The following is a 122,572-nucleotide window of genomic DNA, read 5'->3' as shown; positions in this document are numbered from 1 at the left end:
GGGAACCACCCATTATCTACACAATTAAGACTTGCTCCATAACGGACAAAATCAGTAGTTTCTTTATAAAATAAATTAATATTATTATTTTGTCTCTAAATACAGTATGTTAAATATTCCAGATGGCTCTTTAATTTCATTTGTGCATAGCGTGTCCTATTGAGCTACAGGTACAGAGAACTACAGTAGTAGCACAGTCCAGCATTATATCCAGCATTGATTCATGTTGAGCGTTGGAGAATCCATTAGCTCTACAGTCAACAGTAAGTAGCTAGTACACATCCATCCAGGTAGGCAGGCAGGTAGGCAGCTCAGTGTCTTATAGTTCATGTCCTGAGGCTGTCCCATCCTGGCTTCCAAGACACAGTGTTTCCCTTTATGGTGATGTGTTGCACCATCGCACACAGCTCCTTATGTCACCAGCGAATGCAAGCATCCCAGTACATGTATATTGAGAGGGGAGGAGGAGCATTGTGTGCAAACAAAATCGCTGTTGTTCCATCTTCCGCTTATAGTTCCTCAATGTCTATTTCTGCAAAGACAGCATCTATCCATTAGTAAAAAAGAAATCCACTATGCACACACACACAAATACACACACACATCTGACGGTCCAATAAATCTTGTCATTTGCAGGTGTACACCTCTGTCCTCTCGCTGCAGGTGTTGCACTTGACGTAGCAGCACCACAAGAACTTGCAGTTGCACTGCCACACACGGGAGTACTGGTGTGTGTTGTACCCCCGTCCGCAGCACATCAGGTCACAGCCGCTGATCTGCTGCATAACAGTCTTATTACACAGCCGGCCTTGCGTCCCAACACTGCCCGTCATCGGGTCCGCTTCGCAGTAATTAGGGGACTTCTCCATGTACACCAGGTCTGTGTCCATGGGTTTCCGGTAGGAGTAGAGCTTCTTGATCTTGAGGAATTTGGGCCGCTTGTTGCGGCTGGCTTTGACTGGTTCCACGTGCACAGCATGGGCGTACTTCTCTTTGAGAATGTAGCCGAGCTCGCGGAACTTGGGAAGTGTCGTCCAGCAGGTTTTGGTGGTGCACGAGCCCGAAACACCATGACACTTGCATTCCAAATGCATGTTCTTCTCCAGGATCTAGACACACAAACAACCGAGAGAGAGGTTACCTTTACAGACCTTGCAAACAATCTGCTGAAGGTTATATTACTATATATGAGCAAGTCACTGAAAAAGACAAGCCTCTGCAAACATACCATACTATTATGTATATAATGAACTTATATGTTTATTGTCATAATAACCTGAAAATGATCCCTCTAAAATCTAAACATTCTGTATGGGCCCAAGGGTCAGTGGAGGTTGAAGTAAATGATAGGCCTACGTAATTCGATTGTTGCAATCCCATTGAAAACAGCAACATAGCACGGTGACACACACTGACACTCAGGTATGTTAAAGTCTAGGAGGTGGGTAACATTGTACGCACAGTGCAGCATTAGATCAGCAACAAGCTACTTGTGAGGTTGAATACAACAGCCCTTTACAAAACAGTAGCTTTGTACAGACTGTACACAGAAGCCATAATGCTGGATCAGGTTACAGTCTCCTCGTGTGTAGTCACAACACAACACGGTAAGGTCAGGATTGACTGCACAAGCTGCTGAATGATGTGGATATAACTGTTAAAGCCTGCTCCGATGACTATTACAAGTGTCTGCTGTCTCATACCTGAAAAGGCACAGCCAACACCATAGCTACACTATTTGTCCCAATTCCTTGAACTAAAATGTATGAGGAGCTTATTTGGCATTCTACTATCTTCATACTAGGATAGATAGAGATTTTGTGAGTCAATGAGTGAAAAGTGAGAAACAAACCTTAAATAGTGAAAAACCTTCAATAATGTCGTTTAACAAAAATATACACTGCTCAAAAAAATAAAGGGAACACTTAAACAACACAATGTAACTCCAAGTCAATCACACTTCTGTGAAATCAAACTGTTCACTTAGGAAGCAACACTGATTGACAATAAATTTCACATGCTGTTGTGCAAATGGAATAGACAACAGGTGGAAATTATAGGCAATTAGCAAGACACCCCCAATAAAGGAGTGGTTCTGCAGGTGGGGACCACAGACCACTTCTCAGTTCCTATGCTTCCTGGCTGATGTTTTGGTCACTTTTGAATGCTGGCGGTGCTTTCACTTTAGTGGTAGCATGAGACGGAGTCTACAACCCACACAAGTGGCTCAGGTAGTGCAGCTCATCCAGGATGGCACATCAATGCGAGCTGTGGCAAGAAGGTTTGCTGTGTCTGTCAGCGTAGTGTCCAGAGAATGGAGGCGCTACCAGGAGACAGGCCAGTACATCAGGAGACGTGGAGGAGGCCGTAGGAGGGCAACAACCCAGCAGCAGGACCGCTACCTCCGCATTTGTGCAAGGAGGAGCAGGAGAAGCACTGCCAGAGCCCTGCAAAATGACCTCCAGCAGGCCACAAATGTGCATGTGTCTGCTCAAACGGTCAGAAACAGACTCCAAGAGGGTGGTATGAGGGCCCGACGTCCACAGGTGGGGGTTGTGCTTACAGCCCAACACCGTGCAGGACGTTTGGGATTTGCCAGAGAACACCAAGATTGGCAGATTCGCCACTGGCGCCCTGTGCTCTTCACAGATGAAAGCAGGTTCACACTAAGCACGTGACAGACGTGACAGAGTCTGGAGACGCCGTGGAGAACGTTCTGCTGCCTGCAACATCCTCCAGCATGACCGGTTTGGCGGTGGGTCAGTCATGGTGTGGGGTGGCATTTCTGTGGGGGGCCGCACAGCCCTCCATGTGCTCACCAGAGGTAGCCTGACTGCCATTAGGTACCGAGATGAGATCACCAGACCCCTTGTGAGACCATATGCTGGTGCGGTTGGCCCTGGGTTCCTCCTAATGCAAGACAATGCTAGACCTCATGTGGCTGGAGTGTGTCAGCAGTTCCTGCAAGAGGAAGGCATTGATGCTATGGACTGGCCCGCCCGTTCCCCAGACCTGAATCCAATTGAGCACATCTGGGACATCATGTCTCGCTCCATCCACCAACGCCACGTTGCACCACAGACTGTCCAGGAGTTGACGGATGCTTTAGTCCAGGTCTGGGAGGAGATCCCTCAGGAGACCATCCGCCACCTCATCAGGAGCATGCCCAGGCGTTGTAGGGAGGTCATACAGGCACGTGGAGGCCACACACACTACTGAGCCTCATTTTGACTTGTTTTAAGGACATTACATCAAAGTTGGATCAGTCTGTAGTGTGGTTTTCCACTTTAATTTTGAGTGTGACTCCAAATCCAGACCTCCATGGGTTGATAAATTGGATTTCCATTGATTATTTTTGTGTGATTTTGTTGTCAGCACATTCAACTATGTAAAGAAAAAAGTATTTAATAAAATTATTTCTTTCATTCAGATCTAGGATGTGTTGTTTAAGTGTTCCCTTTATTTTTTTGAGCAGTGTATATGGATTTTCCTTTTCCACAAATGCAATTTGATTCTAGAATCAATAAAACAAATGAATTTTAGTGCCTTGTACTGAAAATGCATACAAATGCAGTTAGCTTTCCGTGGTATACCAGACAACACTTGGCTTCCCAGCTACTAATCCCTCAGCAGCCCTGTGACCAACACTTGTGACAGGCTTTGTCTGGTCGTATTGGACCTGGGGGCTGTGAACTGCGCTCCTTCTCAGTGTCACTGCGTTGATTAGCATAAATAAAGGGGGGGGGACAACTATCAAAACAGAGAGGCCATTTATTACCAAGGATACGGAAAAAAGAAAAAGCCCAACTGATAATCTGAATCCACGAGTGTAGCCTGTTTCACTGTGAGAGGCAATTTAGCTGTCTAGATAAGCAGGGTTGAATTCAGGCCCCACACAGAAAGGCAACAGTGGGCTGTTGAGCACAATGTGTGAGTGGAGGCTTTTCAGTCTGTCTGGGTACGTGTTGGTGGTTTGAATCAGGCCTCTGTGGCACAGAGAGAGGCGAGAGGGGTAAGGCTTGACTCTGGAGGGAGAGGTGCTTCTTTCCTCTTCACTAACTCCAGTGTACTGCTAAGGAGCCTCGCCCAAGTTGTTTGGCACAATTATTCCGCTCATTCTTTGACCTCCAGACTTGCTGGAGTCTCAGAGCTGATCTACTATTTGCTGCAACCATGGATGCACAGGAGCCTTGATCTGAGAATGTGAACATTACCTAGTCCCTGACCCATCTTGGTTGTTTCAAGGGATTTGCCACAATGTGAGTCATTGACAGACTACAAACCCTACAAAACACTAGGTGTATCACACAAGTTAACGTAACGTCTCTGTTAGGCAGGTAACCACTTCCAAGAGACATAGTGATTCAGTAGATATGATTCGACAATACTAAGTACCACACAGCAACCCGTGGCACAAGACTATTACACACGATAAGCGCAAGGAATTTAGGAATTGCGATAAACAGTAACTGTATCCTCTCCCAACAGTGCAGATCATAGGGGAGCAGGCTAATGCCTTTTTGTACAGTGTCAATCTGTTTTCAGCCCAGAGATCTGGGTCGTAATAAAACCCTGCCACTTAAACTGCTCTTCACCTCTAAAAAAACTTCCCTTTATTTCACTGCCTGTTTAATCTTGGCCCCAATACCCAGATCCTTGGCAAGGTCCAGCCACTCCCAAGCATGGTGGAGACTACTAAATCACAACAACCATGGTTACTGAGGCCTAGCCTATATTCGGTAGGCCGTGTAGTTAACCAACACTTCGGTCTCAGATTTAGATTCGGTCTTTACTTTACTCTTCTCTGTAAGGCTGGGGTTACACGAAGCAACTTTCACACAATTTTAGTTGCAGTTGCAAGTGGCATAATCTCAAGCAACTTTGCTGTTACATGAAGCAACGCGATTAAAATTGCATGCAACAGCCAATCAAATTGAAGCTGCTTGTTTGAGAAATCTAATCTCACCCCATGTCATCTGCTGCTTTACACCTTGGTTTGACAAATAATTTGTTTATCCAACATTTGGTTATTGTAACAGCAAGGATGTAGAAGAAATGCAGCCTGTACAATTTAGCTAACTTTTTAAATGGAACCTTTATTTATCTAGGCAAGTCAGTTAAGAACAAATTGTTATTTACAAAGACAGCCTTCCGGGGAACTGCCTTGTTCAGGGGCAGAATGACAGATTTTTACCTTGTCAGATCAGGGATTCGATCCAACAACCTTTCGGTTACTGGCCCAATGGTCTAACCACTAGGCTACCTGCTGCCCACAAACACAGCTAGCTAGCTAGGAACAAGCTAACCAAGCTAGCAACGAACTAAGCTAGCTACAGTAGCATAGTTCATAGGGGACAATTTCAATTGAGAGGTTTGGGTTCACTAAAAGCCCTGATTGCGAGTTCTGCTGCACAGCACTGACAGCTATGTTGACATGACAACAGGGTTGTAATTCCGAACCATTGAATGGATCATGTGACAAAAGTTTTGTTTTGATTGGCTGTTGCTTGAAACTATTTGCACAAGGTTGAAAAGTTTTAACTGGATGCAACCAAGTTGCAGATCAGTTTCTTATTAGTTGCAACGGGGTGTTTCATGAAGCAATCAAGAAGCAACTCGGTTGCAAGCAACTACAATTGCATACAAGCTGTGTTGTGTAACAACAGCCTAACTGTTTAAGTAAACTACAGCACGTGTTAATCTTCAAGGAACTATCTCCTGATTACAGTAAAGACATATAAGAGAATAAAGCAATTCATCCAAAATCATCTATTTTAGTTTTCTTACCACAAAAAGTTGTATTTTTTGTTGAGTGAACTACCCCCAGATTTTGCTGTATTTAACCTTTTTTTGGAATGGTCCTGCTTCTTTCCCACAACTGAATGAAATATTCCGGGATCCAGTTTAGGTTTGCTGGGATTACATTGTTACCATAAAAAATACATTACATTTACATTTTACATTTACGTCATTTAGTAGACGCTCTTATCCAGAGCGACTTACAAATTGGTGCATTCACCTTATGATATCCGCAGCCTTCCATCTAAAATCCTTCCCTATGGAGAGAGAAAAAGGAAGAGGAGTGGCGTGGTCACGTACCTTGCGTCCCACTTCGTTGTTGTGCAGGTTCATGAGAGACCTGGCATTCTGTTTGACCTCTCTGGCGTCCACGAACACCTTGGAGAAGCCCAGGCCATAGCTGATGTCTGCTGAACAGCCGCCCCACTTCCAGCCCTGGCCTTTACTGTAGAAACCCTGCTTCTCTGTGTCACAGCTGCAGTCACTCAGGTTTCCCTGAGTACAGGCTGCAGTAATGGCGTGGGCAACGCCGGCCGCTATGATGGCGTAGGTGAACGCGGCCTCTTTACTGCCTAGGAGGGAACACAGTTGGGACTTAGTATTTAGTATGCTTAATCATTTGTGTAAACTGGTGTGATATCTGGGGAGAATTCATATTTTTTGTATGGTGCTACAGCTGTATGTTTCACAGCTTGATAAATGGCACAGGGATGGGGGAGGAAATCTGTATTTCCATGACATACTTCCGTCTATATGGTGTATATCAAATATACTGTATACTGTATGTTAAAAAATAGCAACTTGAGAGCAGTTTAACCATTAAGTGTCAGAGCTCATGTCAACATATTTGTCAGACAAACCACTCAAGGACTACAGTCATCTGAAAACTGACCTGGAAACTGGCCTGCCTTTGAAACAAAATGTCTGTGAACTTCCTAGTCAATAAAGTAGTATGAATGAGATGGCTGTGGAGAAGGATGAGCTATTGATCAGATTAGAGCCTGGTACGCTCTGTGTATTCTTGCAGGGAGGATCTTGATTCAGAGGTTATCTTTTCCATGTCCACCGAACAAATCATTTACGCACACTGGGATGTTTGAATTATCAGCATATAATTAAAGGTTAACCTGTCATGATTGAAAGAGTGAGCTTCTTGTTAAAAGTTCTTAGTCAAAGCATCTATTTTAAGGTCCATCATGCTATGTAAATAGACAACTGGAAAACTGGCTTATACCAATACTCATTTTTACTGTACAAGTGCATCCATGTGCCATTTTCCAATATGTTTGTTTAGTTTAATGTTATCTCCTGACGCAAACAAATGGGTTGCAGTTATCAATATTAATCGTATTATTAATCAAATTGTAATTCTGTGTATGCATGCATATAGAGTGAAATTCCTGCATCTGCAGTTCGGTATATACAAACAACCAGCTACTGATGGCAATATCCATCATATCTTTGTAAACAAACTACTCCACATTTCTTCAAAATAAACATGATACCTTCCTCTGTACTTCCTGGTGAACCCAGATTCACTAGGTGCTGCTGCCCTGTTTTTGATAAACATCTATGATCTGCGCCCTTGCCATTGAAAGAAAACCTCATATTGAGGCATCAATTATGTGGACATTTTTATAGATTCAATGGGCCCCGAGCCAAAAAAGAAGGTGTGCCGGGCAGTCAGTTCTAACTGCTCCGTTGTTAATTTTTCCCCAGGAGTCCCTAGTGCATTGGTTCAAAACAAAGGATGGCAGGAATTCTTCAGTACTTTGTCATGAGACCTGAGTGGAAAGACCTAAAAGCAACGGAAGCAATGCTTTATCCTGTTTTAAGTAAGTAAGTAGTAAGAGCCATATGCAAATTGAATACTCTCATTGCACCAAGTGTAGAATACTCACATCAAATGTTATTTTAGTTTTAACTTTACATATGCATGTTGGTTGATCTGGAATGCACAAAATACTACAGAAACACTAAAAACATTAGATGCACCTTGCACCCCTGCAAACAGAAACCCTAGACAGGCTGCCTTTCTTTGGCTGCCACAAGCGAGAGTGTGCAAGCTCCACCCAACTCACGCTAGACATCAACAATGGCATTCATTTCTAACCTCCTAATCTGATCAGTGAAACCAATCTATTTTGCATGGTTGTCTATGCCAGACTCTTCAGTGACTTAAAACACTCATTCAAGAAGAAAACATATTGTGAAAGACCACAGCTTCCACTTGAACAGCAGAAGAGGATTATGCCCTTCACACCAACAGCTGTAAAGAGCTTTTCACAGTAATATTATGAATCACCATTGAATGCACTAGTTGTGGATTTATAGTAATACATTGTATGAAGGTCTCTCTAGTCTAGCTGCTTGATGGTTAAAGCACGTTTTCTATTACAATGCTATTAGTTATTTGTTGTGTGTGACTGTACTGAACAGCCCAAATCCAGGATGGGATAAGATACGATCCTAGATTACGTTCTAGTTGCTCCCTGAATATGCAACAATCTGGTGAGTACCACAGAATCTGCACAGATTAGCCATCTACTGCTGTGTTATTCAGAGTAACTGTAACTGTACAGTCATTACAGTCAGTATAGTGAGAATATTATGTAATATTATGCACAGGAGAATACCCCAAGAAGTCATTCAGACAACTTCAGGGCATGTGTGATAGGCACAACATGGAAACGTTTTGAAGCAGAACAAGAAAACTGAACATGTTTCTTTGGAAAGTTCAGCTTCCAGTAGACCAGCCATGAACCTGCACCTACTGTAGGCCATCCCTGTGTCCTCAAAGACATCAAAGACATCCATCAATGCTGTGAAACCTATTGCCTAACCAGGTAGCTACAGTACTTCATTTGAACTTTTCCTTTCTTTCATTACTCCCCTGTGTATGTTCAGCTCAGTATTTAAAGCTTTTATTCCTCTGTACTTTCTATCTACTGTAACTTATACCCGTGGTAAGATCGCCGACTTTACAGTGAGAGCCACAGCACCCAGTGATAGAGAAGGATAAAGACCAGTGAATATGTGCCTCAGGAGACTACACTGACCTGAAAAGACAGGCTGTCAATGTTCACAAGAGCTTTGTTACCGTGCAGGCTTTTGATACCTTTTGGACTTGTTAAGTTTCCCTCCTTTCTCTCGCACTCTGTCTCTATCTTGAAAGACCAGTGTAAGACACATCTTCAATCTGTTCACCAATTATGAGCATTTAAGTTTTGGGGAAAAGTTCCCTGTCGATACTTCTAGTGTATAGCCTATGGGAAACGTTTTTAAAGCTCAAATTGAACTATTGTAATTGCCACCCCATGTTGTTCTCAAATGACACACAATAACCTTTCTCCAAAGTCTGTCCGTGTTGTCAAGGCACACATAATGTGTCATCCGCAAATGACATTCAGAAAAGCCAGGAACGATTTGTGTCAACTCTCATTGGAACAGATATGCAGGTACTCAAAAATATACGGGCCATTTGGCTACATGCGCCACAGTGCGCTATTGACGCACAATGAACCTTCAGGCCTATATAAACATGGGGACATTTTCAGTGATGAAATTACATTTCAAAATGTTCTAACCAAACTTTAATTGATTTGCAACATACCCACTTTCAACTCTTTTCCGAAGACCGTCCTTTCTCCAAGCGCAGAGCAGTTCCAGCGCCCATTTTTGAACTGAAACTGACACTCGTTTATCCCCATTTGTGCTCCCTCTCCGATGACGATAATGGCATCCGGGCGACTCTGACAGATTATCCGCTGTCGGGGAGCCAAACCGGGAATCTTGTTACAGATTATACTCGCACCTAGCGCGACCACCGATGAAAAGCCACTGTAAGGGTATAATAGTTAGACATTGAATGGCATTTTTTTAAACCCATAAAACAATGGTATTTGTAGTTTTGTGGCTATTTAAAGAGAAAGTACTGACTGCCAGATAGCCTATAGGACATTGAACATGGTTTTCAACGTCCTATAGGCTATAAAACGGTGTTTATTAAAGCTTTATAACCTACATGTTTATAACGTGAAAAGGGGATTAACATTCATACAATTTAAACGCGCATTTATTGTTTTCCTTGTCTAGAGGAGGTTATAAAAAATATGGGCTGTAGAAATAGGAGAGATAAGTGGTGAGAACACGGTTTATCTTAAACTCAATTACTCTGTCTTTGAGTGAAATACAAGTGTCACAAAATGTGAAGGACACATCTGAAGCCATCTCTAATTTATAAATTAACCCGGAAAACATTTATTTGATGTGTAGCCTATAGATAGGCAAATAAGTCAGAATAAACCTTTGTCAGCTGGTTTCTAACTGTAAAAACTCAAACTATATATGCTTTTTAGAACAGATGAATGAAACTCTCAGACATGATGACAGGGCAATGTCAAATAAGCAATGAACATGGCTTAGTTAGATGAATAATTATAATAATTTAAATACAGTTTAATTTATAGAAATGTAGGCTATGTCTAGTCAAAAAAACTTCACACCGAAACTTTCTGTTATAGGCTACTCATATTTTCAATTTTTCTTTTTAGGAACACGGGCTACCTAATGAACATGCCAATGACAAACTCACCCGATTTTCAAATAGACAATCCCAAGGCAAAGCAAAACCCGAAAAATCCAGCGTCTAGTTTTTCGACTCATGGTGCTTCCACTCTCAGCTTCATGCAGTGTGTAAGAGAAAGCGATGAATATATATTCTCTGATAGTCACTGTCCAAGTTATCCAAAATTACTTCAAGTCGGTACAAACGAATATCCCCAACAGATAGGCCTATTATTTTATATACTAGGCTAGTCTTAGCTGTAGGCTAATGATATCCGTAAACTCCCCTGCGTGGCCCCTTTGCTGTGCCGTTTTATCATTGCGAGGGTGTCACAGGTAAAACGGAGGATGAGCAAGTGCTGTAGTGCGATTATCTCCTTCTCGCTGTTTTTTTTGTTGTTGCTACCAGCAGGATCTATATAGGCTATCTGGCTCATCTATCTGGGGCGTGTTCAGAGAAGTCATGGCATGGAGCCCTACTCTGGAATCCCGCCTGGGAAGAATCTCTCCACAACTATTCCAGTTGTGTCAATTCACCTGCTCATTAATTGCTCATTAATTAACTTTCTAATAACAAACAACACAAGCAGTGGATAGTGGTGGTTGTCAATATCAAATCAAATCAAATAGTATTTGTCACATGCGCCGAATACAACAGTTGTAGACAGAAATGCTTACTTACAAGCCCCTAACCAATAATGCAATTTTAAAAATACGAAATAAAAGGAACACGTAATTAAATAGCAGCAGTAAAATAACAATAGCGAGCATAAGAGACTGTAGCAGCAAGATTATGTACAGAATAAGTTAAAAAAAACAAGATACAAACAACGCAACAAAAAAAACGAACGAAAAAACACATTCGGTTGTAAAACGTCAGCCATCTTTTCCGGCGCCAAAATAAATATTGTGTGATTATAATGAGAATGAATGACTTTCACTGAAGTCGTATGATTATCATTGAATAATACTTTGAAATATGTAACTACAAAAACTATTTGACATTTTCTGTCTATTTTGTATATATTTTTTTCCTTTATATGCCTACTTCAAACATACATTTGATGGGTTTAAACCTAATCTAGGCCTAGGCAATATAGTGTACTTGATGCACGCATGTAAATCGAACTGCCGCGCAAAAACTCAAATTGAATTGCATGCGTCACATTTCATTGCACTCACTTGATAAATTGTTCACATAACCTACTGGCATCAAACAATGGCAACAAATGGTCACCTTTATATATAGTATATTGGCACAACATTTCTACACGATTTGCTTAACTGTGAAAGCTCCTTCATCAAGTGTCCAGTGTGTCTCCTCTGCATTTCTGTTTTGGAGAAGTTTGTACCCTTTATAATAGCGCCATCTGCAGACAAATAAGTATTTGTAGTATTGAAAAAATAAAAAGAACGGAAATAATTTTTGTCCTTTCAGCCTCCCCGTAGCCTATGTAGAAATGGTGGACAAAATATTGATATTGCGCTGATAGTCTTACTTCACAGCCAGCAATACAGCACAGCTGTAAAACGTCGAAATGGATTATCATCCTTACCTAACTAATGATTGCCTAATTCACATTTTCTCTTTTTTTCAAGAAGATGATTTAATTCGAGCATCAAGTGTCTGTAAGGTAAGAGAGTCACAAAAACTTGCGGAAGTAGAGGTATAAAATCTGGTTATGTAAAACAGTTCTGAATATATTCTCTATTTTCTGTTATAATGTTCGACATATTGTTGTTTTGTCAAGTGGTTGCTTTACTTTGAAACATCATGCTATTATTAGTTTGTAATATATGTTGATAGATTTATTTTAATAACAGGCTGTCACACCAGTCCAATCTTAACAACCCCCATACCTTGTGGCTTTTTATCTAGGAATGGCAAGAAGCAGCAGAAACACCTTGGTTGTGGCGGTGAGTTTGAGGGTTTTACCCACTGATCAGTTTTACATACCCATGTCAGAATGAATAATATACTGGGTGGGTATGAGGTTGGTTAAGATATGGTTGAGGGTGGGAGTGTGGGTGGGTTGATTTGCATACTTTATTCACCAGACATTTGCATAGCTTATTCATCAATGTTTCTTGGCATGTTTTTGACAATGTGGTCAGCTGCATCATATTTGAAGTACAGTGCCTTCAGGAAAGTATTCAAAGTAAAAATACTCCTTTACTTTTTCCACATTTTGTTAGGTTACAGCCTTATTCTAAAATGAATTCAATTGTTTTTCCCCCTCATCATTACACACACAATATCCCATAATGACAAAGCAAAAACAGGTTATTAGAAATGTTTTCAAATGTTTTTTTATTATTATAACGGGAATATCACATTTACGAAAGTCTCTCCAGAGATGTTCGATTGGGTTCAATTCCAGGCTCTGGCTGCGCCACTCAAGGACATTCAGAGACGTGTATCGAAGCCACTCCTGCATTGTATTGGCTGTGTGCTTAGGGTTGTTGTCCTGTTGGAAGGTGAACCTTTGCCCCAGTCTGAGGTCCGGAACGCTCTGGAACAGGTTTTCAATCAAGGATCTCTCTGTACATTTCTCCGTTCATCTTTGCCTCAATCCTGACTGGTCTCTCAGTCCCTGCTGCTAAAAAACATCCCCACAGCATGATACTGCCACCACCATACTTCACTGTAGGGATGGTGCCAGGTTTCCTCTAGACGTGACGCTTGGCATTCAGGCCAAAAAGTTTAATCTTGGTTTCATCAGACCAGAGAATCTTGTTTCTCATTGTCTGAGAGTCTTTAGGTGACTTCTGGCAAACTCCAAGCGTGCTGTCATGTGCCTTTTAGTGAGGAATGGCTTTTGTCTGGCACTCTACCATAAAGGCCTGAATGGTGGAGTGCTGCAGAGATGGTTGTCTTTCTGGAAGGTTCTCCCATCTCCACAGAGGAACTCTAGAGCTCTGTCAGATTGACCATTGGGTTCTTGGTCACCTCCCTGACCAAAGCACTTCTCCCCCGATTGCTCAGTTTGGCCGGGCGGCCAGCTCTAGGAAGAGTTTTGGTGGTTCCAAACTTCTTTCATTTAAGAATGATGGAGGCCATTGTGTTCTTGGGAACCTTCAATGCTGCAGAAATGTTGTGTACCCTTCCCCAGGGTAGGGTACACAACACAATCCCCACACAAAACACAATACTATCTCGGGGCTCTACGGACAATTCCTTCGACCTCATGGCTTGGTTTTTGCTCTGACATGCACTGTTAACTGTGTGACCTTATATAGACAGGTGTAAGCCTTTCCAAATCATGTCTAATCAATTGAATTTACCACAGGTTGTAGAAACATCTCAAGGATGATCAATAAAAACAGGATGCACCTGAGCTCAATTTCAAATCTCATAGCTAAGGGTCTGAATACTGTAAATAATGTATTTCATATATATATATTTTTTAATACATTTCTAATACGTTTTTACTTTGTCATTATGGGGTATTGTTTGTAGATTTTATTTTATCCATTTTAGACTAAGGCTGTAACGAAACAAAAAGTCAAGGGGTCTGAATACTTTCCAAAGGCACTGTATATTCTATATAACACGTATATTAATGCCTAGTAATCTGTCCCCGCAGAGAAATGTGTCTGCAGCGTTGGGGTTTCTGTAACATTGCGGTGCTGGGCTCTGAACATGGGCAGCAGGCTTGGAAGAGCTACTTCCTGCGTCGCTCTCACCTGGAGCTGAAGATGACCAAGGGCAGGTCCGGTGGGGACTACACCTGTAAAAGTTTGAGGGGACACACAGGTGAGCATACAGCCTCTCTCTTTCTTTAGAAAGGATGGAACTGTCTATGGAAACAGTATTTAGATAGCTGTATGGTCTACAACATCTATATCTTCCAGGCAGGGTGGTTGGGTGTGTATACCTGTCAGGGAACTCTCCCCAGCTCCCTGACTTCTGGAGCTCCACCCCTACTGTCTGCAGTTCATCCTCAGATGGTACAGTCCGTGCCTGGGATGTCCAGCAGGTGAAAACAATATTGCCCTTTTATACTTATTATGAGGCTTTATTTACCAGGCTTCAGAGTGCGTTACATTGTATGTAGGCTTCTCATCCAACCCACCACCAAGGTGTAGCACCCACTTCAGTAGCCATATTATATGGTCTACACAAAGTAGGATTTGCAGTTAGCACTTAGGAAATGGTGTTTCCTTTTCCCCTTTTAACCAGGGGGTACAGCTGTGGTGCAGTCCTGTTCAGAGTCCTCTGACTGGGATGGTAGCTGACGGTGGGCATGGTGGGGTCATCACGTCAGATTCCACAGGGCTGCTCAAAGCCTGGGATGGTCAGAGTGGACAGGAGATGTCCTTCTACTCCTCAGCATCCCCACAGTGCACCTTACTGCCCTACAGTATGGAAGGCAGCTCTTTTCTCTCAGTGAGTACCCAAACAGCCAACCATGTCTGGTTGGTTGCCAGATTAATATCTGACTGACACATAATACATCATATTTTTACTTTTCACCAGGTGGGGACCAGTCAAGGCTCTGTCCATACTCTGACTAGCCCCTCACTGTCAAAGCTGTCCACTCTGGTGGTGTGTGACACATTCAAAGTAAACCTACTCCTGGCATCGCCAGACAAAAAATGGATCCTAGCTGGAACTACAGAGAATATGGATATGAGTCCAAAGGTAATTGTAACAATTGACATGTTTGTCTATAATAATTATTATGGATCCCAGAAGTCCTGAAAAGTAGTAATGTTTCGTCTTTGTTCAAATGTGTATTGTGTTGTTTGACTGGCAGGTGTTGTCCAGTCAGAGTGTGACGTGTCCCTCTGAGAAGGAGGATCTTCTGTGCCAGTGTCTGCCTGTCTCAGGCTGCAGTGCTGCTGCCTTCCTGCCCTCCCAGCCGGCCAGACTGGCCACGGTCCACTGCAAGAACAACTCACACTTAAACACGCATCACAACAAGGTCCTCTCTGTGTTCGACATCATCATAAAAAAGACCAGATTGAAGACAGAGATCCAGGGTAAAGTGTCAAATTGAGACGTTTAATATCTTAATCTATTTAGATTATCATTACCTGTTACGTTAGCAAGCTTGTCCCCATGTGCCATGTTGTCAGTTGTACTCATTTTTGTGGTTATGCTAGAAATGGAGATTTGGCCTAACTTTCACAGATGTTCTACTATTTCAGTTGAGCAGGTGGAGAAATTCGAGTTGGTATTTGAGGGCAGGACTTCGGACATCCTTCTGGAGGGCAAGGGAAGCAGCACTCTGGTTGTAGCTGCTCACAGAGAGCTGAAGGTCTACACTGTGAAAGGAGAACTCATCTGTAGCTTCAAGGACCATACTGAACCTATCTGCTCTATTTGTGTGGTATGCTTTTCACTATTATTGTGCGTATGGACTACCGATAATAGTAATTACGCATTGGAATTTATATATTGGAGTTCAAAGCTCTATACATATATATTTTCCCATTGATTTATTTTTTAAATAGTTTGGCTCTTATTTAGCAGAATATCCCTTGGGATTCAGGCCTTGTGGTAAGAGTGTGTGGGAATTGACATTTAAGGTTATATGGTGCTCGGGGAAAGGCTGTCCATGAAATTTATCCTAAAAGTGAGGCTTTTCTCTCAGGATAGTTTCCGTGTAGTCACTGCTTCTCGGGACCTGTCTTTAAGAGTGCTGACGTGGAAAACTGACAGAGACAAAGGGCTCACCCTGGAAAGTCGATACCACTTACTGGGAGGCTCTCACTCCATGTCCAGGTACAGAAAGACATTTCCGTCCGTCAAGGAAACAAATGGTACATTCTGGCTCTGTATTTAAAGTTGGATTGTTATAATGTAGTAATGAACCGATGTACATTTCATGTTGTGTTGACAGAGGGTTCAGTTATGTGGTTTGTGACTACTCAACCATTGTGGCTTCAGTGGAAGCAGTGGATGGGAAGGATGTCCTGAAGGCCTACTCTTTCAACTCCTGAGCAACACTGTCCTCTAGGAGGACTTCGAAGGTACTACAGTAGTTAGCATCAGTCACTAACAATTAATTGTGCATGTTTCTAAGTAGTTTATTCACTGATGTTGTGCCTTGCCTTTACAAACCCTCTGTTTATGGAATATACATTGTAATCAAGAGTTATCGCGGATGTGTTTATATGTTATGCAAAGCATGCAAGTATGAAGGGGAAAAACATTGCAGTTTGCTGTGCCATGATACTTTATTTTTGTGAAATAACACATTTCTGTACAGGAATGAATGGTTATAATCACTTAGCTGGCTTTGTGGAGATTAGGTATTTAAATCCCTGTGTTGGATGTTACATGTTCAATATAGCCTAAATCTTTTGGGCATATACTGTAACAAATACTGCCCCTTGATCTTCTTAACCAAACTGACAAACTCTCAAATAAACTGCTTTTTCTTGGGTCTGCATTGTAACTGTACAATAGAGGTAAACAATGGAAAGTGATCTTTCATATACAATACACTTACTATATTCTGTCATTAATTACTGTACAGTATGTTAAAAACGATCCAAACTGCGCAGGAAGGCACACCATATGTTTTAATATAGCAAGGGATGGTCTGGAACGGAATACAGCAGGTTTATGGGATCAGTACAGTAGGGATGGGCGCCATATCTGGTAACTCATCCTCCTCTATGGCTATAAACCTCATGTCGTGTAGGACCAGCCTAAGGATCTCTGTCATGGCCTGATACACCGCTGAGCCTTTTCCCATCTGTGGAGAGTCAGAATGATTGAGATACCCATTGAATATATATATTTTTTTAACTGTGCCGCGGTTAAAAAGGAGAACCCTACATCATCTAGTGTTCTACCTTTGTGAAAGCCTTGATGGTGCGCTCCAGGAAAGCAGCCTCCACCTCCTCTGGAATTGTGAGAACATGAGCCATACAGTCCAGAATGCACACTAACATCTCCCTGGGAGCCTGGAGGAGATGTGGTTGAATAGAATAGAATACAACTTTATTGTCCATTGGTTAGAACTAAAATGTGTCTTCTGCCTTTCACAACACCCCCAGATACACACATCCTTGGATGAAGAGCAACTGTGGGCGTTAAGTGCCTTGAGATCGTAGATAGGATCAAAGACCAGCACCCTTTTAGCTGTCAGTTCCATTCCCATTTTGTGTTGCCTGGCCCAAGGCTTGTACCAGCAACCTTTCAGCTGCTGGTCGGCCTCTCTAACATCTAGGCTACTGCCACCCCAAATAAGTTGGTTAACTGAACAGAAGTAGTCAGTAGAAATTAATTTCATACAGTATGGAGCTATTCCAAGTTTTCTGTAGTAAATCTGTCATGTAGAGTATGATTGGGTCCAGAGTGAGAAGCCCTTTTGTGGCTCAGTTGGTAGAGCATGGCACTTGCAACGCCAGGGTTGTGGGTTCGATTCCCATGGGGGACCAGTACGAACAAATATGAAAATGTATGAACTCTACTGTAAGTCACTCTAGATAAGTGCCTGCTAATTGACAAATGTACAGTACCAGTCAAAGTTTGGACACCTCTACTCATTCTAGGGTTTTTCTTTATTTTTACTATTTTCTACAATGTACTGTAGAATAATAGTGAAGACATTAAACTATGAAATAACCCTTATGGAATCATGTAGTAACCAAAAAAGTGTTAAACAAATGAAAATAGTTCATATTTTAGATTCTTCAAAGTAGCCTCCCTTTGCCTTGATGACAGCTTTGCACACTCTTGGCATTCTATCAACCAGCTTCATGAGGAATGCTTTTCCAACAGTCTTGAAGGAGTTCCCACATAAGCTGAGCACTTGTTGGCTGCTTTTCCTTCACTCTGCGGTCCAACTCTTCCCATACCATCTCAATTGGGTTGAGGTCAGGTGACTGTGGAGTCCAGGTCTTCTGATGCAGCACTCCATCACTCTCCTCCTTGGTCAAATATCCCTTACACAGCCTGGAGGTGTTTTGGGTCATTGTCCTGTTGTAAAACAAATAACTAAGCGCAAACCAGATGGGATGGCGTATTGCTGCAGAATGCTGTGGTAGCCATGCTGGTTAAGTGTGCCTTGAATTCTAAATAAATCATTGACAGTGTCACCAGCAAAGCATCCCCACACTATCTCACCTCCTCCTCCATGCTTCACGGTGGGAACCACACATGCAGAGATCATCCGTTCACCTACTCTGCATCTCACAAAGACACGGCGGTTGGAACCAAAAATCTCAAATTTGGACTCATCAGAACAAAGGACAGATTCCCACCGGTCAAATGTCCATTGCTCGTGTTTCTTGGCCTAAGCAAGTCTCTTCTTCTAATTGGTGTCCTCTCTTCTTATTGGTGTCCTCTCTTCTTCTTATTGGTGTCCTTTAGTAGTGGTTTCTTTGCAGCAATTCGACCATGAAGGCCAGATTCACACAGTCTCCTCTGAACAGTTGATGTTGAGATGTATCTGTTACTTCAACTCTGTAGCATGTATTTGGGCTGCAATCTGAGGTGCAGTTAACTCTAATGAACGTATCCTCTGCAGCAAAGATAACTCTGGGTCTTCCTTTCCTGTGGCGGTTCTCATGAGAGCCAGTTTCATCATAGAGCTTGATGGTTTTTGCTACTGCACTTAAAGAAACTTTCAAAGTTCTTGAAATGTTCCGTATTGACTGACCTTCATGTCTTAAAGTAATGATGGACTGTCATTTCTCTTTCCTTATTTGAGCTGTTCTTGCCATAATATGGACTTGGTCTTTTATCAAATGGGGCTATCTTCTGTATACCACTCCTACCTTCTCACAACACAACTGATTGGCTCAAATGCATTAAGAAGGAAAGAAATTCCACAAATTAACTTTTAACAAGGCACACCTGTTAATTGAAATGCATTCCAGGTGACTACCTCATGAAGCTGGTTGAGAGAATGCCAAAAGTGTGCAAAGCTGGCATCAAGGCAAAGGGTGGCTTTTTTGAAGAATCTCAAATATAAAATATTTTGATTTGTTTAACACATTTGTTGGTTACTACATGATTCCATATGTGTTATTTAATATTTTTTATGTATTTACTATTATTCTACAATGTAGAAAAGAGAACAAATAAAGAAAAACCCGTCAATGAGTATGTGTCCAAACTTTTGACTGGTACTGTAAATGTAATGGCCTACAGTAAGTGCTGCTGACCTGGTCCAGTGGTTTGAAGACAGCCTCTGGGTTCGCAGGGTCCATGTTGTTATGGTCCAGATTCTGTACATCCTTGATGGAGATGACTGGCTCCTTCAGCTGCTCCAGCCAGGTCCACATCAGCCCAGACAGCACAAACGGGTCCTTCTCCAATGTACACAGCCTCTCCCATGCCCCTCCCATGTTCAACTCTGACTGCAAAAGCACACAGAATACACAATCAGTGTCACTAAAACCCACATCAGGTGTAGTGGAGCTAATAATCTAACGCCACTCCAGTATTAAAAACGGAAAGTCAAACCTCTATGAATTTCCTTCATGTACAAACGTAGTTGTCAGATATTGTTCAGGTAAACAGGATTCGTCAATTGTGCTATGCTACTCTATTACTACCACCACATGTCTGACTAGACTATTTCAATAAATAATATTGTATGTACAGTATTCCAAAAGGTAGATACAGTATTTTAATAACTGGTGTTGAATATGAAGTTCGTACCTGCCAGGCTTGTAGTCTCTCCCTGTGCTCCTCCTCTCCATCCACCTCCAGATCCACAGCCAGGGCTTGGGCCACCAGCAGCTGCCTGGCCTCCTTGGACAGCTCTGTCTGGATGGTGATGAAGGGCACCTCTGACTCCTCTATCTGAGACACATCACCATTGTTCGCTAACTTGCCCCTCTGCTCCTCCTTCCACCTAAACAACATGCTGCTATACCCTTTCTTCTCGGGGTTGCACTCGGACTCGCTGCGCTGGCAGGCTTTCTGTGTCTTCTTTAGGAGCGGTGATCCCTCTGCGAGGCTCTTCTGCTCCCAGAGGGATCCATCTTGGGAGCCGTAGGTGGTGGTTATTTGCCTGGGCCCCATGGGACTGCCTATGGCCGGGGTCCTAGGCAGGGAGTTCAGGGAGGCAGAACAGGCCACAGACATGTTGCAAGCGGACAGCGAGTTGGAGAGGGGTAGGGTCGGCAGGTTCAGCTCAGAGCCCAGCCTCCGCAGGTCCGACTCGCTGTAGCTCAGGCTCTTGCGGTGGTAGAACAGGGGCGGTTCGTTGGCGTGCCGGGGTTTGGTTGGGGGTCCCGGTAAGCGGGGCTGCCCTCCAAGGCCGCCTCCCCCGACGCTTCCCTTGGTGAATCCAAAGTCACGATAGCGCTCAAACTCTATCTCCTCCTCGGCCGTCATGTCAAGGATGTCCAGCATGTCCTCCTCGATGACCTGCCGGTTCTCAGCAATGTCCAGCAGCAGCTTGCAGATCACCTGGATGATCTTGGGCAGGTGCCTGAGCTCCCGCCGCTCATAGCCATGCAGCATGTGTCCCTGGCGGGTCAGGAACTGGGACAGGGTGATGGGGTTAGTCCTGGGCTCAGCGCAGGAGAAAATACTCCTGACAGGGACTAGGAACTGGGCAAACTCCCGCACGCAATACAGCTGACCTCTGGTCTGGATGGAGTTGGGTCGTTTGGAACGCACAAACACGATGGCCTGGTCAGCGGTCATCCTGGTGGCGAAGACCAGGTAACACGCTAACAACACACCTGATGGAAGACAGTGGCAAAACCATTAGCGAGAGGGTCAGTCATGTGACCACAAAGCATAATAATTCGATTAATAATACAACTTTTTTGTCCTATACATTACCTGTTCTTCCCAGACCAGCATGACAGTGGACAGCCATTTTCCCCTCCTGCATCGCAAAGGACATGACCTTCACCATGTCCAGGATGGATGTGAGGGAGGCCACCCCATAGTCATTCCAACCAAAGTTGTAGAAATATACTGGAATATAAGGACAGTCATTATTTAACCATTCACACAGTAAATTTGCCTTGGCTTCCTTCAGTTTTTCTCATTGTAGAGGAATGGTCATAGACTTACTGTTGTTCTCCATGAAGACCTCAGGTTGGTAGGAGAATCCACTCTCTGATTCCAGTGCATTGGGACCACAGCTGGCGTGTTCCCCAGGTCTCTGCAGGTTTATCACTGTCTTCAGGCCACATCTACACACATGAACACAAACAATTAATAACACATCAATTCATTTATTTTATCTATACTAGGAGCATTGAATTGACTTATGGTGACAGCAAACCCTGAAATAAAATATAGTGTTACCTTTTAAATTGGTCAATAATGTTGTACTTTTCTATTAATACAGTAGATGGTCTGGCCGTGGCAAGTAGGTTTTCCGTGACCCTGAAAGGAAAGACATGTTTCTGCATTAAACCTACGGGTATAATCCACTTACATTCAACATACACATTTTTATAGAGCCTTTCTGATTCCTACCAGGAGGAGTAGAGGCCTTTGATGGCTTGCTTGTCCTTGCTCCAGCGGTCAGGGTTCTCATACTTGCAGTTCTGACCTCCACACCCTATGGAGCATTGTGTGGCTCCAGGGATGACGTGACGTATCACCTCCCCCACCAACGTGTACTTCGACTGGGGTTTTCTGACTGGGAGTACGCATGGAGGGTTGGGGGGTTTGAAAGGAGACAGGAGGGGTGTTGTAAAACAATGTCCTCTGTCATTTCAACCAGCTGACCTCAGCAGTTTACATTCAGAATTATATTTTATGTTGCAGTCTGGAAAGAACTGATACTTCAATGGACTACCATACATGTAAGTTTGACTAGTGGAGCCCAATCAATGTAATAAAGCGTACACTAGTGTGTCTTCTTACTGAAACACACTGTAGTGACAATATCTGTGATTAGCACATTGTAAAGAAGTGGTGTCAAGCTTAACAATGAGGTGTTCCCAATGTAAAGAAGTAGTGTCAAACGTAACTATGAGTTGATCCCAATATAAAGAAGTAGTGTTAAGCTTAACTGAGGTGTTCACATAGTTAAGCTTGACACTACTTCTTTACAATGGGATGTTCCTAATGTAAAGAAGTAGTGTCAAGCTTAACTATGAGATGTTCCTAATGTAAAGAAGTAGTGTCAAGCTTAACTATGAGATGTTCCTAATGTAAAGAAGTAGTGTCAAGTTTAACTATGAGTTGTTCCCAATATAAAGTAGTGTTAAGTTTAACTGAGGTGTTCACATTGTAAAGAAGTAGTGTCGAGCTTAACTATGAGGTGTTCCCAATGTAAAGAAGTAGTGTCAAGCTTGACTAAGAAATGTTCAGCAGGGAGTGTGCCATCTACAGCAAGCTAATCTGTCATCTGGCACACACCACCAGGCTTAACAGCATTACTATAAAAATAGCAACGCAACACCCTGTTCAAACTCTCTTCAAATAGATTGAATTATATTAGTTAACGGTACTACATGATCCTCTATGTTAGAAATGTGAGTAATGATATAGTATAGGCATACCTGACTCCATTAGGGGGTAGGGGACTCCACTGCTTGTCTGAGGGTGGAGTGTTGTATGACTGAACACTCAAGCAGACCTCCACTGCCATGGCAGTGCCTTGGGACACACACTCACGTTAGTCTAAGATAAAACCTAATTTACATTTCATAATATTGAAATAGTGTGGTAGGTCCTTATATTGATCAGTTTACGAGGCTACATTGTAAAAAAACATACTGGAAGCTGTTACCTGTAAGTTACTGTAAAAACAAGTACAGTATGTTACTGTAAATTCCAAAGAAAGCACTTCTTTACAGTAATGTACTGGTAAACCAAAGTTGATTTGGAATTTACGGTAACATACTGTACTTTTTTTTACAGTCATTTACAGATAACTGGCTGCCAGTAACTTACTGTAAAAACATGCTTTTTAAAAAATGTTTACAGTGTACACACATAATCAGAGAGCAGTGTCAGCTGTCAAAGATGAAAGTCCAAGATGACATAGGTGACATCAACCATTATAATCCGTAATGTAATAATCCATTTAGGAATTGGAACATGGTTCGATAGTGCCTACCTACATCACACAGCAACCTCCCAATAAAGTATCCTCAGCACGTTTACCTGAAGCAAAAAGATTGTGGAGTTAGAGGTCGTCAGCATCTTCAGACATCAACATAAAACTACTCCACTTTCCCACGTTGGACCACTGACACAGCAATGTCCTCAAATGCTTTCTTTCTCAGTTTTGGTAGTCCTGCACCACCTCGGGTCTTCAGTTAATTCAGTCCAGATTATCTTTGTAAATTAGGGTGTGGCAACAACACCATCCACTTCATCCTTTATGTTCACCAGGAACAGGCATTTTGCTTCAGCCATAGGAATACAGTACCCTGGCCTGGCCTCCACTGTGAGGTGTCAGAGAAAGGAGGACCAACAGAGGTGTAGGTTCATCTGTAGCATGGCTCTGAATGGTAACACACCTCACTGGATGCTCCTCCTCACTCCTTATTCATTAGACATGTACTGCACCTAGATCCATTCCTGACTCCTCCTTCCGGATTAACCCACTAATCTCATTGCTGTAGAAGTAGGTTCAAGAGGCAAAGGCCCCCGTGGCCACTTCACCTCACAGTAGAGGAAAAATTACTGATCATCTCTGACCATCTGTTTGAACTCCCTTCAGTTGATAACCACAATGAGATCATATTTGTTTGACATTTCATTACTGGCTCTGGATCAATCAGCCAGAGATATCATGTGATCAGAAATCAATACATCCAATTTCACCTCGGTCCAAATGGATAAATTCCCCCAAACAATACAAAATATTATTTTAGGGGCCAGTCATCCCTTTCCCCGTTGAGAGGACAAAATACTGCCTTACAGTATCCAGAGGACTGACTACGGCAATGTGTGTTAGATACCAAACATGGATGCAATAGTGTTATTCTGAGAACTTTGATGTCATCTATATGGATATGTGAGGTTTAATATGCTGTATGTCTGTGGCCATCTGTATTCTGTTCTGAGTAAACCTCTATTGTACTCAGACTTCCCCCTCAGGCCATCACACTAAGGTATGATCCCCTTCCTAGAGAATGTTAGCTGGTTTGATCTGATTGGCTATCATAGTTGTATTACTTCTGATTTGGTCTGTGGTTGGTCAACAACTGATTTCAAATACAAACAGGTCAAATGGTATAAAAGTAATGGTTGACCATTGTTCTGTCTCTTTTTGCTCTTGTCCACTATATGGAAAAGGTTGTATGTAAAATGCTCCACAATACAATACCAAAAAATATTAACTGTAATCTCATGGAATCATTCAGGGTGCTATGCTGTACTGTATATATATATACAGTGGGGGGGGAAAAGTATTTGATCCCCTGCTGATTTTGTATGTTTGCCCACTGACAAAGAAATGATCAGTCTATAATTTTAATGGTAGGTTTATTTGAACAGTGAGAGACAGAATAACAACAAAAAAATCCAGAAAAACGCATGTCAAAAATGTTATAAATTTATTTGTATTTGACCCCCTCTCAATCAGAAAGATTTCTGGCTCCCAGGTGTCTTTTATACAGGTAACGAGCTGAGATTAGGAGCACACTCTTAAAGGGAGTGCTCCTAATCTCAGTTTGTTACCTGTATAAAAGACACCTGTCCACAGAAGCAATCAATCAGATTCCAATCTCTCCACCATGGCCAAGACCAAAGAGCTCTCCAAGGATGTCAGGGACAAGATTGTAGACCTACACAAGGCTGGAATGGGCTACAAGACCATCGCCAAGCAGCTTGGTGAGAAGGTGACAACAGTTGGTGCGAATATTCGCAAATGGAAGAAACACAAAAGAACTGTCAATCTCCCTCGGCCTGGGGCTCCATGCAAGATCTCACCTCGTGGAGTTGCAATGATCATGAGAAAGGTGAGGAATCAGCCCAGAACTACACGGGAGGATACAAATAAATTTATAACATTTTTGACATGCGTTTTTATTTTTTTGTTATTCTGTCTCTCACTGTTCAAATAAACCTACCATTAAAATGATAGACTGATCATTTCTTTGTCAGTGGGCAAACGTACAAAATCAGCAGGGGATCAAATACTTTTTTCCGTCACTGTATGTACAAATTACAGTACATTTGTTTGTTGATGTGAATAACAACCTAACTGAAGCAGCTATCATTAAGTGTGACATCCAGTCTCAGATACTGCAAAGTAGCCTGAATGACATAGGAAGCACTGTCAAGTTAGCTCCTGATTGGATTACCTGAGGTACGTGAAAGCTGATTATGTATACATCCACTAAGAAGGAAAGAAGTAAAAGATATGACGCTGACTATCTTAGGCCACTCTTTAACGACTCCACAATTAATGGTAATTGGGTCTTCTTAATTGGCAGAGAAGGTGTTACTTCAGGTTTCCTTGACATCCCTATGGTAAAGTAGAACCTTCTGGTATGGTAGAACGTGTTGCCAGCAATGGCTTTCACAACAGATGATTGATGAATGTGTGACAGGATAAGGGGGCTCAATTGATGAGAAGGATCTTATTTAATATCTAAGCTTAATATTTCAGTCTTGTTGGATCCTCTGGGGACACAATGCACCATTGTGCAGGACTGTGCCATTACACATCACCTAATTTAAAGTGTGACCAAATACCACTACTTTTCTGCTTAGTTGTACACTCTTTTGTACAGATATCTAATTGTGTAGGAGTCTTACATAAAGAGGGTGATACATGACCTCTGGGTGAGAGAATGCTGTTGAGAAGATTACCCTGGCCTGATGAGTGAGATCATAGTGTCTATCCCTGGGTAGCTGTCCCCACACTAACTAAATTAACATCTATAAAACAACTTATAGTCCCCACCGCTCGACACTTCATATAGACCTGTTTTGGTAGGTAAACAAAATGGTAATACCAGCTTAGTCACCTCGTGGTTAGAATGTCCACCCTTAGATGGATGGGGATTCGATCCCCGGTTGAGTCATACCAAAGACTATCAAAATGATGCCCCATTAAGGCCCTGCGACACACTAGCGCCCTGTCCAGGTGGTAAACTTGTACATCAAGCTGCCTAGCGTTACATAAACAGGAACCTTTCCTATGGGCCAGTCTGGCTCAGAGAAGACTACTAAAGCCATGTTCACATTGGCAGTTTGAAGTGACTCATCCTATTTATTTGCATATCCGATTATAATCTGTTCTTTTCCTGCAGTCTGAACAGCTAAAAATCACATGGACTCTGGTATTTCAAGACACATTTCAAACCACCTTCGTAGGTGGTTTGAAATCCGATACAAATCAGATTCCTGGTCATGTGACTTGTCTGAAGGGTCAAATCTGATTTATTTGCCCTCAAGTGGTTTTTAGACTGTTATTTGGTATATCTTGTATCTTGCTAGCTACTCGGGTGACAGTTTTACAATAACATATGGTAGCTAAATAGCTTGTTAATTGTTTGCAAACAAATTAGTGAATGTGCTAGAAAAGCTAAACAGCTACCTAGCTCACTAGTTGACTGCTGTGTCTAGCCAAACAGGATTTATTTTGAAAGTTGGATCATCTTATCCTTTGAGGCTTTAAAAGTGTTCTTACACGATGATTTAGAAATTTGTATGAAACTGGAAAATGTCAGGCATTGTTGTCTCCTTCGCTTGCTACATAACTTCTGAGTGATAGAAAGAATGTGCACCACCAATCAGCCTACAACACTGCGCACACATCTGTCGTTACAACTAGCGTAGCCATGTCAGCAAATGACTGCTGTCTGGACACACACAAATCCGATTTGGTCACTTGTAACTTTCTGTTTGGACAGACAGTAGTCCAAAACAGATTTGAAAAACAAAACTGATGACCATTAAGGCCTGCAGTGTGAACAAGGCTTTACTTACACAAAATGGTAGTAGCTCCATTCTACCCTCCGATACCCTAGGAGTGGGGATATTTGCCATAGACAAGGTTTACCCTGGTTGCCTGTAGAGGAGAAAATGTTGACCTGATGGCTCCATCACCTGGCTACAAATGGCAGTGATGGGCAAAGATTCCAGCGCGGTATAATAGAATGAATCCTCACCTTGGTCATAAAGCAGCTCAGATTGCAATGTGTTGAATATTTCACCTAATAAAAAGGGAGTGACATCAATGTGTATATTTCAAATCTTTTAATTTCATCATCATGGTCTTATTTCTCTCCAAGTTACATAAGGAATTAGTGTTCTAAAAGTGAGCATATACGCATGAATTCAAAGGGTAAACTAACAAGTGCACATAAGGAACTGTCCCTTTCACAACCAACAGTATCAAGTTAAACAGTATCATGATAAAGGAAATAGCATCACAAAATATGAGAGATCACTAGAGTTGCATATACTAAAGTATTATTCTACTGTCAGTGCAAGTCTACTTCACGGATGGTGAGAGAACAAATTGGGTTAACAACCATTAAGGATCAACTTAATATGAAGTTTTATATTTAGCTGTTATCTCACTGTGACAAGTAGCACAATATCCCCTTGTGGAGTAAATTAAGTCTAATTATTGAATTTAATCTTAAAATAATTTGGCTTGACCATAGAAGCACATTATGCCCACTGCCTGAGATCTGCCTGAGCGTTACAGAGCAGGCAAAAGTTGCCTCTAACTGCTGATATAGGATCAGAATAATATACTTTTTCCCCCATCTTAATGGTTAAAATTAGGACTGAGGATAAGGTAATCTGATTCTAGATCTGTGGTTCGGGGCAACTTCTACCTCCAACAAGAGATCCACCAGTCTCTTCTGGTTGAGGTAATCAGTGCTGGGGGTGCTGTATCCTGTATGTCTGTCCTCGTGTGATATCATCATATAGGCCTCTCTGGTCCCCTCTGTGGCACTCATGCCAGCACACTCTTACTTCTTCTTTTTCTTCTGAGGTCCTTTTAAAGAGAGCGAAAAAGAGTAGTAGTAGTTAATTAACAATTATTCAAAGGTTGGTTTGGAATTCTCATTGTTAGAGCCTATCCTGCCCATGATATAGAACACATACACATGCCCAGTACATTCATAAAAAGTGCCATTGTTTGTCGTTACTTAGCGACGCACTGCTACTACTTTTACAGATCCACTGTCATCTGCCCTCCCATGCAATTCATAAACTTGATCTCCACTGTAAAAAGCATCTAGACATTATCTCCAACATTTGTAACATTGTTGCAATATTAAAATTCGATCTCCATTGTATCCCATAATAAAGAACGAGTCGGGACAAGTCAGACAGGCAGCTTTTCTCAACCAGTCAAAATCATGAAATCAGCATAATCTTTATAGATACAAAATAATGTCAATCGAAAAACAGGTCAAACGAAACGCAGCTAGCTTGCCCGTCTTTACAGCTTCAGTCTAAAGTGATGGCATAGCAACCTGCAAAGTTCTGGTGGTTTTGCTTTACATGGCAGTCAGTACGAATAACTAACGACTAGAGAACGCCTAAAATTGCACTTGACAACCAGTGTTAGTGAATGTAGCAGTATGAATGTGAATGTACAGTATGAGAGCGGTCCCACCTGCAGATCCTGCAGTGCTCCTCCAGATTTTGTGGTTGAGTTTCTCCCCCAGCAGGTAGAGCGGGGCCAGGGTGATGCAAGCCACCCCCAGGAATATAACCAGGCCCACGGGACTCAGGCGCTCCATGATGGGGTAGACCCAGATACCAGCCGCATGGTGCACCCACAGAACCCTATGATGGGGATGGAGGATTGTTCTAGATTTTCAAAATGTTGTAAAAGTATCATAACATTCAGTCAAGGAAAGGAGAGGGGAGGAGTGAGCGAGACGAAGAAGACTTGAAGAAACAGAAAATGTTAACTTAATGTGATTGCTTACCATCCCAGATATACAGCAGAAAAGAAGGCCAGACCTAGGATGCCTCTCATCTTGCTGCCATATCGATGAGGCTGAATATACATCTGCAGCAGTGCCAGGGGCAGGATGACAGTGTGCTGCAAACAGAGGGAAAAGACATGCCAATTGAAGAATGATAGAAAACAACCCTATCATCATAGCCCCATGTGTAACAAATGTGTAGACTAATAGACCATTGCATGTGTTAATGCATTGTGGCCACATAAACAAGGGTATGACATGTTAGTGTTGGGCCAGAACAAAAACAATGCACCTCCTGGAATAGATTGAGAAACAATGAGATAGACTGGAGAAATGGAGGAAGAGGTCCAGCGATTGTGTAATCGTCACTGCCTGTTGTGAAACATCTACAGCAAGTGTCTGTTACACTGTTTTACAGCTCGCAACTGGTTAAAACCAGTTCTGACAAAGTATTCTACTGTCAACTTGTAAAACTGGCTAAGTATGTACTGTATAGGTGTAGTGGAGAAAGAGGCCACAAAAAGTAAGAGGAGTGTCCATTATGCACAGCCAGATTACTAATGTAGCTCCTATAAATGATCCTATAAAAAAAACCCTCTTCCCTTGAATTTCTAGCAAGAAATTTCTAGCAAATTTCTAGCAAGAGCAATGTGATACAAAGCCTCGCTGAGCAGCACTGCCAATTGGATGAAGCCCCATCTTTAATTTAATACATTGGGATCACTTTAGTACAAAGTCCAGCATGTGCAAATGATTGTGTGCTTACCAGAGCATGGTTCAGCCAGCTAGGAATAATGTCATCTAGAAACTTAGGATAGACCATCTCTCTGTCATAGTGATATATCGACCAGAAGGACAAGAACACAAACTGGGGAGAACAGAAGAGAAAAGGGGTTATATTATGTCCAATACAAAGCATGTTATCAGTAATAAATGTAGCTTATACACACGTCTAATATGCGCACACAGAAAATATAAATACATAACATGTAGAAAGAAAAAAAGGCACTTACTGTCCCAATAGGAAACGCCAAAATAGTGAAAATGGTGTCTCTTAATTTCACTAGGAGGAGCGGTACACCACACTTCAAACTTTTGGATGGCAATATCAGGTGGATGATGTCAATCAAAACAACGAGTCCGAAGAACACAGTCTGCAAAACCTGTGGAATAATGATTCAGAAATGGTTAGGCCACTCTGCACACTATGGCTAGCTATATAAATAAAGCCGTGAATTAATCATTGTCCAACATGTCTTGAAGCCACAGCAAGATCAAAAGGGATGTAACGCAGACGAGGATGTGGAACCGATTTCTAACATACACTGTCGGTTTTTTGCCTACTACTGTACAGGTCCCATTCATTCCAATGACATTTCGTTTGCATCGCCCTCGATATCAACAACCAAGCACATTTACCAGATTGAGGAAAGTCAGATATTTCCAGCGGCCTCCAAATGTTTTGGCTCCTGGATGTATCTCTGTGCTTTTCAATGAGCAATTCGCCGATAACGTAAAGACATACCATGAAAATATTACTAAATGAATAAGGAGATATGATGCCCATGACATAGTCGTAGCCATTTTGACAGCTTCTGAACCTCCGTATGGACGCAGTGTGCGCCTAAGGACCTAATGTGAATCAATGACACATCCTAGAGGCCGAGTACAGTACTGCACAATGTTCATGAAACGATTCACAAAAAAAAAATCGATATTAAACTGATCATGACAGATGGCCGAGTATGTAATTAGCCATGTAAACACCTTACTCTGCTTATCTTAATAATCGTAAGGCATACGCCGTTTAAAACACCTGGTTTTCTGAGCAATCTTTCGAATTATAAGGACATGTAAAGAGAAGGATGCATTACCCTCCAATGCACATTCCACGCTCGAACGTTCCAACCGCTCTTCATACTGGGGAAGCCGTTTCGGGTGCGATGTCAGGCAGCCAACAGGAGATTTCGTTAAAATTGCTAAATTACATTTACAGAATTTAAAATCTACAGCAATACGCTTGTGGAAAACATTTTTAAAACGAGTGTTTCAGCATAGTATAACCACTACAAAGCTGATGCTAGCTAGAATCAGAACCTTCTGGCTAATATCAGACTGGATCGAACGTTGTTTTACAGAGAAATAGGTCTATGTACTTATGTTAGTTGAAGCTAACAGTATTTTACAAAATTGTTTTCTAAGGTGTATATTTGGTTAGGCTATGCAATCTACAGTAGCAAGCTGGGATCTCATTGCTCAAGTTGGTCCAAATGTTTTGAAAACAGCTAGCTAGCCACGTCCAGCTAACATACACTACATGACCAAAAGTATGTGGACTCCTGCTCGTCGAATTTCTCATTCCAAAGTCATGGACTTTGCTGCTATAACAGCCTCCACTCTGGAACATTGATGCGGGGACTTGCTTCAATTCAGCCAGTTAGGCCGGGCACTGATGTTGGGCAATTAGGCTTGACTCTCAGTCCGCATTCCAATTCATACCAAAGGTGTTCGATGGAGTTGAGGTCAGGGCTCTGCAGGCCAGTAAAGTTCTACACCGATCTCGACCAACCATTTATGTATAGACCTGGCTTGTACACGTGGGCATTGTCATGTTGAAACAGGAGCCACAAAGTTGGAAACACAGAATCGTATAGAAGGTCATTTTATGCTGTAGCATTAAGATTTCCGTCAATGGAACTAAGGGACCTAGCATGAATCATGATAAACAGCCCCAGACCATTATTCCTCCTCCACCTAACTTTACAGTTGGCACTATGCATTCTGGCAGGTAGCGTTCTCCTGGTATCCGCCAAACCCACATTCGTCCGTCGGACTGCCAGATGGTGAAGCGTGATTCATCACTCCAGAGAACGAATTTACACTGCTCCAGAATCCAATGGCGGTGATCTAAAGCTTGTGTGCAGCTGCTCGGCCATGGAAGCCCATTTCATGAAGCTCCCGACGAACAGTTCTTGTGCTGACGTTGCTTCCAGAGGCAATTTGGAACTTGGTAGTAAGTGTTGCAACCGAGGACAGACAATTTTTTCTCGCTTCAGCACTCGGCGGTCCCGTTACGTGAGCTTGTGTCCTACCACTTCATGACTAAGCCGTTGTTGCTCCTAGACGTATCCACTTCACAATAACAACACTTACAGTTGACTAGGGCAGACATTTTACAAATGGACTTGTTGGAAAGGTGCCATCCTATGACAGTGCTATGTCGAAAGTCACAGCTCTTCAGTAAGGCCATTCTACTGCCAATGTTCGTCTATGGAGATTGCATAACGGTGTGCTCAATTTTATACACCTGTCAGCAACAGGTGTGGCTGAAATAGCCGAAACCACTAATTTTATAGATGCCCTCCATTTATACATCCATAAACTGATTACATATTGCCCACTTCCTCACCAGACAGTAGCAAAACAAATAATTTCACTCAACTGTTTAAAAAGGGTCGTAGACATTTACAGATCATAGTCTTAGCCCAAAACCAATGACTGTTACAGCATCTAAAGTAGCAAATATTTTAAAAGGCAACGACTGAGTATATATTTAATAACATTCCAAAACAATATAGACCTGCTAAATTAACTCACATCTAGCATAAAAAAAACTATTAGAAACAAAATTAATTCTGTATTTATTTTAGAAAATGAAGCAAAAATTGGATGACTTGGTGAAGGTGTGGTAGCGAGAAGCTGTTTTCCTCTCCCTCCCTCTGTGGTGCTCATTCAACATAGCATTGGAGAGTCCTGTGAACATCAACAGTCATGAACATGTCATTCTGAACATCATCTTCCTAATTGAGAACTTTGACATAATATATGAAATTTGATGGGCAACAGCATCACCCCCATAAAGTATATCAGTGGAGGCTGCTGAGAGGAGGACGGCTCACAGTAATGGATTCAATGGAATGGTATCAACCGCATGGAAATCACATTTGATACCATTCCATTGACTCCATTCCAGCCATTATTATGAGCCGTCCTCCCCTCAGCCGCCTCCACCTTAGTCTATATACATGTTTAAAGATTTTCAGTCAAGCATGTTGCTATGATGTGTCGAAGCTGTTATTGACAAATGTGGGGGATTAGTGGGAGTATGCCTAAGAACACACAGTACACCAGATAAGAAAAGATGACCCTAGCCCCTGGCACAAACTATTGCAGCATAATTACTGGTGACTGAGACAGAGGGGTTGTGAGACACTGGTGCTGTTCAACGGACAGGGCCAACCAGGAAGGAGCTTAGCCAACCACTCCGAGGCACAGTTGCCCTAGATCTTGTATGGAGAGGAAAAAAATAAACATACAGTGCCCCTGTGACAATCTTGGACCCCCTTGTGGCCCCCCTAAATGTGGAGTATGAAATACTTTTTACATAATGATAGCAAAAATGTGTTCTTTTTTTACATCCGTTATTAGACAGTGGCAACGATGATGAACATGGTCTTTTGCCTGCTAATGCAGTGAAGAAAACGATAACAACAATAATGTCTAATGTAACTGGCCCCTCTAACAGTACAACTGGCCCCAGCTTGGCCCCCCCAGTTGAAATGGTCTAGAACCGCCACTACCAGGAAAAGCAGCTCAATTAGCAAGCCCAAAAAATTTCAATCTTCAAATTTCTTTAACATTGAATTGAAGATATAATCTGAGAGATTTTACCTTAACTCTAGAAGATTGCTCTCATTTTATCTGGGCACTGCATCAGCCAGATAGAAGCAGCTGCACATCTGGGCATGCCCTCTGGTCTAGATTCTACAGAGAGCTAGCCTGTTCTCCTCAAAACAATAGCTAGCCAGCCAACTTAAACTAATGTTAGTTACAACCAAATGACAAGTTGTTACAGATACAGGTGTCCTGTGTATGTATCCTGTGTGTATGTATTTCTTTTCTCTCCTCCTCCCATCACAGGTGGCAATCATTCCCCAATCAGAAGTCACCTGCTCCTTTTCCCTTAACCTATCACAGCCCCTTGCCCTTGGTTTAAAAACCCAGTCAGAAGCTCAATCTACAAGACATTCAATCTCTCTCTGTATGCAGAGAGCTCTCTTTTGTTTGCACTTACATGTCACTTTGTCCGTCAGCCTGTGAGTATAGTTGTTATAGTGTTTGTTTGATGGTGGGGAAAAAGGGGTACCAAGACTAGTCGCCCATGGGCCTACATTACACGTAGGAAAACAGTGTCTAAATACACTAGTTAGAACTGGGCGGGCCACCCACTGTATTTTTGGTTAGTTAGCTGTATTGAAGTAGGCTAGTATAGTTTAGGGGTGTTTTGGGATTGTTTCTTTCCTTGGGTCCAGCTCAGCCCCTTTTCCCGCCCCCCTTTACCGTGTGTTTAAAAATAAACCAATGTGTTTGACGGTAGATTTAAGTTGTCTGTGGTTTTTGTTCTCACTGTTCCTTTTCACTGTTATAATTTGCATGAGTTAAGTTACGGGTCTCGTTTCCATCCCCCCTAAACTGCAGGGCCAAAGGGATTCGTAACACAAGTACATAGACATTTTGCTGTTACACAACGTAATTACAACCATAAATTACTGACTAGCCAGAAGGCTCTAATTCTAGCTAGCTAACCCCAGCCAAGAACCAACAAGGCGGGTTCAGGCACCGCCCAGCACGCATAGCCGCGGGAAGTAGTTTGGGGTGGGGTGCTGCAATTCGTTAACATTTTTGGGGGGTGCAGTAGGGGAAAAAAATGCCTGCTCTAAATACCTCTATCATCTGCTACTACAGTAAAGGCCCAGTGCACTACTCTTGTGAAAGTAGTCTGATCATTATCTGTACAAAAAGTTAATCTGATAGTACTTGTGGAATATAAAAATAGTTGCTTGATATAAACTACCGTTCAAAAGTTTAGGGTCACTTAGAAATATCCTTGTTTATGAAAGAAAAGCATTTGTCCATTTAAAATAACATCAAATTGATCAGAAATACAGTGCAGACATTGTTAATGTTGTTTTATGGAATATGTACATAGGTGTACAGAGGCCCATTATCAGCAACCATCACTCCTGTGTTCCAATGGCACGTTGTGTTAGCTAATCCAAGTTTATCATTTTAAAAGGCTAATTGATCATGAGAAAACCCTTTTGCAATTATGTTAGCATAGCTGAACACTGTTTCCACTTCACAATAATAGCACTTACAGTTGACTGGGGCAGCTTTAGAAGGGCAGAAATTTGACAAAATGACTTGTGGAAAGGTAACATCATGACGATGCCACGTTGAAAGTCACAGCTCTTCAGTAAGGCCATTCTACTGCCAATGTTGGTCTATGGAGATTGCATGGCTGTGGGCTTGATTTTATACATCTGTCAGCAATAGGTGTGGATGAAATAGCCAAAACCACTAATTTGAAGGGGTGTCCACATACTTCCGTATATATACAGTTGAAGTCGGAAGTTTACATACACCTTAGCCAAATACATTAAACTCAGTTTCACAATTCCTGCCATTTAATCCTAGTAAAAACTCCCCGTCTTAGGTCAGTTAGGATCACCACTTTATTTTAAGAATGTGAAATGTCAGAATAATAGTAGAGAGAATGATTTATTTCAGCTTTTATTTCATTCTTCACATTCCCAGTAGATCAGACGTTTACGTTACACTCAATTAGTATTTGGTAGAATTGCCTTTAAATTGTTTAACTTGGGTCAAACATTTTGGGTAGCCTTCCACAAGCTTTCCACAATAAGTTGGGTGAATTTTGGCCCATTACACCAGCTCTGTCAGTAGGAACTCAGTCATGTTTGTAGGCCTCCTTGCTCACACATGCTTTTTCAGTTCTGCCCACAAATGTTCTATAGGATTAAGGTCAGGGCTTTGTGATGGCCACTCCAATACCTTGACTTTGTTGTCCTTAAGCCATTTTGCCACAACTTTGGAAGTATGCTTGGGGTCATTGTCCATTTGGAAGACCCATTTGCGACCAAGCTTTAACTTCCTGATTGATGTTGCTTCAATATATCCACATAATTTTCCTTCCTCGTGATGCCATCTATTTTGTGATGTGCACCAGTCCCTCTTGCAACAAAGCACCCACACATGATGCTGCCACCCCCATGCTTCATGGTTGGGATGGTGTTCTTCGGCTTGCAAGCCTCCCCCTTTTCCTCCAAACATAACGATGGTCATTATGGCCAAACAGTTCTATTTTTGTTTCATCAGACCAGAGGACATTTCTCCAAAAAGTACGATCTTTGTCCCCATGTGCAGTTGCAAACCATAGTCTGGCTTTTTTTATGGCGGTTTTGGAGCCGTGGCTTCTTCCTTACTGAGCGGGCTTTCAGGTTATTTCGATTTAGGACTCGTTTTACTGTGAATATAGATACTTTTGTACCCGTTTCCTCCAGCATCTTCACAAGGTCCTTTGCTGTTCTGGGATGGATTTGCACTTTTCACACCAAAGTACGTTTATCTCTAGGAGACAGAACGCGTCTCTTTCCTGAGCGGTATGACGGCTGTGTGGTCCCGTGGTGTTTATACTTGCATACTATTGTTTGTACAGATGAACGTGGTACCTTCAGGCGTTTGGAAAGTGCTCCCAAGGATGAACCAGACTTGTGGTCAAACAAAAAAAAACTGAAGTCTTGGCTGATTCCTTTTGATTTCCTTTTTCCTTTTGAAGAAATTTGTGGAGTAGTTGAAAAACTAGTTAATGACTCCAACCAAAGTGTATGTAAACTTCTGACTTCAACTGTATGTTAGCACAGCTGAAAACTGTGTACTGATTAAAGAAGCAATAAAACAGGCCTTCTTTAGACTAGTTGAGTATCTGGAGTATCAGCATTTGTGGGTTCGATTACAGGCTCAAAATGGCCAGAAACAAAGAACTTTCTTCTGAAACTCGTCAGTCTATTCTTGGTCTGAGAAATGAAGGCTATTGCATGCGAGAAATTGCCAAGAAACTGAAGATCTCGTACAACGATGTGTACTACTCCCTACAAAGAACAGCGCAAACTGGCTCTAACCAGAATAGAAAGAGTGTGAGGCCCCGGTGCACAACTGAGCAAGAGGACAAGTACATTAGTGTCTAGTTTGAGAAACTGACGCCTCACAAGTCTTCAACTGGCAGCTTCATTAAATAATACCCGCAAAACACCTGTCTCAACGTCAGTGAAGAGGCGACTCTGGGATGCTGGCCTTCTAGGCAGAGTTGCAAAGAAAAAAAGCAGTGTGTCAAAAATCAGTGCGACTTGGCGGGTCATGTTTCAGAGGACGCATGGCTCTCGACCTTCGAGTCTGTACGGGAGTTGCAGCAATGGGACAAGACTAACTACCAATTGGATATTGCGAAATTGGGGTAAAAAGTAAAAGAATAAATGAATGAGGCAAAAGTTAAATGGTGATAGGCCAGTTGCCACTGCTTTGCAGGTCTTTCATGCCTGCTGTACCGGTCTCCTTGCAGGTCTCACAATGGAGTTCTGGCAATGCCAAATTTTAACAACCTAAAAGTGAGGAATGGGTCAGTAAAGTTGATTGGTTTAAAATTCAAACATATTGGAATAAGACAAACTAAATAAAGGTATACTGCATCCATGGTTACAAGTGCAACAGATCTGCCAGAGCAAACCCTAATTGCCGGTTGTGGGCACAGACAGAAACGTTGCAGGATCTCTACAGGCAGAAGACGAGCTAAATAAAGACATCAGATATCCAAATACAATTAATGACAAAGGATAGTCAACACCAAATGACATTCAACATAGCAAGGAAGGTAAATAGAATGTTATCTTTAAAACACTAAAACGTTACCAAGTTGGTTTGGATCAAATCAAATCTTAAATTGGCACATGCACCTAATACAACGGGTGTAGACCTTACTGTGAAATGCTTACAAGTCCTTAACCAGCAATGCAGTTCAGGGCTGCCGTCAATGGCTGATGCTGGCAGTAGGAGGCCGTGGCTGTAGGAAGCCTTTCATCATGGCATCCCGATTGTGGAACACAAAAAGAGAATGCCTGGCTTTGTCAAAAATCGGCACCAAAGAAGGGACACGGAAGGCGGTCGCTACAGCGCAAGACAGCTGGGTTGGTACCACACTGTTGCCAGTTGTCAATGAGATATGGTCTCGCCTCCCTCAGCCTTTCTGAAGTCATTTGCTGTCTGCTAGCCCAGTCTGATGAGGCTGTGAGCGATGGTGGTGAGACCTCATTGTGGACATCGGAAGTCTCAAAGAGCTCCTGGAGTACGGCATCTGTCCAAGAAATAGCTGCAAGATTAAGAAAGCATTTTAAAAAGTGCCAGATTTAGGTATTATGCACTTGAATAATCACGCAACTAATTAAAAAGCAAACAAAATAAACATCCATCTTTGCATCTACCACACAGCTGCTATTCAAAAAAATGAAAGAAAATGTGTTATGCACTACAAATTAAGTCTATTGTAACTGTTGGAATCGGCTCAACTTTGAACAATGAGATATTAAATAAATGATAGAGAAGAAGCCTAGAATAGAAGGAGTGAAAGAGACTGGGTTTTAATGTCAGAAGTTAATGGTTCGCTGTAGGAAGGCAGATAGCGTTGGGTGTGTTGGGTGGAAGGGAGGAGAACAAAGCATTGAGATAGGGGAGACAGATGATCATCTGTGGATTAGGGGAAGGAGGGGTTGAGGTCAGATCCCCTTAAGGGAGTAATCAGGGTTTAGTATCTGGTTACCCTCTTCCTGTAGAACCATAAGATGTAAGGATTGGAGAGGGGGGGGTGGGGGCTGTGCTTTGGCAAAGTGGGTGGGGTTATATCCTGCCTGTTTGGCCCTGTCCGGGGGTATCATCGGATGGGGCCACAGTGTCTTCTGATCCCTCCTGTCTCAGCCTCCAGTATTTATGCTGCAGTAGTTTATGTGTCGGGGGGCTAGGGTCAGTCTGTTACATCTGGAGTATTTCTCTTGTCTTATCCGGTGTCCTGTGTGTATTTAAATATGCTCTCTCTAATTCTCTCTTTCTGTCTTTCTGTCCCCAGTCCACCTGGCCGTGCTGCTGCTCCAGTTTCAACTGTTCTGCCTGCGGCTATGGAACCCTGACCTGTTCACCGGACGTGCTTGTTGCAGCCTCGACAACTACTATGATTATTATTATTTGACCATGCTGGTCATTTATGAACATTTTAACATCTTGACCATGTTCTGTTATAATATCCACCCTGCACAGCCAGAAGAGGACTGGCCACCCCTCATAGCCTGGTTCCTCTCTAGGTTTCTTCCTAGGTTTTTGGCCTTTCTAGGGAGTTTTTCCTAGGGAGTTTTTCCTAGCCACCGTGCTTCTTTCACATGCTTTGCTTGCTGTTTGGGGTTTTAGGCTGGGTTTCTGTACAGCACTTTGAGAATATCAGCTGATGTACGAAGGGCTATATAAAAATAAATTTGATTTGATTTGAGAGGAGGAGTGTCTTAAGTGGGATGTATATAACTGATGGTAAGAAATGTTTGGCTGTCTGAATTACAGCTGTACAGAACCTTTGGGCAGAATTAAACTTGGTTAAAGCTTCTCTAGTGTCCGTGAGTTATTTACTCTGAAAAATAAGAACCCAACACTGCAAACATTTATCTTTGAGCTTTTTCAAAAAGCGGCATCAGACAACTGTTGATATTGGAGAAACACTACAAAAAACATGAAAGTGCACGGTAGCATTATTACATCCTCAGTCAAAAAGAAAGTAGGCCCATATGCATACTATACAGTATAGGCTATGGACAGTACTGGGAGAAAAGTGACTGGTGATTGTAAAGCACTCAAACAATTCCATGTTTATTACATATACTGTATGGCCATGAGTTGTTCCACACTGCTGATGATCTCACAAATCAGTGTGTATGCACACCCTAACCAACTATTATAATTTAAGTTGGTCAAAACAATTTGTAAATATAGTACAATTTATATAGTATACTGAACAGAAATATGAATGCAACATGCAAGAATTTAACATTTTACTGAGTTAGAGTTCATATGAGAAAAAGCAGTCAATTGAAATAAATTCATTAGGCCCTAATCTATGGATTTCACATGACTGCAAATACAGATATGCCTGTCTTGGTCACAGATACCTTAAAGAGCCTCAGGATCTCGTCACAGTATTTTTGTGCATTCAAATTGCGATCAATAAAATGCAATTATGTTTGTTGTCCGTAGTTTATGCCTGCCCTTACCAAAGCCACCATTGGGCACTGTTCACAACGTTGACATCAGCAAACCGCATGTCCATGCCCTCACTGAGGCTGCTGTCCTTGTAGGTAAGAAACTTCCTGGAGAGTGTGTCTGCGACAGGGATGTCTTTGCCTGGACGGTGAGTGATTGTGAAGTCGTATTTTTGTAGTTGAAGGATCATTCTCTGTAGCCTTGGCGGGGCTGCAGCTAGTGGTTTCCTCATGATTGACTCAAGGGGCTTGTGGTCGGATTCCACAATGACTTGTCGTCCATATACGTACTGATGGAAACGTTTACATCCGAACAGAATGGCATAGAGCTCCTTTTCGATTTGAGTGTAGTTGATTTCACAGTCTGTGAGAGATTTGGAAGCGTAGCCGATGGGCTTTCCTTCTTGCAGTAGCACTGCACCTAGTCCATAATTCGACGCGTCCACTTGGAGTCTGAGCTCTTTGTTGGGGTCGTAGTAGGCAAGGATTGGTCCTGGTTCTCTCGTGATCAAGTCTTTCACATTTCACATGGAAAGCAATGTCGTGTTGCTTGTCCCAAAGAAACTCACTGGACTGCTTTAGCAGGTGACGCAGGGGTGCATTAGCATTGGAGAGGCTGGGTGCGAACTTGGCTAAGTAGTTGACCATGCCAAGCACTGTTTCCAGCTCTGCACGGTTCTTTGGTGGCTCCATTTCTTTTATGGCTGAGATCTTCTGTGGATCTGGCTTGATTCCATTCGCTGTGAGAAGATGTCCGAAGTAGCTGACCTCTGTAGCGCTGACTGTGCTCTTCTCGGGGTTGAGCCGGACTCCTCTCTCGCGGGACCTTTGCAGCATCGCGCGGAGGTTTCGGTCGTGCTCCTCTTTGGTTCGACCATAAACAAGGATGTCGTCCACAATTGCCACAACTCCGTCGAGGCCTTCATATACTTCGTCAATCTTTCGCTGAAACTCGTCTTGGGCTGAGATAATCCCAAAAGGCAGGCGACAGAACCTGTAGCGTCCAAACGGTGTGTTGAATGTTGTGAGCTTAGATGACTCTTCTGTGAGCTTGATAGCCCAGTAGCCTGATCTAGCGTCCATGACACTGAAGTAGCGTGCTCCCGCTAGCTTGTGCGTGATACCATCTAGCGTCGGTAAAGGGTAATGGGGCCGTTTGATAGCCTTGTTCAAGTCTCTTGGGTCGAGGCATACTCGGAGCTTGCCTGTGCGTGGTTTCTCCACCACCACTAACGCGTTTACCCAGTCAGTCGGTTCTGTAACCTTGGTGACTATGTCAGATTGCTCCATGCTCTCCAACTCTTTCTTCAGACGGGCACGGAGAGCAAGGGGAATCTTTCTCGGTGGGTAGACCACAGGGGTTGCGTCTGGGTCAAGGTGAATGGTACATTCTCCTGGGAATAATCCTATTCCTGTAAAGACATCAGCAAACTCCTCCAGTACATTTTCTGTCTACTGGTGCTGTTACTGATAAAACTAGCTTGATGAGGTCCATGTCTAAACATGCTTTAAGACCTAGCACTGCAGGTGCTCTAGTGTCAACAACGTAAAAGTCCAACATCATGTCACTTTCTTTGTATTTGCATTTGAAAGTGCATGTGCCTTTTACTGGGAGCTGTTCACCAGCATAACCAGTCAGTCTGCGCATGGTGGGCTGTAGCTCGCACTCAGATGTCAAGCTGCGGTACTTATTCAGAGGAATAATGTTTACTTGTGCACCAGTGTCTAGTTTGAACTTTAGCTTAGTGCCTTGTGTTCCTATCTCAATGTCAGCAAAGGCTTGCTCTGTCTCTGATATGTGACTTTTCTGTGTCACTGAATCAATAAACAGTTCATCATCATTTGACTCTTTGATTGACATTTCATCTTCACTCACTGTGTGTACTGTTTTTCCATGGTAAGCTCTGCACACTTTTGCAAAGTGATTCCATTTACCACATTTAGTACACTGTTTGCCTTTAGCTGGGCAATATCCTTGTTCGCCATGCACTTTGTATCCACAATATCCACATGTTTTGGGGCGTTTTGAGTCTGTGTCGCTCTGTTTTGGAGTTATGTCTCTCTCCGTTCTGAAACGCTCTCTCTGGGCACCGGAGGTGTGCTTTGATGTCTGCCTGACTGCGTGCACTGCTTGTTCACGTGATGCGCTCGTGCTTCCGCGCGAAATGGTTTTCAATCTGAGCCTGTGCTAGCTCGTGAGATCTGGCTATGTCGATAGCTTTGTCCAGCGTTAGCTCAGACCCAACGTTCAAAAGTTTCTCTCTCACTCGCGGTGAGTGTATTCCAAATACAATACGGTCCCTGACCATCTCATCCTTGTTTGCATAATCACAGTCTTTCACAAGCAGACGCAGCTCAGTCACAAACTGTTCAAAAGACTCGCTAGCTCCCTGTACTTTCTCATGGAATTTGTACCTAGCGAAAATTGTATTAGTCTTCGGCACAACATATGCTTCAAAACGATCGTAGTGTGTTTTCAGTACCTTTGATTCAGCCTCGGTAAGTGTCCATGTGTTGTAAATATCTCTCCCTTTTTCACCGATCCAGAGGAGCAGGTAGCTACATTTTTCCTCTTCTCTTTCCTTCAGAGGACCCGTGAACATTAGCTCCACATGCTGTTTGTACTTACGCCATGCATTGGGTAAGTTTGTAGACTCCCAGGAACTCCAGAAAAATCCATATTTTAAGACCATTTACTCTGACACCATGTCTTGTTTTGTACGCTTTGTACAAAATAATAAAACTCAGAACTACAGGATGTTTCTTAACATAACTCTTCATTAACTAGTTACAACTACCTATTAGCCTATCTCCAACCACGATCAACTGCTCTGACCTAACCGTCTGGGTGGTCTTAACCAATCATGATACGGCGGTAAAATGCATCCAATTTTCCATATGAATATTACAGAGTCAACGAACGTCATCCCAACAGAAGCGCTCCAACTGGAGCTCGGAAATCGCCGACTTCAATGCGTTCACGATAACAGGGAACTCGTAAAAAACGAGCTCCGACTGGGAAAGTTAGTTTGAACGGTCATCCAAATCCGAATTCCAAGTCAGGAATTCGTGCCTCTTTTTAAAGCTCCGAATTTCCGACCTTATGATCACGGACGATTTGATCTCGTTTTTTTCCGAGTTCCCAGTTGTCTTGCACGAACCATAAGTAACTAAATGACGCTGCCCCCTAGCTGGAACCATACGAAAAGTAATCAAATCAAATTACTTTAAAAAAAAATCAAATTGTATTGGTCCATACACATATTTAGCAGATGTTATTACGGCTGTAGCGAAATGCTTGTGTTCCTAGCTCCTAGCTCCAGCAGTGTAGTAATATCTAACGATTCCCAACAATACACACAGATCTAAAAGTAAAATAATGGAATTAAGAAATATTAGGATGAGCAATGTCAGTCTAGAGTATAAATATATATGTGTTTATTGTCATGTCATCTGTTTTATATTCTAGTTTTCCATTGGAATGGGACCCCCAGCTCGTTGTAGACACAATATGTATTGTATCCTACAGAAAGCATTGTTTTTTTTCAATGTATGATGGGATGTATAGACATTAGTATGTCGATAGAATATTTAGTACATATGTAGAATACGTAGGACAGAATAGTATACAGTGCAGTCGGAAAGTATTCAGACCCCTTTACTTTTTCCAGGGGGTGGCAGCATCATGTTGGGGGGGTGCTTTGTTGCAGGAGGGACTGGTGCACTTCACAAAATAGATGGCATCATGAGGATGTAAAATTCTGTGGATATATTTAAGAAACATCTCAAGACATCAGGAAGTTAAAGCAAAATATATGGCATCATGAAAATTATGTGGATATATTGAAGCAACATCTCAAGACATCAGTCAGGAAGTTAAAGCTTGCAAATGGATCTTCCAACTGGACAATGACCACAAGCATACTTCCAAAGTTTTGGCAAAAAGGCTTAAGGACAACAAAGTCAAGGTATTGTAGTGGCCATCACAAAGCCCTGACCTCAATCCTATAGAAAATTTGTGGGCAGAATTGAAAAAGTGTGTGCGAGCAAGGAGGCCTACAAACCTGACTCAGTTACACCAGCTCTGTCCGGAGGAATGGGCCAAAATTCACCCAACATATTGTGGGAAGCTTGTGGAAGGCTACCCAAAATGTTTGACCCAAGTTAAACAATTTAAAGGCAATGCTGCCAAATACTAATTGAGTGTATGTAAACTTCTGACACACTGGGAATGTGATGAAAGAAATAAAAGCTGAAATAAATCATTCTCTCTACTATTATTCTGACATTTCACATTCTTAAAATAAAGTGGTGATCCTAACTGACCTAAGACAGGGAATGTTTTCTAGGATTAAATGTCAGGAATTGTGAAAAACTGAGTTTAATGTATTTGGCTAAGGTGTATGTAAACTTCCAACTTCAACTGTATCTCCCTCATTAACTTTAAGCTTACCGATCACTGCACCTGTACACAGCCCATCTGTAAATAGCCCACCCAAATACCTCATTCCCCAAATTGTTATTTATTTGTTCTCTTTTTGCACCCTTGTATCTCTACTTGCACATCATCATCTGCACATCTATCACTCCAGTGTTAATGCTAAATTGTAATTACTTCGCCACTATGGCCTATTTATTGCCTTACCTCCCTAACCTTACTACATTTGCACACAGTGTATATAGATTTTTCTATTGTGTTTCTTTTCTATTGTGTTATTGACTGTACGTTTGTTTATCCCATGTGTAACTCTGTGTTGTTGTCTTTGTCGCACTGCTTTGCTTTATCTTGGCTAGGTCGCAGTTGTAAATGAGAACTTGTTCTCATCTGGCCAACCTGGTTAAATAAAGGTGAAAAAAAAAGTCAGTCTCGCTCCTTCATTTGCTTAACTGGGCGAATGGGATGGATAAATGGTTTACAATAAGAAGTGTGGGGCTCATCAGGCTGAATGCATCCAAAAGGGGACCCTATTCCCTATAACATTTCCCTGTATAATGCACTACTTTTCACCACCTATGGGCCCTGGTCAAAATTACTGCACTATGTAAAGGGAACAGGGTGCCATTTGGAACACAGACCCTCTGTTGATGAAGCCAGCTGAAATCAATGTCTGCATACCAATTGTTCATCACTCTCCTCGCCCAAGCATTGGATAGGTGTACGCATTGGCTTGAGCTACTTTACACCATTATGAAATCCCTGAGATGAGAATAAAGTTGCAAGTCCACACTTTGGGAGAAGGACAATGGATATGCAGCCAATGTTAATGGTAACACACCGTTGAGTCATGAGTAAAAAAGTGTATTCTATAAAGGGGTAAATAATTCACAAGTTGTTACAGTGGTATGACATTGGATCCAGAGATGTATAGGTTAACTATGGACTTTTCCAGGAAATTGTGGTAAACAGTGCCAAACCAAAGTGGGAAAAAAACATGTTCTATTCTCAGCCAGGACCATCTTTTCAAAAACACAATTTAATTATATCTCTATTGATATTTCAGACAGTGGCGATTTTAGCATGTAAATCTTGGTGGAGCAAACTCCCCCAAAATGTGTTAGATGCATGCCAGCAAAGTCACTACACAACACAACATAACACTACACCTGGCCTTGTCTGGCAGCGAAACAGTTCATTCAGCCTCATTTACTGCCTTTTTAAAAAACATAGCTGATATGGCTGACTTGCTTAAACAAATGTGGTTTCTACTGACAATTGAGATCTACAAACTATGAGCGGATAAGAGGCAATCCGTAATTTCGATTAAAACAATGAGCGAGCTAAGACGGATGTATTCAATATAACTATTTGTTCAGCACTTTTGAAATGTACATTGACAGAATGCAGAACTTGGGCCGTTCTTACAGTATTCTTCCTATGCACCAAGTCAGAACCGTCAGATAAATAAAGGGGGCATATAAGCAGACAATGAAAGCTCTTACAATATTTGATGATGACATTTCTCTAAAACAGGCTATAGGCTACATGTGGATTTGGCTACATAAGGATTTGCCAGTAGATTGTCGACTTGATTCATGATGATGACTGCTTGTTTACCTAGCTAGTTAAGATTTTGAAAGTATGATGTTGACATGATCAGTCCAATCAAAGCTACGGTAGATATAACGTGATTTGACGTAATTTTGTGTGGCCAATAACCTTGAGCCTTCTTGGATGGCACTTCTAATGTAAATCAATAGCTCTCCCTGTAGATTTTTTGGTGATGTAGTATCCCGATGAGGGACAGAACACTGAGCCAATCACTGCGCAACTAGAGAACATTACCAACCCTTCCTCTCTGTATTTTCAGCTGGCTGCCGAAAGCACCACCGAAAGCACTGACCTAGGCTAAAACACCTGCATTTTGAAGCTGTCTTACTCAAGAAAGCAAAAAAGAGACCATGTTTGTATGCGGTTTTATTAACTCAATTTATTTTTTACATTGTTTGTAAACTGATATGTGACACGTATTAATGTAAAAATAAAAAACATTGTGTGTAGGGGTGGGCTAAACAGGTTCCCCCCTTTGGTATGTTCTATTGAGAACTGTCTGGTGCTTCTACACCTGCAGGTGCTTCTACACCTGCATTGTTTGCTGTTTGGGGTTTTAGGCTTGGTTTCTGTACAGCACTTTGACATCATCTGATGTAAGAAGGGCTTAATAAATACATTTGATTGAAATTTGATCTGGGACTTGTTGTTTCCCTGTTTAGGCCTACTACTCAAAGATATTTTACTTATTAAGTCAAAGACGAAATTAACTGCAATACACTGGCCTCAAATATTGTCTATTAGCATAACTAGACCATACAGACCAACAGGGGGCCCATTGTATAAACAAAAATCATCCTATTAAAACGTGTACAATGCAACATGCCTAGCTCTGCCCACAGTGGATGGCTTACGGATCGCTCTTTACAATAAGCGCTCATATTGTCATATTCCAACAGCTGGAGTTATACCACCACAACGGCAAAAAAAACGATGCGTCCGGTAGCTCCTAGCCTCAATAAACGCATGGCAATATCAATGACAATAGGCTATTTAGTTCATAACCTATTGTCTGCTTTAGTCATTTGATCAAGTTGAGAGTGATGCTCTTGTCAAAAGCCGCTGGAAACACTTTTATTATAGGCTATGACTATGACTACAGCATCGTGAATCTACAGAAACAACCGACAGATGGCACGAGATGCACAGTGACCAAATCTTTTCTTGACCCATTCCTTTGAAAATAAAATGCCGCTTCCGTGTTCCACACGTTTCACCTTAGACTAGCCTGCACACAATGCCTGATGGGATATGAGTGCATTTCCCTGACATCTATGCATTGGCGTTTGTGGTACTACATTTCCCTTCAACCACCATTCTTATCTTCTAGTTCTCTCAGCTGAGTGATCTGACAGCGCTAGACAGCTTCTCCCCAATCGCTCTGAGCAGCCGGGGAGAGGCGAAGGGCAAAGGAACTGCAGTCATGGAGCAGTTGTAGGGATAACAGACAAGCCTCTCCTGCCGGAAGAAATAAAGAAACCACAGCTTCATGACCGAAAACGCAATACCCAAAGTGGCAACGAGAAACGCAAGAGTACCGATCATGCAGTTCAAATACAGAAGAATCTAATAATCTATTAAAACGAAAGGGTTCTCCTCGATCCTTCAAGATTGGACCCGCTTGAAGCCGTCTCATCCCCTCGTCGTAGGATTAGCTGGCGCATCGGCCAAGGTTGATCCATCACCAACATCCACAGTATGTCCGTGGAGGAGCAGCGCTATTCTGAAACGATGCTCGTGCTAGAGGCCGAACCGGAGTGTCTGCGAGCCGAGATAGAGCGCCTTTCCCGGGAGCTGAGTGAGACCACCCATGAGAAGATCCAGGCGGCGGAGTACGGGCTGGCAGTGCTGGAGGAGAAGCAGCAGCTTCAACATCAGTATGACGACCTGGAGATCGAATACGAGACCGTGCGCCAGGAACTGGACATGCTCAAAGAGGTACGTTGTAGTGTTTTAACGGTGTGTATTTGCTGTATGAAATTGAAATATACATTTAAACAGCTATAAAATTCCATATATTTTTTTTGTGGGGGGGGGGGCAATGAAGTACTTGTAACTTTGCCTTATGTTCTATCAATGATTCCCCTTTCAGGGTGAATTTATATTATTGCCATACTACCCCTTCTAGCTATAGGCTTCATAATATCTTGCCAAGCTGCTGTGGAATTAGCTTTTTCTAATTGAAGGTATTGGGGTTAGAGACAAATGCGTTCTGTTTTTTCCATGCCCATACAGTGTTTGTTGTGTATTGTCATTTGCTGTGGGATTTGAAATGTAAACTCAAATATACTGAAGAAAAATATAAACGCAACATCTAACAATTTAAAAGAATTTACTGAGTTACAGTTGAAATAAAATCAGTCAATTGACAAAATGCATTAGGCCCTATTCTATGGATTTCACATGACTGGGAATACAGATATGCATATGTTGGTCACAGATACCTTAAAAAAAAAATAGGGCCGTGGATCAGAAAACCAGTCAGTATCTGGTGTGACCACCATTTGCATCATGCAGCGCGACACATATCCTTTGCATACGGGCTGGCAGACTGTTGATTGTGGCCTGTGGAATGGTGTAATTTTCAGCTTCCAGGATTTGCATACAGATCTTTGCGACATGGAGCTGTGCATTATCATGCTATAAGGTGATGTCGGCGGATGAATAGCACCACAATGGGCCTCAGAATCTCGTCACGGTATCTGTGCGTTCAAATTGCCATCGATAAAATGCAATTGTGGTAATTGTCCGTAGTTTATGCCTGCCCTATACCATAACCCCACCGCCACCATGGGACAACTTTGACATCAGCAAACGCTCACCAACACGACACCATACACGTGGTCTGTGGTTGAGTGGCCGGTTGGACTTGCTGCCCAATTCTCTAAAACGACACTGGAGGTGCTTATGGAAGAGAAATTAACATTAAATTATCTGGCAACAGCTCTGGTGGAGATTCCTGCAGTCAGCACGCCAATTGCACGCTCCATCAAAACTTGTGTGACAAAACAGCACATTTTAGCGTGGCTTTTTATTGTTCCCAGCACAAGGTGCACCTGTGTAATGGTCATGCTGTTTAATCAGCTTCTTGATATACCACACCTTTCAGGGGGATGGATTATCTTGGCAAAGGAGAAATGCTGACTAACAGGGCTGTAAACATATTTGTGGACATCATTTGAGAGAAATAAGCTTTTTGTGGGTATGAAACATTTCTGGAATCTTTTATTTCAGCTCATGAAACATGGGACCAAAACTTTACATGTTGTGTTTATATTTCTGTTCAGTGTATATTGCACTGCTGAAATATTATAGGCTTACTCCAATGAGGATGAAGATGAGTTATCTGACATGCTGAACATTATATCTTCACTAATGTATCTGAGTAATGGTTATCCACTGCCACCCTTTTTATTAATGTGTAACTGATAAAAAAAGTGGACATTCACTCAATTGCTTTTGGTTGATATCATTTTATCCCTCATTTAAACACACATAAGTCCTCTCTAATACCAATTTTGACAATACTCTTAGTAAAGTAGTCTCTCAAACCAGAGGACCTTAATTATCTGGTATTTCCAGTCTGGTTTGAAAAAGAGGCGGGCATGTGGTTTTTGAATTTTGAAAGTTCCCGCCTGAAAAAGAGGAAGGATGAGTAACCTACTCACAGAGGAAACAAAATGAGTTTTGACCATTCAGGAATGGGAGGAATGTTGACTGTTAGGGCAGGGAGACAGGATAAAGGACTGGTCTGTCTTTCCAAACTGTGAAAACCCCTTTCCCACTTAAATGTAACACGCCAGTCCTAGTTCTACCTTCCTTTTCCTGGCAGAGGTTTCAGCAGCCTTGTGATTTTGATTAGGAAAGAAGGAGAGTGGGGTAAGAAGTAGGGTAGGGAGTCAGAGTGAACTGCTGCAGCTGCTGAACAGCTTACGTGTCCCAGAGCAGTTTGGTAGAAAAGGGGCATGTCCTTTTTTTGCACTGAGATTTCTCCCCAGAGATTCACTGCATGGCCTGGATGAGTCACTTCCTGCTATGTGGAACCTATCTCTGAGATTTTACTTCCCTGCTGCTACCCACATGACTAGAACAGACCAATCATCATGGCTCAGTGGGCTGGGTACCCTATGATGACAGCTCCCTTGGGTCTGTAAATATGTGAGTGGGATGAGGAATGAGGCAGAGAGAGAGAGAGGAGGGAGGCAGAGAAAAAGGGAGAGGAACCCTTGGCTGAACAGATATAACACAGTAAAAGCTTAAGGCAATAAACACATTGTTTCTCTCTGTCGTCCCTTTCCTCTGTCTCTTCTCCCTCTTTCTCCCCCTCACTATTGCATCTCTCTCTACCTCTCTACCTCTCTCTCTACCTATCTTTCTTTCTTTCTCTCTCTCTCTCTCTCTCTCTCTCTCTCTCTCTCTCTCTCTCTACCGCTCTCTCTCTCTCTCTCTACCGCTCTCTCTCTCTACCGCTCTCTCTACCGCTCTCTCTACCGCTCTCTGTGGTTAGTGGCTGGGTTTTTAGAGTGCTTTCTCAGCCTGCTCTGTGTTCCCATGCTTTCCTTTGGCCAGTATCTCAGAATAACATGGAAAACTCCTGAATAGAGGAAACAGACTGACAGCGATAGAGCAAGAATAGGGTAAACTGATTGCTTCAAGATAATTATAGGGGTGCTTTTGTTTTTCTTCCACTTTTCGAAGCAGACTATTGTTTTTAAAAAAACAGCCTGAATCATTGCATTTTTGTCTGACTTACCAAGTTGGTGATGACTCGTTGGTTAGTCACGGAAAATTGTGTTTTGAATGAACAAATGTCTAATATCCACTGTTTGTTTGAGCAATTCTGGTTTGATGATCATTAAGACTTGTCCACCAGGAAATCAGTTGATTGTTTGTCGGGTTGCCATTTGTGAGACTATAGTGGATATTGAGATTTCCATAGAGTCATGCCTGGATCCGTTTGCTGTGTGCCAAATTGAATTGATATTTTAATTAATTTTAATGACTGCCTTCGATGCATAGCCGCAGGAAGTATGGGTATGGGTGCTGAGGGTGCTGCAGCACCCCCAGAAGAAAAAATAAATCTAAAAATACACCTTATCTCAGTGGATGATTTCCACAGAAAATACAATAATACAATACAATAATAACAAAACATTTCTTCATATTTCATTTTGTACAGGATGCCTGAATAGAATAATCTGTAATAGAAGAGGGTGAGATGTTATTCTGCTGAAACACACTATTAACTCAGATGGCCTGTAGAAGTACAGTGCACTCATGTCATTATAGTACTTCAGTCAATTTCTATTGGCCTGCCACTGTGTGCTGAGTTAAGGAAGCACCATTAACAGCAACTTTGGCGACTGGTAAAATGGTCTAGCTGACTTATACAAACAGAATGTTGCCTGTCCTTTGTCTCTAGGGGCTGTTAGGACTGTTGGACTACTGTCTAGTCAGGTAAATGTTGGATGACCATTGTCTCTGGAGATGGTTATTACATAGCTGTACCTGGCTACTATTTACAATGGTGTCTGTCCAACATTGGACCCTGTGTTCGTCTCTGCGTGTGCACATAATTCAAGTTTGTTGTGTGTTAAAAGGACAGATGTTACTCTTTTGTCCCAATCTGGGTGGGAAAAAGCAGGCCAGAAATCATTGTTGGCATTGAGCAAAGTCCAGTTGCCCTTTAAACTGGAGTAGGTCTAACCCCGGGGGCAGGGAAGGACAAACTGCAGAAGAGGACACACATACGCACACACGTGCGCTAGTCAACACCACTTGGGAGGCAGTGCAATAAATTGGAGGAATTCATCTCTGCGCTGTTGCCTAGTCTGTTGCCTAGTAACAGCACAGATCTTTGCCTTAATTTGAGAATCCGGCATGCTGCCTTCCCAGCAGGTGTTTCTACCAGTGTGACTGTGAGTGTGTGACTGAGGCTGCTGCTCTGCAAATTAAGGCTTTACAGCTACCTGCTGCTGCAGAATGGCACACATACAGTGAACCATCAGAGACCATCCATGGATGGAGGCTATTCTATGGATAGATTTGATATTGTATATTCTGAGGATATTTTCTGTCTTTCTATATGTCCATCCACTGATTCCTTACATGTTATTTCCCTCTTGTTGTTCCAGATTTTCTAGTAGCCAGTATTCTAGGAATCCTGCCCTGCTACTTGCTAGTCACCCTGACATGCTGCTCCCATACTAACATACTGCTCAGGCTTTAGATTCCTACTGTTGGTATATTATCATTCCTTGGGTCTCTCACCCTCCCCTTACATGTTACTGTAACATAAGGTCACAACCTCTCTGTTTGGCTTTGCTTTGACTCTTGTCATTGTTTCTAAGTGAGTGGACCGTTGGCAAGCCAACTTTCCCCCTCCCCCAATCTTACCACACCTTTCAGGGGTTAGAGGGCACTTACTGTTTGTTGACTGTTGCTACCCATTGATAGCCCATTGATAGCCAAAATAGCTGCTACGGCTATCTTGGATTATAGTGTCCATCTGTTGGCTTGCTAGACGTACATCCTAGGTCACTTGGCCCCCGGGCTCCTCTGGGGTGTCCTAGGGTGCTTCTCGATAATTTAAAATGGATTCCTCTCCTCGTTTCCTTTTTCTTCCTCTCCTTCGTCTCCAATGATAAGATCCTATCAAAACACAAGGTAAACCTGCTGTCAAAGCGTAGGTTTATAAGAGCAGGTTTAGCACAAATCTCCTTAGTCCTATAACGTGATTAGGCTGCTATACTCTCCACCTTATGATGATAAGACTGTGGACTTTAGCCTCTTTACCATTAACAGTACAACTTCAAATGACAAGTTAATGATATTATAATACACCTTCACCTTACCAGTTGATGATATCACAGGTTTACAGACTCCAGCCCCCACAGCTGTTGTTTATATTCTTAATTTAAACCACTCAGCAAAGACATCATGTGCCACACCTTTCTTTAACTGTTCTTGTGACTCGTGGGAGTCCCCAACCACAGATCCAGGATTAGATTACTTTAACCCCATAGTCTCGTGATGCCATCCTTCCAGGTATCGTTTATCACTGGGCTGGAAATTGAGGTTTCCTCAAAACCCATTTTAACCATAACTATTACAGGGAAATAAAACAGTGGTTAGGGGTAATTTCACTGAGACTGTGGAATATCTGTCTTGTTGTGAATGTTGAGACTGGTGTTACACAACTAGGATGCAATGTTGCATGTGACATAATCTCAAGCAAATGGTGCTGTTACATGTAGCAAATCTAAAGCTCTGGGCCTCTCTCAGGCCTGTGGAACCGATTGTCACGAGGTTGCCCGGGTGGCCATAAAGATGACAGCATTCTCAGATTATTGTGGGAGCAGACAACGGGCCCATAGAACATTCCATAGCCTTCTCTTTCCACATCTTTTTCTTTGTTTCTCTCCAATGCTGGACCAATGCTGTTAGTCAACACACACACACTACTGTTGTCATGACAAAGGCCAGTGTTCTCTGAGTTCTTGTGACATTGTGGAGAGTGTCAGAGAACACACTATAGCCATTCAGTTACGCCCCCTCCCTCTCTCCCTCTTTTTCTTGCTCCCTCTCTCTCCAGCAGCTGTGCATCAGGCTGTGGAATTCTCCCTGACAATCGGAGGCTAAACACAGTTAAACTCAGAAGAACTGGGCACTCTGTACTCGGCTCTCTGGCCTTTGTGTGCCTAAGCCCGATAGAGTTAACAGGTCTTGGGTGTCAAAGATGAAGGGAGCGTCAAACGCTCCCAGAACACAGAGGAATGACTTCAGGAGAGATTGAGAGAGGTCCCATTGTGGCTGTATTTGTAAGGACTGGTCACTTTCGTCCCTTTTTTTTAAATGCCAGATCGCTAAAGCACATATCTATATGTCCTTTAACAAAGATGTCAGGTGTGACATTAAACCCCTCCACTGTGTTCATTGTGTCAAACCCCTAGGATTAGGGCTGTTGTGGTGACCGTATTACCGCCACACCGGCAGTCATGAGTCATGTAGGCAGTTTAGTCACGGTAATTAGGCTTCTCCAAGCTCTGATGCTGCTGATAGTCATTAGTAGACTACCAACTTGCTAACTGCCTGGTACTCAGGACTCCATTATCCCTCTAATCACTCTGACAACAATGCTAATGTAATCGAAAATCTAATCAAACACTTCATGAGATCCCATGAGCTCATGTTGCGCAACATTTCTATAGGCTATGCAATTGCGCAAGAAAACAGAGTGATGGCCACTATTAAAAAGAGGAGGATCCCATCAGCTTTCTATAGGCTAGGCCTACTATATTTAGTTCTCAACTTTCCTAATATTAAGAATATATTTAGCACATTGATTATCTTTACAACAGGAGTATAGCCTACCTGGCTGGCATGAAGATGAACCACAGGAAACGCGTCCTCCATTTGCTATTTAAGTGCAGGTAGCCTAGTGGTTTGAGGGTTGGGGCAGTAACCGAAAGGTTCCCAGATTGAATCCCCGAGGTGACAAGTAAAAAAACTGTCGTTCTGCCCCTGAACAAGGCAGTTAACCCACTGTTCCTAGGTCGTCATTGTAAATAAGAATTTGTTCTTAACTGACTTGCCTAGTTAAATGAAGGTTAAATAAAAAAATGTAAATGTATTTTTTGATAATTGTCCATTCTAAATCAAAACAAATTTCACACATATATTATTTAGTACAGTTGAAGTCGGAAGTTTACGTACACTTAGGTTGGAGTCATTAAAACTCGTTTTGCAACCACTACAAAAATGTCTTGTTAACATGCTATATATAGTTTTGTCAAGTCAGTTAGGACATCCTACTTTGCATGACACAAGTAATTTTTCCAACAATTGTTTACAGACAGATTATTTCATTTATAATTCACTGTATCACAATTCCAGTGGGTCAGAAGTTTACATACACACTTTAAACAGCTTGGAAAATTCCCGAAAATTATGTCATGGCTTTAGAAGCTTCTGATAGGCTAATTGACATCATTTGAGTCAATTGGAGGTGTACCTGTGGATGTATTTCAAGGCCTACCTTCAAACTCAGTGCCTCTTTGCTTGACATCATGGGAAAATCAAAAGAAATCAGCCAAGACCTAAGAAAAAAATTGTAGACCTCCACAAGTCTGGTTCATCATTTGGAGCAATTTCCAAATGCCTGAAGGTACCACGTTCATCTGTACAAACAATAGTACGCAAGTATAAACACCATGGGACCACGCAGCCGTCATAGCGCTCAGGAAGGAGACTCGTTCTGTCTCCTAGAGAGGAATGTACTTTGGTGCGAAAAGTGCAAATCAATCCCAGAACAACAGCAAAGAATCTTGTGAAGATGCTGGAGGAAACAGGTTCGAAAGTATCTATATCCACAGTAAAACGAGTCCTTTATCGACATAACCTGAAAGGCCACTCAGCAAGGAAGAAGCCACTGCTCCAAAACAGCCATAATAAAGCCAGACTACGGTTTGCAACTGCATATGGGGACAAAGATCGTACTTTTTGGAGAAATGACCTCTGGGCTGATGAAACAGAAATAGAACTGTTTGGCCATAATGACCACGATGTTTGGAGGAAAAAGGGGGAGGCTTGCAAGCCGAAGAACACCATCCCAACTGTGAAGCATGGGGTGGCAGCATCATGTTGTGGGGGTGCTTTTGCTGCAGGAGGGACTGGTGCACTTCACAAAATAGATGGCATCATGAGGACGGAAAATGATGCGGATATATTGAAGCAACATCTCAAGACATCAGTCAGGAAGTTAAAGCTTGGTCGCAAATGGGTCTTCCAAATGGACAATGACCCCAAGGATACTACCATAGTTGTGGCAAGATGGCTTAAGCACAACAAAGTCAAGGTATTGGAGTGACCATCACAAAGCCCTGACCTCAATCCTACAGAAAATGTGTGGTCAGAACTGAAAAAGCATGTGCGAGCAAAGGAGGCCTAGAAACCTGACTCAGTTACACCAGCTTTTGTCAGGAGGAAGGGGCCATAATTCACTGAACTTATTGTGGGAAGCTTGTGGTAGACTACCCGAAACGTTTGACCCAAGTTAAACAATGCTACCAATGCTACCAAATACTTATTGGCTAAATGTAAACTTCTGACCCACTGGGAATGTGATGAAAGAAATAAAAGCTGAAATAAATAATTCTCTCTACTATTATTCTGACATTTCACATTCTTATATTAAAGTGGTGATCCTAACTGACCTAAGACCGGGAATTTTTACTAGGATTAAATGTCAGGAGTTTAAATGTATTTGGCTAAGGTGTATGTAAACTTCCGACTTCAACTGTATATTTAAACACAAGATTAAATCAAGAATAGTCTGATGGGTGACAATATTAGCATATCACTTGTGAATGATATATTATCACTTGTGAATTATGCCCAGTTTAAAGCAAGAAGCAATGCCCTTTTTTTTGTAACATTTTCAAATCATAGTTGCACACCTCATGTAGCCTAGCCCATAGGCCTATATGTTTTGATAAGGTTTGTATCACAACGAAAGTGGCCAAATAACTTCTTAAAATTTAAGCACATTACTCTGCTTTACAAGGGGTGTAGAGTCTAACTGGGATACATAAGCAGCGTGTGAATTTCAAGTTTGGGGAAGGTACTTTTCACCATAAAAAAGCACCTTTATAATAAAAGCATTACATGCATTATCGCATTTGCGGTCACTTTTGATAGTATTATTTTCCGCTAATGGAACATTTGTGCTTATATCCTACTGCTGCGTGCGCATTGTTATCAAGTACTTCTCAAATTGTGAATGAGAGACTGATAAAGTGTGTACAGGTCGGCAAAGAAATTAATAAAAAAAATAAAAGTCATCATTAGAGTCGCATCATGCAGCCTTACAATGTATTAAAAATCAAAACATATAGCCCGACGTTTGTAGAACAACTAAAGTTACATAAATAACTCTAAATTAAGAATATAGGAGGACCTGTTTCTTTGTTAACGCTCAACACAGAATAGCCGCATGTGCACACTCCATTAGAAATCATTTGGAGAAAATATCCTTTCTATTTTATTCAGCTTTGTTCAATTGTATTCTTCATACTATAAAATAATATAAAATAATGTCACGGAATTCTAAGCAAATTCTGTATTCTAAATGAAATAGTGTACCCAACAGCCATTTGGCATAGCCAGATCAGGACCTAACATAAGGACAACTCAGAGTATGCTGTTCTGTTCTTCTGAAATAGACTACATTTTCTTCATATCATGTTTCTTTAGACCTGTCTAAAATAAGTAATGGATTTATTGTGAAGGTGTAGGTTATATTACATGGATTTATTAGACTTTTAAAATGTAGATGTTCCAAAGGTCCACATCAGTGGCTTGTGTTGAAGCCAGGAGATGCTAAATGTGTTTGTTAATTACCGGTCAATTACCGTGAAACCGTCAGTTATTTGCTTGACAATCACAGGCTGACAAAATTCCGTGAACGTCACAGCCCTATCTATTAGATGCCTTTTAAAAATAGGATGACACAGTACATTTGCTCCCTTGTAAGGGAAGAGATGTCCTAAAGTCATCCTCAGTTTGATTGTTGTTGTCCCACGGTTGGATTGGGCTCTAGTAGGGGGGTGTTTGTCTGGGGTGTTTGCCCCAATATGGCGCTCTAATAGTGGGGTTGGTCAGTGATTGGCAGGGCCTCCCTCCCTGGAGCCACCAGACCATGAGTGGTTGATATGGATGCTTCTCTAAACTATGTACTTTGGGATCCCCACACCCCCTCCCCATATTGTTTTAGAGGGTATTTTAACCGTTCTTTTCATATCTGGCGGCCCTGTGCTGGACACCCGCTCCGCAATTAAGGGATAATCTTTTCTAAATGGCACTAAATAAAGTCCCAAATCCTCTCCCTTCTTGGTCTAAGAGGATGAATCCCAGCCGCTGTGCTCAGGGCTTATGGATGTCTGGGAGCAAGGCCAGGACCCGGCGACACTCAGCCCAGGGAAAAGAGTGCCTGCCTGGTTGCTGCTGCCCTGGCGCTTCCCTGCCTGGTGCTCTACCGGCACTTGTTCCCTTCTAGCCTACTCCACTGTCTGTATGTCTCCACTGGGTCTGTCCTGCTACTCTGGTGTCCCATGGAATGGGCCAGCTGGGATTAATGTGGACACCTGCTCATCGAACCTCTCATTCCAAAATCATGGGCATTGATATGGAGTTGGCCCCCCTTTGCTGCTATAACAGCCTCCACTCTTCTGGGAAGGCTTTCCACTAGATGTTGAAACATTGCTGTGGGGACTTGCTTCCATTCAGCCACAAGAGCATTAGTGAGGTTGGGCACTGATGTTGGGCGATTAGGCCTGGCTCGCAGTCGGCGTTCCAATTCATCCCAAATGTGTTCAATGGGGTTGAGGTCAGAGCTCTGTGCACACCAGTCAAGTTCTTCCACAATGATCTCTATAAACCATTTCTGTATGGACCACGCTTTGTGCACGGAGGCATTGTAATGCTGAAACAGGAAAGGGCCTTCCCCAAACTGTTGCCACAAAGTTGGAACCACAGAATTGTCTAGAATGGCATTGTATGCTGTAGCGTTAAGATTTCCCTTCACTGGAACTAAGGGGCCTATTCCGAACTATGAAAAATATCCCCAGACCATTATTCCTCCTCCACCAGTTACAGTTGGCACTATGCATTGTGGCAGGTAGCGTTCTCCTGGCATCTGCCAAACCCAGATTAGTCCAGATGGTGAAGCTTGATTCATCCCTCCAGAGAATGCGTTTCCACTGCTCCAGAGTCCAATGGCGTCGAGCTTTATACCACTCCAGCCAGCGCTTGGCATTGCGCATGGTGATCTTAGGCTTGTGTGCGGCTGCTCGGCCATGGAAACCCATTTCATGAAGCTCCAGACGAACAGCTCTTGTGCTGACGTTGCTTCCAGAGGCATTTTGGAACTCGGTAGTGAGTGTTACGTGCTTCAGCACGCAGCGGTCCCATTCTGTGAGCTTGTGTGGCCTACCACTTCCCGGCTGAGCCATTGTTGCTCCTAGACGTTTCCACTTCACAATAACAGCACTTACAGTTGACCGGGGCATTTCTAGCAGGGCAGACATTTGATGAACTGACTTGTTGGAAATGTTGCATCTTTTGACGGTGCCATGTTGATAGTCACTGAGCTCTTCAGTAAGGCCATTCTACTGCTAATGTTTGTCTATAGAGATTGCATGGCTGTGTGCTTGATTTTATACATCTTTCAGCAACGGGTGTGGCTGAAATGGCCAAATCCACTAATTTGAAGGGCTGTCCACATACTTTTGTATATATAGTGTACTTCAGGGACGAGTTCCACTCTAGATTTGTGTAACTTGAGTCAGAGGTTCATGTTAAGGGAGGCCCTTGTGAATCTGGTGTAACTACAGTCATTTGGACCGAGTGACCATATGGTGGCTTGGATTGTACAAACAAAAAGATCCCAATCTCACCCAAATTTGAATAAGACCAACTTCTGTTAAAGCTTAATAACTTTAAGGGCTTTTGTTTCTTCCCTCAATGATGGATGAAAGATCAGCAGGCTGTATTCATCACAGATCAAGCATATGTTTGGGTGTTTAAGTCTGAGGTACTGTACAGTGAAGGGCTTTGGGTTGTTTGTTGGCTGTATTGAAACAGGAGCTGCGGGTTAGTGAAGCAGTCCACAGGGCCAAGGTGGCTGGGTGGTGTAGGAGGGGAAGCAGCTGTGTTTGTTTCCCTTCAGTTATGAGGTTTGGTGTGGGTGGGTCTCTGGTTGGGAGAGGGTTAGACAGGGAAGCTGGTGAACTGTTGTGACTTTGGGAGACAGCAGGCATGACATCAGCAAGGGCAAAGGTTTTGAATTTCGGGTGCTTGGTATGTCTCTCTTAGCTTTCCAGGGTAGCTGTCTGTTCGATAACCTCTCTGGCCCTATAGTGCAACACACATGCTGGACGCCATGTGGAGATGGACTGCCCCTTTACCATTGTATGCAGGATGATGTCATCATTGACTGCAATGGGGAGGTTTCTCGCCACGTCAGATCAGAGATCAAGCGGCTTACCTGTGTCTCGTCACGATCCCTCTCACTGGCCAACTCTCGCTGACCCTTGTCCTCAGTCCTGTCAGACTTGGTGTCGTAGAAGTTCAGTTTTTTTCTTTACTCACTTCAGCCACCGTTTCTAAACATATGCCCAGTTGAGACTGCTACTTCTCTCGATGCCGCCCTAGAGTGGGTTAATTCCCGACCTGCATCTAGCCTATCTAGTGCAGTATGAACCTCAGATTAGAGCGTGGGCCATATTAGCTGTATTCAGCTTTCGGAGGGCGTTAGCCTGAAGATAACAGCAATTTGGAGTTATAAAATAAAATACCATTTTATTAGTCACATGCGCTGAATACAACAGGTGTAGACCTTGCAGTGAAATGCTTATTTACGAGCACCTAACCAACAGTGCAGTTAAAAAATATATGGATAAGAATAAGAAATAAAAGTAACAAGTAATTAAAGAACAGCAGTAAAATAAAGTGGTGATCCTAACTGACCTAAAACAAGGAATTTTTACTGGGATTAAATGTCAGGAATTGTGAAAAAATTAGTTTTTAGCACCACATGGCCAGGTCTCTGACCTCCTCCCTATAAGCTGTTTCGTCGTAGTCGGTGATCAGGCCTACCACTGTTGTGTCATCGCACCCCTGAGGGGCCCCGTCTGGCCCTGCGGCCTTGTGAATGTTGACCTCTTTAATGGTCTTACTCACATCGGCTGCGGAGAGCGTGATCACACAGTCTTCTGGAACAGCTGCTGCTCTAATGCATGTTTCATTGTTATTTTCCTCGAAGCGAGCATAGAAGTAGTATAGCTCGTCTGGTAGGCTCGTGTCACTGGGCAGCTCTCGGCTGTGCTTCCCTTTGTAGTCTGTAATGGTTTGCAAGCCCTGCCACATCCGATGAGCGTCAGAGCTCGATGTAGTACGATTCGATCTTATTCCTGTATTGATGCTTTGCCTGTTTGATGGTTCGTCGGAGGGCATAGTGGGATTTCTTATAAGCTTCCGAGGTTAGAGTCCCACTCCTTGAAAGCGGCAGGTCTAGCCTTTAGCTCAGTGCGGATGTTAGCTGTAATCCATGGCTTCTGGTTTGGGTATGTACGTACGGTCACTGTGGGGACGACGTCATCCATGCACTTATTGATGAAGCCAATGACTGATGTGGTGTACTCCTCAATGCCATCGCAGGATTCCCAGAACATATTCCAGTCTGTGCTAGCAAAACAGTCCTGTAGCTTAGCATCTGCTTCATCTGACCACTTTTTCAATTATCTAATCACTGGTGCTTCCTGCTTTCATTTTTGCTTGTAAGCAGGAATCAGGAGGATAGAATTATGGTCAGATTTGACAAATGGAGGGCGAGGGAGAGCTTTGTATGCGTCTCTGTGTGTGACGTAAAGGTGGTCCTGAGTTTTTTTTTTTCTCCTCTGGTTGCACATTTAACATGCTGATAGAAATTTGGTAATACGGATTTAAGTTGCTCTGCATTAATGTCCCCGGCTACTAGGAGCGCTGCCTCTGGGTGAGAGCGTTTTCTTGTTTGCTTATGGCAAAATACAGTTTATTCAATGCTGTCTTACTGCCAGCCAGAGTCTGTGGTGGTATGTAAACAGCTACGAAAAATACAGATTAAAACTCTCTAGGTAGATAGTGTGGTCTACAGCTTATCATGAGATACTTTACTTAGATATCGTGCACCAGCTGTTATTTACAAAAATACATTGTACATAATACATACATACATACATAAATACATCCTCACCCACCCGGAGTACCCTTGGGATTCAGGAGGGCACAAAGACCCAAAATTGTGTGTGTGTGTGTGTGTGGGGAATAGTGATTACTTGTTTGGACATTAGATTGAGGCAGCTCTGAATTAATTAATCCAGTCACAGTGCATTAAGAGTAGCAGTACGGTGGCCCAGCAGGGTCATTTTTCCACTTCTGTTTGTGGAGCACTATAGCCAGATCAGTCTATAAGTAGAGGATGAGGTCATCATCGCTGGACTGAGGTCCTCTGTCACGACTCCAACAGAAGAGCTCTGGTCTCTATGTGTACGGCTGACATTGTCCTGCCTCCTCCACTCATCACCTTCATTAATCCCTCAACACAAATCACCCAATGTTTTTGCGCTAGCACTACACTGCTGATTCAAATAATCAAAGCTCGATGATGAGTTGGTGATTTGAATCAGCTGTTTAGTGCTAGGGCAAAAAGCAAAACGTGCATCCAGGTGGGGACCCCAGGACCGAGCTTGGGAAACCCTGATTTAGTAGACGCTCTTATCCAGAGCGACATACAGTAGTGAGTGCATACATTTTCATACTTTTTCGTACTGGTGCCCGTCAGAATCGAAACCAGAACTCTGGCGTTGCAAGCACCATGCTCTGCCAACTGAGCCACACAGGAGTCCTGGGTCCACTCCTTCCCCTCTCCTCCTCCTCTCCTCCTCCCTATCCTGTTATTCTTTATTTCTCCGTCATCACATTCAGTCCATTTCTCAACTAGCTGATTAGGCTAGACGTTTTGTCTTCACCACAGAATGTATTCTTCAGCACATTTTGTATCCAACTGGTGTTTCTTAATTTTCTCTCTGTAATGTGTCCTATATCACAATGATTGTGCTGATGATTATTATTACACATATTCTGAGAGAGAAAGGCTAGTTCGTCCACAGGATGTTGGTGGCACCTTAATTGGGGAGAAGGGGCTCGTGGTAATGGCTGGAGCGGAATCAAATAGATCAAACACATGGTTTCCATGTGTTTGATGCCCTTCAATTTGCTCCATTCCAGACATTATTATCAGCCATCCTCAACTTAACAGCCTCCACTGAGTTAGTCCCATGACTTTCACTGGTTTTCGGCTAGACACTGGGTACTTTTAGATTCACTTACCGATACATACGATCTGCACTATACTGCACTATACTAACTCACTGAATTAAGTAACCCAGGTCACTTGGTTATGTAGTGATTCTGTTCTCCACCTTGTGAAGAGTAAATGCCTATCAGTGCTTTGGCTGGTTATGTGATACTGTTTCTCCAAACGCGTGTGTTATATAAACGTGTGTGTTATATAAACGTGTGTGTTGTATAAATGTGTGTTTTGACTCCCGCCTGCATTGTTCCTTTTATTAGAGTGTGTGGATTAACTCTATCATCGGATCCCCCTCAAACTCTGTTTATGCTCTCTGCCAAGTGCTCCAGGCAACTTGAGATACAGTAGTTTAGTTTACACCCACACACCCTAACCGATACAGGGAAACAGATAGCCTTACACCCTACCACACTCCTACACTCTTGTTGTGAGCAACACTATACCTTCCCTCTCCCTGTTCTGTGATTTTAGACCTTTAACACATGATTTAGGATCATGTCCGTACTTCAGAGCCAAACAACAAGACATGTTTCTTGCCCCCAGCCATCCTCAGAAGTTAAGGGCAGAAAGGTAAGGCCATACCGCAAGGGCAGCTCTAGACTCTCAAGGGTATTATAGTCATCTCACCCCTGCTTGGCCTTCTCACTCCTAACCAATGCCATCTTGAATCTGACTCCCAGGCTGCCCCCTCTCCCACAGCAAGCTCCCTAATGCTCTCCACAGCTCCTTCCCTCTATTGAATTACAGTCCAGCGCTGTATCCTGTTTACCGCAACACAGCCCTAGCTGGGTATTAATAGGAGGCCGGAAGCAGCTGAAATATGGCTCTATGGACCAGACCGGACGTCTTTGAGAGAATAGGAGAGACGGAGCAGAAGCAAAGAATTCATTAAAAGCCACCCACCTTTATGTTTTCAAGACTGAAGATGGGTGTTTGTGGAAGAAATGTGTTTGTTTCTTCTCAGTGGGGTATTTCCTGCTCTGGCTATCGCCAAGGAAATGGAGGATACCCACCCCTCTGAGCTGACGCTCTGACACTGATTCTGTGACATGGAGAGTTGGACCAGTGTCATTATAAGCATTCACTAAGCTCTTCTAATCTAACACACATGTACGCGCTCTAGTGAATATGTGTGAATGCGATACTGACTTGGCTATTACACTTGCGCTCAGTGCAATATTTTCTTTAAACTGCATTGTTGGTTAAGGGCTTGTAAGTAAGCATTTCACTGTAAGGTGAAACCTGTTGTATTCGGCGCATGTGACACCTGGTATATTACCTGTTGTATTCGTGTATTACCTGTTGTATTCGGCGCATGTGACACCTGGTATATTACCTGTTGTATTCGTGTATTACCTGTTGTATTCGGCGCATGTGACACCTGGTATATTACCTGTTGTATTCGTGTATTACCTGTTGTATTCGGCGCATGTGACACCTGGTATATTACCTGTTGTATTCGTGTATTACCTGTTGTATTCGGCGCATGTGACACCTGGTATATTACCTGTTGTATTCGTGTATTACCTGTTGTATTCGGCGCATGTGACACCTGGTATATTACCTGTTGTATTCGTGTATTACCTGTTGTATTCGGCGCATGTGACACCTGGTATATTACCTGTTGTATTCGTGTATTACCTGTTGTATTCGGCGCATGTGACACCTGGTATATTACCTGTTGTATTCGGCGCATGTGACAAATACAATTGGATTTGATTTGAGATGTGACCTGCCTCCCCCCTGAGCCTCTCCCCTAGAAGAACACCCTCAGGGCGTATTGGGGAAGAATTGGCCCCGAGGGTGTATGAGAGAACCCCTTGGGGTACGGGAGTGTGCCCAAAAACAAAAGAGGAGCGCAGGCCGCAGGGGGAGGGGATAGAGTTACCATACACAAATTAGCATAATACAGAGCGCAGGAATAAGGATTTTATGGCATAAGTAGACAGATGGTGGATGCCTTGACCCCCCCCCCCCCACACACACACACACACATGAACACACAGGCATGACCAGCCTCACCCCTATCTTCAATCGAGGGTCTCCGACACAGGAAGGTGTCCGACTCGGTGGTCCACCCATCCATCCATTTTACACTGTAGTCTGCAGCTGACTATTTGCTTTGCCATGTAGAAGACCTCGGGTGCAGTGGGAGTATAGTGTATCAAGGTAGGTCCAAGGTCTGCCTTCAGGAGCTTTTTGATTGCTTTGTGGTCTGATGGTAGAGTCTAGAGGAAATAGTCAACAGATATTATCGTTCCCTGTTGAAATGTGTTTTGACACCCTCCTCTTCAGCTCCGCTATAATTGTCAGCCGTGTCCACTTGTGATTATCATGAAGTGGCCTCTCCTCTCCACTCCTCTTGTCTATATTAATTTTACCACAGGGGTTGATTTAGAGCCTCTCATCATGAAGTAGCCTAGATTTAATAGATCCCCTCTCTACTCTGTCTCTGGAGTCCCACCACACTACCACACCCAGTTCCACCGGGCCACCCTCTCATTCCAGGCTCTCGCCCGGGGCTTCTGTTAACATGACCATTATCATCATGACAGGTCCCCCCACCCACCCGCGCCATCCCTCTCCCCTGCCTCCCCAGGCCCTCAGTGAAAGTAGGCCAGTGGGTCTGGGCCCCTTCTCACTCTCCTTATGCCACCCCCTTTCTCCCAAATTAAACTCTTCTCTATGCCTTGGTGGCTCACACACTAGTAGAGTTGGTGCTGGGTGGATGTGGAGGAGAGCGGACCCTAGTCAGGGAACCCCAGTGGACCACTGCTATATGGGCTATTGTATGTCAGGCATGGATGGGGAGGGCGGGGTGGTGGTAAAAAATGGGTGGAGCGTTGGGGGGGTAGATCAAGAACGATCACAGCAAGGGACTTGTAGACCGTGGAGGGGGATGGCAGTGGGGTTGGAGGGGGGAAGGATTGTGTGTTTTGGAAATGAGGGAAGGTAGGGGGAGATTGTAATTGGCTGTGTGCCAGTCTCTCAGGGGTCTTTGAGAAATTGGACTAAGAGATGGAGAGAGGGCAGGGCCCGATGCCAGACTTTCCTGTGGGAACAAGGACGCTGTCTTTTAGGTGTGAGGAGAATAGAGGAGAGCAAAACCCTGCTCGGTCCCATCAGTAGCCTTCTTAATGAGTTTAGAGAGCCACAACTCAAAGGGGAAGTGCTTAACCATTGTTAGGCTGTGTTATGAGGGATATGTGGCCTGCATTTGCACTGTATTTCTCTCCCAAGTATTTCAGTGCATTGTGTATGTTAGAGTTAGAGCATATTAATGGAGGAGGCCTAATGCTAAGATATCGATCGTTTGTCAAAAAGTCAATGCAATTCTTGGATGTGAAGTGTCTGAAAGGCCAAATAGTGTGGTGCATATGGAACCTAGCCTTTTGTCATTGTAATGCAGAATGGAAAATGCATATGACAGTGTCTGTCTGTCTATGTGACATATTGGGTCTCATATGGCATCCATGTCCCTCTTGACCTGAGACTTAACCCCACTGGGAGAGAGGGCAGAGTGACACACACACACAGTGACACACACGCACACACACAGTGGCACACACACTGTGACACACATGCAAACACAGTGACACACACATACAGAGAGAGAGAGAGACTGTAATTACAGCTAGTGGGAAAGGGGTCATTATTCTCCATCCGGAGTAGGGGGCTAGCCCAAGAGACTGGGTTGGTTAGGGTGGGTGGGTTAGCAGAGAGGGAATTGGAGTGAGCGGTGGATGGGTGTGGATTCGAGGTTAAAGGTTTTGGGTTGTAAGAGGGTAGAGGGAGATAAGGAAGGAGTTTGGAATGAGGGATGGACCGGGTGAGTGAATAGAGTCGTTTTACGAGTTGGGGATCCACAGGAAGGAGGCAAATCTGCTATATATCGGTCACAATCACTTCTCCCTCCCTCACCCTCACCCCCACCTCCTTCCTCACTTCCTGATTGATTAGACATGTCTGAGTAGTGATATGAGACTGTGCTGATTTAGGAGAGTGCATTACGGTCTCATATACAATATTCATCTAGTGTAAGATAATGACTCAGATTAAATGACAGCTGGTTTTATGAATTGGAATGATATTAAAATGAGCTGAGTGATATGCTGCTTTCCAAGACTGTGCTAAGTACCAGCTAAACCCCCTTCTCTACAAGCCTGACCGGAACTATGGAAGAGGAAAACAAATTGATTAAGGTCTGGGAGTTACTCCCCCTTCCCTGACCTTGGCTTTGGCAAGGGAATCCAATCACGTTTGTTTGTGTTTGTGTGTGTGTGTGTGTGACATAAGAAAGAATGAGTCGGAGGGGATGACTTAATACACAGAGGAGAGTTCATTCACTTCATGGATGTAGAACTGTTAATCATCATGACACTGTCACAGAGACAGTACAGACCCAAACAAATATTTAAAACTCTCTCTCTCTCTCTCTCTCTCTCTCTCTCTCTCTCTCTCTCTCTCTCTCTCTCTCTCTTTCTCTCTCGGTCTTTCTCTGGCGATAGGGCAGCAGTGCTCTGAAACAGCCATCTGTGTCAGAGTGTCCCCTCTGCCAGCCCCCTCTGCCCGCCCCTGGTTCTGTCACAGTAATTGGCATGGTAACCATAACGACGGCTGTTCCCCTCGGGCGTGGGCGTGTGGATCAATGAAATATGGCCCAGACAGACAAATCTCCCTCTGTTTAATAGCGGGGAGCGGTTAGAGCAATGGACGCACGGCCCGGCACCAGATAAGTCTGTCTTTGCATTGCAAATCACAGAGAGACTAAGTCCTGACTAAGCCTGCGCTGCACTGAGCGTCTGTGATATGAGTAATGATATCAACGCCAGACACAATCACTGATAGGGGAACCTGATGTATGGTCCATATTGGACCTTTAGGATCAGTGCTCTCCCTTTAGAGAGTTCCCTTTCCTCATGGTTGATAGTAGATTCAGCAGCCAAACAATAGACTGCATAAGCAACCTCTAGAGGTCAGTCCCTTACAGCTGCTCTCCTTATTTTCTATAGACTGCTGCTTATAAACATCCTCTATATATACAGATGGTTCCTTACTATTCAATAGACTGGATTAAAACCAATACTACAAAATACAATTGGTCCCTCCCTTACTATTCAATAGACTGCAATGAAGGCATTTTTTAATTTTAGGGGGTAGATCAGCTTTAATATTGCAGATTGTAGCTTCCATCAGTGTAATTGTCTGCATCATTTCCAATCCCCCATATCTTTTTTTTGTAAATATATACAGTACCAGTCAAAAGTTTGGACACACCTACTCATTCAAGGGTTTTTACTATTTTGACTATTTTCTACATTATAGAATAATAGTGAAGACATCAAAACTATGGAATAACACATATGGAATCATGTAGTAACCAAATAAAGATATACATACATATATGTTTTAAACATATTTTCCTTTATTATTTTCCACTAACCCTACCACTCCTCCCCTAATTGGAGTAAACTAATGAACAACAACACGTAGGCTTCTACTTCCAGCTTATACATACTATATACATTTTACAGACACAATCTATTTTACAATAGTTATATTTTGTTTGTTTTTATTCCTTCCTCAACCTCTCCCATCTATTTCTGATGTCCATCCAGTTTGATTTCTATTTGCCATATATTTTTAACTGTGCTGTTTCACAAAGGTTCTGAACATATACACATTTTATGGACACAGTATATTTTACATTAGTTATCTTGTTGTTATTAGTCCCACCCTTCAGCTCCATTCAACCCCTCCCATCTATCTCTATTTGCCATACATTTTTCAACTGTGCTGGGATGTTTAACAAAAGTTCTAAACCTTTGTATTCTCATAGTTTCTACAGATTGTAAATTAAAGATAAATATTTTTGTTATAAGTATTATTATGTTATTGATCGATTGACTATGAATTTTCAAATCACCCAGTAGTGCTATTTCCAGAGTTAGCTCCAGGTAAATGTTGCAATTCTTCAGCCGTTCCTCGATCTGTAACCAAAAACAAGCTACATATGCACAGTACCAAAATAAATGATCTAATGACTAATGACAAAATCTTTAGAGCTGGGAAGGTTGTATCCCCCATATTTATAACGTTCTGGCGTTATATTGCGTATCAGTTCATAAACTATGTGCATGGAATCAGTACATCAAAAACATCTTATCAACTGTTTTGCAGTCTCTATGGCACAGCTGTCAATTTTTTGGTCCTTAAAGGAAACTGGTATACTTTTTTATTTATCACAATTTTCTTTAACCTATTTTGGTCTTTAATGCAAGGCCGACAGACAAGTTCCTTACTTTTTCTCCCTTCCTCTTCCATTTTTAAATCAAATCAAATTTTTCACATACACATGGTTAGCAGATGTTAATGCGAGTGTAGCAAAATGCTTGTGCTTCTAGTTCCGACAGTGCAGTAATATCTAACAAGTAATCTAACAATCCCCAACGACTACCTAATACACAAAAATCTAAAGGGGTGAATGAGAGTATGTACATGTAAGTATATGGATGAGCGATGGCCGAGCGGCTTAGGCAAGGTACAATAGATGGTATAAATACAGTATATACATGTGATATGAGTAATGTAAGATATGTAAACATTATAAATAAAATACAGTATATACATGTGATATGATAAATGTAAGATATGTAAACATTATTAAAGTGGCATTATTTATAGTTGCATTGTATAAAGTGACTAGTGATCCATTTATTAAAGTGGCCAGTGATTGGGTCTCAATGTAGGCAGCAGCCTCTCTGAGTTATTGATTGCTGTTTAGCAGTCTGATGGCCTTGATACACATGTACTGACCTCGCCTTCTGGATGGAAGATGTGTGAACAGGCAGTGGCTCGGGTGGTTGATGTCCTTGATGATCTTTTTGGCCTTCCTGTGACATTGGGTGCTGTAGGTGTCATGGAGGGCAGGTAGTTTTCCACCGGTGATGTGTTGTGCAGACCGCACCACCCTCTGGAGAGCCTTGCGGTTGAGGGTGGTGCAGTTGCCGTACCAGGCGGTGATACAGCCCGACAGGATGCTTTCGATTGTGCATCTGTAAAAGTTTGTCAGGGTTTTGGGTGACAAGCCAAATTTCTTCAGCCTCCAGAGGTTGAAGAGGTGCTGTTGCGCCTTCTTCACCACACTGTCTCTGTGGGTGGACCATTTCAGTTTGTCTGTGATGTGTACGCCGAGGAACTTAAAACTTTCCACCCTCTCCACTACTGTCCTGTCGATGTGGTTAGGGGGGTGCTCCCTCTGCTGTTTCCTGAAGTCCATGATCATCTCCTTTGTTTTGTTGACATTGAGTGAGAGGTTGTTTTCCTGACACCACACTCCGAGTGCCCTCACCTTCTCCCTGTAGGCTGTCTCGTCGTTGTTGGTAATCAAGCCCACTACTGTTGTGTCGTCTGCAAACTTGATGATTGAGTTGGAGGTGTGCATGGCCACGCAGTCGTTGGTGAACAGGGAGTACAGGAGGAGGCTGAGCACGCACCCTTGTGGGGCCCCAGTGTTGAGGGTAAGCGAAGTGGAGATGTTGTTTACTACCATCACCACCTGGGGGCGGCCCGTCAGAAAGTCCAGGACCCAATTGCACAGGGCGGGGTTAGCGGGCCACAATGGTGGCACTGTTAGCGGGCCGCAACGGTGGCACTGTATTATCCTCAAAGCGGGCAAAGAAAGTGTTTAGTTTGTTTGGAAGCATGAAGTCGTCCGTGACATGGCTGGTTTTCTTTTTGTAGTCCGTGATTTCCTGTAGACCCTGCCACATACGTCTCGTGTTTGAGCCGTTTAATTGCTACTCCACCTTGTCCCTGTACTGGCATTTCGCTTCTTTGATTGCCTTGCAGAGGGAATAACTACACTGTTTATATTCAGTCATATTCCCAGACCTTTTTCCATGGTTAAATGCAGTGGATCGCGCTTTCAGTTTTGCACGAATGCCACCATCCATCCACGGTTTCTGGTTAGGGTAGGTTTTAATAGTCACAGTGGGTACAACATCTTCAATGCACTTCTTTATAAATGCACTCACCGAGGCAGCGTATAGGTCCATGTTGTTCTCTGAGGCTGACATGAACATATTCCAGTCTGCGTAATCAAACGAATCTTGAAGCGTGGCTTCCAATTGGTCTGACCAGTGTTGAATGGTTCTCATCACTGGTACATCCTGTTTGAGTTTCTGCCATTAGACGGTAGGAGAAAGATGGTGTCGTGGTAGGATTTCTCGAAGGGCGGGGGAGGGCTTTGTGCATCGCGGAAGTTAGAGAAGCAGTGGTCGAGGATACTGCCCATGCGCGTAGCGCAATCAATATGCTGGTAGAATTTAGGTAGCCTTGTTCTCAAATTTGCTTTGTTAAAATCCCCAGCTACAGTAAATGCAGCCTCAGGATATATGGTTTCCAGTTTGCATATAGTCCAGTGAAGTTCCTTGATGGCCGTCTTGGTGTCTGCTTGAGGGGGAATGTACACCTGTGACTATAACTGACGATAATTCTCTTGGAAGGTAATATGGCCGGCATTTGATTGTAAGGAATTGTAGGTGGGATGAGAAGTAGGACTTGAGTTCCTGTATGTTGTTATGATTACACCATGAGCTGTTAATCATCAAGGATACACCCCCGCCCTTCCTCTTCCCAGAGTGGTGTATATCTCTGTCGGTGCGATGCATGGAGAAGCCCGGTGGCTGAACCGATTTCGACAACGTATCCCGAGAGAGCTTTGTTTCTGTGAAACAGAGAATGTTACAATCTCTGATGTTTCTCTGGAAGGCAACCCTTGCTCGAATTTCGTCTACCTTGTTGTCAAGAGACTGGACATTGGCTAGTAGTATACTCGAGAGCGGTGGGCAATGTGCACGTCTACGGAGCCTGACCAGGTGGCCGCTTCGTCTGCCCCTTCTGCGGCACCGTTGTTTTGGGTCGACTACTGAAATTAGATCCATTGTCCTGGGTGGTGGTCCAAACAGAGGATCCGCTTCGGGAAAGTCGTATTCCTGGTCGTAATGTTGGTAAGTTGACGTTGCTCTTATATCCAATAGTTCTTCCCGGCTGTATGTAATAAGACTTAAGATTTCCTGGGGTAACAATGTAAGAAATAATACATAAAAAAACAAATACTGCATAGTTTCCTAAGAGCTCAAAGCGAGGCAACCATCTCTGTCGGCGTCATCATGCTATCAACACTGTAAAACATTTTTGCGGCAATGCTGCAATTAGTTGGTTGTAATTTTGGGTAGAGCAGGCATTTCCATGTATGTTTGTTAGCTGTATGTGTGACATAACTCCACCAGTCCTATTTATGATATCATTTACAAAGATTATACATTTTGTAAACATTTAATTGAATTTTTTTATTTTTATCAATTAGTATATTTGAGTTTAACCACAAAAAACTGAAATTGCAACCAACTTTCTATGACTTGTTATAAAAATAGTGATATTTTGGAGATTATTTCATTTTCAAATAACCAAAAGTGAGAGGTTGTAATCAGAATTAATGTGGCATGTAAGGCATTGTTAGTTTAACCTGCCCGTTCCATATTTGTCTGTTGAGACTGGGGGAAATAAACTAAGAAAATTGCTCTGAGAAATCCGGTTCTCTCCTTTGAGTTGCGAAACAGCACCCGGGCAGAATAACAGCTTTTTTTGTGGGGAGGGAGAAATAGCACAAATATTTTTCTCTCCCTCTGAGTTTTAACCTCCAGTGTTCTTCCTATGTAAATAAACCACCAACTCAGTTCAGATCCAAACCGTTCAGAAAACTACCTTACCTCGTAACCGCACATATTTCTGTTATTTTGTATAAATGTTAAATATGGAACATGGTTTATTTAGGGCAAGTGTACATTTCACTCTGGCCTGGAATCATAATGGCTATACTACCTACATAAAACATTCCATATCGTGTAATAGGCCCTAACTGCTAAAAACCACCCACAGATAACACCTCTTTATATAAAAAAAGAGAAAGTGTTTGAGTGCAAAGCTCGGTGGATTAATGCCACATCAGGGGTAGATAATGACTGCTTTTACCCTGTAATAACACAGTACTACTGACACACTGAGCCCCAGACAGATACAGACACAGTCTCTCTCTTTCTGTGTAGTCTAATAACAGTGCACGGTTATGGGTCCTCCCACAACAGGTGTTTCAGTAAACTTCCAAATTATACATTCAACATTTCTTCTTGTGTTGGAGATCTGTAAAATAGAATGTGTTGTTCCCAGCCTACTAACCTGCTAAAATAAGGATTCAAGATTGCATGATAGCTAACACAGCTGCCATGATAGCTAACACAGCTGCCATGATAGCTAACACAGCTGACGTGATAGCTAACACAGCTACTAGCAGTACATTCAAGGAATAAAAAAGGAAGCCCTATGATTCTCTTCAATCCCATCTGACGATGGCACTAATCATATTTGAAGTGGATAGCCTGATAGCCACAGTAGTCTATTCCCCGTGTTGAGAGGAGACATCACAGCACAGGAGGTTGGTGGCACCTTAATTGGGGTGGACGGGCTCGTGGTAATGGCTGGAGTGGAATCAAATCAAATCAAATTTTATTTGTCACATGTGCCGAATACAACAGGTGTAGGTAGACCTTACAGTGAAATACATACTTACAAGCCCTTAACCAACAATGCAGTTTTAGGACTTTTTTTTTAAGTAACAAATAATTAATGAACAACAGTAAAATAACAATAGCAAGGCTATATACAGGGGGTACCGGTACAGAGTCAATGTGTGAGGGCACCGGTTATTCGAGGTAATTGAGGTAATATGTACATGTATGTAGAGTTATTAAAGTGACTATGCATAGATAATAACAGAGTAGCAGCAGCAAATAGTCTGGGTAGCCATTTGATTAGATGTTCAGGAGTCTTATGGCTTGGGGGTAGAAGCTGTTTAGAAGCCTCTTGGACCTAGACTTGGCGCTCCGGTACAGCTTGCCGTGCGGTAGCAGAGAGAACAGTCTATGACTAGGGTGGCAGGAGTCTTTGGCAATTTTTAGGGCCTTCCTCTGGCACCACCTGGTATAGAGGTCCTGGATGGCAGGAAGCTTGGCCCCAGTGATGTACTGGGACGTACGCACTACCCTCTGTATGCCTTGCGGTCGGAGGCCGAGCAGTTGCCATACCAGGCAGTGATAAAACCAGTCAGGATGCTCTCGATGGTGCATCTGTAGAACCTTTTGAGGATCTGAGGACCCTTGCCAAATCTTTCAGTCTCCTGAGGGGGAATAGGTTTTGTCGTGCCCTCTTCACGACTGTCTTGGTGTGCTTGGACCATGTTAGTTGGTTGGAAATGTGGACACCAAGGATCTTGAAGCTCTGAACCTGCTCCACTGCACCCCCTGCTCCACTACAGCCCCGTTCGGTCCTCCTTTTCCTGAAGTCCACAATCATCTCCTTTGTCTTGATCACGTTGAGGGAGAGGTTGTTGTCCTGGCACCCCATGGCCAGGTCTCTGACCTCCTCCCTATAGGCTGTCTGGTCATTGTCGGTGATCAGGCCTACAACTGTTGTGTCATCAGGCAAACTTAATGATGGTGTTGGAGTGTGATGGTATCAAATACATCCAACACATGGTTTCCTGGTGTTTAATACCATTCCATTCGCTCTGTTCCAGCCATTATTATGAGCTGTCCTCCCCTCAGCAGCCTCCTTTGCATCATAGATATACACGGTAGGCTGATGTTTTTCTGTCAGCCGTGTAAAGGGCTTCCTAAATCGGAATAGCAGGGCATTCTAGCGCGGAGACGTTGCAGAGAGGTGTGTGGGTGTGTTTGTGTTAAGGGGGGTTCTCATTTCTGCAACCTCTCTGGCGTTCTCCATCTAGCATTACCCTCCTGCCCTAGAGCTGTACTCTCTCGGGCCTAGTAGTTGTTTCTTAGGGGTTGAAGTTTAGATTCAAGCCCTCAAGTCTTTCAAAAGTTTAGTCTCATGCTGAGCAGAGGAAAACACAAAAACACTCTGATCCCCAACCAGAAAAAACTATATTCTGCTGAGCTATTTTCCTATTGTGTGTCTGTGAGTTTCATTTTGTGTGTGTTTGCAAGTTGTCTAACCTCTCACACACTGCTCCCTAGTCTCTTTGGTGTAGTATTCCTTCCCTTCAGTGTGTGTGCTGCTAGCAGCTTTCAAAACCTCAGCAGCAGTGAGAAGTCTGAACACACTCCTCTCTCTGGAGGCATGGGGCACCAGGTGCTGCAGTACACCTGACTGGAGGGCAAATAGGAAAAATGAAAATGCGCAATAGCTTGTTTGTTGTGTGTGTGTGTGTGTGTGTGTGTGTGTGTGTGTGTGTGTGTGTGTGTGTGTGTGTGTGTGTGTGTGTGTGTGTGTGTGTGTGTGTGTGTGTGTGTGTGTGTGTGTGTGTGTGTGTGTGTGTGAAAAAGTCCAGTGGCTCTGTTCTGTGCAGGGAATCAATATGGCTTTCTGCTAGACAAAAGCTAATTTCTTTACCTCCGTTTCCCTAACTTTCTTCTTTCTTCCCTCTCGCCCCACCTCTTTCTTTCTTTCCTTTCTTTTTTTATCCCCCTTGCTTCTCTGTTCCTTCCCTCCCTCTCTCACCCTGCTCCCCTCTCGCTCTCTGAAATTATGATTCTCATTCTGAAATAGTTCCATGTAATGAAGGGCCTAGTCGTTAATCAGATCATCATCTTTTATCTCCCGTTAGATGACTCATGTCTGGATCTGCTGAGGGTTGGAGGGAAAATACAGCATGTCACTTGGGTTCTATCTGTTGAATGTACATGTAGAACAGACCCATTTGTCACGGTAACATAGCCCAGATCAAATTTTCATGTGTGACATGATGAGAGCCTACTGTAGGTGTTCCGTGATTAGGGAGATGAGGTTTGAACTATAGGGAAAGAAACAGTGTTAACACTGATGTAAGGAATCCACTTTTCACATCTCTCTCTCTTTCACTCATTCTCTCTCTCTCTCTCTCTCTCTCTCTCTCTCTCTCTCTCTCTCTCTCTGTAGAAGAGGTGAAGAGGCTCATTCAGAGAGGGGTGTCACTCATTAACACTGTGCCATTGGCTTTGAGATCACTGTGGCACATCAACCGCCAGTGCCACTGTTCTCTAGGTAAATGATTAGCAGAGGCAAACATACACATGTGAAGGGCTTGACATTCCTCACGAAGGCTATGTAGATGTAGATAAGGGAAAAACCGGGTCAGCGTTTTTGTCGTTTAGAAATTGAAATGTCCTCAGATGCTGTTATAGGGAGTAAGTGGATGTGAGTGAACCTCCAGTGCTAGGTCAGTGTGTGTCTGTCCGCCCGTGTCCATGTGCGTGTCCACATTATGAAGAGCACACTGGGAGATACCCATAATTGTAAGCATTTGATAATGGCCGCTAAATATAGAAACTGCACACATACCCCAAAGCTCTGTGAGAGGTAGAGAAACAAACTGCACTGTCTGTGCAGTGGCCCGTGAATAAGAGGTGGAGAGAGAGGGAGGTAGAGAGAAGGAGGGAGAATGTTTCTGTTTACTGCAGAAGGTTCTCTCGCGCCATGTGTGGTGCGATTCACAAGTCAGGAATAACCATTGAGTTTTTTTCTTTTTTCGAACCTCCCCTGCTCGGACGACATTCAAAGCACTGAAACACTGAACAGTCGTCACTGAGCTGAGGCACTGCAGAGGCATGCAGGGTCAAGGTACTGATTATCATCAGCTGTATGACTGCCTGTCTGGGTAACCATTACAGGCCTCTCTTATAATATGACACGACTGCTTCTGCATGCCAGAGCTGGGAGTGTGGTGTGAGTTTGAATGGTTCTGTATTGGTAATGGTATAATCTACAGAGAGTGTTGTGGTTTTAAGAAAGTGTGTGTATTTAGCCTTCAGTTAAATGTTTAACTGTGAGTCAGTGTTTTTGTTTCCATAGTCATTGTAGACCTAGTTGAAGTTCATAGTATGTTTATCTTTAAAACTGTGTGGTGCTCATCCAAAGGTCTCTGCCGTCTCTCTCACGTTTCTGGGCTGTAATGCGGGTGGTGGTGGCGGCCTTGTGGGTGTGTTGTGTGGTATTACATTACATTACATTACATTTAAGTCATTTAGCAGACGCTCTTATCCAGAGCGACTTACAAATTGGTGCATTCACCTTATGATATCCAGTGGAACAACCACTTTACAATAGTACATCTATATCTTTTTTTTGGGGGGGGGGTTAGAAGGATTACTATATCCTATCCCAGGTATTCCTTAAAGAGGTGGGGTTTCAGGTGTCTACGGAAGGTGGTGATTGACTCCGCTGTCCTGGCGTCGTGAGGGAGCTTGTTCTACCATTGGGGTGCCAGAGCAGCGAACAGTTTTGACTGGGCTGAGCGGGAACTGTGCTTCCTCAGAGGTAGGGGGGCCAGCAGGACAGAGGTGGATGAACGCAGTGCCCTTGTTTGGGTGTAGGGCCTGATCAGAGCCTGAAGGTATGGAGGTGCCGTTCCCTTCACAGCTCCGTAGGCAATCACCATGGTCTTGTAGCGGATGCCCAGTGAGCGTGCCCAATCCTGTCCTATCTGAAACAGCCAGGGTGCATACCATTCTTTTAGCTATCAGAATCTGGCACAGAGATACTATCACATTGAACAGTCTTTGGTTTGTTGTTGAGCTTGTGAAGCCCATGCAATTTCTGTGTTATTTCCTGCAGTATTGCAGTTTGTTTGTGTTGCGTGTGCTGACTGGCTAGTCTCCATATCAGTATGCTACTCACATCCATCCCTTCCAATTCAAGATTGCAATGCAGGGGCCAGATAACCCCTCTCTCTGGTCATTAGCTACCTCACTGTGTGTCGTGTGACATTACGAAAAGTGCAGCGCTCTACTGTCTGGTTCCAAACAAAGACTTTGGCCTTTTCTCTGCCTTTCCCTGTCTCTGTCTTTTTCTTCTCTCTCTCTCCCGCTGTTTTTCATTCAGGGCCATTTTGTTTTCTGTTTATTTGTGATGGAAAATGGGGGGATAGCAGTGTGGGGTTAAAATTGAGTTTAAGGGGTCAGATCATCACAAGGTCAGAGATTGGAGGAAGCTGATCCAAATCCAAATGGGATTGATCATGATAGAATGGGCTCTAACAGGGTTTGGTCCTGAGGCAATGTTATGTCACTTATCTCCCTCACTAGCTTTAAGCACCAGCTGTCAGAGCAGCTCACAGATTACTGCACCTGTACATAGCCCATCTATAATTTAGCCCAAACAACTACCTCTTCCCCTACTGTATTTATTTATTTTGCTCCTTTGCACCCCATTATTTCTATTTCTACTTTGTACTTTCTTCCACTGCAAATCTACCATTCCAGTGTTTTACTTGCTATATTGTATTTACTTTGCCACCATGGCCTTTTTTGCCTTTACCTCCCTTATCTCACCTCATTTGCTCACTTTGTATATAGACTTATTTTTCTACTGTATTATTGACTGTAGGTTTGTTTTACTCCATGTGTAACTCTGTGTTGTTGTATGTGTCAAACTGCTTTGCTTTATCTTGGCCAGGTCGCAATTGTAAATGAGAACTTGTTCTCAACTTGCCTACCTGGTTAAATAAAGGTGAAATAAAATAAAATAAAAATAAAAAATGTTAAACTACTATCTGGCATCGATTAGTTCACCATAGGCCTTTCTCAGTGGACCGCAGTAGTGTACACACACACACACACACACACACACACACACACACACACACACACACACACACACACACACACACACACACACACACACACACACACACACACACACACACACCAAGAAGCAGAGAACGGAGAAGATTGGGCTTAGCTTCTGCTAGTTTGATCTTCTGCTTCGGAAGGTCTTGCTGGATCTCTGGAGGATCTCTCCCCTCGTTTACCCACAGGGTTGGCCCTGCTCAAACCCCTCTAACAAGACGCCTGCTTCTCTCGCATCGGAACATGAGGGGGAAAAAATAGAATATCTCATGCGGCTGGGGTTTAGTTTGGCATCACAGGCTCAGCTTCTTAAGGTTGAAGATAACAGGTTTAGAGGAATGTGGTGTGTGAGTGGGTGGCTGGATGGGGGATTTAATTTTATTTTACCTTTATTTAACTAGGCAAGTCAGAACAAATTCTTATTTTCAATGACGCCCTAGGAACAGTGGGTTAACTGCCTTGTTCAGGGGCAGAACGACAGATTTGTACCTTGTCAGCTCGATGATGGTTGTTGGAGTAGAAGAACAAGGTTGAACTCTTTGACCTGACCCTCCCTTGAACCTTACTCTAACCTGCTCTCTGAGCTGATGTATAGCTTTAAGCAGGTGGACTTTGACCAGGAGCTGTCTAGGATCATATAACAGATTTGACTGACATACACGCTAGCTCCTTTTCAGTCCTGATAGGCCTTGTCCTCTAATCAGTGACCTTTGAACCCTAACACTCTGTGGTGTTTGTATTGTCAGATTACAGGGGAATAACTATTATCAGGACACGTTCTTAATACGGACACTGAGGGCTATTCACACTCTGGTGTCTTAAGGATCCACCCCTTTTTTTTTTTTAAATATTCGCCTGAAATGACATACTCAAATCTAACTGCCTGTGGCTCGGGCCCTGAAGCAAGGATATGCATATTCCTGGTACCATTTGAAAGGAAACACTTTGAAGTTCATGGAAATGTGAAAGGAATGTAGGAGAATCTACCCCAATAGATCTGGTAAGAGATAATACAAAGAAAAAAATCAACGTTCTTTTGTATTTTTTTGTACCATCATCTTTGAAATGCAAGAGAAAGGCCATAATGTATTATTCCAGCCCAGGTGCAATATACATCTTGGCCACTAGGTGGCAGCAGTGTATGAGCAACGTTTTAGACTGATCCAGTGAACCATTGCATTTCTGTTCAAAATTTTGTGTCAAGACTGCCCAAATATGCCTAATTTTGTTTATTAATAACTTTTTATGTTCAAAATTGTGCACTCTCCTCAAACAATAGCGTGGTATTCTTTTACTGTAATCGCTACTGTAAATTGGACAGTGCAGTTAGATTAACAAGAATTTAAGCTTTCTGCCAATATCAGATATGTCTATGTCCTGGGAAATTTTCTTGTTACTTACAACCTCATGCTAATCTCATTAGCCTATGTTAGCTCAACCGTCCCATGAAAGGGACACCGATCCCGAAGAAGTTTTTAAGTCCCTTAGTTCTGTTCGTTTTGACTGGTGTGAACACTATCTGCACTTGGAAGCCCACTAAACAATGCACCATGGTTCGCTCAGAACGGGCGGTCTTGGTCCGGTTCAGTTCGTACCATGGTGCGGTTCGCTGCAGGTGAGAACGCAGTCCGAACCAAACACAGTCATGCCTTATTATTGGTTGTTTGATGAAATGCATGCAGCATCATAACTTGAGATCTCTGAAAAACATTCTGTGGGTAGCAGCAGCATTTATGAGCTCATCCGATGCAGATTATGGGAGACGGAGGCTATACCGTGGATAGACTATTCACGTCGCAGTTAGAGCAGCTATTGAGCTGTATCCTCCCGCATGTTGTGGAAGACCAGAGCGAAAGTAATATAAAGATTGGGACACACAACTGATGCTTCATGTTAATCATACATGGATTTAACGTGAACATTTTTGTCCAATAATGACTTCATGTACACATGATTTTGTTAAGGAATTTTTGTTTGTTTAGCATTTGGCAACCGGGGGGGAAAAAAACTGATTCGAACTACAGATTAAAACTACAGTACCAGTCAAAAGTGTGGACCCACCTACTCATTCAAGGGTTTTTCTTTATTTTTACTATTTTCTACATTGTATAATAATAGTGAAGACAACAAAACTATGAAATAACACATATGGAATCATGTAGTAACCAAAAAAGTGTTTAACAAATCAATCTATTTTATATTTGATATTCTTCAAAGTAGCCACCCTTTGCCTTGATGACAGCTTCGCAAACTCGTGGCATGTGTGGGAACTCCTTCAAGACTGTTGGAAAAGCATTCCAGGAGGAACCTGGTTGAGAGAATGCCAAGAGTGTGCAACGACATTATAAAATCCATGTACACAAACAACAAGTGTGTAATTCAATTTGGCAAAACACAAAATGAGGTGGAAACTGAGCTGCACTTCCTAACCTCTTGCCAAATGTATGACCATATTATGTCATTGTTGTCGTTTTAAATAAGAATTTGTTCTTAACTGACTTGCCTAGTTAAATAAAGGTTACATTTAAAATTACCACAAAACAAATACACAAACCCACAAAGAATTTTGGTAAACTCCCATATCTATTGGGTGAAATACCAGTGTGCCATCACAGCAGCAAGATTTGTGATCTCTTGCCACAAGAAAAGGGCAACCAGTGAAAAACAAACACCATTGTAAATATAACCTATATTTATGTTTATTTATTTTCCCTTTCGTACTTCAACTATTTGCACATCATTACAACACTCTATAGATACTGTACATTATATGACATTTGAAATATCTTTATTATTTTGGAATTTTTGGAAGTGTAATGTTTAAAGTTAATATTTTATTGTTTATTTCACTTTTGTTTATTATTTATTTAACTTGCTTTGGCAATGTAAACATACATTTCCCATGCCAATAAAGCCCTCAAATTGAATTGAATTGAACAATTGAGAGAGCGAGAGAGAGAAGCAGACAGAGAGAGAAAGACCAGAGATGACACAACATCAACCCCCTCCCCAGAACATCACAAGATGATGAAGCTAACTGTGATGATGTGCTTTACTGTCTGCCTTGGGGCCTATAGGGATCAGAACCCAGCAGGAAGTCTGGTTAGATCCATCCCATAATATATGGGCTCATTTGGAATCAGACCCTGTTGGCTTCATAGGGCCAAATCTCCAGTGGGTTCTGTCTTCTCCCATTCCCTTTCAACATGCTAGAGCTTGTAGCTCGTTTCTGCGTTACCACAAATATCCGACTGATTCATTCTCTTAAAGTCAGCTGTCACCTTCCTTACATACATATAGTTGAAGTCGGGAGTTTACATACACCTTAGCCAAATACATTAAACTCAGTTTTTCACAATTCCTGACATTTAATCCTAGAAAATATTCCCTGTTTTAGGTCAGTTAGGATCACCACTTTATTTTAAGAATGTGAAATGTCAGAATAATAGTAGAGAGAATTATTTATTTCAGCTTTTATTTCTTTCATCACATTCCCAGTGGGTCAGAAGTTTACATACACTCAATTAGTATTTGATAGCATTGCCTTTAAATTGCTTAACTTGGGTCAAACGTTTCAGGTAGCCTTCCACAAGCTTCCCACAATAAGTTGGATGAATTTTGTCCCATTCCTCATGACAGAGCTGGTGTAACTGAGTCAGGTTTTTAGGCCTCCTTGCTCGCACGGGCTTTTTCAGTTTTGGCCACAAATTTTCTATAGGATTGAGGTCAGGGCTTTGTGATGGCCACTCCAATACCTTGACTTTTTTTGTCCTTAAGCCATTTTGGCACAACTTTGGAAGTATGCTTGGGGTCATTGTCCATTTGGAAGACCCATTTGTGACCAAGCTTTAACTTCCTGATGTCTTGAGATGTTTCTTAAATATATCCACAGAATTTTCCATCCTCATGATGCCATCTATTTTGTGAAGTGCACCAGTCCCTCCTGCAACAAAGTACCCCCACAACATGATGTTGCCACCCCCGTGCTTCACGGTTGGGATGGTGTTCTTCGGGTTGCAAACCTCCCCCTTTTTCCTCCAAACATAACGATGATCATTATGGCCAAACAGTTCTATTTTTGTTTCATCAGACCAGAGGACATTTCTCCAAAAAGTACGATCTTTGTCCCCATGTGCAGTTGCAAACTGTAGTCTGGCTTTTTTATGGCGGTTTTGGAGCAGTGGCTTCTTCCTTGCTGAGTGGCCTTTCAGGTTATGTCGATATAGGACTCGTTTTACTGTGGATATAGATACTTTTGTACCTGTTTCCTCCAGCATCTTCACAAGGTCCTTTGCTGTTGTTCTGGGATTGATTTGCACTTTTTTCACCAAAGTACATTCATCTCTGAGACAGAACGCCTCTCCTTCCTGAGCGGTATGATGGTTGCGTGGTCCCATGGTGTTTATACTTGCGTACTATTGTTTGTACAGATGAACGTGGTACCTTCAGGCGTTTGGAAATTGCTCCCAAGGATGAACCAGAATTGTGGAGGTCTAACTTTTTGTTGTTGTTGAGGTCTTGGATTATTTCTTTTGATTTTAACATGATGTCAAGCAAAGAGGCACTGAGTTTGAAGGTAGTCTTTGAAATACATCCACAGGTACACCTCCAATTACCTCAAATGATGTCAATTAGCCTATCAGAAGCTTCTAAAGCCATGACATCATTTTCGGGATTTTTTCAAGCTGTTTAAAGGCACAGTCAATTTAGTGTATGTAAACTTCTGACCCACTGGAATTGTGATACAGTGACTTTTAAGTGAAATAATCTGTCTGTAAACAATTGTTGGAAAAATTATCTGTGTCATACACAAAGTAGATTTACCAAAACTATAGTTTGTTAACAAGAAATCTGTGGAGTGGTTGAAAAACGAGTTTTAAGGACTCCAACCTAAGTGTATGTTAACTTCCGACTTCAACTGTATGTATGTTATCATGAATTCCCCTTTTATTAGCCATATCGCAATATGCTAATTCTCACTCACATCCTCTCACAGTTAACATATGGTGCTGCGTTAGTGATTTTTTTTGGCTGTGTGTCAGGGGTGCCGCGTTAAGTTTATGGATTGCTTGCGCTCCCCCCTCCCCATCCCCCAAAAGTTACCCCACACATAGGGAATGAGATTAAGGGGCTTGGGTCAGCGGATTTCGGCTCGGTGCCCTCCACTTGAAGCCTGCCTGACCGTGCCCCCTAGAGCCCCCCCCCCCCCCACAATCCAGATTATTGTGATAGGATTCCCCTACTTTCTGATTGGGTTAATCCCTTCTCTTAATGACGATTTAATCAAAGAGTGGATGCGGTTGTTTTGGTGGGTTGAGCTTTGGGTGGACGGGAGCTCGTTTTGAGGCACATGTGGTGTGTGATAGCACTCAAAGCGTGTGGATGCAGTTTGTCGACGTAGTACAAGCTTGGTCATTTATCACCCGTTATGGTATCCCAAGGTCTCTGGGCGCAGTGTTGAGTCTGTGTGGAAACCGAACACAGTGCTGGCCTTCAGAGGGGCATGTAGGGGCATGTTCATATGAGCCCTCAAACTCCATGAGTCCTATGTTTACATTCTTCAACGCCATAAGGCTCTCCAGACCTGTGGATGAGTGCGTTAGCCAATGCTCCACAGTGCTAGCCTGTGTGTAGATTGGTGTTCTCTAGGTGGCCTGAGATCCTTGACTCCTTTTTCCATGCTACAGCCAGAACCATTCCACCATTCTAGAGTCATTCCAAGCTTCCAGTGAAAGCATACTGTTGTTCTCAGCTGGAATGTTTTTCTGATCATGTTTATTCTATCTGCTTTTCTGCAATCTCTATATCTTTCTCCATCATGTGAGATGTCCATCATGAACGAGACATGATGTCATTTTCATGCCTGGCTGTAACCCACTGAACTAGTTCTGCCCCAGATTTTTATTTTTACTCTGTCTGTAAATAGTTCAATTTCACAAATGTAATTTTAAAGTGCAGATTTCCTTTATTCTCTCTAAAGCCCTCAAACTCAACTGCATTTTTTCATTCTTCCCCTCTAAACAGGGACAGCAGGCTCCAGACCGTGTAGGGTAAGAGTTGAATACCCCTGCTCTAAAGGAAGGAATTACTGGGATTATGTTGAAACGCAATACAAACTAGTTCATCTGGCCACAGTCACGTGGATGGGTACTTTATAGTGTGTACTTTATAGTGTGTACTGTAGAGTGTGTACTGTAGAGCGTGTCAGGGTCAGAGAGAGAGTGAGAGGAGCTAAAAGCAAGGTCAGATGTCTGATAGCCTCAGGTGAAAACAGACATAGGGATTGTAGTCCAGCTGACAGACAAAATGTGAAATTAAAATCTCCATCAAATGGATCACTGGGGGATTGGAAATTAAATCTGTAATCAGAGGGTGATTATTCTGAGAGCGAGAGAGAGCGAGGGAGAGAGAGAGGGAGAGTGAAACCTAGAGTCTCTCTGTGTGGCCAGAAATTTCTGACCAGGCACTGTGATAGGGCTGCCTCATGGTCCATTTCAGAAAAAAGTCCTGACAGAGGAACAATTATTAGTGAAGTGAAACACGCCATTATTGACTAAGGGCCATTATAGCAGCAAAGAGACAAAAAGGGATTAGACAATACAAGCCCTCTCTCAGATGGCTTGTATTCAGTAGAGACATCTTCCCTTTCTAAACGGCTGTCAATCTGGGGAATTTGGATGATTTGGAATAGAGGTGTTAGAGGAGGAGGATGGCGTCCAGGTGGGAACTGTTATGACTGAGAGGATATTTCTCCAGGATATACTATTTTAGGAGGGAGAGTTTTTGGGACAGCACTCTCCTCCTCTCTGTTCTGTTTAATTGGTTCTGTCCCCAGCTGAACCTCAGCTGAACAAGTAGGCTCATTTCAAAATGGATGAAATTCCAAATGGGAAAAGTAGCTCAGGAGATCAGCTGAGTAAATCCTACGTGCTGGAACTCTCTGAAATAGTGTTCACATGCATGTGCTCTTCTCAAACATATGCCTACAGTAGCCTTTCCACTGCATTTACCAAACCCTAACCTCTCTCCCTTCCTGTCTCTCTCTCTCCAGGCATTTGGACAAGCCTACTCCAACCATAAGAAGGTGGCTGCAGATGGGGAGAGCAGGGAGGAGTCTCTGATCCAGGAGGCGGTGTGTAAGGAGGCCTATTACGAGCAGCGGGTCCTGGAGCTGCAGACGGAGCTCCGCCAGGCCCGTAATGTCCTCACCAACACCCAGTCAGAGAACGAACGCCTGGCCTCCATCGCCCAAGAGATGAGAGAGGTAAGATGAGAAAAAAAGCGGGAGATAGAACAGATTCAGTTGCCACATCCTACTATAGATACGAGTTTGCATACAGACTAATACCCCAGCTGGTATTAAAATACCTAAGATTATATTTTCTGGACAGGTGTAGACTATATTCACAAAAGACACATTGTAATCCTATCTTGATTTGATCTAGATTCTAGTTAAATACTGGATTTGTAGGGCATGGCGCTTGCATTGCCAGGGTTGTGGGTTCAACCAGTATGATGAAAATGTATGCACTCACTACTGTAAGTTGCTCTGGATAAGAGCATCTGCTAAATTATGTGAAATGTTTTTTGGACCATTTGTGATTCGATTTGATAATAGGTATAGACTGGGTATATGAGATCAGATCCTATTGTAGACTATTATATGTGCATGTATGTAAACAAAATTACACTTGCACATACACACACCCACACACACACTTTCGACTTTGCAGATATGTATGTGCGCACACGTACCCGTACTAGCATTGAAGCTTTCCCAATTATCTATACTTGGCGACACTTGCGCAATGTACACACCCACACAAATTTGCTATACATTCAGATATTGTTTATTTATACCCTGCCTGTGGATACTAGACTACAGTTCCAGACTTGCCTGACTCCAGTGCTAGTGGTAGAACTCTGCTTGGCGTGTCCAGGCAGGACTAATCACACCCTGATAGTTTCAGCCCCTGTGGTGAACTGGCACAGATCAGGCTGATTGAACGAGCGCCATAATGGCTGTCGTACTGATGTGGTCCTGTCTCTGCATCCCTGGGGATCTGGGCGAGGCTAAAATTACAGAAGGAGAGAGCAGGGGAAACTTAACGGTCTGTCTCTGCTGTGGCGTGATGAAGGGAAAGGTTAACAACTACTTCTTGGTTAGAGAAAATTGTGATAAATAAAAAAGTATACCAGTTTCATTTAATTTAAGGACCAAAGAATTTACAGCTGTGCCATACAAATTGCAAAATAGTTAGGAAGAGATTTGTTTTTTTACAATTCTATGGCACATCGATTCAAAACGTAGAGTTTTTCTACGTAAATGATTATACAAAATTCTTGCAACCAATAGAATGTTATATACAGTTGAAGTCGGAAGTTTACATACACTTAGGTTGGAGTCATTAAAACTCGTGTTGTTGTATGGGGTGTTGGAAATGATGCAGACAATTACATTGATAGAAGCCACAATCTATTTGCAATATTGAAGCTGATCACCCCCCCCCCCCAAAAAAAATGCTTATTGCTACTATAGGCAAACTAGGCATATCAGGCATTATGCATATATTATGGTTATAGGTTAATTGTTGCATTAGTAATGCATTAATGCTGTGGCACTAGTGCACATTACACAGAGTACAGGCACTAGGTCCTGAGATTATCAGCAGTGCCCATCGGCTAGCCCTGGCGTCACTGGCGTGCCTCTCCTCTCACATCAGATCTGGCATCCTTCCCTGGCTTGAGAGCGCCAGCCGTGCCACCCGCCTGCCCTCTTGTCCGCTATGGGCCAGATAAGAGCCAGTGAGATGCCACACACCACTCGCATCCCCTCACACACTGCCCTACTAACACACATACACCTACATTGTCTCAGAGACATCCCCTCACACACTGCCCCACTAACACACATACACCTACATTGTCTCAGAGACATCCCCTCACACACTGCCCTACTAACACACATACACCCACATTGTCTCAGAGACATCCCCTCACACACTGCCCTACTAACACACATACACCTACATTGTCTCAGAGACATCAGGTCATACATCCCCAATCATCATAATAGCATCCTGTATCGTCTGTGCTCTCTTTTGTTTTTAAATGTCATTTACATTCAGGCCTAATTAGCCTCATTAGCGGGGACTGCGTGTATGTGTGTGTGTGCGTATGTGTGCCTGTGTGTGTCTGGGCTGAGCCAGCAATGAAGAGATTGAAATAACGAGAGGGGCCGGCATGTTGAAAGGGGGCCTGGCCCCTCTTGGGGAGGTGGTTAGCTTTGAACTTTTGAGCCCGGCTGTCTGACACAACGAGAGGGAGACAGAAAGAGAGGGAGAGACAGAAGGAGAGAAGGAGGGAAGAAAGAGAGGGGCTCTCACTTTTAGATTGTCCTGTTTGATCTGAAGGGCTGTGTTCTCTTAGTAGTAGGTATTAAGGGTGAAATAATGAGGAGGGATTTCTGACACCGGCTGCTGAGCAGGGAGAGGATAAGGTATATACTTACAAGAAGGGCATGACAATACAGTGGTACCTCACCTCCATAAGCCTAAAAACTGTTCCTGTGTCTCCTTCTCATGTGAAATGTATTTAATAAAAACAAATTAATTTCTCAGAGTTTTATTTTGTTAGCAGAAAATCATTAAAGCATGCTGTGAGCCCTCTCTCTCTCCCTCTGTCTCCCCCTCATTCTCTCCCAACCTCTCTCCCGCTAACTCTCTCCCTTCCTTGTTTAAACCCTCTCCCCAAATCCCTCCATGTTGGGACTCATCAGATTTAGTTAAGCTCTGCGACAGCGTTTTGCTGCTCAAGTTAGCGATTACTCCGGTTCTGGGAGGGAAGAGGGTCTGAAGGCCTCCCTGTCTAAGGGAGTTTGACACCCCGTCAGTTTAGAAACACATCTGCGGCAAGGTAATCAAATCCTCACACTTTGCTTTCAGTCTGGCGTTTCTTATAGATATTAGGGCCAAAAAAATAAAGTACTAACAATTTTCGTCAGGCTCTAGAAAATAGGCCAGTTGCTACTTGCCTCTGGCGACTGAAACAAGTCTTAAGATTGGCTTTATGGAAGCCAGATGTCTTTCTCCAAACATAGCTTATGTTTGACTTAGGCTGTGTCTTGTCTGCAGTAACAGAAGAGTATCAGCCCCCTCTTTATGAACACATGGATCCACTTATTACCTACATACTTGCACTTACAGTTGAAGTCAAAAGTTTACATAGACTTAGTTTGGAGTCATTAAAACTCATTTTTCAACCACTCCACAAATTTCTTGTTAACAAACTATAGTTTTGGCAAGTCGGTTAGGACATCTACTTTGTGCATGACACAAGCAATTTTTCCAACAATTGTTTACAGACAGATTATTTCACTTCTAATTCACTGCATCACAATTCCAGTGGGTCAGAAGTTTACATTCCCGAAAATGATGTTATGGCTTTAGAAGCTTCTGATAGGCTAATTGACATCATTTGAGTCAATTGGAGGTGTACCTGTGGATGTATTTCAAGGCCTACCTTCAAACTCAGTGCCTCTTTGCTTGACATCATGGGAAAATCAAAAGAAATCAGCCAAGACCTCAGAAAAAAAATCTGGTTCACCCTTTGGAGCAATTTCCAAATGCCTGAAGGTACCACGTTCATCTGTACAAACAATAGTACGCAAGTATAAACACCATGGGACCACACAGCCGTCGTACCGCTTAGGAAGGAGACGCATTCTGTCTCCTAGAGAAGAACGTACTTTGGTGCGAAAAGTGCAAATCAATTCCAGAACAACATCAAATGAGCTTGTGAAGATGCTGGAAGAAACAGGTACAAAAGTATCTATATCCAAAGTAAAATGAGTCCTATATCGACATAACCTGAAAGGCCGCTCAGCAAGGAAGAAGCCACTGCTCCAAAACCGCTATAATAAAGCCAGGCTACGGTTTGCAACTGCACATTGGGACAAAGATCGTACTTTTTTGAGAAAATTCCTCTGGTCTGATGAAACAAAAATAGAACTGTTTGGCCATAATGACCATCGTTATGTTTGGAGGAAAAAGGGGGATGCTTGCAAGCCGAAGAACACCATCACAACTGTGAAGCACGGGGGTGGCAGCATCATGTTGTGGGGGTGCTTTGCTGCAGGAGGGACTGGTGCACTATACAAAATAGATGGCATCACGAGGAAGGGAAATTATGTGGATATATTGAAGCAACATCTCAAGACATCAGTCAGGAAGTTAAAGCTTGGTCGCAGATGGGTCTTCCAAATGGACAATGACCCCAAGCATACTTCCAAAGTTGTGGCAAAATGGCTTAAGGACAACAAAGTCAAGGTATTGGAGTGGCCATCACAAAGCCCTGACCTCATTCCCATAGAAAATGTGTGGGCAGAACTGAAAAAGCGTGTGTGAGCAAGGAGGCCTACAAACCTGACTCAGTTACACCAGCTCTGTCAGGAGGAATGGGCCATAATTCATCCAACTTATTGTAGGAAGCTTGTGGGAGGCTACCCGAAATGTTTGACCAAAGTTAACAATTTAAAGGCAATGCTATGAAATACTAATTGAGTGTATGTAAACTTCTGACCCACTGGGAATGTGATGAAAGAAATAAAAGCTGAAATAAATCATTCTCTCTACTATTATTCTGACATTTCACATTCTTAAAATAAAGTGGTGATCCTAGCTGACCTAAGACAGAGAATTTTTACTAGGATTAAATATTAGGAATTGTGACAAACTGAGTTTAATGTATTTGGCTAAGGTGTATGTAAACTTCCGACTTCAACTGTACATCACTCTTTCTCTGTGAATACGGATTTTAGCACCATATTAATGCTGTGAGCCAGTCTTCAGTTTAGTGCTGTTACCGGTGCTCGACTGGTTCCCTTGTGTGTGTGGCTCTGTCTGCCTGCAGGTGCCAACCTCATTGTGAATGCACACACACACACACACACACACACACACACACACACACACACACACACACACACACACACACACACACACACACACACACACACACACACACACACACACACACACACACACACACACACACACACACTGGTGCAGTGGCATGGTGGGCGGCCAGGGCTAATTGCCTAGATGGAGGGAGTTGGAGTGTACATCTCACTATGTATAGGAGCTAATGACACCCATCCACTGCCACTTTATGGGCAGAGGTAGCCAGCAGAAGGCGGGCAGCGGGTGGGAGCCAGGGCACTGAGGCTGGCATTGTGATGGGACTGAGGACTCTGAAAGAACCCTTTGTCAGCTGGGTTTCAAATTAGGCAGCTAGGGATGGAGGGAGAAAGGGAGAGGGTGGAAAGAGGAGATGAAAATCCGTTAGGAGGAGGAGAAAACAGAGACTCCGAAATGTGATGTGTTTGTTTATTTTTCTGGCATATGCTTGGCAGCCCGATTTAGTCAAGGGGATGGTTTTATCCCAAACGTCTGTCAGTTGATCTGTCATGTGACTCCATAGACAGAGTTGGGTCGCCTTGTGATTGTTGACATTTTTTCTCTATGAGAGATTTGGAAATATAGGTGAACGATGGGAGCTTTCACAAATCAATTTAATTCAATCAACTGTATTCCCCATGGGCCAAGTATTACATGGGCCAATTATTAATTATTATTATTATTACAAAGTGGCAGTCTAGACAACATAAACAAGTCTTGATACAGTACCCGTCTGCCATCGGATGCAGAGGGTCTTTTATGTGATAAATAATTGTCAGACAGGTTCATAAGGTGAGCTTGTTTTCATGAGGTAATGACCCCACTGCACCTCAATGACCTACCATGCTCAATAATCATCCATCACAGTTAACCTATTGCTAGTAAAAGCCTATACACTACTCCGACCTATAAAACATCTAAAATGGCAGCTGTCTATGATTGACTGTCTGAGATATCCTAGGAATGCATTCTCAATCCTGTAGCCTCCTCCCTCCCCCTCTCTTTCAGTTGATCCTGTTTAACATACCACTGGTATACGGCGTTCATACGTCACATATAAAAGTGTCTGTCATCTACGAGGCCCATAGACACCCAGCCAGTGACTGAGAGCCTCGGGCAGTGATAAGCCACATTTCTATGCCACGGTGCGAGCTACAGTACAGGATTAAAGCCATACAATGGGCACGGTAATGACTGTGACTCCATTAGACTCAAGCTCTCATGTCACAGGCTGAATCTGTGCTGCCTCCCGCACTCTTTTCAACACTCACAGAATTCCCATAGTGAGCCGCTCAAGAACTTAACTAATTCACTCACAGCCACACAAAGACGGATTCGTTATCACTACACTGTTTAGTGTCTATTCAGACATGGTAGCAGAAATCCCCTTACAGATACACAGTAGAGGACAGGGATAGACCATGTAGTCGTGTAGCCTGCACTGCTCCCATGTTTAACTGTCTGACCTATAACATGTAACATTCCATTTTTTATCCCCCTTACACATTACATTAGTGAGCTCTGGCTTAGCCAATCAGAGTAATGAGCTGGTCATTCAGACATGAAATATGATTGTTTTTTCTGCCTCATTTGACACTGTGGGTAGACCTCTGACGTTAAGCTGCCCCTTTAATTTCACAAACTCAATTATAACTCTTGAATTAGCTGGATTATAGACCAGACGGAATGAGGGAAGGAGAAAAAAAGATCTAGAAAATGCTCAAGGGCAAGAATGGATGTTCTAGAGGTTGGGTTGTAGGGTTTTTATAATAGAGGAGTAGCTCTTTGAAGGAGATGGTGAATGGTTGTAGAATGATGATGGGGTGGTGGTTCTTTCTTCCCTCTAAACATTAGCTGGCATAAACCCAATATAATAAAGGTGTATTCTACCTTGAATGATCTCCTCCTGTATTGTGATGGGGAGAGCAGCAGGAGGGAGGGAAGGAGACAAAAAATAGGGAAGAAAATAGCGGGTAGAGTGGGAAGGGATAGAGAATTAGAGAGAGAAGGGGAGATTGAGATTTGAGAGAAGGGGAGAAATGGGGAATGGGAAGGACGGAGGAGGAGAAGGGAGACACTGTACAGCTGTGTGTCTAATCTGATGACATTGACTTTGTGGTGTTTACGGGGAGCCAACCTACCCCGTCTGCCCAGAGCAGGTGTGAAACCAGGGGCACTAAGCCCTCCAGATGTTCCCTGGGTAATCATCCCACCCCGCCCAACACACCTTGCCCTGTCCCCATCCCCCACCCTTCCCAGTTCCGATATGTCTCTCAGATTGATGGCTATTTATAGTCACTAAAGCATGGCTCTCTTAAATACCTTTAAAAGATCTGCCATTGATTCGTAATGATATTTGTCTTTTCGTATCTGATTTAAAGGGCCGGGGCTTTGAAAGTGTCACACTGGCCCCACGTCCAGTAACACCAAAGTGGTTGTTCATGTTGGATCGATAGGCTGGTAGTCAGTCTGTACAACAGCTGTTAGGCATGCGCCCACGTACTACAGTTCACACTCCAGTGCACACACACAAACACACACTCACACAGACCCCCCTCCCCTCACACACACTCAGACACACACACACACACACACACACACACACACACACACACACACACACACACACACACACACACACACACACACACACACACACACACACACACACACACACACACACTAATGCACATACTGTACATCACACATTTATGACCCCTGGACACACACAGAAGCACTCATTCAATCAGCACTCAGCACTCATTCACATGCATGCACTATATCAGCCCTCTAGACTTAAACACAAACACAACCACACACAAAGGGAAGACTAGAGATCTGATCTTTTAGCATTCTTTTCAAAGCTTTGAACGTGACCTTGAGTGTGTTTGTCCCAATCACGGTGTCTGGGGTGTTGAATAGAATGAAAATCACTCCCAGCAACAAGCTGAATAAAATAATATCTATTTTCACCCAGATTCTGGCAAAACAGCAAGATTTCTGATCTATAGTATTCCCATAGAATTGTCTCTGTACAGTATGTGTGTGGTGGGGGTCGTGAGATGGTATGTCTGATTCCCTTCATCCTCCTCTGTCATCCTGGGGGTAGTACAGCTGTACTGGGCTGAATCATGTCTCAGGGACATTTCAATTTTCCTCATTTTGCTCTATAGGCTACTCTACGTTTTCTACGGCTCTGAGCAACACAGTGTTGCTAGACAATCTCTGTCTGAAAACGGAGCTGGACAAGGCTGCTCCTGTCCGTGTGATAGATAGATCTAATAGAGTTCATGTTTGACCTGGAAAGAGAACTCAAGGGTGACTGTTTGATATGATACGCAGCCTCTAAAAGGGATACACCGAGAGGAGAGGGGGGATGCGAAATTAAGCCAGCCAGTGAAATTAAGCCAGGCAGCGCCGTCATATCAGTAATCCCGTCTCGTGCCATCTGGGAAATGGGAAAAGGTAAATGTGGTATTTCACAGAAACACACTCCAGATATCCCATAGTACTAAGACCAACCCAGAGTCTAACCACCGTTTCAAAGCCTACCTAATCGACAGCAGTGTTAAGCTCAAACACTTTAGGCGTCAACTCAAAGCTTCGCTGAGCCCTAAGCTGGTTAAGACTCAGTATGCTGTAAAAGGCAGTTTTAGTTGTGAAATTGGAGCTGGAGAAAGTGAAGTGTTGAGTATAGTTCCAGTATGACTGAATCAGCTCAGAGGAAGGAGCTCTGACCTCTAGAATCGACTGAGCTAGTGCTTCCATGTCTTTTACGGCGGCACTCACTGCATCCCCTACAGAGAGAGGATTAGACCAGTCAAGGACTTTTCAATAGTACTCAAATGTCCTACACACATACAGTATACTGCACACTAGGCTTAATCTAACACACAGCTACATACTCCTACTTACACACACATTAACATGAATGATCTGAAGCATTAGCCAAGCACACACACTCCCTGGTCAGGTGGGTTTGAGTGTTTAGTGAGGCAGCTGGTGGGTCCCTATAGTGGCAGTGGGCAGGGTGGTCTTCATAAACCATACATCTGTTCATGCTAATCAGAGACCTTCCATTGACAGGGGTCCTTAAAGGTAGCAACATAAATAAAACCAGACCACCCATCTCCTACCCCCTGTGCCCCTATCACTAACACCCTCAGGGGAGAGCTCCGTCATTCGCCTGAGTAAATGTTATTCACGTTTTATGGCAGGCAGGCATGCACACAGCCACCTTAACCCCCACTGTGCAACTACAGCTCACCTTTTCTGTCAGGCAGTCTCTGAGGACCTCTGTGTGGCCAGTGAGGTCGAGGGCAGAGTGGGCTTTTACGGAAAGCAGGGTCGAAGGTCAAAACCCTCGTTTGCATCCTAATCAGTTTGAGGAGCCTCTTAATCAATTTGTTATTCATTAAAGGAGCAATCAGCAGTTGCTACATAACATATTTTCTTATAAATTAATAATATATACCCATTGAGTATTGAAGAATATAACGCATACAGTTTAAGTCGAAAGTTTACATACACTTAGGTTGGAGTCATTAAAACTCGTTTTTCAACCACTCCACAAATGTCTTGTTAACAAACTATAGTTCTGGCAAGTAGGTTAGGACATCTACTCTGTGCATGACACAAGTAATATTTCCAACAATTGTTTACAGACAGATTATTTCACTTATAACTCACTGTATCACAATTCCAGTGGGTCAGAAGTTTACATACACTAAGTTGACTGTGCCTCTAAACAGCTTGGAAAATTCCAGAAAATGAAGCTTCATATAGGCTAATTGACATAATTTGAGTGAATTGGAGGTGTGCCTGTGGATGTATTTCAAGGCTTACCTTCAAACTCAGTGCCTCTTTGCTTAACATCATGGGAGAATCAAAAGAAATCAGCCAAGGCCTCAGAAAAAAAATTGTAGACCTCCACAAGTCTGGTTCATCCTTTGGAGCAATTTCCAAATGCCTGAAGGTACCACGTTCATCTGTACAAACAGTAGTACGCAAGTATAAACACAATGGGACCACGTAGCTGTCATACTGCTCAGGAAGGAGACACGTTCTGTCTCCGAGAGATGAATGTACTTTGGTGCGAAAAGTGCAAATCAATCCCAGAACAACAGTAAAGGACCTTGTGAAGATGTTGGAGGAAACAGATACAAAAGTATCAATATCCACAGTAAAACGAGTCATATATCGACATAACCTGAAAGGCCGCTCAGCATGGAAGAAGCCACTGCTCCAAAACCACCAAAAAAGCCAGGCTACGGTTTGCAACTGCACATGGGGACAAAGATTGTACTTTTTGGAGAAATGTCCTCTAGTCTGATGAAACAAAAATATAACTATTTGGCCATAATGACCATCGTTATGTTTGGAGGAAAAAGGGGGAGGCTTGCAAGCCGAAGAACACCGTCCCAACCGTGAAGCACAGGGGTGGCAGCATCATGTTGTGGGGGTGCTTTGCTGCAGGAGGGACTGGTGCACTTCACAAAATAGATGTCATCATGAGGTAGGAAAATTCTGTGGATATATTTAAGAAATATCTCAAGACATCAGTCAGGAAGTTAAAGCTTGGTCGCAAATGGGTCTTCCAAATGGACAATGACCCCAAGCATACTTCCAAAGTTGTGGCAAAATGGCTTAAGGACAACAAAGTCAAGGTATTGGAGTGGCCATCACAAAGCCCTGACCTCATTCCCATAGAAAATGTGTGGGCAGAACTGAAAAAGCATGTGTGAGCAAGGAGGCCTACAAACCTGACTCAGTTACACCAGCTCTGTCAGGAAGAATGGGCCAAATGTCACGACTTCCGCCGAAGTCGGTCCCTCTCCTTGTTTGGGCGACATTCAGCGGTCAACGTCACCGGCTTTCTAGCCATCGCCGATCCACTTTTCATTTTCCATTTGTTTTGTCTTTGTTTTACACACTTGGTTTCAATTCCCCAATTACATGTTCATTATTTAACCCTCATTTTTTCCCATGGTTTTTGTGCGTGATTGTTTCATGTATGTTCGGTATTACGACATGTTATTGGACTATTTGAGTAAAGTTACTTGTGTTACTCATCTCTGCTGTCCTGCGCCTGACTCCTCTGTACCAGCTACACCCAGACCACTACACCAAAATTCACCCAACTTATTGTGGGAAGCTTGTGGGAGGCTACCCGAAACGTTTGACCAAAGTTAAACAATTTAAAGGCAATGCTACCAAATACTAATTGAGTGTATGTAAACTTCTGACCCACTGGGAATGTGATGAAAGAAATAAAAGCTGAAATAAATCATTCTCTCTACTATTATTCTGACATTTCACATCCTTAAAATAAAGTGGTGATCCTAACTGACCTAAGGATTTTTACTGGGATTAAATGTCAGGAATTGTGACAAACTGAGTTTAAATGTATTTAAATGCCTCATGAGCTTAGTTCAACTGTCGTACATCATTAGAACCCAAAATATAAGATTGTTTTACTCTGATATTTGTAAACCAAGTGAATGTAAACAAACACCATATTGCCTCAAAACATGGTTAAAACTATTTATATGTCCCGGATAGTCTCAGGCAACAACATTGATGTATACGCTGACTCGGTGAGCGAGTTTATTATATCCTTGCATCTCTAGCTCTGTCTATGAATTTGAGAGTTCTTATATTTACCCAGCCCTATCCCTCAGCTTTTTACTAAAACAGGGGCGGGGACACTTTGTTATTGTTTCCACTGCTGATTGCCGCTTTAAGGCCAGACAGCACTGACCCTCCAGCTGAGGCAACTGACCCTGGGGCCTGGGCCTGGGCCTGAAGAGACCTGGACCACCTGGCTATTTTGTCTATCCTTGACAAATTGAAACACTCCATGGCAGTTCACAGACCTCAGTGGTGTTAACATAGATGTATCCTACTCCTGGACTCTACTCTTAAACTCTCTCCATTGAAAGTGCTCTTAAATCCAGAAGTAGGTCATTGCCATTAAAATGGCCTTATTTCAACCCTGTGTGCAGAAGACTGCAGTCCTGCAGCTGACCAAATTAGGTTTCTGAGAAACGTGTCACTGGTGTCACTGCTAAATTGGGGGTGTATAGGGGAAGCTGAATTACATTGCTGGATATTGTTGATATGGTTCAACTAAATGTCAGAATGTCTTGTACGGGGCTTAAGTACTGGCTTGAGCACAGAGGTCATGTAATTTACATTAACAGATAAGCAGGCAAAAGCCCTTCTACATTTCAACTTTCCTCATTATGGTCATTATATTATAGAGCCTAACCCTTCAGTTACTTATTAGCCTCAAACTGTCTTTATAAGTGTAGCCTACCATCTACAGTAAGTTTGTTAATCAGTACTGAAAGGAGTATTGAAAACCAGAAAAGCGGAAAAACACTAAGTTTAAGTGCACTGTCCAGTAAGTCTAGACTCTAGGTAATAGCTTAGCTACAGGGATATGGACTGGGATATGTCCCCGGATAGTCTCAGGCAACAACATTGATGTATACGCTGACTCGGTGAGCGAGTTTATTAGCAAGAGCATCGGTGATGTTGTACCCACGGTAACTATTAAAACCTTCCCTAACCAGAAACCGTGGATTGATGTCAGCATTCGCGCAAAACTTAAAGCGCGAACCACTGCTTTTAATCATGGCAAGGCGACCGGAAACATGACCGAATACAAACAGTCTAGCAATTCCCTCCGCAAGGCAGTCAAACAAGCTAAGCGTCAGTATAGATACAAAGTAGAGTCACAATTCAACGGCTCAAACACGAGACATATGCGGCAGGGACTACAGTCAATCATGGATTACAAAAAGAAAACCAGCTCCATCTCAGACACCGACGTCTTGCTCCCAGACAAATGAAACAACTTCTTTGCTCGCTTTGAAGACAATATAGTACCACTGACATGGCCAGCTACCAAAGCCTGTGGGCTCTCCTTCACCGTGGCCAATGTGAGTAAAACATTTAAACTTGTTAACCCTCGTAAGGCTGTTGGCCCAGACGGCATCCCTAGCTGCGTTCTCAGAGCATGCCAGACCAGCTGGCTGGTATGTTTACAAACATATTCAATCAATCCCTATCCCAGTCTGCTGTGCCCACATGCTTTAAGAGGGCCACCATTGTTCCCGTCCCCAAGAAAGCTAAGGTAATTGAGCTAAACGACTATTGCCCCGTAGGACTCACTTCTGTCATCATAAAGTGCTTTGAGAGACTATTCAAGGATCATATCACGTCCACCCTACCTGATACACTAGACCCACTCCAATTTGCCTACCGCCCCAATAGGTCCACAGATGATGTAATCGCAATCACACTGCACACTGCCCTAACCAATTTGGACAAGAGGAATACCTATGTAAGAATGCTGTTCATTGACTACAGCTCAGCATTTAACACCATAGTACCCTCCAAACACGTCATTGTGCAACTGTGTACTGGACTTTCTGACGGACCGCCCCCAGGTGGTGAGGGTAGGAAACAACATCTCCACCCCGCTGATCCTCAACACTGGGGCCCCTCAAGGGTGCGTTCTCAGCCCTCACCTGTACTCCCTATTCACCCATGACTGAGTGACCATGCACACCTCCAACTCAATCATCAAGTTTGCGGACGACACTAAAGTGGTAGGCTTGATTACCAACAACGACGAGACGGCCAACAGGGAGGAGGTGAGGGCCCTCGGAGTGTGGTGTCAGGAAAACAACCTCACACTCAACGTCAACAAAACAAAGGAGATGATCGTGGACTTCAGGAAACAGCAGAGGGAGCATCCCCCTATCCACATCGACGGGACAGTAGTGGAGAAGGTGGAAAGTTTTAAGTTTCTCGGCGTACACATCACGGACAAACTGAAATGGTCCACCCACACAGACAGCGTGGTGAAGAAGGCGCAACAGTTGTAAAGTAGGTCTGATCTTGTATGGTAAATCATGCGTTATTCATTAATGCACCATAATTTTCACACAGGCACTATAGACTAGACCCACGCTTATTATACATGCACACTGCCTCATGAATATTCATGAGCCTTCACCCAACCATCAGTATCAATCGGGCGCTGGACTTAGTGATTAATTATTACACAGCGCTAATGAGGAGCATGTTCTTCTTTCACCAGGGATTTTGCTTTGCTCTGAATATGTAATGTTATCTGTAAGCTAAGCTAATAATGGCATGAAGTCGTATTAGATGAATAATGGAGAGTAAAAAAGAACAATTGGTTGATTGTGTTAAAGTGATGAGTCAAATTACTAAGATGTTTTCGGAGTTTACATTTCGAACTCTTCTCTCACCCACACACCACACACAATAACAGAATCAGAGAGAGCACACTGCGCAGCTGAACTCACACTCATTCTCAAAGTCAATGCATTCATGCACAAAACTGATAACTACAGAGAACAGATTGCACATGCTCTCTTTCAAAGTCACACACACATACACTAGCGTTCGAAAGTTTGGGGTCACTTAGAAATGTCCTTGTTTTTGAAAGAAAATCACATTTTTTTGTCCATTAAAATAACATCAAATTGATCAGAAATACAGTGTAGACATTGTTAATGTTGTAAATGACTATTGTAGCTGGAAACGGCAGATTTTTATATGGAATATCTACATAGGTGTACAGAGGCCCATTATCAGCAACCATCACTCCTGTGTTCCAATGGCATGCTGTGTTAGCTTATCCAAGTTTATAATTTTAATAGGCCAATTGATCATTAGAAAACCCTTTTGCAATTATGTTAGCACATCTGAAAACTGTACTTCTGATTAAAGAAGCAATAAAACTGGCCAATGGTAGTGTACATTCAGAGTAAGCACCACACACCCCTTTGCTGAGTATCTCCTTACTGTAAAGCTTTTATGTTGCCTAACCGTCAGACTCAGGTTTCCTGCATTTGTCAGATAAGGGCTGGCTGGCTGGGATGGGTAGTGATGGGGGACGGCAAGGGAAGGTTCATGGGTGGTGGTAGGGGAGTTGATCGAGTCTACCGGAGGGGGAGGAAGGGGTGTGGAGGAGGACAGACAGGGGGACGGAGAGGGACGGTGAGGACACAGGCTTGCCGCTCTGCAGGGCATATCTGATCCTGTTGGCTTTGAGCCTGTCAGTCTGTCACTGCAGGAGGAGGGGGCAGGGAGAGATCTCTGACTCGTTTACTGTGCCTTCCTGTGTCAGAGCTTTTGTCACCATCTGGGAGATAAGTGTGGTGCTCTCGCTGTGGTGCAATCAGAACTGGCAGACAGGCACCCTGTGGCCCGACGCCCATAGAGAAACCTGGCGCCTAGATACACACACACACACACACACACACACACACACACACACACACACACACACACACACACACACACACACACACACACACACACACACACACAGTGTATACACGCTGAGCGAGGCTAGATGGGTGCACAAACTTATCCAGCCAGATTGGCTGTATTAAAACACTCGCACAAAAGCCAAAAATATGGTTCACTGACAATATTTCTTATTTTTTGTCCCTTTCCATCCCTCTCTCCTCTTCTCCCTCTGTCCCTGTAATTCACTCCTACAGAACAGCCAGGTGGTGGAGCTGCAACGGACCAGTCTGCGTGATGACATCAAGGAGTATAAGTTCCGGGAGGCACGTCTGCTGCAGGACTACACAGAGCTGGAGGAGGAGAACATCTCCCTGCAGAAACAGGTCTCCATGCTCAAACAGACCCAGGTAAGGATTAACACAACTACACTGTGAGAGGGGGGAGGTAGTGAGACTCGGGGTGGGGCACGGGGGATGGTAGGAGAACAGGAAAGGGAACATGTTCCTGCAGAAACAGGTCTCCATGCTCAAACAGACCCAGGTAAGGATTAACACAACTACACTGTGAGAGGGGGGAGGTAGTGAGACTCGGGGTGGGGCACGGGGGATGGTAGGAGAACAGGAAAGGGAACATGTTCCTGCAGAAACAGGTCTCCATGCTCAAACAGACCCAGGTAAGGATTAACACAACTACACTGTGAGAGGGGGGAGGTAGTGAGACTCGGGGTGGGGCACGGGGGATGGTAGGAGAACAGGAAAGGGAACATGTTCCTGCAGAAACAGGTCTCCATGCTCAAACAGACCCAGGTAAGGATTAACACAACTACACTGTGAGAGGGGGGAGGTAGTGAGACTCGGGGTGGGGCACGGGGGATGGTAGGAGAACAGGAAAGGGAACATGTTCCTGCAGAAACAGGTCTCCATGCTCAAACAGACCCAGGTAAGGATTAACACAACTACACTGTGAGAGGGGGGATGTAGTGAGACTCGGGGTGGGGCACGGGGGATGGTAGGAGAACAGGAAAGGGAACATGTTCCTGCAGAAACAGGTCTCCATGCTCAAACAGACCCAGGTAAGGATTAACACAACTACACTGTGAGAGGGGGGGAGGTAGTGAGACTCGGGGTGGGGCACGGGGGATGGTAGGAGAACAGGAAAGGGAACATGTTCCTTCAGAAACAGGTCTCCATGCTCAAACAGACCCAGGTAAGGATTAACACAACTACACTGTGAGAGGGGGGGAGGTAGTGAGACTCGGGGTGGGGCACGGGGGATGGTAGGAGAACAGGAAAGGGAACATGTTCCTTCAGAAACAGGTCTCCATGCTCAAACAGACCCAGGTAAGGATTAACACAACTACACTGTGAGAGGGGGGAGGTAGTGAGACTCGGGGTGGGGCACGGGGGATGGTAGGAGAACAGGAAAGGGAACATGTTCCTGCAGAAACAGGTCTCCATGCTCAAACAGACCCAGGTAAGGATTAACACAACTACACTGTGAGAGGGGGGAGGTAGTGAGACTCGGGGTGGGGCACGGGGGATGGTAGGAGAACAGGAAAGGGAACATGTTCCTGCAGAAACAGGTCTCCATGCTCAAACAGACCCAGGTAAGGATTAACACAACTACACTGTGAGAGGGGGAGGTAGTGAGACTCGGGGTGGGGCACGGGGGATGGTAGGAGAACAGGAAAGGGAACATGTTCCTTCAGAAACAGGTCTCCATGCTCAAACAGACCCAGGTAAGGATTAACACAACTACACTGTGAGAGGGGGGAGGTAGTGAGACTCGGGGTGGGGCACGGGGGATGGTAGGAGAACAGGAAAGGGAACATGTTCCTTCAGAAACAGGTCTCCATGCTCAAACAGACCCAGGTAAGGATTAACACAACTACACTGTGAGAGGGGGGAGGTAGTGAGACTCGGGGTGGGGCACGGGGGATGGTAGGAGAACAGGAAAGGGAACATGTTCCTTCAGAAACAGGTCTCCTTGCTCAAACAGAGGATTAGGGTGGGGCTAGATGGAATGGGGAATGGGAAGGAAAATTAGAAAAGATCAACCCACCTTTTATATGTACTCCCTCACTTCTGCAGGCTACTCCTCCACTCACACTTCATTATGAACCCCTCCTCACTACAATTATCTGCATTTAGCTGAAACTGCTCATTAGGCTCAGTTAACCCAATAGCTGCAGGCTCTCTGAACCAAGGCATTGCACTACTGTCTACTACACATCCCAGTCTATGTGCAACCCCCAGTTTTCCATGTTCACACACCATAGACCTCTACCTGTATTATCCAGTTTCTGCTGCCACAGCCCAAACAAGCCCTGGAATACACTGATTTAATTCAGATTAGAGAAACCACGCTCAGATGTAATAAAGAGATTAGGCTTTATGTGGAGACCTATTTGCGCCCGGAGAGAGCGGGAGCAACTTGATTGTAACACAGTTTAAATGGTGTGTTTCTGATAGCTAGCTTTCCCTCTCCGTAGACCACAGAGACACAAAGAGAGAGAGAGAGACACAGAGTTGCAAAGCAAATACTCTGATTTTCATTCACACTGATGGCAAGAGTAAAACCAGACACGAAATATAAGAGAATCTACAAATAGGGGATTTCCTTTTGAAATAGATTTTTATGTGGGAACTGCTAACACTCTCCATCTGCCCTATATGAAGGGATTATGTTTGTTAAATTTAGAGGAATGAATTTAAAACAAAGACCTGTAGGATATAGTTTTAATTGGCCAATTACAGTACCAAATCCTATTTAGATGAAAAGACAATAAAAAAGGCAATTTTGCACTTTTAAAAGCCCTCATTTTATGGTGACAAAATTAGTTGATTAAACCAGTATGGCATCCTATTTGCATTTCTCTCATATAAGCCCCCGCCCTTCTGCTTTGACACATTCTTGTCTGTCCCGCCCCTACAGGTGGAGTTTGAGGGTCTGAAGCACGAGATTCGTCGTCTGGAGGAGGATACCCAGTTCCTGAACAGCCAATTGGAGGACGCCATCCGCCTGAAGGAGATTGCAGAGCGACAGCTAGGGGAAGCGCTGGAGACCATCAAGACTGAGCGCGAGCACAAGGCCGCCCTGAGGAAAGAGCTCTCCCACTACATGAGCATAGGAGACTCTATGTACCACAGGTACACACACAATCAAAGTCACACCTCATGCATCCACCAAAGCCTTAGACAAAATAATATAGTATGAACTGTTATGAGAATAACAGTGAACTTCATGTTTTCATGTTCTGGTACTCTCCCTCTCACCAGTCCCCTCAGCATCTCTCTGGATGGACTCAAGTTCAGCGATGACGCTGCCACGGAACCCAACAACGACGAAGCTCTCCATGGTTACGAGAACGGCTTCAGCAAGCTGGCCAACGCCATTGCTGAGGACAACCGTGCGTTTGCGCACAAGAAGGGTGACCTGTTCCGTCCCGTCCCCAGCCTGGTAGATGACCTGCTGAGTGAACTGAACATCTCTGAGATCCAGAAACTCAAACAGCAGCTGCTGCAGGTATGTAGCTACACCCTACAAACCGTTCATTCATTGAGTATGATAGGGTTAACAGTGAGGTATATCCAGCTGCTGCAGCTTTAACCATAGTAGGTCATTCATTCAGTGACTCTGTTTACACGGTGTATGATATGAATGACACCAAGGTTTGAAATATACAATACACATTGATACTCAAATAATGTTCAAAACTAACTTTGATAGCCACGTGGGTCCAGTGGTTCTTTTGGCCAGGCTGCACGCCTCTGAATCCCGTTAGGGGGAGCAAATCCTGTAGGACACACCCCCAGGATGTCACACACACACATACACACACCCATCACAGTGTTAGGCCATCTGTCAGAACATCAGAACGCCTCAACTGTCTCCATGGTTACCAGTGTGTGTACTGATTGGATACCTGTGGGTGAAAAGACTAAAGACCTTAGGACCTGGGTCTTCCTACCCCAAACACAATTATGTTTTAATGTTGTCCCAGGGTTGCCTAGATGTTACCATAGTATTGCTTTAGTATAAGTACCGTGACATTTAACCTGTTCTGGTCCTTTGGTACTGAATCTCATGGGCAGCAGCAGGTGTTAGTGTTCAGCATTAAGCCAAAATAGTGTACACCAGCCCTCTGGATCTTTTCTCCATTGGCAGTCCATTCCACAGATCACTGGCGGGAATTGCAACAGGGAAACCCAAACCTTTTTACTCAGTAATTCAGCTGCTCCAATGCTCTTCCCTTTCTCCTCGTCCTATCGATCACAGACTGAATAATCGCTCGCAGCAGGTCACCCTACTCCTCAGTTGCAGTAGAATCCATACCCCCACTGTGCAATCAGATCCAAAATGGCTTGGCATTACCAACAAGTTTGTCAAGGTCATCAACGAGAATTAGGGAGGGGGACAGATTAGGTGGAGAAGGGGGGGTGGGGTATGTCAAGTGGTATTCTTAGTGTCAATATCATCACATAATTATGTTTTTATATACTGTGCTTAAAGATACAGTATGCTGAGAGCTAAAAGTACCTTCCTATACCTATCTTGGCTAGTATTCTAAATAGATATTAATTAAACCATGTTCTCTTTTTAAGTCCTGTCATTGATCACTCATTCATCACAGCTGAATAATAGATTAATGTAAACAGGAATGTGATACTAATTATTGGCACACACCGAGCCTCTTAAAATAGCTCTGTGCTGCTGAGGCCTGCACTGCTCTGTGTGAGCACTTATGTGTGTAAGTGGACCCTGGTCCCTCTGCCAACAAAGAATTGAACCCAGTCCAGACTTCTCCAAGGTCACCTAGGCTCTGAATTGGCAGTTCTCTCCTTGCCCTCTAATGCTGTGGTTGGTTGGGCACAGAGACACACTGCCTTTGGTAACATACTGCAGCCCCCTCAGTTAGCCCCGAAAACCTCCAGAGATGTTATACTGCAGCCACCTCAGTTAGCCCCTAAAACGTCCAGAGATGTTATTTGGAAAAACAGCCACCTTTGTCATCCTTTAGGACAATCATATGCATTGGGTAGAGAAGAAGAGGGATAGCCAAACACAATGAAATGGGAAGATTAAACCTGCATAATTATGCCTAAATGGTCATCTGTCTATAATTTCTGTCAGTCTTTTTTCTGTCTGGACACTTGTAACATTACTTAACTTACCAAATGAATACATCTGTCTTATGCGCCGTCTCCCCTTGTCTAGATGGAGCGTGAGAAGGTGTCTCTGATGTCCACGCTGCAGGACTCTCAGAAGCAGCTGGAGCAGGCCCACGGGGCCCTAGAGGAGCACCAGGAGAAGGTCAGCCGCCTCAGCGAGAACCTCAATGCCATCCGGAGGCTCCAGGCCAGCAAGGAGCGCCAGTCAGCCCTGGACAACGAGAAGGAGCGCGACAGTAACGACGATGGAGACTACTACGAGGTGGACATCAACGGACCCGAGATCCTGGAGTGCAAGTACAAGGTAACGGAACATGTATACACACATACACAGATGTTGAAGCTACTGTATTCCTAAAACTCTGGCTATTCCTAACTCTGCCTCTGGTTGTCTCAGGTTGCAGTGTCGGAGGCAGGTGAGCTAAAGGAGGAGTTGAAGACCCTGAAGGCAGAGTACCAGTCCTGTCAGTCACGCTACGAGGAGGAGCGAGGCCGTCTGGAGACTGATGTCACGGCCCTGGGAGAGAAGCTGTCCTCCCTGGAGAAGACCAGCCGTGTGGAGAGAGAGGAGAAGGCCATCCTGGTGAAGGAGCTGCGCAAGGTGAGAAACACTTCCATGATACAGTGCCCCTAATATCTTAGGCTAGTTCATGTTTTTTTTGTGGTGTTATATTGATGAATGGTTATCTGTAGTCGATTCTTTTCACTTTTCTCCGTGTAGGATTTCTCTCTTCAATGAAATTGTATTAATTGACAAAGTTTCTCTCTTTCTATCTGTAAAGGTGAGTGACGTGGCGGGCGAGTCCCAGGGCAGCCTGAACGTGGCGCAGGACGAGCTGGTCACCTTCAGCGAGGAGCTGGCCACCCTCTACAACCACGTGTGCATGTGCAACAACGAAACTCCCAACCGCATCATGCTCGACTTCTACAAGGAAGGCAAGGGCGGGCGCACGAGTCCCGAAGGTCGCGGCCGCCGCTCCCCCATCCTGCTCACCAAGGGCCTGTTCCCCGTCCCCGATGCTGCCGACAGCGCCTCGTCCCCTGTCTCCTCTTCCCCCTCGCCCCGGGAGCCAATGAACGTGTACAACCTGGTGGCCATCATCCGGGACCAGATCAAGCACCTGCAGCTGGCGGTGGACCGCACCACAGAGCTGTCCCGTCAGAGGGTGGCGTCTCTGGAGCTTGGCGCCGTGGCTGATAAGGACAAGGAGGCCTGCATGGAGGAGATCCTCAAACTCAAGTCCCTGCTCAGCACCAAGAGGGAGCAGATCGCTACACTGAGGACCGTGCTCAAAGCCAACAAACAGGTCAGATACTGAACCTCCATGTTTGTATTTCCCTCCCCTAAGAATCAGTCGGGAGACTGAGGCAGGGAGGTGGCTGTCTAAAGCCTCTTCAGCTGTCGTAGCAAATGCACTGCAGCCAAGATTCATAACAAAACAACATGGAGAGACAGCTGGTGGCTGTGAGTGTTTGTGTGTGTCTGTGTGCTTGTGTCTGTTTCTGTGTGTGTCTATGTGATAGAGTTAAAAAAAGATGAAAGCTTACTAAAGCAGACACTCTCTAACAGCCCAGAACCCTAATGTTTGTGTGTCCAGTTGCTGTCAGATCTTTGAAGAGGGTGTGTGTTCCTCAGCTCCTGAATCTGACTCTCAGATAAAAGCCTCTCATAAAGAAACACACCTGTAGTCTTTAAATCCAGCCAGCTCCCCACCGAACTGCTCCCCACTGAACCTTCAAAGGTCACGCACTAAAACAGACTCTAATGACATAAAGCTGCAGGAAAAAGACTCAAAATGACCCATTTTTTCGTTGGTCTGACCGTTGTTGTGTTGTGTCCCCCCTACAGACGGCTGAGGTGGCGCTGGCCAATCTGAAGAGTAAGTATGAGAACGAGAAGGCCATGGTGACGGAGACCATGATGAAACTGAGGAATGAGCTGAAGGCCCTGAAGGAGGACGCCGCTACCTTCTCCTCACTCCGAGCTATGTTCGCCACACGGTAAGAGGAGTACATTGTCACGCGCCCTGTTTAAAACAAGTTAGGAACTAGTGATGGGAGAAAAAAATCTCTACAGTTACGTATCGCAATATTATATCAATATTTGACTCCCAAGAATCGATTTGTAAAAAAAATCTATTAAAAAAAGAAGTTGTTTTTGGTACTGTAGGTAGCATAAGCTTGCGCTAGTCAACTGTACCTGCGCCAAAACTCCAGTATTTTTCATCCTTGTTCTCCGTCTCCTTTTTAAATAGTGAGCCAACATGTTTTTAGAACTTTTATTTCCCTGACTGATCAAAACTCATTTTCTCATGCTCTCTCGTCTCTCTGAAACAGACATATAGTGAGCAATATGTTTGGAACACCAAATCGCAATAAAATCGCAGTATCGAATCGCAATACATATAGAATCATGAGAATCACAATACATAGCACATCGGCACCTAAGTATCGTATCGTGAGGTCCCCAGCCCTATTAGGAACACACTATTAGACTCCTAGTTTAGAACACACATTTTAACATGTTATCACATACCTTAGCCACACAGTAAGAGAGTAGTCAGTCACCCATGATCCAAGAACACGCCTTGACACGTGCTCCGTCTATATACTATAACAGATTAATCTGTGCATATGAGATTAGGCTCTCTCGTTCCTTTATGCTTTGTTTGCCACACTACAAGACAAGTACTATACCTACCTAGCTTATCTACAGAAATAAACCCATCATACCAAAAGAAAAGCACTGCATAAAAAAACAATATCATTACAATATGTTTACATACAGTTTATATTGTTTACATACATATGTATGTAGCCTACTAAAACGCTGTCGCCATTGAAATTAAATGGAAAGATTTATTGACCAAAACACCTAGAAGTCCCAGTGTCCATCTGACCACTTTTGCTATGTTAACCTAGCAGTAACACCACAGACACACCATCCTAAGACCACACTCGCGACAACCACAAGGTAAATCTGTGTTTAATACCACATGGTAAGCCATATTTACCATATGCTAACGACGTGAACATAGCATGCTTTTAATAACCGACAGGTTTAATAGGAGTGTTGTTTTTCTTTGTGAATCTGGGCCAGTGGAGGATGGCCATACGACGGACACATCTCTAATCTGTAATAATTACTATGCTGGAGAAGCAGTGTTTTATGACCAGTGACTGCTTATCAGATGGAGGGGCTACGTTAACCCCTTGCTGGCTAAGCCTGCTGATTCCCATAAGAAGCAGGCCAAAGGTTCCCCTTATAATCCCTACCTCGACCTGGTCCGGATAACTACCTCAGATACAATGTACTCTAGTTTCACCATAGTCTCACTGTACTTCTTCCTCCTGAAGGAGTGTGTGTTTCTGCTGGGGGTCTATGTTGGTGGGAGTGTGACAATGACTATGAGTGTGTGTGCAATGTGTGTACACTATATACAAGCATGTAGCCCACTGCACATTCTTGTGGTACTTTGTTTGCTCTGTTGTTTTGATGTGGAGCTCAGTTCGTCCTCCCTTCTCCTGCAAACCCTCCCTGAACCAGATGGCAGTGAGGCAGTCTCTCTCTGTCTTTAAGACTCCTCCACTTACAGCAAAGTTCATATCAAGCTGTGCAGAAAGGAGAAGGAGAGGGCAGGAGAGAAGGGAGGGCTGCACTATCCATAGAGAGTGTGCACTCGGCACCCCTCATATTTACAGTGGAGTAATGCTACGGTATATCTGCACTCCCAGTCCATTAGCTGGTCTTATTGAGAAATTCTATGTAACTGTAGTAGCTTATCGATTAACACGGCGGAGAAAACTGTCTTCCTCTGCAAATATGGGTGTGTTTCTGTTGTCATAACGATTTGGTGCAGTGCAGGGCCAGATGGTCTGTTGATGCGGGTGTTAAGCCATCCCTCTGAAGACATGAGAGGAAATCAGCTCTCACTGAGCACCTCAGAGGAAGCCATTTTGAAAATAACTGGCATTCTGCTTAGAATAACTTTCACTGACCAATCAGGGTTTCAAACCAAGTGTTCTTTAAGAGGTACTGGCTATTAGCAGCAGAGCGAGGGTGGTAGATATGATACAGAGGAAAATGGCAGCGCCAGAGAGGCACGCATGTTAAATGTGCCTTTCCCTTGTCCCTCTTTGCTGTCGTAAGAGACTGAAGATGCTCATAACACAACATAACAAAACAAAACAAAACATAGCTCAACTCTGCTCAGGGGGCCACAGGAAATCCCTCAGTCTTTACCTTGTGTGGTGATTTCTATGTGCCTTAGATATAATTCATGTTCTGTTTTTGCTACCCCCTATATTATGGTTGTCACGAGACCAGTATTGCGATACTACAATGGCAAAAAGCACAAAGCAGACTAAACTCTTTGGTCCTTTAAAAAACCTACTGTATGTAAAGTTTTGTGCTATAGGAAATCCACTTCATGTTTTGTTTCCTTGCCACGATACCGCTGAGTATCGCAATACTGTTATCGTGACAACCCTACCCTATATACTGCACTATAGGGAATAGGGATCCATTTTGGATGCAGCCTCAGTATGTTCTGGGCAGTGTACAGCCTGGGTATTCGTAGTGGTGTTCATTCAGGTCCTTCTGGAGCCTGTACGTATTGGTATGCTAATTTTGGCCTATAGAATGATGGTGGGGAAGGAGGGGGGAGGCCTCTTTGAAAGGCTTTAAGAGGCAGAGGGATGTGATTGACCCACGTTTCCCACACTCCCCCTGTTTCTTCCCTCGCTCCCCTCATCCATCCTCACAGCAAAACACAAGGCCCTCTACCCTACAGAGAGAGAGGGAGTCTTTCATTTAAGCTTCTCGACAGGGGCTAATTTGAGTCTTTCTCATGGTTATTCCATCTTTGACATACTCTGTCGACTTAAATGTAGATTTGGGGATTCCTGAGATTTTCAGTGGACTGCCTTAGTTTCGAGTGTGTGGCCTCAAAGTGAGAGAGTTAGAGTGAATGGAGTGGGACTGATTGAATGTGCAAATCTCTGTGTGACTCTTTTGTATAATGCAAGCTCCTAATATGTGTATTCTGTGTCAGTTTGTACGTCTCCATCTTGTGTATGTGTGTTGTACTCCAGCTGTGGACTGTGTTATTTAGTTTACAGTAAGACCCAGTCTCTTACATTCTTAAGACCAGTGCTTCTTTTGGAAATTGGGAGGTGCCGGGAAAAAAAAGTGAGCAAGAGAGAGGGGTGTGGGGGAGTTCTGAGCTGTAGTCCTTAAATGCTTTCCAGTTTCACTGACTCACCCAATGATGCGCAGCTCACTCGTTGGTGATGGCCGATGCGCTCGTGCCAAAAGCCTCTCTCTCTCTCGTTTTACTTTGTAAAACAATATTTGGAAGTTGATCAAATATTTTGCGTCTTCTCTTTTCAGCAGGAGCCATTCGCTTTCCAACCTTTGTTTTCCCTCGATTGTTTTTTAAATGTTGCGTAAGGCCTGTTTTTTCTGCATGCTGTTTATTCACTGACAGATTTGTAGTGGGTTCCCGACTGTAGGCTATTCGTTGTTATTGGACTACAATCCACAGCCAGGCAATAAAAAAAAAAAAAAGCTATTGATCCTCTGTGGCTAAATTATAGGCCTTATCATTGTGTAGTAGGCTATTCTGAGTGATTAAAACATTTTCTGAACAGACAGTAGTAATTCTATAACTTTGGCAAATGTATTTCAATTTATCATGGGTGCTGCAGTTCCACCAGAACCCTTTGCGCGGGTATGATTCTATAAGTAAATAAATGATGAAGTGCACCGCTGGAGAGTTACAGGCTCATGTTTATCAGAGCAGAGCGGGAGAGAGATCGTAGAAAGTTAATCTCATTCTAGTTATGTGAGAGATACAGTCGTGCTCACACAGCCACGGCCACCCGTTGGTCTCAAACATACAAATATTAGGCCAGGACTTAAAATCAACTTTTTCACATTACGTTTTTTTGTGGGGGCAGGACAATTAACGAAGAGGCAACTCATATGAACGTTGATCGCTTTTATTATCATTTTTACATTTAAAAAAGTGAGAAGGAAAAATCATGCCACGAAAGTTACCGGATCCGGCCAAATAGATTCCGCACCAAAACAGTTGAAAATGGAGAGGTGCAGGATTGGACTCCAATTAAGCACTGCCTGAACATGCCTGCTCTTAGCAGGCTCTAGGCACTATACATGCAACGAATCAAACAGCCTTCCCCCAGTCAAATTGAACAGGCACACACTCTCATTCTATCTCTTTGTGTTTCTCTGATTCCCATTTTGTTCTTACTTTCATTGTTGGTTATTTTATTCCTTCTTTATCTCCCCTCTCCTCCCTCCTAAATCCTCTCACTCAACCTCCTCCACAATGACCAATGCTGTTCCCACATAGCCAGAGAACAGCTGAGGCGAGTGTGTGTCTGTGTTCACACTCCATGTGACAAACAAATGTGCTGTAGTGCTGTGTTTCTACACAGGAGTCTGCTGAGGGCAGGACGGCTCATAATAACCTTTCCACTTATTCCGCTCCAGCCATTACCACGTGCCCGTCCTCCCCAATTAAGATGCCACCAACCTCCTGTGGTATGTGCCTGTCAGTGTAGTCCATACCCTTCCCTATGAACGTTTCATCGTGTTTCATGCAGTGCGTGGGTGTGGATATGAGTGTATGCTGTGCACGTTATACTCTGAGAGCATGTGTGTGCAGTAAGCCTGTATGTGTCTCGTGACCCGTGGCTACTGTAGATCATCTGAGACATGGAGCCTCTGTTCCACACTACTCTGAATGTGGAGACTGTTCTTCTACAAAGGGCCAGCCGCCACCCAGGGCCATTGTGGCCCTCCAGTCCCTCTCTATCAGGCCAAGAAGGGCCCCATTGTATCCCTTCATCCCTAGAATGGAAGCCCATATTTTTTCCCGGGAAAACCCACGCCCTCTTTCACCCTCCACCCAGCATGGCTGGTCCATCTTAAAGGGCACTGCGACCCCTGGGAACCCCCCCATTCGCCATCTCACACTGGGTCAAATGAAGCTGCACTGATCCCCTTTGTCTGGGTGTGTCCCCCAGTGGGAGTCCGACTGCACGCCCACGAGGGGGGGCTGGGTTTGTGTTTGTGTATGTGGGGGAGAGGATGTATACATCATGGGGAGCGCCCATGTGCAATAACACAACTCTTCAACGAGCCTATGTGACGTATGAGAAGACGCACTGGGCACAGACATCAGTTCAACTTTCGACTCCTTGTAAAGTCCATGCCCTGATGAATTGAGGCTGTTCTGAGGGCAAAAGGGGGTGCAACTCAATATTAGGAAGGTGTTCCTAATGTCTTTTCCACTCATTGTAGATTGTAATTGACACTTGGAAGTGTAGAGGAAACATTTCAATCCACCAGATAGAACAGGGAGTGTTTTTGTCCCACATTTAGATTCAGAGTAACCTATAATTGCCCTTATATAGACTGTTCTTGTCCTGCAGGTAGGACTGAAGGAGTGTTCTGAGATGCCAGGAATTTCATTCCAATGTGGGTTATGCTGAATGACAGCTGGAAGGCAAGGTGGTGTACTGCACAGATCTCTGCAGAGGTGTGGCTACCATTATCACTGGGGAATGTCATCTCAGATCGCTGTGTCAGCAGGATGGAGACAGGTGGGGGGGGGTGGAGTGACTGCAGGTACCGAGAGTAGATGAGTTTGAAAAAAGGCTAGAGAGAGGCAGACAGAGAAGAGGACATTAAGAGAGGAGGGTGGAGGAAGGATGATGGAGATATAAATGAAGGATGGAGGGAGGATGACAGAGAGATGTAATATGAAGGTGCAGAGAAAGGAAAGAGAGGTAGAGAGAGTGAAGGGCAGAATGATTAATAATGAAAGAGGAAGGGTGTAGCAGGTGGACAGTGATATGAACCCCTGCCTCTACATTCCAGGCAGCATGACCTAGTTTTTTGGATCTGCGTGGAGAGATGGAGAGAGAGAGATGACAGGAGAGTTAATATCTTGTGCTATTTCACACTAACGTGAGAGGCAGAATTGATATTTGATGTTATATTACACTGATGCTAGAGAAAGAGTGGAGAGAGTTGTTTGAGTGATAGTGAGAGGAAGGAAAATCTCAGTTTGGTGAGTATTTCTTCCATACATTTCTTTGCACCTCTCTTGTTTGCTCTCTCCCTTAGCCCACTCCTAAAGTGACGCAGGGGGGGATCTTGGAGTTGGGTTAAAGCTTTCCTCCTTTGTGTGTGATCTATTATTAACTTACTCTGTGCTCAGACTCCTCATATTGTCATGCAGACAGACGTCCGGGTAGAGCTGCTTTCAACCTCAGCCCTCAGCCTCGCTGTTCATGAATGTTAATTACACCAATAGGGGTTATAGTCAACATCAACACAGCCCACATAAACCCCAACCCCGGGATACATTCAAATGGGATATATGTTCAGCCATTAAACTCTGCGTATATATGCATACTGTGTTTGGATATTAGCAGTACAAAGTGAATCATGCGTAGCTGGGCTTTTAGTGAATAGTAAATACATCTCAACATTTTCTACTGCCCCAGTGCAATACAGATGAGGTCTTAAGTGAGTCTTGTGGGGGTGAAATGAGTTCCTACTGTTCTTACTTGAATAGGATGTTTATAGTGCTGAGCATTAACCAACCTTTTTGTTATTTTTTCACCTACATCTTTCAATTATTTGGATTTAAAACATATTTCCTGCAATTCTACACAGTTTGTCGTAAGGTGCAGAGAAATGTTGCAGTTTTAAAGCAAATGTTCTTGCAATTCAATACATTTTGCCATGTCTAATGTTTATTCATATCATATTTTAGTGACTCGAACATTACGACAAAGTCTATGGGCAAAAAGAACTAGCTAAAAAACATTAGCTAACATGGGATAGTTGATCTGGACATTTCTGACAAGTTATAAATAGCTCTCTAAGGTATGCAATGACTAACATGACTCATGATGAGGAACTGATGATGCACTACCCAATTTAGTAATGTCACCTTGTGCATTCTACTATTACAACAAAGAGTAAGTTCCTTTAAAGTTTGGGAACCACTGGTTTAAGTGATTGATAGTGTTCAGCAGTCATAAAAGTATGCCATATTTACATTGAAAAACTACAAAATTGGGATTTTGTCAGAAGCAGCTCTATTTTGTCAGGAAACAGCTCTATAGAGATGAGGTGATGACTTGAAATAAAACAAATGTAATATACACAACAGCTTAACATTTTTATTAATGTGACGTAATGTGAATAAATTATGGTTAATATGTGATAAGCAGTAATGGGCATTCACAACCATCATGTGACTTATATTAGTTGTTTTATTCTGTATTGTTACAGCATTCAACCCACATAATGCATAGTGCATTTCATGTTTAAAAAAAGTATCAAAACCGAAATCGAAAACCATGATTATTTTTTCATAATCGAACCGAAACCGAACTGACCTCCAAAAAGCACTTATCGCTCAGCACAAAAAAGTTTAGGACAGAGAGGTTTCCAGGGAGAAGAGAGTGGTGCTGGGGAGATGGAGAGATAGTCTGAAGAAATGGTAGACTGCCGGATGGCAAGGCTCTGGTAGACACCTCAAGGGCTTTATCTGGTGGAGAAGACGGGCACTGGGGAAGTACGTCAAAGGTCAAGACGAATGTAGGTTAAGCCTTTTTTCTTGCATTGATTTTCAGTGGGCTTGAAGGTCAGTGAAATCCATCTGAAATAGCCACAGACAATATGAACAGTCAGATTGGAGATCCAGACCATTACCAATGGTAGTGATCCATACAGACCACAGTCACTGTCAGATCACTGTGCCTTTGACTGTTAACACTGGAGGTTTCTACTGCCACCTATTGGATGGCTAGTGAAAATGCAGTAAATGTTTAAGGACTGGAATCTCACTGACGTTGGAGACAAATGCCTTATTCTAATGTGATCTCTCTCCCTCCATCCCTCTCTCTCTCTCTCTCTCTCCCTCCTTCTACTGTAGCTGTGACGAGTATGTGACTCAGCTGGATGAGATGCAGAGACAGCTGTCTGCGGCAGAGGATGAGAAGAAGACCCTGAACTCCCTCCTCCGTATGGCCATCCAGCAGAAGCTAGCCCTGACCCAGCGCTTGGAGGACCTGGAGTTTGACACCGAGCAGACCCGCCGCGGGGGCAAACCTAAAGGCAGGACCACCAACGGCAGGACCACCAACGGCCAGACCAACACCGCCAACAACCCCCACGTAAGTCACGGGCTCACCTGCGCCGGCATCGGTCGCCCCAGTGAGCCCAACATCATGCCCAACGGCATCCTGGGAGGCCCAGTGGTCTTCTGCAGCGAGAAGTACAAGATCTACTGCGACTGAAGCGGCTGCATTGTCAGCATGGGACTGCTGTGTACAGAGGGGAGGAGCCCGAGGTCCTCCCCTGATTTAGTGTTAAAGAGCACTACTACGCTCGCTTAGCTCCCTGCCTGCTCAGCCTGCAGCCTCATAGCGCCTGGTGTATGTCTAAACTATAGTACATACTTATGCCTATGGCCACGTAAGGCCACTCACGCCTGCTAGTGTAAACGCTTAGGGGAATGCAGATGTGTATGTACTGTACCGTACAGTACAGTGTGCCCTAGAAGTGGGATTGTAGTAGACATAATGTATGGCATGTGGATATGGCCTCAACCGGCCGCCGTTGGGCTTCTGTGGATATTATGGGGTGTCTCTTCTTTCTGCCGTCATGGTGCTGTACTTGATGATGTAAAAGGTGGCAGCTTTTGTGCTTAGTGTGTTCTGACCCCCCTGAGTATATTGCCTGGTAACCATAATGCATTTGGGGGGTGGGGACTTGTGAAGAGGGTGTCACTTTTAGGGTCATGTGACAGAAGTTGACGTCCTCTCCTCGTTTTGCTTGCCTGTTGGCGTTGGTGCTCCTTTGATAAAGCCCCCGCTCCTCTTCCCCTTTCTCTCCTGGCCCCCCAGGACTGAGCCAGCCCCAGCAACCCACTGACCAATCAGGTTGCTCATTAATGTTTACATAAACAAATTAAACAAAACAATATGCAAACTCCCCGTGCTGTTGCTAGGGAGCCCAGTGTGATTTGCTGGATTTTCTAACTGAAATTCTAAATTCTCAAAGCGGGTTGGCTGATAATTAATGATGTCGGAGGTGGGCGGTAAAGGAGCACCTAAGACCACAGGGGTTTAATTTCAAGATCCTTTAAGCTGTACACCAACGCGGCAGAGTCAGGCAGTCCAATCGCATGGCTTTGCAGCTGAAAATGCTACTGAGCTTTATAGCCGTTTTTCTCTGTAAACAGGTGTGTCGCAGCACATGCACATGTGCTACAGGGCTCTACATTTGAACCAGAGCAGTTATTTAACGTCTGCAGAAACAAACAGGGCTATTCCATGTGACCCAGTATATGTCATATTGGTGGATTCTCGCAGAGCCATATTACTTAAGAACGAAAGAAAATGATCAAATAACTGTGAACAGATACAATATAGTTTTGATTGATGGTGATTTTTGTAATAACAGAAAAGATCCTAAAAGAGCACAAAAATCAATGGCACCCAGATCTGGATCATAATTCTACAAACAAAACCGACCAATATCCCTCGGCAAAGTGCCTGTCGACACAAACACTTGAAATTAGCTACATCTATCTTTCTATCTATCGATGTAAAGCCCTGTCTTTGTATCTGTCAGCCTAATGCTGATCTCTCTTCCTCTCTCTCCCTGTTGCTTCTCTCTTTCTCTTTTGGGAGGCCCTTTTGAGCTCTCAAATGAACTATGTGTGGTTATGTGGCTGAAAACCCTGTCCTACTCATGTCTCTAACCTGTGGTTCGTCGCTTTGTTGTCATGACAACCCCTCTCTCTTTTAGATTGTCAGCAGCTTGCTCGCCCTGCAACGCCACTCTCCTTTTAAGTAGAGAGGGGGATTGTGGGGAAAAACCCTGAATATTGTCAGGTAACGTCCTTGCGCACGTGTGTTCTGGAACCCTGCCTGTGTGTGTGTGTGTGTGTGTGTGTGTGTGTGTGTGTGTGTGTGTGTGTGTGTGTGTGTGTGTAATCTCAGCTCCGACACTGAGGTGAAAGACCCTTGTGTGTATGTTGTTTTCTCCAAATATTGCAAATAGATTCATTTCTGAGATGCTGTGTGGATGTGAGAGGACAACCAATGTACTGTCTTTATTGTCCCAAAAAAAGCTTTAACCCTTGCAATCTAGCGCCAGGCAGATTAAAAAACTGATGTGGGGCTTGTGTTAGATAAATCCATGTAATGCATACACGTTGTTAGCTTTATGATGCTAAAAGCAGGGTTGACGCGAGGAGATTCTTGAAGATTAATTCAATTATGCTTTTTCTACCAGTAACCTATATAAAACTATATATTCTTAATAATACGATCGTAATCAGGTTCTAATCTTCTAGGATACTCCTAGGCCACCTCTCTCGGATATAGAGAGGGAGAGCTTTGGTTCCTCAGAACGAGGTACATCCTCAACCCTGCTTGAGTTGAGTATGTGCTGCGCTGCCCTACAAGGCCTTTAGTCACACCACACAGTATGGAGACAAGGCTATCGCTCACATCAGAGAAAAACCTCCACGGGAGGGAAAATCACTATTCTGTTCTTGTTCCACTTAAGCGACAGTGATAGATTCACACTTTGTATCAGTTTGCGCTGGGTGTAGAGAGTAGTAGAGGAGAGAGAAGTAATACTGGTGTTTAAAAGCACCTACGGCTGGAGAGCTGAGAAAGACGAGCTCTCTCAGCTGATTCTGAACATGATTTTGATACTGTGTTTGGGGAAATGAGTTCCAGGGTTTTCTGAGGGAGATGCTCTAAAATGACAAATATTTATTTACATGAGGTTTTTGTTTGACTACTTTGTCTCTAAGTGTGGTATTTTACCAGTGGACATTGATTCAAATTAGTTGACCCTCTAACCCTGTTCCCTTGTGTAGGCTCTATAGATTCACTGAATAATCTATATATTTAATAATCCAGGATGTGATTGTGGCTAGAGAGACCCTCCCTAGTTCTCTTGGTTTAGTTTGAAATCAATGTCTGTTTATCTGGTGTCATCAATAGAATGCCACCAGAATAAGCTCCTCCTACCTCTGCCTTTAGGCTCCGCCCACTTCACCTTTGAGTTCTCTCACACGCTCTTCGTCTGATTCCTGATTGGTTGAATGCCTGCATGCTAAAAAAAACACCCACCCATTCTCATTAACCTGCATGCCATTAAGGAAAGCCCCTCCTATAACTGACCTGGTTCTGGGGTGTGGTTTAAACTCTTGGGGCTCATCATGTGTTTTGGAGGTGTCAAAGGTCATGGTACTTGTGAAGTCATCAGCTTCTTGCACTCACTGGTCTTCCTCATGCAGTAGTGCTTTTTTATATCGGCTCCTCTGAAACATATTGACACAATGTTGATATGACAGTCTGCTTCAGGACAACTAACCCAGTTTGCACCAACCGGTAGTTAGTAGCTACTGTAACTAACTGGGGCTTCGGTGTACATTTTTTTACTCTTCCTTATTTCGTGTTTTTGATTGGAATGAAATTATTTCTGAGCAAGTTAACATCTCTCTAATGTACCAATAATGCACATTTTTATGATTTCTTTGTTTCTCCGTTTTGCAGTAATTTAATTCTGCCCGGATGAGGATCCTCCAACACAGGATCCTCTCACAATGCCGACGTCACATTCATTGTGCAGAAAACAGATAGCCCTATAGGCCAAGATTATGAAACCCACTTCAAGACTAAAAAGATCAAATGAAATCTCTGATATGAAAATCAAATATTCCTCCAGGTTGCCCTTTAACTCGCTATATAGCATGACCTCTATGTCCTATGCATGGGAATGAACAGGTATTTCACATTTCCCAGCGCTGCTGCCGATGCTCACAAGTACAGTGAACTCTGCCCTCCTCATGAAATGATGATCAGAGTTTGTGATTGGCGGAGTTATCCCTCCAATGAGAAGCCAGGGGAACCGTTGTCTTTTCTCAATGTAAATCAACCAACTGTTTTGTCTGGTTTTATCTTTCTTGTTTTAGTTTCTTTGTTTTCTTTAACCTGTGCACTTTTATTATAGGATTATATAACTTTATATTATTAACCTAGGAAAGGTTTGTAGTGCTATGGTTTGTGACTTATTTAGTCAAGTATACACATATATTAGTAGGAATATATTTCCTCCTGTATATTGTCTCTTTGTACCATCTACAGAGACCATTTACTCTCCTAAAGTCTCACCGCAAACCAGAATCCATCTATTGGTATTGTGCGTCTGAGAATTGATCCATCTGAATAACCACCCTTTTATTGCCATCATATTACTTTATTATGCTGTTGGTTTGATTTTTATGTATGTTCTACTGCCATGTTCTAAACAAAATCCAGGGTGAGCTAATTCTGGGGTTTTCATGTATTTATTATTCCTAGGAATAGTTCAAAGATAACGCGCAGAAACTTGACGACGCTCTGACTCATAAAATGGTAAGAAGTTCTTGGGGGAAAAAATGGAGTGACAAAATGATTTTGTTTTTTCCATCTTCTTACCAGGGGTGTCACACTGATAAGGGATCACTGGCTCACATAATTCTCTGCAAGTGCAACGATTAAATTCCAAATTGGAATTGTTTAATTCTCTCTTTGTTTATCGTGCCAAATCTTGGTACACCGTTTAGGTTTGAAAAGAATCAAGAATCAGAAAGACAAGCCGTACATCAGTGAGAAAGGTGTAGTTTGGGGCTGTGGCTTTCTGCTGAAGCGCTACCCGGGTTTTGCTTTGGGTTTGTTTTGTTCTTCGTTCTGACCAGTAGTGCCTTTCATTGTTTCAAGGGAGAATTGTAGACTAGTACTTTGTTCATTTTTTAGGGGAGGAGTTTGGGTTGAATGACTTTGTGAGCAGCAATAAATGCAAAGAGGAGTAGCCCTTTTTGCAGGAGTGAGATGATCGTTTTGAAATTAGCTCAATTCAACTGATATTGTATTGAATTCTGCAGGTCAGTGATCCCAACAGCAAATTCAGGGGTGTTGAGAAATTGTAGTTTTTTTATTATCAAACTTTGGGAACCAAAAGAAATCCCTTTGGCCTCATTTTGAACAAAATGTTCCAAACACCACTGTGTGTTTGTGCAGATCAGTGTACTATTGGAAACATCGACATGATCTCTAGCTTTGTATGGTGAAGGTAATGTAATATCTATAGTATTGTTGGCAAATGTGCAGAGAGCACATTTTCTCTTTTATTTGTTTTTGTTTTTTTATTCTTGAATCTTTTTTTACGTCATATATTAAAGTGTTGTGATTTCAGGAAATAGAAAACAGATTTTGCATCAACAAGCTTGAATAGTGCCATCATAGCCAATGCTTGTTTGTTGAGGCGTAAAACGTTATCAATACGGTTCAGAAGCTAAAAATACGGAGAAAATAAAGTGCAATTTAAATGCTGTTTTACAAGGAAAATAAAAGTTTTCTGTTTGCTGGAAGCGATAGCATTGTGATAATACACTAGCCGTGCAAACTTTATATTGTCATATTGTGTTTCAGTATTGATCCATATTGAGTTTGATACCTTTATATGAAATAACGACTTCATCTGTATGTTGGTATTTATTTGGATTGTCATACAGTACTGTATTCTTATCAATAATGTGCATTTTATTAGTGGCATATTGATTAAAACTTATTGTCATATGCATGTTTTTCAGTCATGGGAACCTTTACACAGAAAATCGAAAACAAACCTATAACTTTGGAGATGCTGAAAAAGTGAAAAAATAAAATGATGAAAAAATGAGTTTAGTCTAATGTATTACTGCTGAGCTAATCCTATGAAAGTGTTTGGTTTTGTTTTCCTATAGAGAGGTGTTATGTCTGTGTAAAGGTAGTCATACTGGTTCAAATCAATAAATGTGACTAAAAAGACAAAGTGTCCCGTGTGTATTTTCATCCCAAACTTTCCCACTGTAAGTAAATTAAGAGTTAATTGTGGAGCCAGTCTGATGCTGCAGGCTCCCCCCCAGAAGATCCCCAGCTGGGAAACAGAATGAGGGAGAACTGAGGGGGGACTTCCCAGCTGTCTGTAAAGACTCCATGACATGATCAAATTTCACACAATGCACAAAATTCTTCCACCCCCACCTTCTGTCTGACTCCCCCTCTTTTTCCTCTCTCCCTGCCCTCATCCTT

The 122,572-nt window shown here is 43.3% G+C and overlaps 5 protein-coding genes and 1 long non-coding RNA gene across 11 annotated transcripts in view; 2 read left to right on the top strand and 4 right to left on the bottom strand.

The window, feature by feature from the left end:
• The window catches only part of LOC106571899 (protein Wnt-7a), an 11,562-nt gene extending 704 nt beyond the window's left edge, over positions 1–10,858 (bottom strand). The window contains exons 1-4 of the mRNA XM_014145437.2: positions 10,394–10,858; positions 9,413–9,639; positions 6,100–6,371; positions 1–1,109 (exon numbers count right to left, since the gene is read on the bottom strand). The exon at positions 1–1,109 is cut by the window's left edge and continues 704 nt beyond it. Of these exons, the coding sequence (XP_014000912.1) occupies positions 627–1,109; positions 6,100–6,371; positions 9,413–9,639; positions 10,394–10,464 (1,053 nt within the window). The 5' untranslated portion in view covers positions 10,465–10,858 and the 3' untranslated portion in view covers positions 1–626. The remainder of the gene's footprint in view (positions 1,110–6,099; positions 6,372–9,412; positions 9,640–10,393) is intronic.
• A 939-nt stretch (positions 10,859–11,797) lies between these two features.
• On the top strand, positions 11,798–16,760 carry fbxw12 (F-box and WD repeat domain containing 12). The gene is made up of 10 exons (XM_014145436.2): positions 11,798–11,999; positions 12,245–12,282; positions 13,953–14,122; positions 14,221–14,345; positions 14,549–14,755; positions 14,846–15,010; positions 15,126–15,351; positions 15,520–15,701; positions 15,966–16,096; positions 16,215–16,760. Exons 1-10 carry the CDS (start codon positions 11,904–11,906, stop codon positions 16,312–16,314), a joined length of 1,440 nt encoding a protein of 479 aa, XP_014000911.1. The 5' UTR covers positions 11,798–11,903; the 3' UTR covers positions 16,315–16,760.
• Positions 16,761–16,815: 55 nt separating this feature from the next.
• LOC106571896 (protein tyrosine phosphatase domain-containing protein 1-like) lies at positions 16,816–23,892 on the bottom strand. Its single transcript, XM_014145435.2, has 10 exons — positions 23,420–23,892; positions 22,813–22,909; positions 21,779–21,944; positions 21,605–21,685; positions 21,368–21,489; positions 21,131–21,268; positions 19,994–21,027; positions 19,495–19,689; positions 17,176–17,286; positions 16,816–17,075 (listed from the first exon to the last, which is right to left on the bottom strand). The coding sequence occupies exons 2-10, from the start codon at positions 22,820–22,822 to the stop codon at positions 16,941–16,943; spliced, it is 1,992 nt and encodes a 663-aa protein (XP_014000910.1). The 5' UTR covers positions 22,823–22,909; positions 23,420–23,892; the 3' UTR covers positions 16,816–16,940.
• A 3,565-nt stretch (positions 23,893–27,457) lies between these two features.
• Positions 27,458–30,834, bottom strand: adtrp1 (androgen dependent TFPI regulating protein 1). Its single transcript, XM_014145433.2, has 6 exons — positions 30,592–30,834; positions 30,186–30,335; positions 29,939–30,040; positions 29,173–29,288; positions 28,854–29,026; positions 27,458–28,226 (listed from the first exon to the last, which is right to left on the bottom strand). The coding sequence occupies exons 1-6, from the start codon at positions 30,754–30,756 to the stop codon at positions 28,201–28,203; spliced, it is 732 nt and encodes a 243-aa protein (XP_014000908.1). The 5' UTR covers positions 30,757–30,834; the 3' UTR covers positions 27,458–28,200.
• A 7,062-nt stretch (positions 30,835–37,896) lies between these two features.
• On the bottom strand, positions 37,897–43,512 carry LOC106571894 (uncharacterized). The gene is made up of 2 exons (XR_001321028.2): positions 42,803–43,512; positions 37,897–38,395 (listed from the first exon to the last, which is right to left on the bottom strand). It is a non-coding gene; the product is annotated as an uncharacterized lncRNA (long non-coding RNA).
• Positions 43,513–47,702: 4,190 nt separating this feature from the next.
• Positions 47,703–122,308, top strand: LOC106571893 (protein bicaudal D homolog 2). Of its 6 annotated transcripts, XM_014145430.2 has the most exons (13): positions 47,703–48,306; positions 67,786–67,878; positions 86,012–86,224; positions 101,468–101,620; positions 104,148–104,362; positions 104,492–104,738; positions 106,431–106,688; positions 106,782–106,985; positions 107,167–107,691; positions 108,234–108,385; positions 116,368–116,608; positions 118,248–118,333; positions 120,014–122,308. In XM_014145430.2, exons 1-12 carry the CDS (start codon positions 48,067–48,069, stop codon positions 118,293–118,295), a joined length of 2,589 nt encoding a protein of 862 aa, XP_014000905.1. In that variant the 5' UTR covers positions 47,703–48,066; the 3' UTR covers positions 118,296–118,333; positions 120,014–122,308. The 6 variants fall into 6 exon arrangements, 5 of the variants coding, with proteins under 5 accessions (XP_014000905.1, XP_014000907.1, XP_014000903.1 ...); XR_006759223.1 differs by having other exon boundaries at positions 116,368–118,333; XM_014145432.2 differs by lacking the exon at positions 118,248–118,333.
• Positions 122,309–122,572: the final 264 nt, after the last annotated feature.

The sequence above is a fragment of the Salmo salar genome, chromosome ssa15, assembly GCF_905237065.1.
Source record: "Salmo salar chromosome ssa15, Ssal_v3.1, whole genome shotgun sequence".
NCBI classification, from domain to species: domain Eukaryota; kingdom Metazoa; phylum Chordata; class Actinopteri; order Salmoniformes; family Salmonidae; genus Salmo; species Salmo salar.
Note: the sequence above shows the minus strand (reverse complement) of the source record. Positions and strands in the feature narration are given on the sequence as shown.

What these genes read in the sequence shown, in the direction of transcription:
- adtrp1 (XM_014145433.2), bottom strand. Translation starts at nt 30,756, where the DNA reads ATGGCTACGACTATGTCATGGGCATCATATCTCCTTATTCATTTAGTA. An exon ending in TGGCGTTTCCTATTGGGACA is followed by an intron (nt 30,041 to 30,185) that starts GTAAGTGCCTTT and finishes TGTTCTCCCCAG; the next exon opens with TTTGTGTTCTTGTCCTTCTG. An exon ending in GAGCACTGCAGGATCTGCAG is followed by an intron (nt 28,227 to 28,853) that starts GTGGGACCGCTC and finishes TCTCTTTAAAAG; the next exon opens with GACCTCAGAAGAAAAAGAAG.
- LOC106571893 (XM_014145427.2), top strand. Translation starts at nt 48,067, where the DNA reads ATGTCCGTGGAGGAGCAGCGCTATTCTGAAACGATGCTCGTGCTAGAG. An exon ending in TGCTCAAAGCCAACAAACAG is followed by an intron (nt 107,692 to 108,233) that starts GTCAGATACTGA and finishes TCCCCCCTACAG; the next exon opens with ACGGCTGAGGTGGCGCTGGC. An exon ending in CGAGCTATGTTCGCCACACG is followed by an intron (nt 108,386 to 116,367) that starts GTAAGAGGAGTA and finishes CTTCTACTGTAG; the next exon opens with CTGTGACGAGTATGTGACTC.
- LOC106571896 (XM_014145435.2), bottom strand. An exon ending in ATTATTGACCAATTTAAAAG is followed by an intron (nt 21,490 to 21,604) that starts GTAACACTATAT and finishes TCATGTGTGTAG; the next exon opens with ATGTGGCCTGAAGACAGTGA. An exon ending in CCATCAAGGCTTTCACAAAG is followed by an intron (nt 17,076 to 17,175) that starts GTAGAACACTAG and finishes GACTCTCCACAG; the next exon opens with ATGGGAAAAGGCTCAGCGGT.
- fbxw12 (XM_014145436.2), top strand. Translation starts at nt 11,904, where the DNA reads ATGGATTATCATCCTTACCTAACTAATGATTGCCTAATTCACATTTTC. An exon ending in GAGCATCAAGTGTCTGTAAG is followed by an intron (nt 12,000 to 12,244) that starts GTAAGAGAGTCA and finishes CTTTTTATCTAG; the next exon opens with GAATGGCAAGAAGCAGCAGA. An exon ending in CTATCTGCTCTATTTGTGTG is followed by an intron (nt 15,702 to 15,965) that starts GTATGCTTTTCA and finishes CTTTTCTCTCAG; the next exon opens with GATAGTTTCCGTGTAGTCAC.